Source organism: Neophocaena asiaeorientalis, unplaced genomic scaffold (assembly GCF_003031525.2).
Source record: "Neophocaena asiaeorientalis asiaeorientalis breed wild unplaced genomic scaffold, Neophocaena_asiaeorientalis_V1.1 scaffold26, whole genome shotgun sequence".
Classification (NCBI taxonomy): Eukaryota; Metazoa; Chordata; class Mammalia; order Artiodactyla; family Phocoenidae; genus Neophocaena; species Neophocaena asiaeorientalis.
Genome location: NW_020173108.1, coordinates 8786515 through 8930693, shown reverse-complemented (window position 1 = coordinate 8930693; position 144179 = coordinate 8786515). Strand labels below are relative to the sequence as shown.

General features: G+C 37.3%; 1 protein-coding gene across 1 annotated transcript; it reads right to left on the bottom strand.

The window, feature by feature from the left end:
* Window positions 1–43236: 43236 nt before the first annotated feature.
* PJA2 (praja ring finger ubiquitin ligase 2) lies at window positions 43237–98294 on the bottom strand. Its single transcript, XM_024743336.1, has 10 exons — window positions 98083–98294; window positions 93293–93410; window positions 91777–91977; window positions 89260–90310; window positions 79190–79375; window positions 67296–67481; window positions 61683–61794; window positions 49454–49568; window positions 48959–49080; window positions 43237–46406 (listed from the first exon to the last, which is right to left on the bottom strand). The coding sequence occupies exons 2-10, from the start codon at window positions 93321–93323 to the stop codon at window positions 46281–46283; spliced, it is 2130 nt and encodes a 709-aa protein (XP_024599104.1). The 5' UTR covers window positions 93324–93410; window positions 98083–98294; the 3' UTR covers window positions 43237–46280.
* Between the last annotated feature and the right edge of the window lie 45885 nt (window positions 98295–144179).

Genomic DNA, 144179 nt, shown 5'->3' with positions numbered 1-144179 from the left:
GATTTGTTTAATGGCTCCAGTGCTCAAGATCCTACTTAATGATGATGTTTAAGATTCTTGAATGTGAGGGGGCAGCCAGAAACCTTTCCCTGCATGCACGTGTTTGCTGGATCTCAGCAACAGGCCAAACACCAGGGCAGGACCATTAATCATCTTGTATTAAAATCCCAGCCAGGTTCAGGGTCTTGTGCTATTGATTGTTCCCTTCCTCTGCTGTACCATCAACCTGTTCCTCGCAACTAGCTCCTTTCCAGTAACATTTAACACTTAAATATGCTCCATGTGCTCCTGTCTTAAAATTCAAATGTCTCCTCTTATGCCTTTCTTTTCACATTGGATTCCTTACATTTACTGGCTTCAACTCCTTACCTCTCTCATTCATCCCTCAACCCAAACGCAGCCGGACATGAGCTCCGTAAACACTACTCTTGCTCCTTGTCATTGAGTCCAATGGACACCTTTCAACCTACATCTCCCTTGACCTCTTGTCAACTTCTCATGTTGTTGACCTCCTGGGGATGCGGCTGGGACGGGGCAGAGGCTGACAGGCTGAGGAGGCAGCTCCCTGTGATGCTGAGTGAGATCATAAGAGGTGGGAGTGTTAAGGAAGTGGGAACTGGGAGAGTATAAAGTTTCAGGACACACATCACCCCTTCACAGTTCTGCCTACACTGATGCTAGAAATATGACCCAGCACCCTGTGCTATTTGTTGCAGGAAGGAAGAACCAAGACTGGCTTTGCAGCACTTTTTTTTTCTCCTCCTTAAAATTCACCCATTCAAGTAAGGATGACAGTTTCCAAGCAACATGCCAGAATAAGGGCATCAGCCTTCTCTCTGGATTTCTGGTTAGTTTACCAAGCATAATATGCTAAATTGTAAGCAAACTTTTTTTTTTCTTAACTGATGGAACTGGGCAGGTTAGCTGTCATCTATGTTTTCCCCTTTTACCTTCAGTCACATGTCCTTCCTCCACATCACCTCACTGCCAGCTTCATTAATTTCTATAAGTAGTCATAACTTCTTGATTTACAAACCACACCTTCACGCTTGCCAATATATTTGTCTCCACCATGATTCTGTAGCCATGACTTCTATCTAGGTAGCTTTCTGTAATACCTGGAATGACAGTCATGAATTTGTTTTCTTTACAGTTTGCTTTTTTTATTTCCTAGACAGAGCTCTGGAACATTGACACATGAGGCCATAAATGCTGGTCTTTGCGACCTCCTTCTCATTCCCTCCTCTCCTGCCACCTCCATCAAATCTGCCCTCACTACCTGCACAGTTTGTCACAGAGTTCTCAATATCCCGAATTCTTGCTCCATCCTCTGGTCCACGGTAAATGATGTAATTTACTTATTTACTAAGTTCATTGCTTATTGTCTGTCAACCCTAAGCCTCGCCATGAGGGCAGGATGTTTGCCTCTTCGTGTCTCTTCACCGTGTATTCCAACTACTGAGAAAGTGCCAGGCACATAGTAGGTGCTCAACTTATTCATTACTGTATGAATAAATTAATGTAAGCAAGGTGGATATAAAAAAGTAAAAGTGTATTAATTATAAGCAAGTTTCAGCTGGTTGTCTTTTTCCTGATAAAATGTCTATAGCTCTGTTTACTATCTTCATGCTTTATCACAGCTCAGTGGAAAATTAGCCCTTAGAAAAGAGGTTAAAGAGGTTCAGTTGCCAGAAGCCATAATTTTGACAAAGGATCATGTGGTGGGGTGGGTTTGGAGAGGAGCTGGAGGGTTACGTTCAAGAGATGGTGGTGAAGGGGGCAAGCAGCGGCCTCACACCCAGAGCTACTGAACAGCTGCACAACGGGGAGCGACCAGTTCAAATGAACTCATGGTTTCCTGCCAGAAAGGAGCCCCACAGAGACGTTTGCCATTGCTGCTGTATTTCACCTGAGTTGCGGTAGGCTTTAATCATGCTTGCAGAGCCAGAGGAGGAAGGCCAGGAGACCTTGTAAACTGCCTCGGTCCAGGGAACAGCCGGCCTCAGAAAGAAAATCACAGGAACAACTTGTGAGTATAGCAAGGGTGTGTGGCTGGTGACACCGTGGCGCCCCCTAGAGGTGTGTCTGCATTACAGTATCAACAGGCACTCATCCAAGAGCTGCTCTCACCCCTGAGCACTCTCTACGCTTGAACTCCTCATCTCAACTTCCCCAAACTGGGAACAGGAACTTTACTGGACAGTGATTGAGCCAACCTTTCCAGGGCAGCTTCCCTATGCCAGGACTGTGTTGGGTCATGAGAAACATGAGAAGACAATAGATGTAGCAATTGCCCTCAAGATGCTCCTCACTGAGGGAGAAGACAGGTGTGCACACAGATGACCAATACAATGGCCACGACCGACGTTAAAAAGGGGCCTTTAGGGTGCTTTCCTGGTGGCGCAGTGGTTGAGAGGCCGCCTGCCGATGCAGGGGACACGGGTTTGTGTCCCCGTCCGGGAAGATCCCACATGCCGCGGAGTGGCTGGGCCCATGAGCCATGGCCGCTGAGCCTGCGCGTCCGGAGCCTGTGCTCTACAACGGGAGAGGCCACAACAGTGAGAGGCCCGCGTACCGCAAAAAAAAAAAAAAGGGGCCTTTAGTCTGAGAGACTGTTTCTGTTTGGAAGAATCAGAGAAGCTTTTATAGAGGAGGTGGAGGCTAAGCTGTAATGCGAGAATAGGTAGGATCTTAGTGGGGTGCAGGGAGCCCCTTCCTGGCAGAGGGGACTGCATAGGAAGAAACATGAGGATGCTGAGAAGGGAAACTGTGGCAGATTTTCCACTCAGCAAAATGCATGGAACCCTTCAGGAGCAGTACAGGGAAATAAGCACAGAGAGGAAAGTCACGTTCAAATGGGGTAGGACCCCATAGTCCGGTCTCAGGGATGAGCTTTACTCTGGCAGTGACAAGTCACTGGATGTTTCTGAGCAGGTATTTAAATGGATCAGAGGCAGTCTTTCCTTAGATGTCGAGAAGTGAAGACTAAAAGGAACCCATTGAGGGGCTTCCTTGGCGGTGCAGTGGTTAAGAATCCACCTGCCAATGCAGGGGACACGGGTCCTATCCCTGGTTTGGGAAGATCCCACATGCCGCAGAGCAACTAAGCCCGTGCACCACAACTACTGAGCCTGCAGTCTAGAGCCCGTGCTCTGCAACAAGAGAAGCCACCGCAATGAGAAGCCCACGCACCGCAACGAAGAGCAGCCCCCGCTCGCCGCGACTGGAGAAAGCCCGAGCGCAGCAATGAAGACCCAACGCAGCCAGAAATAAATAAATGAATAACTTTAAAAATAAATAAATAAAAGTAGCGTGACCAATATTCAGCAAATATTTAGAAAAAATAACTAAATAAAAGGAACCTATTGGGAAGGAGGCTGCACACTTCTGGACTATTGTCGGGTCCAGCTACCATGACAGACGTTAGAGATCGGATGGCCAAATGGAATATTACAGAAGCTCAGGGGACTGCTCCTCTGCTCCAGGCTCTGGGTCACGACATCCAGGTCTCTCTCTGGACCTCCTTAAGGCAGATGGCCCCAGGCCACAGAAATGAAGAAAGTATATCCAGGCCCAGGAGCAATAGCAGTCATGTATCTGAAATCTACATCCCCTAAATAGATTCTCCACCTCAAATTGTTTCTGCCAGCCTGCCAGTTTCTTTTTCTGGTTTTAAATTAAGTCAAAAAAATTTTTTTTAAATACAACCTTTAAAAGGAAACATAATAGACATACCGAGTGAAAAATAAGCAGAAGAGAGCTGTAAATCATATTTCTAAAAGCAGTAAGATGGAATAGTCACATCCATTTCAGAATCTTGGCCACAAAGGCAACATCTAACATCTGATTAGATAGTCCTCTTCAAGAAATAAATATAGATGATGACAATTTTGTTGCTCTTTGTGTATGTCATCATAGGCCTGACTTCTTCAGAGGTTACAGGGCAAGAGTAGAAAAACTGCTTTAAAATAATCCTCTGTCATTTTTTAATTTCCAAATAAAATTGGTTACTTGGCTCAGAAGGTACTGCACAAGAGACAAATCATTTTTAAGAAATATTGAACTCTATTAAATTTTGTTCTTTATGTGGTAGACATTCTCACTTTAAAGATAAATATGTACTTTACAAATTAAAGTATAGCAGGAGCATTTGTTCTACCAAAGTTGACAAGAAAACACGTCGAAAGGAGCATGCCATCTGTCTCCCTGCCTTATGTTGATATGCCCCATTCCTTCGTATGTATCTACACACCTCGATGTACATCACGTACTAATAACAGGCAGTGTGACAGATGCTCCTGTTTCTGCTGCTTTTGGAAAAATTTAACAGATTGTATTTAGCTATTCCGTGATTATACTGTCTCATGTTGAACAACCACCATAGACTTATGCTGTTTTGTAAGTAGCCAAAGCTAAGTACCAGCCACGTCTTTTTACTTTACTCGAGGGCACTGGCTATGGAGCTGTATTTTAAAACCAGGAAGGTTGTCTTAGTTCAGGACTCTATAACAGAATACCACAGACTGGGTGGCTTATAGACAAGAGAAATTTACTTCTCACAGTTCTTGAGGCTGGAAAGTCTAAGATCAGGGCACTGGCAGATTTGGTGTCTGGTGAGAGCCTGTTTCCTGGTTCATAAACAGCCTCTTCTCTCTGTGTCCTCACATGGTGGAAGGCGGAAGAGAGCTCTGTGGGGTCTCTTTTATAAGAGCACTAATCCCACTCATGAGGGTGCCAACCTCATGCATGCAGCACCTCCCAAAGCCCTCATCTCCAAATACCATCACACTGGTGATTAGGTTTCAACATATGAATTTAGAAAAGATACAACCATTCTGTCTATAGCGAAGGTATAGCAGCTTTGTCTTCCTTCCTCAACTTCTTTGTTCCCTCTTCTATAACAGGTAATGCCGGCCATAAAAAAAGCATCTTTATTTTTAAAATTTCTATGTATTTTGATTAACGTGTGCAGAAATACTTCATTCTTAATTAAAAATAAAACATTGTGTGCATATGGGCACGTGTGCACGCTCATGCCCACACACACAGAAACACACACGAGGATGCTGAGATTGCATTTTTCATTAAAGATATTTAGCTAAGGTTCACAGAATCATCCCAGCGCTTGAGGTAAAATCCAGTTTGGGTGTGCTTTCAATCAATCTCCACATTTGTTTCAGTAACTCCATTCCATTCCACTCACACACATCTTTGTCTTTTCACAGTACATCTTTGGAGTATTTTCAATTAGTTGAAAAGCAATGCTAAAAAGCTTTATTGTTGTAATACAATTGCCAGGTAAAAGCACAGGATGTGTCTGTTGCTGAAAATTTACAGACTTGGTTTGACAACTCTGTCTCTCCACAATGTGGAGGAGATATTTTATTCTGTGTTATTGGATTCAGGCTTATCATGCAGCATTAATGTATTTATTAGCTTACATTGAGGGTTCTCTATTTACATGCAGTCATAGTTTTATTTTCCTTTTAGTATAAACACCTCTGATGAACATAATGTATCCTGCAGTTAAGTGTGACATTTCCCTGCTTCTCTTCCACCTCGTCTGACCTTTTATGCATTCGCTGAATACCTTTCTCCTGTAGGACTTGAACAGCCCTTCCTGTGGCATGATGAATCCAATCAAAAGTGTGCCCTGGAGAAGATGGAAGTACTGACGTTCAAGGAGAGGAGAAGAAGGAATTAAGGAGCACAGGCCATTCTGAGGTGTGGGTGTCACTAGGAATATTACCGAAGAAACTTACAGTTCCAACAAACACGGCATCCAGGGGACCATATTCCAAACACTTTTACCATTCTGAGCACTGTCCCGAAGAGTCCAGAAACTCTTCCATGTAAAGAATAAAGAAGCTGCTGAGGAGCTTTCTCTCCTCCCTCTCTCCAGTCACAATAAGAAATGGCTAAGGGAAAAGGAGGGAGAAAACTGGTACTGTGTTGTTCCTGGGAACAGAGTCAGGGTCACAGTGGGGAAGTCAGAAAGGACTGATTTTAGCATTCCAACATTAAGATGTAATCTGTACCTAGATTTGTCCTCTAGAGGAACGAACAGCCTTATGAACTCCATTGCACTGGAGTTTCCATGGGGAACCACAGATATTCTTCTCTGTTGTAGGGTAAAGTTGGCCCCAATCAATGGTTCTTGGTGCTAACTGTACCTTAAACTCATTGGAAGAAATTTTTTTAAACTGAAGATTCCTGGACCCTATACTTACTAATCAGAATACTCAAGGGGAGGTCCTAAATATTTGTCTTTTTATAAACTCCCCAGGTGGTTCAGATGTGCAACCAGAACTGGGAGCTACTTGTAACAAATAACTCTTAAGATGTCATTCCAAATCAAACTTCTACTCAAATATCCACAACAATATGATAGCAGTAGCAATACTAACACTTTGGCATCAGATATCTGCTTCTCTTTCCATGCCTAAATTTTGCTTTCCTTGGCCTTGGATCAGCCAGGATCTCTCCAAGTGGTGGTAAACTGACAACTTTCACATACTCCCTTCCAAATAATACTTATTTACCAAAAATATTATATTTCCCCTAATATGAATAGAGGCATGAAATGAAGCAGGAAGGAATTATTAAGGAATTGTGTGCTGTTAACCTACACTCATATGAAGGCTTCTTTTTCCCATTTTATTTATTTATTTTTAAACATCTTTATTGGAGTATAATTGCTTTACAATGGTGTGTTAGTTTCTACTTTATAACAACGTGAATCAGCTATACATATACATATATCCCCATATCCCCTCCCTCTTGTGTCTCCCTCCCACCCTCCCTACCCCACCCCTCTAGGTGGTCACAGAGCACCAAGCTGATCTCCCTGTGCTATGCAGCTGCTTCCCACTAGCTAGCTATTTTATATTTGGTAGTGTGTATATAACCATGCCACTTACTCACTTCGTCCCAGCTTACCCTTACCCTCCGCGTGTCCTCAAGTCCATTCTCTACATCTGCATCATTATTCCTGTCTTGCCCCTATGTTCTTCATAACCATTTCTTTTCTTTTAGATTCCATATCTATGTGTTAGCACATGGTGTTTGTTTTTCTCTTCCTGACTTACTTCACTCTGTATGACAGACTCTAGGTCCATCCACCTCACGACAACTCAATTTCATTTCTTTTTATGGCTGAGTAATATTCCATTGTATATATGTGTCACATCTTCTTTACCTATTCATCTGTCGATGGACACTTAGCTTGCTTCCATGTACTGGCTATGGTAAATAGGGCTGCAATGAACATTGTGGTACATGACTCTTTTTGAATTATGGTTTTCTCAGGGTATATGCCCAGTAGTGGGTTTCTGGGTCATTTGGTAGTTCTATTTTTAGTTTTTTAAGTACCCTCCATACTGTTCTCCACAGTGGCTGTATCAATTTACATTCCCACCAACAGTGCAAGAGGGTTTCCTTTTCTCCACACCCTCTCCAGCATTTACTGTTTGTAGATTTTTTGATGATAGCTATTCTGACTGGTGTGAGGTGATACCTCATTGTAGTTTTGATTTGCAGTTCTTTAATGATTAGTGATGTTGAGCATTCTTTCATGAGTTTGTTGGCAGTCTGTCTTCTTTGGAGAAATGTCTATTTAGGTCTTCTGCCCATTTTTGGATTGGGTTGTTTGTTTTTTTGATATTGAGCTGCATGAGATGCTTGTAAATTTTGGAGATTAGTCCTTTGTCACTTGCTTCATTTGCAAATATTTTCTCCCATTCTGAGGGCTGTCTTTTCATCTTATTTATGGTTTCCTTTGCTGTGCAAAAGCTTTTAAGTTTCATTAGGTCCCATTTGTTTATTTTAGTTTTTAATTTACATTTCTCTAGGAGGTGGGTCAAAAAGGATCTTGCTGTGATTTATATCATTGAGTGCTCTGCCTATGTTTTCCTCTAAGAGTTTGTTAGTGTCTGGCCTTACATTTAGGTCTTTAATCAATTTTGAGTTTATTTTTCTGTATGGTGTTAGTGAATGTTCTAATTTCATTCTTTTACATGTAGCTGTCCAGTTTTCCCAGCACCACTTATTGAATAGGCCGTCTTTTCTCCATTGTATATTCTTGCTTCCTTTATCAAAAATAAGATGACTATATGTGCATGGGTTTATATGGGCTTTCTATCCTGTTCCATTGATCTATATTTCTGTTTTTGTGCCAGTACCATACTGTCTTAATGACTGTAGCTTTGTAGTATAGTCTGAAGTCAGGGAGCCTGATTCCTCCAGCTCCATTTTTCTTTCTCAAGAATGCTTTGGCTATTCAGATTATTTTGTGTTTCCATACAAATTGTGAAATTTTTTGCTCTAGTTCTGTGAAAAATGCCATTGGTAGTTTGATAGGGATTGCACTGAATCTGTAGATTGCTTTGGGTAGTATAGTCATTTCCACACTGTTGATTCTTCCAATCCAAGAACATGGTATATCTCTCCATCTGTTTGTATCATCTTTAATTTCTTTCATCAGTGTCTTATAGTTTTCTGCATACAGGTCTTTTGTCTCCTTAGGTAGGTTAATTCCTAGATATTTTGTCTCCTTAGGTAGGTTTATTCCTAGATATTTTATTATTTTTGTTGCAATGGTAAATGGGAGTGTTTCCTTAATTTCTCTTTCAGATTTTTCATCATTGGTGTATAGGAATGCAAGAGATTTCTGTGCATTAATTTTGTATCCTGCTACTTACCAAATTCATTGATTAGCTGTAGTAGTTTTCTGGTAGCATCTTTAGCATTCTCTATGTATAGTATCATGTCATCTGCAAACAGTGACAGCTTTACTTCTACTTTCCAATTTGAATTCCTTTTATTTCTTTTTCTTCTCTGATTGCTGTGGCTAAAACTTCCAAAACAATGTTGAATAACATTGGTGAGAGTGGGCAACCTTGTCTTGCTCCTGATCATAGTGGACATGGTTTCAGTTTTTCACCATTGAGAACAATGCTGGCTGTGGGTTTGTCATATATGGCCTTTATTATGTTGAGGTAAGTTCCCTCTATGCTTACTTTCTGGAGGGTTTTTATAATAAATGGGTGTTGAATTTTGTCAAAAGCTTTTTTTGCATCTATTGAGATGATATTTGTTTTGTTTTGTTTTTTTGCAGTACGCAGGCCTCTCACTCTTGTGGTCTCTCCCATTGCGGAGCACAGGTTCCGGACGCGCAGGCTCAGTGGCCAAGGTTCACGTGCCTAGCCACTCCATGGCATGTGGGATCTTCCCAGACCGGGGCATGAACCTGTGTCCCCTGCATCAGCAGGTGGACTCTCAACCACTGCGCCACCAGGGAAGCCCAATCATATGGTTTTTATCCTTCCATTTGTTAATGTGGTGTATCACATTGATTTGCGTATATTGAAGAATCCTTGCATTCCTGGGATAAACCCCACTTGATCATGGTGTATGATCCTTCTAATGTGCTGTTGGATTCTGTTTGCTAGTATTATGTTGAGAATTTTTGCATTGATGTTCATCAGTGATACTGGCTTGTAGTTTTCTTTCTTTGTGACAACTTTGTCTGATTTTGGTATCAGGGTGATGGTGGCCTTGTAGAATGAGTTGGGGAGTGTTCCTCCCTCTGCTATATTTTGGAAGAGTTTGAGAAGGAAAGGTGTTAGCTCTTCTCTGAATGTTTGACTGAATTCACCTGTGAAACCATCTGCTCCTGGCCTTTTGTTTGTTGGAAGATTTTTAATCACAGTCTCAATTTCACTGCTTGTGATTGGTCTGTTTATATTTCCTATTTCTTTTCTGTCCATTGGTGAAAGTGGGGTGGTAAAGTCCCCTACTATGATTGTGTTACTGTCGATTTCCCCTTTTATGGCTGTTAGCATTTGCCTTATGTAGTGTGGTGCTCCTATGTTGGGTTCATAAATATTAACAATTGTTATATCTTCTTCTTGGATCGATCCCTTGATCATTATGTAGCCTCCTTCTTTGTCTCTTGTAATAGTCTTTATTTTAAAGTCTATTTTGTCTGATATGAGAACTGCTACTCCAGCTTTCTTTTGATTTCCATTTGCATGGAATATCGTTTTCCATCCCCTCACTTTCAGTCTGTATGTGTACCTATTTTAGCTTTTGCTTGTCTGTAAATGTTTTAATTTCTCTGTCAAATCTGAATGAGATCCTTGCTGTGTAGGGTAATCTTGTTTGTAGGTTCTTCCATTTCATCACTTTAAATATGTCCTGCCACTCCCTCTGGCTTGCAGAGTTTCTGCTGATAGATCAGCTGTTAACCTTACCGGGATTCCCTCGTATGTTATTTGTTGTTTTTCCCTTGCTGTTTTAAACTATTTTCTTTGTATTTAATTTTTGATAGTTTGATTAATATCTTTCTTGGCATGTTTCTCCTTGGATTTATCCTGAATGGGACTCTCTGTGCTTCCTGGACTTGATTAACTATTTCCTCTCCCATATTAGGGAAGTTTTCATCTATAATCTCTTCAAATATTTTCTCAGTCCCTTTCTTTTTCTCTTCCTCTTCTTGGACCCCTATAATTCAAATGCTGGTGTGTTTAATGTTGTCCCAGAGGTCTCTAAGACTGTCCTCAATTCTTTTCATTCTTTTTTCTTTATTCTGCTTTGCAGTATTTATTTCCACTATTTTATCTTCCAGGTCACTTATCCGTTCTTCTGCCTCAGTTATTCTGCTGTTGATTCCTTCTAGAGAATTTTTAATTTCATTTATTGTGTTGTTCATCATTGTTTGTTTGCTCTTTACTTCTTCTAAGCCCTTGTTAAACGTTTCTTGTATTTTCTCCATTCTCTTTCCAAGATTTTGGGTCATCTTTACTATCATTACTCTAAATTATTTTTCAGGCAGACTGTCTATTCCTTCTTCATATTTTTGGGCTGGTGGGTTTTTACCTTGCTCCTTCATCAGCTGTGTGTTTCTCTGTCTTCTCATTTTGCTTAACTTACTGTGTTTGGGGTCTCCTTTTCACAGGCTGTAGGTTCGTAGATCTCATTGTTTTTGTTATCTGCACCCAGTGGCTAAGGTTGGTTCAGTGGGTTGTGTAGGCTTCTTGGTGGAGGGGACTGGTGCCTGTGCTCTGGAGGATGAGGCTGGATCTTGTCTTCCTGATGGGCAGGACCATGTCCAGTTATGTGTTTTGGGGTGTCTGTGACCTTATTATGATTTTAGGCAGACTCTCTGCTAATAGGTGGAATTGTGTTCCTGTCTTGCTAGTTGTTTGGCATAGGGTGTCCAGCACTGTAGCTTGCTGGTCATTGAGTGAAGCTGGGTGCTGGTGTTGAGATGGAGATCTCTGGGAGATTTTCGCTGTTTGACATTATGTGGAGCTGGGAGGTCTCTTGTGGACCAGTGTCCTGAAGTTGGCTCTCCCACCTCAGAGCAAAGGCCTGTCACCTGGCCGGGGCACCAAGACCCTGCCAGCCACACAGCTTGCTTCCCCCTCTTGCAATCCTATCTCCATCTCAATTCCTATTCCTGTGGCAGGCACCTGACATTTGAAAGAGCAGAAGGTTTTAAAGTCAGAAGAACTGGATGAAGTGATGCCTCAGTCACTTGCTGTTTGTTGAACCCAGGTACAGCCCAAATGTCCCCGAGCCTGTTTCTCACCAATATTAATGGAAGTTTGGAAGAAGTTAATTCCAATCCTCATGGATGACTTTGAGGGGTTCAAGACTTCAGTGGAGGAAGTACATCCACTCAGCCCCAGGGCTGTTCCAACGTCGTCAGGGCTCTGCCTGTCCCTCGTGGCTGGTGTACCTCCCCAGTGTCTCGTCCTCAGGTGACCTGGAAAGTTTATTTTCTTATAGAAGATGAACCATTGGCCTCTATTCCTCCTGAGAATAGTGTAAGACAAAACGAGTTTGGTTTAGACATGAAGACAAGCACCTTTTCACTGAAGGTCATCACACCTGTAATATGTTACTGATGGTACATGCATTCCTTGTAGGAATCTCTGGAAACTACATGGGCTCCTATGTGCCAAAGAGGACTGAATTCTATCAACAGGTTAGATGCTCTTGCAGCCCTAAATTCTGTATTAACTTTCAGCCCCCAAATGCATCTGCAATTTTGACTGCTTTCTCAGGTGTAGCTTCAGTGTCTCTCAGGGAGAAGGTATGTCTGCATCTGGTGACAGGGGTTGTAGTAGTGGTGTGGCCCAGGGCCTGGCTTTAATTTTCACAAACTTTATTTTCATTGTTTCTCTTTGAAAGAAGGTGATTGGACTTTGGTAGTTGTTTTGTTTATTCACTTATTATCTAACTCTCCTTTTCATAATGAGAGAATTAAATTTGTTTGATTGGCTCAAGGACATTATCACCAATGCCTAGAACTTCTATTGAATGAATTAATCAGAAAAATAATTCGTTTGGAAGCTGGGAGATCAGTGGCCATCGCTCCGCGGCATGTGGGATCTTCCTAGACTGGGGCACGAACCTGCGTCCCCTGCATCGGCAGACGGATTCTCAACCACTGTGCCACCAGGGAAGCCCTAGGTGCTTTTTACTTTATTTGCAGACTTTGCATGCACTTGGCCCACCTGACCAAACACAATGTCCCCTCCCCTCTGGAGTGAAACTCTGGCCAGGGTATTCCCAGAGTGATGAGGGCCAAAGAGAGTTTGTAGTCTATGAGCTGTACTTGCCTTGGAGAGAGGTCACTTGGTGGAGGTCATTAGCTACAGACCACTGAGTACCATCCTACAGGAAGCTGGGAAGGTGGTAGGGAAGCATGGGTGGTGTGCAAAGTGCAGAAGGGCTGTTCACTGTGCAGAATATCTAGGTGCTCCATGGGAGTGTCCAAGAAGCTCCATGTTGTGAAATCAGGGAACTGAGGATAGATGTTTACTGAGCTGGTGTCAATGGAAAGCAATATCTCAGGTCAACCAATCAGAAATCTTTTCATCTCCTCATTTAGTTTTTTCATTTAACTTTATTGGTAAACATCCTCCTCTTTGGATACGTCAATGTTGCAAATGATAAATATTTTACTGCTTTTTTCTTATAGAAATTCCAATTTATTGAGCCTACTTTGGCCACTTCTAAGATTGTATTTGATAGAGAACACCCTGTCTTCATGTGAATTAGTGCAAGAGTGATCAAGGTGGTAGCCTGAAAGCCAGGAGGGGGATGGTTTGGACATGCCATTCCACAGGAAACCTGTCTTCCGTGGGAGCCGCCAACTGGCCTTGACTTTGCCAGCTCATATTATTTTTGGATCCAACATTCTACAATTCACGCTTAAACAAGAGATAATGTAGTGAATGTCTTGTATTCTTTTTTAACCTAGAATTTCTTTTGCCACCCACCATCTAAACATGACAGACCAAATCTTCTGAAGAGTTTTCAACACCCACAGCCTGGCAACTCAGAATAGGAAAAAAATCATGCACAATATACACTTTAAAAGTATTTTTAGGTTTTTCCATGAAGTGACATTTTATCTTACTCTTCTTAAAAACATTTAACTGTCAGCAATGGCTCATGTCTGCTAAGTTCTGCAATTTCTCTGAACAACTTGCTTAGTTCCTCAAGACAATGGACAGCTTCATCATAACTTGTTTGCCCAAGTTACAGCAGGCTCAGAGCAATTTGGTGTGATTGTGAAACAACAGAAGTTTACTAAGGGAAGTGGTAGGATCTGCTCTCCCCAAACCAAAAATGTCCAAGTTTTAATCTAGAATAGAATACATTTAGATCTACCTGACATGATATATATGAGCTATATCAGTGTCCTTGGGGAAAAAATGGCCGATACAAAGCAGATAATTTGAGGGGATTTTTTTTTGAAATGGACTACTTGCAATGGTGTGGGCAGGGTGATGGGAAGTGGTACAGAAATTTGCAGGACTAGCAACAGCAGGGAGTCACCACCTCTAGGCCTTAGATGGATGGAGCAGTTATAGGACCCCAGAAACAGTAGTTGTACAGAAAGGACTTCCTAGTTCAGACCTCACTCTGCCTATCCTCCCATCTCCTGCCAGTGGTTCCCATCAGCTAAACCTGTCGGAAGGCAGATGACAAGGGAGCCTGTTGATTTAGCCTCCTAGGTCACAGGGAGGATGGAGAGAGATGGACAATGGATCCCAGGGCAAGTGGAAGAAACGCAGTAAATGGGGATTTAGAGAAGCAGAGGTGACTAACCAAATGCTCAAATTCAGCTCTTTGTTCATTCATTTACTCATCAAACACGTATTTGTTAAGCACTCTCTATATATTATTAAGCACTTTGTAAAACACTGGTGAAGAATGATCAATAGTTCCTTCTCTCAAGGAGCTCTTAATTGAACAGGGGAAAGAAGGCATCACTACATGGAATGTTGTAAAACAAAAGCTCAGCTCAAAGTAGTAGCATGGCAGAGAGTCAGAGGAGGGGGTAGTCAGCATGATCCCTGAGGGAAGGGCGTGGGTGGAAGAATAAGAGGATTTTAACAGGATTTACGGAGTGGGGTGGGGGTGGGGAGAGGAGTCCTGAAGGCTTCAGTCCCCACCTCAGCACCTCTGGAGTGACAAGCTAACCTAGTGATTTCTCAATGAATCCTAAGACCATACAAAAACTAAATATATATACTGCTTTTTATTGAGTACTTACAATGTATCAGGCATTTTACACACAATATCTCACTAAAGCCTTATGATGACATTGCTGAGATGGATGTTATTTTCCACATTTTATGGATGAGGATAAATGAAACTCCAAGAGGTAGTGTGTCTTATCTAAGATAACCTATCTAGTGGTAGAAAAGATGTGATTCAAAGAGCCAAGTGTTTCTGACATCAAATTCTAAGCTATTAACTATAAATAATAATGACAGTAAAGGACTTAGCAATGGTGCCTGACTTGGGTTTAAACATTTCTCTTGATAACACCCCCGTGTGTTCTCAGATGACTAGTAGCTAGAACTAGCTATTCCCCTATTTTAAGAAGCTGCTTGACACGTAAAATAGGTATTAGCTGCCTGCATTTAGTTGTAGCATTGGCATCTGAGGAAGTCTGAGGTGCTGCTATCTTCGTGTCACCCCTATTTAAAGCCCTCTAATGACATTTCATTGTGCTTGGAATTAATTCCATGAGCTGTATGAACAAATGATCTAGCCTCTCCTACCTCTGACTTGTTCTCTTACTAACTGCCATTTTCTCACTCTGCTCTAGCCACACCGGCTTTCTTTCTAGTCTTTGAATAAGTTATGCTCTTCCCACCATGGTTGTTGCTCTACATGTTCCCTCTGTCTAGAATCCTTGCCCGCCAAGTCTTCACAAACAGGCTTCTTTGGTTACTCAGTCTCAACAGAAATGTAAGAGAGTCCTTTCTGCCCATGTCCCATAATGGCGCCCCAATCAATCTCTAAAACATTACCCTTCTCCTAGAGTAATGGAAATAAAAACAAAAATAAACAAATGGGACCTAATTAAACTCAAAAGCTTTTGCACAGCAAAGGAAACCATAAACAAAATGAAAAGATAACCCACAGAATGCGAGAAAATATTTGCAAATGATGAGAGTGACAAGGGATTAATCTCCAAAATATACAAACAGCTCATGTGGCTCAATATAAAAAAAAACTCAATTAAAAAATGGGCAGAAGACCTAAGCAGACATTTCTCCAAAGAAGACATACAGATGGCCAAGAGGCACATGAAATAATTAGCACATGAATAATTAGCTCAACATTGCTAATTATTTAGAGAAATGCAAATCAAAACCACAATGAGATATCACCTCACACCAGTTAGAATGGCCATGATCAAAAAGTCTACAAGCAATAAACCCTGGAGAGGGTGTGGAGAAAAGAAAACCAGGGAACCCTCACATACTGTTTGTAGAAATGTAAATTGGTACAGCCACTATGGAGAACAGTACGGAAGTTCCTTAAAAAACTAAAAATAGAGCTACCATACGATCCAGCAATCCCACTACTGGGCATATATCCAGAGAAAACCATAATTCAAAAAGATACATGCTCCCTAATGTTCATTGCAGCACTATTTACAATAGCCAGGACATGGAAGCAAACTAAATGCCCATCAACAGAGGAATGGATACAGAAGACATGGTCCATATATACAATGAAATGTTAAACAGCCATAAAAAGAATGAAATATTGCCATTTGCAGCAACATGGATGGACATAGAGATTATCATACTAAGTGAAGTATGTCAGACAGAGAAAGACAAATATCATGATATTGCTTATATGCTGAATCTAAAAAGAATAATACAAATGAACTTATTTACAAAACAGACTCACAGACTTAGAAAATATACATATGGTTACCAAAGGGGAAAGGTGGAGGGGGAGAGATAAATTAGGAGTTTGGGATTAACATATACACACTACTACTTTATTTTATTTTATTTATTTTTTTGCGGTATGCAGGCCTCTCACTGTTGTGGCCTCTCCCGTTGTGGAGCACAGGCCCCGGATGTGCAGGCTCAGAGGCCATGGCTCACGGGCCCAGCCGCTCCGCGGCATGTGGGATCTTCCCGGACCAGGGCACGAACCCGCGTCCCCTGCATCAGCAGGCAGACTCTCAACCACTGCGCCACCAGGGAAGCCTCACACTACTATTTTAAAATAGATAACAATAAGAACCTACTGTACAGCACAGAGAACTCTATTCAATACTCTGTAATAACCTAAATGGGAATAGAATTCAAAAAAGAATAGATATATGTATATGTATAACTGAATCACTTTACTGTTCACCTGAAACTAACACAACATTGTAAGTCAACTATACTCCAATACAAAATAAAAATTTTTTAAAAAAACAAGAAAAAAATAAACATCTGTAATATTTTAAAAAATTTTTTAAATAAATAAAACATCACCTTGTCTTACATAACACTCATCACTACATAATGTTTCCTGTTGGTCTATTTACTCTCCGTCCACAAGAAGACTGCAGACTTTCAGCATCTTATGCAAAGCTAGATAACCCGTGTCTTGGTTAGTGCTGGACTCCTTAAAAGTTTGCCAAATGAATGAATGAATTCATGGAGATGAACCCTGGTTCAGAAAGAAAAGTAATCAGCATGTTGTGTTTATCTATTATTTAATAGTCACCTACCTTTGTATTATTTCTCCTTATATTTCATGATGAGAAAATTAAAGTTTAGGGATGCTCAAGACATGCAAACAACAGAGCAGGACCACAACACACACCTTCTGATCCCAAGCCTATTGAGCTTTCGAACTCACTACTGCTGCTTAATAAGTGTTGGCTGTGATTATGAGGCCCCCATGTACAGTGGCTTAACTAAGATAAACTGATTTTTCTCCATGTAAGTGTAGAAGTCAGTGTCTCTGCCAGGTGGAAGGTGTAGCTTCCCTCTATGGGTCTAGGCTGGCTGTTCCAGTTGTTGCCATTTCCTAGCCCGTGGAGAGGGGGAAAGAGGGAGGGGAGGGGAGAGGAGGGCCCGCAGTGCCTTGTGAAGACACGACGGGGAAGTTGCACACTTCACCTTCACCAGAGCTGCATGAGAACCTGGTAGATGTAATGGCTGGTTTGGAGAATATGTGTCCAATTAACACTTGGTGAATTCTATTACTAAGAGGAAGAAGGGGAAACTAGACGTGGGGACAATAAGCAGAACTTTAGGCCTTATAACAATCACATTAGATAGAGATTAGTATCATTTCATTTTACATATGGAGAAACTGGGGCTTAAAGAGGTCAGAGATCACACCATTAGTCAGTAAAAAGGCAGGACTCATAACAAGATTACATTTTAGTTCACTGTTTAACATTTTTGTCTGTCTCTCACACACACACACACCACATACACAAATACACACACAGAGCTCAGTGTTCTGTGCTGAGATGGGATTTATCCCATTTTCATGCTTGGAATGTCATTCAGCCTTGACGTCTTAGAAAGAATTCAACCAACGAGGACAAGGAAGGAAGTAGAGGTGAGTGTCCGGAGGGCCAGGACCCTCTCTGACCCTCTGACAGCAAAGTTTGCCTTCTGGGGAAGCTGCCTCTGGGGGCAGCATGCACTGATGAGTCAGGACCTGGGTCTCAGGTGGAGGGGACTGAATGGGAACTGGGAGCTTTGTAAATAATGAAAGGCCAGGGTCCCTGACTCTTTAGCAACAATAGCAAACAGGCCGTCAGTAGGTATGGCGGCCATATGTCCTTGCGAACTGAGAGAAACCTTGTGCACAGCTGTTGTCCCAGTGTATTTATTAAAAGTACCCCTCTCAAAAGTGCCCCAGTTTGGATAAATTATATGGTCACCCTACTAACTAGCCCTATGTTACCACTGGGACTCAGCCTTGAAAGTGTCAGGGTAAAAACTAGGGAGATCTTAACAGCTTGGAGAGATGCCTAAATATGAGTCCTAAATTTAATTGCCATTGTTAAGTCCCAATAAGAAATTGATCAGCTGTTCAAATTAACAGTAATTCCGCCCTGCTGGATAAACCCGAACAATCTAATTATAAAGGTTAATTTTATAATTCATAGATTACTGAACAGAGTAAAAATGTCTTGGAGAGTGTTTTATGCTGCAGAATCATTAATGATTAAAATGTCTGGGAACAGAAGCACGAATAGTTACAAATTATTCAAACCACACAGGACTTTATAAAATTCTATCTAGGAGAGGCATTCAATAAATAACCCAGAATTCATCTATTTCATGTCCATGCCCTTTGGTTTCAATGACATTCTCATTTTTCAAAACAATATTGAGTTACGCTGCACATGGAGTTTCAGAAAAGTTCTTCCCAGTTAATCAAAATTTACTCAATTTGTAGCACAACAATTTTATTCCCCAGAGGTCATCATTAACACTCCATATCTATGAACCTGACCAAAAAATCCTGGAAGGAGAATTGCAAAATGACAGTCCTCAAGGAACTTTGTGATTTGGAATCAGAAATATGTAAAGATCAAGGCATAAGAGAAGTTTCTCCTTCTTGAAACATGTCCTTGAAATACAGGACATGTTCAATATCTAAGGATAATGGCTAAGAGAAAGAAAACAGCAATTTACATTGAACTTACATAAAATAGGGACCAACATTTCACAGTAAATAATGAAAACAAGTTTCCATAGAAGTCAATGAAATTAAGAACTGTGCAGATTTTGCTGTAACTTTGCAACAAAATTGTACTTCAGCATATGCCATATTTCATTTGATGCTTGATTTTCACAACATGACCACAAAGAGGATCATTAAACAAAAACGTGTGAGGGCTTCGTTGGTCTCCCCAGGGGATTCCTTCAACCCTTTCATATCCGAATATTTACTTGGGTGCTTAGCTAGTTGGCCTCCTTGTCCTCTTCTCCTCTCAGCTGTCAATTAGTCTGACTCCAACAAGGCTTCATTTATCAAAGTCTTAGCACACGTGGGCTTCCCCGGTGGCGCAGTGGTTGAGAGTCTGCCTGCCGATGCAGGGGACATGGGTTCGTGCCCCGGTCCGGGAGGATCCCACATGCCGCGGAGTGGCTGGGCCCGTGAGCCATGGCCGCTGAGCCTGCGCGTCCGGAGCCTGTGCTCCTCAATGGGAGAGCCCACAACAGTGAGAGGCCCGCGTGCCGCAAAAAAAAAAAAAAAAAAGACTTAGTGTGAGAGGCCCGCGGGCCGCAAAAAAAAAAAAAAAAAAAGTCTTAGCACATGTGCCTTTGAGCGGTTTTCACTTCCATCAACCTCAAGAAACCCTGCATCTTTCACAAGATGTGCATTTTCACTTTGCAATCAACATGCATTGTACAATATTAACAATGCATTGTTGGATATTCCAAACAACCAATAATCCTGGAGTCTGAAAAACAAAGACATTGATGTGATCGGTGGGAATCAACCCTAAATGGAGCAGAATGTTTGAATGGGGAATAACTTTATGACTGTTTGGCCCATTAGACACTATTTTTCTTTTAAGTCCCCCTTGCCAACTGTGTGAACTCTGGGGTAGTCAGGACTCCCTAGTATTTCAGGCTCAAGTCCCAACTCCATCAACTTGTTCTACGGTCTTGAGCAAGTCACTTTATTTCAATGACAGTCCAAGCCCAAGAAACCCAGATACATCTTCTGGGATCCAAGGAGTTCTGCATATATGTTTTAATGTGCATGTTCTCAGGGAGTTAGCACATGTGTTTCCTCAAATTCTCAAAAAAAGTTAAACCATCAATCGTTTGCAAGCAACCTCTAAAGTTGCTTCTGGCATTCACATTCTCTGATTTCTGACTTTCCCCGGGTCAAACTATCTATAGGGAATACAAGTGGAGGATTGGATTAGGCCAGGGGAAAAATATTTGTGAACCTGTAATCAGTGTTGAAACATAGGTAGGTAACCCATCTGTTCTAACCAACAATCTGCTTCCCAGCAACCTCTTGAAACTTGTTTTGAGAAACTAAAGATTTTCAAGTTTGTTGTTTCAGGAGAGGCAGAATGCTATATAGACAATTTAATAACGCTCACACAAATTGTTAGAGAACTACTGGGCACTCAGCTAAGTCTATTTCTAAGGATCTGAAACATCACTAATAACTACCATCCTGTATTAGTAATTAATTATGACTAAAATCATTGCAAATATCAGAACCAGAAAGATAGAAAATAATACATAATATCTGATGTGGGCAGAGCAAGCAGGTTTTCTGAACTGGACTTTAATACAGTTATTCCAAACCTTGACAACATCATAGCTATAAGTTTATTAAATACTAAATGCTAAATTTATATTTAAAACTCTAAAGGTGATCTCAATATGATACTCTTGTAACAGCAAATACAAGGGGCAAAAAAAGAAACTGCTTTGATAACATCAGTTTCACTTTTTTTTTAACAAATAAATTTATTTATTTGGCCGTGTTGGGTCTTCGTTTCTGTGCGTGGGCTTTCTCTAGTTGCAGCGAGCGGGGGCCACTCTTCATCATGGTGCGCGGGCCTCTCAATATCACGGCTTCTCTTGTTGCAGAGCACAGGCTCCAGACGCGCAGGCTCAGTAGTTGTGGCGCACGGGCTTAGTTGCTCCGCGGCATGTGGGATCTTCCCAGACCAGGGCTCGAACCCGTGTTCCCTGCATTGGCAGGCGGATTCTCAACCACTGCGCCACCAGGGAAGCCCCAGTTTCACTTTTAAAGTTCTTTAGAATCTCCTTTGTTGGACTCAAAGGATCTGAGTCTCATTTACTTATCTATTCATCAGAAATCGAAGGGACTCAAGATGGGGAAATCTGGTATGACACTATTGCACTATTACACTATAACTCATGAAATCTTAAATGACAATATTCAATAGTGGAAGGGCTAAGGCCCAAGACTTTAGGAAAATAGCCTATATATTTCTATTTAGCATTCATAGGCAAACAGAGCCTATCCCTTTGTAAGTGTGGGGTTGAGAAATTTATGGAGAAACTTATGGAAAAACTTGAAACAGGTTATAGAGACTGACTTAATTAAAATATAACGAGAAACTAGGACACAGAAATTGCTACAGCGATTTACCATCTACTTTCCCAACCACAGAAAATTTTTGATTTTTAAAGGGCTCTGAGAGAACAAATATGTTGGACTCCTGAGCAGATCATGCTTCCTTACAGATATGGAAAGACATATGAACAAAATGATTGAAACTGTATGGAGAAACAGAGAGTGTAGCTTACTAATTCAAGTATATGCCAGGATTTATATTGAAATTAGATAGAAGTATTGGGTAACTAACAATAAGAAGGAATTATTTTCTATTGCCAAACTGCCAAGCGCTTATTTAAATCACAGATTCTAAAAACTTGCACAATGGTGAAAGTCAGTTAATAGTTTCAGAAGAGATTTGTAGGTTTTTATGACCACATAGTGGTCATTTGTGGACATTTGCCTTCCCAGCATTCATCACCCCTTCTTTCTTGCAGTTGCCCCTGTTTTCCATTGGCATCCACCCCTTCCCCACTATCAGTCTATAGGTCTACGCAACTCCATCCAAGGCTCCCGCAGTGGTCTTGTGCTCAAACACATGACTCAGGCCTGACCAATTATAGCACCACTTCCTTCTGGTCACAGTGATTTGAAGAGTAACGGGTATGACCAACTTGGCTGCAATCATATTGCACCTCCGGGCTGTTGGGGAGGATACTGAAAAGACCTCTCTTGATTTAGACTCAAACGTAGGAGGATGTGAGGCTGTAGATGCTGTAGTGACTTTGTCAGGCACCACGCTGAGGAGCCTGAGGATGACGCACTGCTACCATCTAAGCCCCAGACCTCACTCCGGTTTATGCAAAAAGGTCCAGTTCTGCACCACGCATCGCATTTAACGATCATGTCTCTGAGGTCCTTTTTAGTCTGGAACAGTTTCTCAGCTTTTCTGACTTTCCTGACCTTGAACCTTTTGAAGATGACAGGCCAGTTGACTTTGGAGTGTTTCTCAACTTGGGTTTTTCTGATGTTCCTTCATAGTTAGACTCTGGTTATGCATCTTTAGCAGGAATATCACAGAACTTCTTCTGAAGGCCACCTATCAGGTGACACAGGGTCTCAATTTGTCTCATTACTGATGATGTTTGTTCACTTTGACAACTTGGATAAGGTGGTGCCTGCCAGATGTTTCCACTGCAAAGTTATCGTTTTGCAAAGTGTTTTATGGAAAAGTACTTTGAAATTATGTAATTATACTATATTTTAATCAAACTTTCACTTATTTATTACCTGAACGGATTCATAGTTTCCTGTTTTGGTTAATGGGTTATAGTCTTTCGTGATCATTATTTAATTCGATGCACAAATTGTCCTCTCTTTGGCCAGTGGGAGCTACTTCTAGCACCTTTTGAGACTTTGTGAACTGCCTCCATCATTCTCTGATCACTTCCTTTTCTGACTCAAGGTGTTTTAGGCTCAAGTTGTACTTCTCCTAGCCCAGCCCTAGAATCAGCCATTTCTCCAATAAGCCCTGGTCCCTTTTAGTGGAAGATGGTTTTTAGAGACCAAGATCTGGGTATTAGGATTATCACTACTCCTGGCATCTCAGTGGACAGAGGTAAGCAATGCACGTTTGTATGCACACACACATACAAGTATTTACATCTGTATTTCTATATCTGTGTATACTGAAAACCATGAATTCACACTGACATATCCAATTCCAATCAATACCAGAGGGTTCATTTTCTCCCTCTCCACATTTGTAACTCCCTTCACTGACAGTAAAAAATCTGGATTCCGTATCATTAGTACATTTATTTATTTTATCAGTCTCCCTGGATGTAACCAATCTCCTGTCTCTGCCACCACCGTGTACACCCTGCACTCACCTCATGGGCTCTGGCTGTCTACACAGGGCTACCTCTGCATGGATGCCCACCTTACCCAGCTTGGCCTTGACTCTCTCTGGCAGCCACCCCACTATTCCTTGCGATCTGATTACCCTGCTGGGCCCTTCTCTGTGGGGACGCTCTCCACACCTGTTGGGCTCCAGTACCCCACCCTGTGGCACTTGGACACACCATGATGAGCTGCTATGGAGGCATCTCCTCCCGCTTCTCAGACTTGGGCACCCACTCTGTGCCACATGGCTCCCCTCACCCCGGTGCCTATACCTCCCTCACCCTGCTCTACCTAATGGCTTTAGGACTGCAATTGTTCAGGAAGGAAAGAGGAAGAGGTAAGCTTTAGATTTTTTTAAAGTAAATTCTTTGTGCTTTAAGGAATAGCTTTGATACTGAAAAGTGAACCATTCTTTTTGATTGGAAAGAAAGAAAGAGAAGGAACTTTTAAGGGTTTCCAGTGGTAGTCTGGTCCTCACTTAAGCTTTTTGCTGAGAGTAATGGATGAAGGGATTATGAACGTCTTCATAGAAGCAGGTCCCAGCACAGAGAAAGTGCTTTTCCCCTTAATGGCTAAGAGAGACAACAGGCCTAGGGAACCACTACCATTGGCCCAGCCTTGGGGGCACCTCAGCTGGGTTCTTCAACACTAATTCTACCCTATAGAGGATAACTGCATGCATACTTCAGAGGGCCTCCTGGCCCATGGGTCTGGCCTCCTTAGCTGGCCTAGCAACTTGACCCTCAAATATATTTTTCTTTTGCTGCAGAAAAGCTCATGTCCTGGGAGGCTTCATAATTTATCTTCAAAGCTTTGAAAATAAATTTGGGCCTTTTACCCAGCACACTACTTAATGGAACCCTTGCTATTTAGGAGAGTGGGTTATTAGTGGATCTGATTATTATTCATGAATTCTGTGAAAATCTGGATGATCATTTTATCCTGGATAGAAATTACAAATGATTATAAAGGAAAGCATGAGTTAAATTTTTTTTTTTTTTTTCAGTATGCGGGCCTCTCACTGTTGTGGCCTCTCCCGTTGCGGAGCACAGGCTCTGGACACACAGGCTCAGCGGCCATGGCTCACGCACCTAGCCGCTCTGCGGCATGTGGGATCTTCCCGGACCGGGGCACGAACCCGCGTCCCCTGCATCGGCAGGAGGACTCTCAACAATTCTGCCACCAGGGAAGCCCAAGCGTGAGTTTTTTAATAACTCAGTAGGCTTATTTACACACACAGGAGGTGAGGGAAGTTTGAATTTTCTTGTTGGGAGCTCTATTTTAGCAGAACTTGGCAAGATGGGCACAGGGACCTCCTGACAATGCCACGTGGCACCAAATGGCTGGACCCCAGCCTGTGCGTCTGGCCCTTCTCCATGAGCAGAGCCCTCGAGGCCTATGGAGCCCACCCAAGAAATAGCAGTGAGGAAGGAGTTCATGCTAGAGCCATAAATTGCCAGGAAAAAGCCTCATCTGTCTTAGAAAGCATGCTTGCTTACTTTTTATGTTTCTGAAAAAGATTAGGGAAATTCTTGCCCCTACAGAAGGTATCTTACCCTTCTTAAAAAGATAAAATACAATTTTGATTGGGTGAAACCTTGGACTCTCAATTTCTGCCTTGAGTGAAATTCACTGCCTGGGTGAAGTCTCTAAAGTGTGAGAACATGCCCCACTTCAGCAGGGTTTCCTCTCTGTAGTGCAGCGGAGGCTCCGTGGTGACAGGGGACAGGCCCGCTCCTCTTGGCACCTCACTGCCTGGAGGCCCAGGACTGTTGGGACAGTGGAGGATCCCACCCTTAGTTTGAGGGCTGGAAGCAGTGGGATCATGACTGGGTATTTCATGGCACTATAATAATAGAGAATTAAGGAAAACTGAAACACTTTGGCCAGTCTTAGGACTCCAGAGTCCTATGCTTTCTGTTTTGTTGTAATCAAGACCCAAGGGAAGTGTGTCTTGAATAGTCAATCAGTCCTAACTATGGTAGGCAGGCCTCAAAGTGGAGGGAAAGCAAATGACAATCCTATGACAGGACAGCTTGCTTAAAAGATAATATTCTAAGCAGAAATTATTAGATTATAAATAAAAATTTCTAAAGAAAAGTCCTTGAGGATAAATAACACTCTGTTCACTGAGTTTTTAACTAAACACACACACATAGCATAATTTCACAGGATTCAGTTTGCTTTAAGAAATAATATAGATCACAGAAATCCCTGTGTGCTTTTCCTTGAGGGCTTTTGCCTAAAAAGCAGAAATTTTGCTGTAAACTTTAGTGAGCATGAGGACCACCCAGGAATCTGTTTACAAGGCAGATTCCTAAGCTCCATCCCCAAAGACTTTCAAATGATACAAAGAGCATACTTTGAGAAAGAACAAATTAGAGAGAAAAGAGCAAGTCTTGTCATAGGAGACAAGACTGCTTAGTGAGACTCAGGCATAGGGACCCTGGGGCTGCAGATTGCTGGGAGAAAGGCAATGACTGACCCTCCCTTACAAAGAAGGCATTTATTAAATTATATTAAAGTAATATAACTATATTACATTTTTTAAAGCAGTAAGAAATAGAATCCAATTACTCTAACATATTCTCTATTATCACTTTATTCCCATCCTTTTTTCAGATGTTAAATTTTCCTTAGTTATAATCACAAGATATACGTTTATAAAGTTGCATTGCCTCCTTTCCTCTTTATTTTATTTCACAGAAGGCTTATCCCCTGTCTCTCCCTGGCCTCCCTAACATAATGGCAAAGCACTCCATATTGGTTTATTGATTGGTTTAGCAATGACTTACTTTATCATGTCCTTCCTACATTTAGTGAACATTTAGTTTGCTTCCAAGTTTGCTATGTTGAATACCTTCATTCCTATAACCCTTGACCTTTTGATTTAAATGCTTAAGGTAGATACACTTCTTTCTGGGCATCTTGTTTTTTAACCCATGAATACACCCCTCTTGTCATCCTTCCCTCAAGTCAGGGCCCAGGTACAGTCTATGGGCCTCAAGAGCACTGCAGTTGAGGGCTAGGAAACAAAGAATTTTCATTCAGTCCAAACTACTGAAGGATATTAAGAAAGAAGGGGATTTCTTTCTGTGCTATTGTCCAGGTCTCCGGAATAATCATAAAAACAAACAACATCAACAAAAAATCCAGGGATCTTGCAGACCTCAGAGAAGAGTTTATAAGCTTTTGAGAATGGAAGGGAAGGAGAAAAATGAAACATAAAATGCAAACTGAGGAAGTGGTTCAAGACAGCAATGTAGGAAGACCCTGAACTCACCTCATCCCACAGACATACTGTATCTACAGCCGCACATGGAACAATTTCCTCAGAAAGAGGTCTGAAAACTAGCTGAGCAACTCCTACACATGTGGCAAATGAGAAAAAGGCCACATTGAAGTGAGTCAGAGAGGCTGAGACACAATCTCACCATGAACTGCACTCCCAGTATAGGGACCCACAATCAGGAGGGAACTCACAAACCCTGAGCTTCTCCTTGAGAAGTGAAAGCTTCATACCTCACACCAGACACCTCAGTTTTTAAGGCATGCACCCGATCGACAAGCCCCTAAAACAGCTGACCAATGGGGCTCGTTTCCATGAGAACCAAAGGGCTGTAATGAACTGAGAAACACCTCCTAAAGGGCTCGTGCATACTGTCACCCACCCCAGGTCCCAGGGCAGAAGCAGCCATTTGAAATGTGCCCGGACTTCATGTGAAAGAGATTCATTTGCTAATCTTAAAGTGTTAGCCAGAGGAGCAGAGGCTTGTTGGGATATTCTCTGGGGATGGAGGAGTTGGCAGGTGCCATTTTTATACTCTCCCTCTGCCTTGCTAAAGCCAGCAGACATTACTATTTTTATTTTACTCTAGATCTTTGTTTTTTTCTCAGCAAGTGCCTTCTTTATCTTCCAACTGACAGACGTCACCTTTGCATTCTCTGTCTGCATCTCCCACAGGGGAGTTTTCACACATGTCTGATGCCCCAGTTCTTATATCTGGTGCCTCAGTTTTTACAGCTGCAGCCCAGGGGATGCCCTTTCATCACCAGGCTCTGGAGGTCAGGGGATCTTGCATTCCTGTGTCCAAGGGGACTGTAACAATCAGAAAGACAGTTCTTGGCAGTCTACCACCTCCAAGGTACTACACAGATAGCTGACTGAAATACACCCCCAGCCTCTCTAGGAAAGAGGCCTATTTGCTTACACTGGAGCGTCAGCCTGAAGGGCAGGCTTCAGGTTTGGCACACATCTAGGGACCTAGGGAAGTGCTCTCAGGGAACACAGGCCAGAGGACACCATCTTTGTGCTTTCCCTCTGCCTCACTACACCTTGCTGGTACCTCCCAGAAAGGAGCCCATAGATCACATAAAGCCCTGATTTCTGTGATTATCATCCAGGGGACACTCCAGATTGCCTGCTCTGGTGGCTGGCAGGGCTTACAGTTGCAATTACACAGGACTGTATATATTTGTATACTTTAAATTTGCCACCTGAAGCTGTGGCTTCCAATCAGCCTGAATCTAGGTGCTGAAATTCCACCCCTCTGGGACACTGACAGGTCTTGGAAAACCCTCAAAAACTGAGAGTTATTAAACATAAAACAGACTACTTGGACAACCCCACAAGTTCAAGGGACAACAAAGAGCTAGGACAAGGTTGAACAAGGTTCATCTCCTACATGAGGTTACTCCTTCATGACTGGGAAAGGTGGCTGTTTTATCTACTACATAGAAACAAACACAGAGAGTCAAGCATAATGATAAAACAGAGGAATATGTTCCAATGAAAGAACAAGATAAAACCTCAGAAAAAAACCTTGGTGAAAAGGAGATAAGTAATCTACCTGATAAGGGGTTCTAAGTAATGGTCATAAAGTTGTTTCCTGAACTTGAAAGACGAATGGATGAACACAGTGAGAATTTCAATTAAGAGACAGAAAATATACGGAAGTACTAAATAGAAGTCATAGACCTGAAGAATACAATAACTGAGCTGAAAAGCACACTAGAGGGGTTCAGTGGAAGACTAGATAAAGCAGAATAAAGGATCAGTCAGCTTGAAGACAGGGCAATGGAACTCACCCAATCAGAGCAGCAAAAAATAAAAAGAATTTTAAAAAGCGAAGATAGCTTAAGGGACTTATGGAACAACATCAGACAGATTAATATCTGCTTTATAGGGCTCCCAGAAGAAGAGAGAAAGGGGCAGAAAACGTATCTGAAAAAACAACGGCTGAAAAATTCCCTAACCTGGGGAAAGAAACATATCCAGATCCAGAAAGCCCACAGAGGTCCAAATAAGATGAATCCAAAGAGACCCAAGACAAATTATAATTAAAATTTCAAAAGTTAAAGACAAGAAGAGAATCTTAAAAGTTGCAAGAGGAAAGCAACTTGTTATGTGCAAGGGGACCCCCATAAGACTATTAACAGATTTTTCAGCAGAAACTTTGCAGACCAGAAAGCATGATATATTTAAAGTGCTGAAAGAAAAACACTTCCAACCAAGAATACTCTAGCTGGAAAAATTATTATTCAGAATTGAAGGACAGATAAAGAGTTTTCAGCCTATCAAAAGCTAAAGGAGTTCGTCACCACTAAACCTACCTGAAAATAAATGTTAAAGTACTTCTCTAAGATGAAAAGAAAGGACACTAATTAATAACAAGAAAACATATGAAAGTATAAATCTGACTGGTTAAAGCAAATATATAGTGAAAGTAGTGGATTAATCACTTATAAAACTAGTATGAAAATTAAAAGAAAAGTAGTAAAAATAACTATAATAATTAAGGGATACATGAGATAAAAAGATGTAAAATCTGACATCTAAAACATCAAATGTGGTAGGGGAGAGAAAAATGTAGAGATTTGGAATGTGTTCAGACTTAAGCTGTTACGAATTTAAAATACACTGTTATAAATATATGTTGTTATATGTAAGTCTCATGGTAGCCACGAAGCAAAAATCTATAGTTGATGCACAAAAGATAATGAGAAAGGAATCTAAGCATACCACTAAAGAAAGTCATCAAACCACAGGGGAAGAGAGCAAGAGAAGAATAAAAAAACAGAAAACAATTTTAAACATGGATAAGTACATATCTATCACTAATTACATTTAAAAAATGGATTAAATTCTTCAATCAAAAGACATAGAGTGGCTGAATGGATTAAAAAAATAAGACCCATCCATATGCTGCCTATAACAGTCTTATATCAGATGTAAGGGCACACACAGACTAAAAGCGAAGAGATGAAAAAGGATATTCCATGAAAATGGAAGCCAAAAGAAAGTTGGGGTGGCTATACTTACATCTAACAAAACAGACTTTAAAACAAAGACTGTAATCACAGACAAAGGAGGTCATTACATATGATAAAGGGGTCAATCCAACAAGAGGATATAACATTTGCAAATATTTATGCACTTAATATATGAGCACTTAAATATATAAAGCAAATATTAATAGACCTAAAGGAAGAAATGGACAGCAATACAATAATAATAAGGGACTTTAATACCCCACTTACATCAATGAATAGATATCAGTCTTAAACGACACATTAAACTTAATAGATACATAGAGAACATTTCAACCAAAAGAAGCAGATTTCATATTCTCAAGATTACATATTCTCAATCTAAACATGGAATATTCTCAAGGATAGATCATATGTTTGGCCACAAAACAAGTCTTAACATATTTAAGAAGACTGAAATTATATCAAGCATCTTTTCTGATCACAGTGACATGAAACAAGAAATCAATTACAAGAAAAAACTGGAAATTTCACAAATATGTGGAGATTAAACAACATGCTACTGGGCAACTAATGGGTCAATGAAGAAATAAAAAAATACCTCTAGACAAATGAAAATGGAAATACAACATACCAAAATTTGTGGGATGCAGCAAAAGCAGTTCTAAGAGAGTTCACAGTGGTAAGTATCTACCTTAAGAAATAAAAATAACCTCAAATAAATGAAGTTTACATCTCAGGTAACTAGAAAAAAAAAGAACAAAGACCTAAATTAGTAGAAGGAAGGATATAACAGAGTGAAAATAAATGAAATAGGGACTAAAAAGACAAGAGAAAAGATCAATGAAACTAAGAACTGGTTCTTTTAACGATAAACAAAATTGACAAACCTTTAGCTAGACTCATCAAGAGAAAAAGGCAGAGGACTCAAATAAGTAAAAATCACATACAAAACAGGAAATGTTACAACTGATACACAGAAATACAAGGAATCATAAGAGACTTCTATAAATAATTATATGTCAACAAATTGGACAACCTGGAAGAAATGGATAAATTCCTAGAAACATACAACCTTCCAAGACTGAATTATAAGGAAATGGAAAAGCTAAATAGAATGATTACTAGAAAGAAAACTGAATTGATAAATAAAAATCTCTCAACAAACAAAAGTCCAGAACCTGATGGCTTCACTGGGGGATTCCACCAAACATTCAAAGTAGAATTAATACCAAACCTTCTCAAACTCTTCCAAGAAAAAAAAAAAGAGAGAGAAAAGAAAACACTTCCAAATTCATTTAATGAAACCAGCATTATCCTGATACCAAAACCAGAAAAAAAAATACAAGAAAAGACAATTATAGGCCAATATCCCAAATGAATATAGACACCAAAATTCTCAACAAAATATTAGCAAACCAAATTCAACAGTACATTAAAAGAATCATACACCACGATCAAATGAGATTTATTCCGGGATACAAGGATGGTTCAACATTCATAAATCAATCAACATGACACACCACATTAACAAAATGAAGGCTTAAAACCCATATAATCATCTCAATTGATGAAGAAAAAGCATTTGACAAAATTCAATATTCACTTATGATAAAAACTCTCAGTAAGGTAGTTATAGAGGGAATGTATCTCAACATAATAAAGGTCATTTTTGACAAGCCCACAGCTAACACCTTACTCAATGGTAAAAAGCTGCAAGCTTTTCTTCTAAAATCAGAAATAAGACAAGGATGCCCACTCTCGCTACTGTTACTCAACATAGTACTGAAAGTCCTAGCCAGAGCAATTAGGCAAGAAAAAGAAATAAAAGGCAGCCAAATCAGAAAGGAAAAAGTAAAACTGTCATTATTTACTGATTACATAATAATACATATAGAAAACCTTATAGACTTCATCAAAAACTGTTAGAACTAATCAATGATGAAGTTGCAAGATACAAAATCAATATACAAAAGTCTGTTGTGTTTCTATACTCTAATAACAAACTATCAGGAGGAAAAATTAGGAAAATAATCCCATCTAGAATTGCATTGAAAAGAATAAAATAGCTAGGAATAAATTTAACCAAGGAGGTGTACACTAAAAACTATAAACATTGATGAAAAAAGTTGAAGAAGACACAAATAAATGAAAAGACATCCATGATCATGAACTGTAAGAATTAATAGTGTTATATGTATGGAATCTAAAAAAAAAAATGGTTCTGAAGAACATAGGGGCAGGACAGGAAAAAAGATGCAGATGTAGAGAATGGACTTAAGGACACGGGGAGGGGAAGGGTAAACTGGGACGAAGTGAGAGAGTGGCACTGACATATACACACTATCAAATGTAAAACAGATAGCTAGTGGAAAGCAGCCACATAGCACAGGGAGATCAGCTCAGTGCTTTGTGACCACCTAGAGGGGTGGGATAGGGAGGGTGGGAGGGAGACGTAAGGGGGAGGGGTTATGGGGATATAAGTATACGTATAGCTGATTTACTTTGTTATACAGCAGAAACTAACACAACGATGTAAAGCAATTATACTCCAAAAAAGATGTTAAAAAAAAAGAATTAATAGTGTTAAAATGTCCACACTACTCAAAGAAATATAGAGATTCAATGCAATCCCTATCAAAATTCCAATGGCATTTTTCATAGAAATAGAACAAACAATCCTAAGATTTTTATGGAACCACAAAAGACCCTGAATAGCTAAAGCAATCTTGAGAAAGAAGAGCAAAGGAGGCAGCATAATGCTCCCTAACTTCAGACTATATTACAAAGCTAAAGTAATCAAAACTGTATTTTATTTGTATAAAAACACATGAATAGATCAATGGAACAGAATAGAGAGCCCAGAAATAAACTCATGCATACATGGTCAATTAATTTATGATAAAAGAGCCAAAAATATACAAATGGAAAGGACAGTCTCTTCAATAAATGGTGTTGGGAACACTGGACAGCCACATGCAAAAGAATGAAACTAGACCATTATCTTACACTGTACACAAAAATTAACTCAAATGGATTAAAGACTTGAGTGTAAGAACTGGAACCATAAAACTCCTAGAAGAAACATAAGCGGTCAGCTCCTTGACTCAGTTTTAGCAATGATTCTTTTAGATCTGACTCCAAAAGCAAAAGCAACAAAGCAAAAATAAACAAGTGGGTCTACGTCAAATCAAAAAGCCGCTGCAAAAAAAAAAAAAAAAAAAAAGCCTTTGCATCAACAAAATAAAAAGACAATGTACTGAATGGGAGAAAATATTTGCAAACATTAAGAGTCCTCATCACAAGGAAAAAAATTTGTAACTGCGTGATGATGGATGTTTAGACTTATTGTGGTGATCATTTTGTAATACATATATACACTGAATCATTATGTCATATACCTGAAACTAATATAATGTTATACATCAGTTTTACCTCAATATTAAAAAAATGTAACCTGAATGCTTAAAAAATGATAATAACTAACTTGGAGTGCTTACTATTGAGGACTTTGAGAGGGCTTGAATAAATAGCACCCCTCTTTCCTGACCAAATTCTAAACTGAGGAATAAGACAAAAGGGTTGCAGTTAGTGGCCAAAATAGCACCTTTGTTACTTATAAAGGTAAGATGGGGGAATAGTTTTTTTCTATGAGCAAATGTTTTTCTCCAGGACAACCCCTAAGGTGTGCAAGGCTCCAAAAATATTTTTGTTGGGTCCTTGTCTAGATAAATAATTTGATTAAAAATATATTATAAAACTCATGGACCCATGTGAGGTACTGTGATTCATCAATCAAGATTTAGAACCAATAATGAGAAAAGAAGATGTACTTACATATTTATTATCCATCAGTGCATGTGAATATTTTTCATACTATGCAGGCACGATTTCTTCCCGTCCAGGTTCAGGAGCCATTTATTCATGTTCTTTATTATCATATGCAACGTTCCTGGCTAATTTCATATCGCCCATAAGGAGGAAATGATAGCAATAGCATTATTACTCATGAGGCCATGGCTTTCAGAACCTGTTTGTATTGAAACATAGGTCTTCTTGCCTCTACAGGTTCCTCCTTCTATTATTTAATGCTGGTTACATCATTACTCCTGATGCCACTGTATGGCTCGAAGTGTGGCCTGTGGATACCGGCTTCCAAAGACTCCATCAAAGGTTGTTACTGTGCTTCATTGATGATGACCACATATGCAAGTCTTATCCAGAGTAGGCAGGAAAATGGGAACAATAATTCATCCTCTAGATACGTTAAATGTACTGTTCTGAATTTTATGGCATGAACAGAACAGCGTATCTTCCAACTACATCCTCTCTTGAACTGCTTAGGCTGCAATCACTTCATTCCTCGAATGTGATCTCTTTCCAGGTAGACCTCTTCCACACCATCAACAGGGAGAAGGGGTGTCAGATGGCGGGAGAGAGCAGTTCGTTCCGCACAAGAAATGCTGATCCCTCCCTCATCCAGCACAGTTTAAGACCAACCTGTGAGAGCACCACGAGGTCACCACGACTGGAGGCAGGAGACACAGGTGGAAAGGGTCCCACTGGTGTGGTGGGGCAATGGTCTCCAGTGTCCTCAGAGGAGATGGCACTGCCACCCCAGAGACGACCTGCTGGGGGTGGGTGACTGCCCTGGGTGCCAGCGGTGGGAGTGGAACAGGATGAAGGACACCTGCTGGCCCCCACCTTAAGTGCCATAGAACAGGCGGCTTCAGTGACACAGGCCGACACATGCAGCTCAAGCCAAGACGGAACTTGCTCCCTTTCTGATGTGAGTGAGAGACACTGCGGATCAGCATGATTCTGGCGGCCTAATCTTGTCCACTTTTCAAAAGAAATATTGTTAGTCAGCGGGAGAAAGTTGCTGGCCAGCTCATGCTCCTGGGAGCAGAGCCGGGCCACGGCTCATTGTGCCCACTTGCATGTAGAGGGTGAGGGAGCAAATGCCGGGTCTGGGGTTCACAGGGATACCTGCCCAGACGTCACGGCCTGTCCAGTCAGACCCAGGCCCTGGAGGGGGACCAGGAACGCCTTGAGGAAGCAACGCCAAGGCGCAGGACCCTCACTTGCGGCAAAGCGCAGCGCTGCGCGTCTCACTAGGGAATCTGGGATTAGCCTGAGGGCGCCGCCGTTACAGCGCTGGGCCAGAGCCAGTCTCGTACGAGAACTGCTCTCGGAAGGACAGAGGCGACTACTCACTTCCAAGAGATGAAGACAAGCTGAGACAAGCACGCCAGTTTACTCGCCCTAATTCTAACCGGATTAAGCCACTGCCCAGCAAATGAGAGCCAGAGAGGTTGGGAGTGTCCCAGCAGCGGAGTTCCCGCCCCATGGAGGGAAACATGGGGAGTGGGGAAAAAGTGTTCCGCCCTAAAAGTTATTAGGCGCCTGACCAGACTCAAGTATCACTGTACTGACTCAATCAACTCTCATGACCACCCTACAAGAGAAATACTATCTATCCCTGATGTATAGATGAGGCAACACACGTGGAGGTCGAGTAAACTGCCCAAGATTTCGCAGCTGGTAAATGGTTGGATTTAGGATTTCAACTGAACCAATCTGGCTGATGAAGGAAAGAAGTAAAAGAAGGAAGGGGAGGAGGGAAGGAGGGAGAGAAAAGAGTAGAAAAGGCTAGTGCCTCTCACCTCTGGAGTAACAAGCAGGATTGAGGTGTTTTTCTCTTCCCTTGTAACTTGGATTATGTAAATATTCCCTCATCTTCCCTCTTCTCAGGGTCAAGAAAGTCTGCACAGAACAACCTGAAATTTGTATTTCCATTTGAAAAGAAAAAATATTCTCCTTGGGTGCAATGAAGCTTATCCTCACTTCTGTGTACATCATCTCTTACTTTTAACACCAGAGAATGCTATTACTCAATTTACAAGACAGAGTGTTCCCTTCAATGCGATTTTTTTTTTTTTACCCAGCAGGTTTCCTACTTCAGGACCACGAAGCAATCACCAGTTCCTAGGGATGATTAATCAGTGTTATCCTTAAAAAGCTCAAAATTTCACCCTGTACTTTCATTGTAATAAAGGGCTTCCTGCAAAGCAAGCTGTCAGAAACGCAAAGGCAGGCTAGGCTCCAGTCTAGAAGAGATGAAATGCACCTCACCTCCTGCCTGGAGCGGAAGAAACACTGCTTCCCATGCATGAGGCCTTCCACAGTCTTTCCAGGGAGGAACTACGGTGGAAAACAGGCCAGAGGTTAGAGGTAGAATTTTCTGCAGAGGGAGTTAACCAGAGAAGGATAAACTAATTCCTTTAAGACATGTCTTCCTGAATGCAGTGCAGTTCAGCTTTTACAGTGATTTGAGAGCAGAGCATTACAACAGCGCAGTCTCTTAAAGCTCGCAGGGTAGGAAGCTTATCTAGCTGCTGGGCTGAACAGCTGTGGCACATCCCGCAGTGAACAGAGAGGGTTGTGGTGGTGGTGGTGGGGGGAGGCGCAGGGCGTAGTGAGGTAGAGCTGGGAGCAAGCACGGCTCTCAGCTCCTAAGCCACCCCTCCCATACTGGAGCTGGACATACCTTCCCAGTCGTGGCACTCTCTCTCTCTGACCCTGGATTCAACTGTACTTCCTCCAGCAAACTGATCAGAGTTGACAAGTTAGGCAAAGCCTATTTATGATCCTTGATGGTGGGAGATATATGTGGTTTTAGAAGGGCCTCTGAGAATGAATCAGGCAGTGGAGGTTGAAGTCAAAACAACTTTCCCAGGGACACAGCCCTTTTTTGAGGAAAAGGAACGACTACTATACATAAATATACATATGAGCATTTTTTTGTCAATGTGGTAAAATGTTAATAGTTCTTAAGTTGTCAAATCCACTGCAGACAGATAATGGGTATATAGGGATTTGCTATATGTTCTTTTAATTTCTCGGGTATTTTTGCAATGTTATTAAAATTTATTTTTTAAACTCGTGACATTTGTATTTTAAATTCCCTTAGAAGTTTAACGTTTGTGCTCTGCAAGAGCGCGGAACACCTATTGCGAAATTCCCGCAGGTGCTGGAAGCCAGAGAACCACTGACATTGCTTTTATATTTTGTCTCATTCTAGCTCCCCGCTCTGCCACTCTGTTTTCTCTCTCTCTCTCTCTCCCCCTCTTACCTCCTCACCCCAAGTCTTTCCTAACTTAAAAAGGTCCAAAAATGGAAGAATAAAAAGAGGAATTCACAAGCAAAAGTCTTCATCTGCTTATTTGTCATTATTTTCTCACTTTGTCTGCTGGCAGATGAGGACCTACGCACGGAGCAGGTTTGGAGGTAAATACAACCTATTTCTGATCTAATCTTGCTGCTGCCCTGACTCACCAGAGGATGACACTGGGCCAGAAAGTAAGAGAAGTTTGGGGCATGGTCAGGAGACGTGCCTTCAAGTCCTAGCTCCAGCATTTTCTGGTTGTACGATCATGGGCAAGCTGCTGCTTCCTCCTTAGGCGAGATAATATGTTGGTGATTTAATTGTTAAGTTTTCATTGATTCTAAGCACAGCAGTCTATGAATACTAAAGCACCTTCTGCCAAGTTGCTTGGGCAAGGCTCTCCCAGCTTCCTGTGGTATCCGTAACTGGAGATGATGAGGCCATGGGTACTCATTAACCAAAAGGATTAGCTATCTGGGGCAGAGACTAATTAGGACAGAACAAGACCATGTGGAGTAGATTTAGGGTGAAGAATAGCAGGGACTTGACATTTATCCCCATTCAATCACAACCTGCTTTCTACCCAGGGCTTACCGGTGTGAAACAAAACAGGCTTCCTTGACCACATTATTGTTCTTACTTAGAGATGTGGGTAATGGTCACTGGTACTGTGGGGACCACAGGGACTGACAAGAGAATGATTGAGGCAGAATTCTCTCTGCAGTGGATTGGAAAGTAACATAAACTTCTGCAGCTGCTGAGATCTTTTGCTTTCTTCAGGTAGGGGACTAAAGCAATTTAATATGTTTAGGCTCCTGTCAGCCTCTTTGGGCTGATTGATAAAGGTAATTACCAACTTCAGAGTAGTTTTTGGTCCAAATGTTAGGTTAGGCTATTGAACTTGCAGGTCAGTCTGTGAGAACTATCAGTGCTGAAGCTGAAATTTACTTCATTTATTCTTACCTTGTGGGTTAACTCACTTACCTATGCAGGATGCAACAGAACAAAGCAGTGAAGAGCACTGGAGTGGAATCCTGACTCCCCTACTTACTAGCTGTGTGACCATTGGCAGCTACTTAACCTTTCTATGCCCTTTGGAGATTAGAAGTCTACATCTAAAAATTTTTGTTAGGATTAACTAAGATAATGCATGTAAAACTACCTACAAACGTTCCTGGCATACAGTATGCACTCAATAAACGTTAGCTAATTTACTGTCCTATGACATCTTTCTGCACCTCTTCTGTTCCTTATAACCTGAGTTCTTTTTCAACTAAAGACTCACTCAAATTCTCTGCAGTAATGGCTTGTGTATGTGTTACTGTAATGGATGCCGTTTTTTTTTTTTTTTTTGCGGTACGCGGGCCTCTCACTGCTGTGACCTCTCCCCCTGCGGAGCACGGGTTCCGGACACGCAGGCCCAGCGGCCATGGCTCACGGGCCCAGCCGCTCCGCGGCATGTGGGATCTTCCCGGACCGGGACACAAACCCGTGTCCCCTGCATCGGCAGGCGGACTCTCAACCACTGCGCCACCAGGGAAGCCCACGGATGCCCATTTTGGTGTGAGGAGCAGATGGGGATGAAAAGTAAGGAGCTATGACTGCTTCTCCGTTCTAGTGTCCACAGTAACGAGGCTCCGCTTCCTGCCCTCCACTGCAGTAGCCTTCCTTCCCAATCCACTTTCGCATATCTTCTCCCACTTGTAGTTTCTAGTTGCTCTTACTTTCTGCTGCCTCATCGCTTCAGCATGATCGTGGCTACTCACAACTTTACTCCCTCCTCGTACAACCCTTTTGCTGAATTCATCTCCCATTTCCTACTGGGAATTGCCTATTTCCCAACCAAAATAGGCAAATTTAGTGAGAGGACCTGCTGGCCTGCGTAACCTTTAGCCCTTGGCCACTGGCCAACCTCTGAATGGATGGGCCTTGAGTCTGATGCCCCCACCAGTCAAATCAGCTGTGGCTGGGGTGAGTGGGATTTCTTGACCTGCAGTATCCCATCCCTTTAAGCAGGGTCTACAGGCGTTGGGAGACAATTCATGGGTTTCTTGTGTTTCTCATGTCTTCTGAGCAAGAGGCATTGACAGCTTTGCTCTGTACTGGAGTCTGTATAGAAAAATCCTAGAAAACAGATATATATTATCCCTCCCTCATCCCCCCAGGTCAGAGGACAGATTTGTTTCCTGACCAAGATAACATATAATGTGTGTCTTTCTCCAGGTCAAGGTTAGGCAGGCTTACCAGCAGTCCCTTTATAAGACTAGGGTTTCCTAAGCTCGAGTTTTCTCATCTGTGCTACAGACTCACTGTGTGTCCAGCGTCCACCTGGGCCAAGCTCTGCATTGTCCGTGAGGGACATGGGGGCAACGGGAACTGTTTAGGCGATTATGTAGCTCATGCTGCCCACTGTACCATGAGAAATAAAACCCTTTGTCTCTGATCCAGGGGTCCCATAGATTCAGCTAGAATCTATGAAATGTGTTAGCTTACAAGCAGGGTAAACTCTCAGACCCTCGGCAGCTCTGGACAATGAGAAGGGATGCTTCAAGTAGGGTGGCCATGGCAGGTACCATCTAATGCAGCCTTCTACTCTGCTTCCTCTTTATAAAGTGTCACCTACAAAAGGATTAAATAAGCTCTAGGGGCTTCTCCAGGACCTGATTTGGGGGAGAAAAATGCGTTATACAGCAGTGGGGGTGGCGAGGAGACAGGAACCCAAAGGATTGTGCGGCATTTCTGCCCTCCCTGAGTGAGCCTTGGCATGCGTAGGTGTGGCACCTCTGTGTACCATGGTGCTGCTGCTGAGTCAGGCAGGGGCTGTCCTAGCACGACCGTGCATCGGCATAGCGTTTAGTGCCCTTGCTGCCCAGTTCATTCGGCTTCTACGGTAATCACAGTGTAGCAAACTTGACAGTGGTGCTTACTGCTTGTCCAGACCTTAGTAAGACAGTTTTCAGGGTACGTTAGCCCTGGTTCTCCAGCATGGTTACAAAAGCCAGCAGGAAAGCAATGTCTCAGAATTGCCTGCTTTATGTTCCATTTTCTGGGGAAAAACACACTGGATGCTTATGTGTAAATGCCTTAGAGCACAGGGAGTAGGAAGCAAAGGTAATAATACAACACAAATAAGGTGAAACACTGTTAAGTTTTGCTTCTCTCCATTATGGCCAGCCCCATCTCTGGAAAAAAAATATATCTTTCCAAATTCTCTGGTTGTGAGATATCATGACCTGCTGGGGGCCATAGGGCATATAACCTCCTAAGAGATCTTCAACCTATAAATACAGTAACACAGCTATAGATCATTGGGGAATGGGGGTAGCTGCCGGTAGCTAGTCACCTTGGGGGGCTCGGCAAGTGTTATTCTTTCTCCCTGCTTTGGTTTTTTCTTGTTTGGATAATCACAGGCACCCTCCAGGCCAAGAAGAACTCCTTCCCATACAGTGAATCCAGCTGCTTTGGGAAGAAACGTGTAATAGAGTCTCCTCAATACAGGGAACACTCCAGGAGGCCAGGGAGTTTGATGATCTTGTTAACAGTTGTGCTAGATTAGGCACTTGATAAACATTTGTTAAACAGATAGCAGCTCAGCACATGGAGTTAATTTGTTGGCTTTGATAAAAGTGTTGTGTCCACAGATTCAGGGAGGACGCCAGCCTGATATGTTTATTATTTTATAAGACAACTAATTTTTATTAAAAAATTTAAGCATCTTCCTTCAGGTGCTCTTTACTCATTTAGACTGGGCTATAACCCCGGTTCACTTGTGAGTCATCATCATCCAATCTAGGCTAGAGCTTGCTTTCCAGACAAGGTTGATTTTGTAAGCTCCCCAATTCCTGTCCTCATCTGTCTTAAATGTGAATTTAAACTAAAATAAAAACTCTGACATTCTTTAGTGGCACCAAACCTAGGGTACTGCAATACCAGGGTTGAAGGATCCTTGCTCCAGGTCAGGAGGAGGAATTGTTTGTGGAGGCCAAAGGCCGATCACAATGGTGGTACATAGTGAAGCCCCTTATAATCTTTGCAACACTTGAGGTCTTTTAACAAGAAAATGGAAATAGAATAGACAAGAGAACTAAGGCATAGCTTAAATGCCTGGAAAGAATTTAAAATACCATTTAAGGACTGAAATCAAAAGGAAACCCTGTGTCAAATGTTTGTTTCTAATGATGAAGCAGTCTGGGGGTAAGTTCTCCACTCTGAGTGATTGCAACTGTGAGGGCAAATGTCCATGGCTTCTGAGGGAAGAAATCCAGAGACTTTTGGAAAGGGTAGGGCTAGTTGCTTATAGACAGATATCTGCATTAGTAAGGTCTCATTGGTTGAAGAGACAAGAGGATGCCACACACCTCTCAGGCCAGAGAGAGTTTCCGCAGAATAATTTAAGGATCCCAAATAGTACGGCCAAGGTAGGAAGTTCTCATCTGATCTTAATGGTGACTAAGAAACTTCACTAAGTAGGACATTATAACTTTGGTCAGCAGTATACTACTTAAGGCAAAAATGTCTCTCTATAACAATTTAGCAAAATAATACAAAAAGGAAAAACTAACATTTTTCAGAATTTTAAAGACCCCCCACTTTTCCCATTTTTAAAACTCAGACTACATTTCAAACAACTTAGTAAATATTAACGTTGATCACATAGGTTGTTCCTACCCAGGAAGGTGGCATGAACTACACAGAACCCTCAGGCTCTTGTTTAAGAACCAGGACTCAATGTTTTCATTTGTAAAAGTTGGGGCAATATAAACTACGCTGCAGATTCATTATGAAGATCAGCTAAAACAGAAAGCCTAACACAATGTCTAATATTTAGCACTTCATAAATGGGAACTATTCTTATAATGTAAAAATGCATTTTTCTCAGTGAATCTTATTAAGAATTGCTGCTTTATAATCAAAGGAAAAGAAATAATGGTGGCTTGCATAATTTCTCTTACTGACAGTGAATGGCTAAGAGGTATTATCTTTCCAAAAAAAATAAGATAAAGACCTCCCCTCTCTAATATTTACTAAAAAACTGCATATTGATTATAAACTAAGAATACAAAATGGAATAAACTGCCACATCCAGGCATGCAGCCTTTTAGTAAAACTGACATTAATTACATTTTATTTCTTTTGATTTAAGTTTCCATGTCAGATTCTTTCCGCTCCTGAGAGGTGATTAAGATGCTTTTTTATTCCCCATGACTTTGCACATCAACAAAGAACACTTTTTTCAAACCTTTACCCATGCACAAACAGGAGTACTCAACCTTTAATTTAGTCTTTATAGAGAAAACAGCAGAGTGATTAAGTGATTTGTCAAGGTCATGTTACTTCAAATATCATTAATTTTTGAGAGGAAAAAAAGTAGATTCCAAAAATTAGAAAAATGAGGTTGACATTGATCACTTATCGAATTCTAGAGAAGATGAACAGATGGCATGTGAGCAGTTAGAAAAGGAGGTTGTATGGTTTCACTAAGAGTGAAGCATTTCCAGCTAACTTCATTTGTTTTCTTGATTTAACATACTAGCAGATTAGGCTACTTCCATAGTGCTTGTCGACCAAACAGGACAAAATTTCTTACTGTGTCCTTTTAGGAACCATGAAGAAACAAAAGCACTTAAGTGACTGGTAGTTGCTTCAACAACTGTACCCAGAGTACTGACTGGTGGATCAAAGTCATCTAGAGGGCAGTCTACAGTGGCATTCTGAAGAGGGTCTGTATTTCATCCTGTTCTATTCAGTATTTATCAGTAACTTGGACAAAGCCACTAAACACCAAAGGCATACTTCATCAAAATTGGGACTGATGCAGGATGAGAGAAGAATCAGAATTCATATGGACCTTTACAAGTTAAATTTAGTAAGGATGAATGTAGTCCAATTAGGTTAAGAAGAAATTGTGTAAGTAATTATTAGGAACAGACTTGGCTTACCAGCAATACCTTGAAGTTTAGCAAGAGACAACAACGTGATACGCTTGCCTAATAATGATGGTAATGATAATAATATCAACATATACGAGTCATAACAGTCATATGAGAGTCACTTTGATGTTGGCAATAATGCTTCTGGACCTTGCTCTAGTCAGAGGAACTGTGTTTAGTTCTGAGCAACACATTTTAAGTTAGGGATGGAAATAGCCAATGCCAGCCTGGTCTAGAATAGATATCATGCAAGATCTGAGAAGTGTGAAGCCTGAGGGAAGACAGGAAGAGGTGGTCACACAGAAGAGACAGGACTTTTCTGCCTAGCTTCACATATGTGCTATTTATAGGAACATTTGGGTGATACTTTTCTAACGAAATCCAACCCTTGTAGGGGTGCTGAGTGGCTCCAACTCTGGAAGTCCATCAACCACTTCTGTACAGCTGAGGTCTCTGTTAGGGTTTTCCTTCTTAGATCACAGTTAAAGGAGTGTAAAATCACGTGCTCAGGAGCCTATTCCAGACTTCCTTAGTAGCTGTGTACTCTGCTATAAACACTAAATCCTCCAGGGGGTTACATTATAGAAGTGATAAGACTACACAATTAAATATTAGAAATGACCACTGAGTATATCCTGTTTATTGTTTATGATTTACACGAAAAATGATGGATTGGGGTTGTAGAACAATAAACCAATCATTACGTTTAGACCTGGGCTCTTGAAAAACTTGCATTCCATTTTAACAGTTCACATATATTTAACAGTTTATATATAAATGCAGATCACAAATAAGAGTTAGTTAGCTTAGAGATAAACAATTAACACGAAAGAAAACCACATAGATCTACCTTTAAATATCAGCATTCAAATTACAAGGAAGAAGAAGACGTTTAAAAAAATAAAATTATTAGGTCAAGTCACTTAACATATAATAGAGAAATAAGAGAAACAATACTTTTATTAATATTTATATTTCTAATTTACCTTCATATATTCTTTACTTTTTCAAAAGGAGCCAAGACGTGATCAAACAATATTTAGGTGTCCTAACTTGTCATCCTCGGCTTATATCAGCTTGTTACAATGAAAATTCTAAAACCTCAATTTTCTTTTTAAAAGAATTTTTAAGCCAATTCTTATTCAACTTTTCTCCTTCATAGCAGCTGTTTACAGATAGTAGGGAGCCAAGAATGAAGGGCAGAAACAGATGGAAAGCAAAATGTACAACAGCTATCTTAAGTTCAGCTCTCAACACTGCTGGTTGAATTTGGAACCAAAACCTCTTAACAACTGGCAGATAATAGTTAAATCTTAACAGCCAAAGAAGAAATATTTTCTTTGGGACAGCTGCTATCTAGGAAGAGAAAACCAAGGTCCCTTTACACTGCCTAAATATAATGTGTGTGGCTTATTACAGAGAAATCTGTAACAACGTCAGTTTAACCACTAAGTGTCACAACTGATCATAATTATTTAAAGGAAACAAACAACAATAAAAATCACACTAGCCACAAATTTCCACAATATACACATGAGAATTAATTTTAATTTGATTTGACTCCTTGACACTAACTGATCATCAATGAAATACGGTATGGAAAGATCACAGAGTAGAAAACAAGCAAAGATTAGTTTATACAACAGTGGCTATATACATCAGAAGAAAAACATGCTACCTAATGCAACATTAAGGCTTGAATGTAAGCATTTCCAAAGTCACAGAAGCCCCAAAGAACCCCTAAATTACAAAGTCACCACATTACATGCATGCAATGTTCAGTTTTGTTTTACCCATAAAAGGATACACAGTATTTTGCTGTAAGTACCAGACACATTTACAATATATGCAAAAATTAGAATGCAAGTGTTATGTTCCTTATATTTAAGCCTCAAATGTGCCAACAGTGAAAATTCATTTATTTTTAAGAATGAAGAAAAGAGGTGGAATATAAATATGCAGAGGAATTACACAAATAAAATGTAATTTTGCATTTGGGAAGTCATATAAACATTCTTTTTATGTGTCTAAACTAAATCATCATTGTACTACTTGGATGGAGGTACACTCACTATGTGTTTTACTATTTTACTTGCTCAAATGTGGCATTCTAACACCCATCATTCTCTAGTGTTGATACCTAATCACATCCGTAAATTATATATTATGTCCATGTTGATACATACTTGCTTACTAGGTGTGATCACCTAAACAGAAAGCTGTGCACTCTTAGTTTGGTTACATGATTACAAAGATGACCCTGTGGGTCAAATTTCTCATTAAAAAAAAAGTAAAGTAAGGAAAGCTGATTTCCTCACTTTTGTAAAAGCTTGTGAACAGATCTCTTTCAAAGGATAAATGTGAGGTCAGCATCTTCTTTTCTCTTTTAGAGAAAGGAAATTAAGAACGGAACCTGTTCAGTTCTGTTCATACAGTCACTAGGCAATCATACAATCTATTCCTTTTTCACCCATGGCTTAATTTGAAACTACTTGTTTTTATTTTAGTTCCAGGTGAATAATTTTCCCAAAATAAATTAGTGTAAAGAAACAAAGGCTGATAATGTAGTATGACTAATCCTTGTTCAACAATATTTTAAAATAATAAATTATAACATAGTAAGGTTTAGATATGTTGTAAAAAGGTATGGCCAAATCTGTCCTGGACCCCATCAGTTTTATGCTTTATACAAGACAGCACAATTAATCTTCTAGTTTTTTAAGGATTCAGATTTTCCTTCGGGATACAACAGAATGAGTGTTTTAAAACACTTTATGCTTGTTTTCAGACTTTCCAAAATATTTCAGAGCCAAAATTACCTTTAACTATATCCAGTGTTTATTACACAAATGTGCCATGAGTGTTCTGGACCTTCAAGTATAATTTTAACCAAATAGAAAGGACTTCATAAGGCCATCTAATTCATCTCACTGTACCAAGCACTGAGCACATGAGATTGTTCATATGCTTTACTAACCTTACTTTAAGCACATCCACCATTTCAAATAAAATAACTTATTTTACTACCTAACCATTTCAAGGAGATTACATTTAAGATTTTAAGATTTTGTGATGCTCTAGCCAGAAGTTTTGTTTGGCATTCTAAAAAGTCCTAATTTTAAACAAAGATGAAAGAGTAAGTTATCTTCTTATAAAACCACTCAGTATTATGAACCAAGAGGTTTTGATGAAGCAAAAGCAAAGGGACCAATGAAAAAGCATGCTTTAGAATTCTTTTTTATTTCCAACGAAACCAAATTTTACTACTGTTGTGATCACAATCTTCACATTTGACGCAAATAGGAAAACTTAATTATAATCACTTAGTGGCAGTACTTCAGACAAAACCAATAATGTGTGCCACACAGATGATTATTTCTTCTGGATAAAGTTAATCAATAAGCTTGATATTACAATTAATAACATATTAAACTAAAGAAAATGAATGCACTACTTCAACATTCAGCTTGAAAATGTTTAGTACTTTTTGCAAACCTAAATTTAGTTTAGAAAGGTTAATATTCTCTTTCTAAACTATGGCATAGACTATATATAGCATTTTAAATATATTTATATATAATTATTTGCACATCATATTTTAGAAGGATCTGCAGATTTACTTTGATAGACCGATCTCATTCAAGTGTTCAGGCTTAGGGGGCTTCTGCAGTACTGTCGGTTGCAGGTGGGGCATCATGATCAGGCTCAGAGGAAGCAGCTGCAGGTGTTTCCATCACAGCAGGTGGGAAATGACGGCGGCACACAGGGCACGTCCCTGACTGGGGGGAGAAAAAAACAAGTTCACAGCCAATGGAAAGATCTTAACTGCTACAAAGTATCAGAGCAGTATCATTATCCTCAAAACAAGTCAAATAACTTAAAAACAAAACCAAATAAACTTCAAATCCACGCAGTACAGAGAGGCAAAATTTTGATGCTATTTCCTCTTCATCCGAATCAGACTCAATTTCTGAGGGTAAACAGTGTCTCCTAATCACGTTTGCATCTTTTAGGTCACTCATCTTTCATGTAGTGAGTATTAATTATGAGTCTACTACATGCTCCACTTGGCACTGGTGCTACAAGGGTGAGCAAGGAGTCATAGGGCATGTCTTCACCTGAACTGAATGCATATATTAGAGAAACCAGAGACCTAATTAATTCACATATTTATTACACCAAATTAATCCCCCTAGGACCTTCCTCATATATACTAAAGCCTTACTTTAGTGTAGCACAGATATGTCATAGCAGGTGGACCGCAGACCTTCTTTATAAGCCATATACTTCCTTTTCAAAAAGATATGGAGACTTAGGTGCCTTCTAAATGATAAATCAATGAGGGAAAGCGGAACAGGGAAAGCAGTTAGACTGGGAGGAGTACATTATTTTAGGACCAATGGAAGGTTATAGAGATGTGTCATCTGGCGATATGTTATCCCCTCACAAATCTTGTCTTTTTCCCAGAGATCTCCCTGACAGAAAAAAGGTTGAAGAAATCAGGCTATTGAAGGTGACAAAGATTCAGAACCTGGAAACCTTCTCCCTAGAGGAAAGGCTTCACAATAAGCTGCCTCCTGACGGGAGACAGACTAAAGAGATTATTACCTTGGGTTAAAGCAAAATCAATGACAATTCAAGATGTACAACATACATAATATTTACAATTCAAGAATTCAGCAAACATTTATTGTGCACTTGCCATACAGATGGGGCCAAAAGAGCAACATTTTAGAGTCAAGTGTATGAGTACAGTCTCAATCAACCACACACTAGCTGTGTAACCTTGGATGAATAACAATGATTGGAAAATGAGAATAAGGATACCAATATGTCCCAGAGTTACTGTTAGGATTAAATGGGAAAACACACATCAATCATCCAGCAATACCTGACACAGAGCAGGCACAGACAACACCAGATCCTTCTTAAGGCTCTGATACTATTGTGGGAGTTTAAAAAAGAGGATATTAAGGATAGAAACGTCGAATTTAAGCGGACCTACCTAGATCATCTATTCTTACAGTAAGGGGAAGATCACACCAGGCTAAGCAAACATGAGTAAATGTACAGAGGAGTAAATCTGATGAGACAGACTAGATCACAGAAGGCCTGGAAAGCCTAGACAGAAACTTTATATTTTTTACTTTTTTTTTTTTGCGGTACGCGGGCCTCTCACTGTTGTGGCCTCTCCCATTGCGGAGCACAGCCTCCGGACGCGCAGGCTCAGCGGCCATGGCTCAAGGGCCCAGCCGCTCCGCGGCATGTGGGATCTTCCTGGACCGGGGCACGAACCCGCGTCCCCTATGTTGGCAGGCGGACTCTCAACCACTGTGCCACCAGGGAAGCCCGAAACTTTAGATTTTATAAAGGAATCATGAACATTTCTGCACTGGATTTTAGATATCAACTAGAGTTTTGACAAAGATGAAGTAGCAGTAGAGGGGGAGCAACAGCAAAGAAAGAGAAAGGAAAGAAAAGAAGGGAGAAAGGAGAGGGTAGGAAGTAAGAGAAGGGAGAAGGAAGGGAGTGGTTATAGAGAAGAAAGGGAGCCATATCCGTAAGTAATTAAGCTGGGAATGTGATTTGGGAATTCCTACTGAACTGCATGTAAATATCCTTTATGCAAGAATAGAATTCACTGAGAAGATGTAAGTAAAACTTTTTTTTTCTTAAGTAATTCAAATATACTTAAAAATTATTGGGTAAACATTGAAAAACAGTATATAAAAATTTGAATAGGAGATACTTGGTAGGTTATTAAATATTTATCATATAAATTTTAATTTTTATAATTATTTTCTTGTAATATAGTTGATTTCCAATGTTGTGTTAATTTTTGCTATATAGCAAAGTGATTCAGTTATATATATTCTTTTTCATATTCTTTGCCATTACAGTTTATCCCAGGATATTAAATATAGTTCCCTGTGCTATATGGTAGGATCTTGTTGCTTTTCCTCATATACATTTTTAAAGATACCATCTCATATTAGCAGAATATCTGTACACTGTTATAGTACTCTGAGTAGTCCTAAAGGCTTCTTTCCTTAAGAGATTCTTGAAAACATCAAATTTCAGGGATATAATCAAAGATCTAATTAGCTTTATCCTAAAATCATTTGCCTATATTGTTTTTAGACAATGTTAGTAAGGTAAAATAGTTTGATATATCATTAATCTGTAATCATTAAAAGGTAACCAATTTTAAACACTGAATTAAAAATTACTACGAGTATGTAGCTAAATAAAATAGGCTTAAAAGACACTACTATCATCATTAACTTGTAGGAGAAACTATTAACTTTAAAAAAGTAAATCTGCAACTCACCTTCTGCAGCCAAATTGAGACACAAGGTTTGTGAAAGAAATGATGACAGGGTAACTCTGTTGCTATATCATCCTTAATATACTCACTGCAACAGATTGGACAGCATTGCTCCTGACCAATAGCTGAAAACAAATAATTTGATTTATCAATCCCATGAAGTTCAATTTTAATAAAATTGAAAACCAACATATTAACTCATAGACAACACCTATGAAAGATAAAAGAACCAGACTTTGGTGAATTAATTGGCAAAAGTGTTTTAGCTTAATACATGACAATTTGGAATTTAATAAACATTGCTTTTGTAGAAAAGTTGTCCCAGCCTATCACTTGATAAATTAAAAAATTCCACTAGGTAAAAGTTTGTCTGAATTAGGTTTCATACAAAATCTAATGAAAGTTTCTGACAGTCACTATTTTATCTTCTAGGTGCATTGGTAATATACTTGAATATGCAAAGTATCGCTCAACATTAGAGATCAACTTTGCCCTTACCAGTGTGATCTTCAAGAACAAGGGTCTCTGGAAGACCATCAATGCTCTCCTTACTGGCTGGTGGATTGGCCACCTCAACATCCACTGCAAGAGACTCTAAATGTGCCAGGGCAGTCTGAAAATGAAAAGCAGCATTTCTTTGTTAGGAAACACTTTTTAAAACAGTAATGAAAAACTATTTTTAAAGGTATCTTCCAAAATTATATCCACCATTATCCTCTTCCTACTGGTTTCTTTTGCTTCAGTCCCTGCCCTTTTTGCCTCCTTCCAAAAGGAACCATCACCAAACCAAAAAATCAAAAAACACAGGAAAAAAAAATCCCTACTTTTCACAAGTACAACAAAAATCTATCTTGTCTCAATAACCATTTACTTGTCCATCATACTTATATTTTCAAGAGTGGTTACCTCTTCCAACTTATGAGCTTATATATGAGATCAATAACATGAAAGGAAATAAATACTTTGAACAGGTTCAACTCATGAAATATAAAATGTGGCCAAGGTTACAAGATGTTAAAGGTAGGGAAGCAAATAATGCATTTCTGAACGGCTGTATCTACTACTGGTATAGAGTCAGCACATCCACATTACTGGTTCACTAGTACTGGCACAACTCATTTTATTGCATTTGCAGATACTGCATGTTTTTACAAATTGAAGGTTTCTGGCAACCCTGGCTCAAACAAATCTATCAGTGCCACTTTTTCCAAAAGCATTTCTCACTTCATGTCTCTGTGTCACATTCTGGTAATTCTCACAATACTTAAAACTTTTTCAATATTATTATAATTGTTATGGTGATCTGTGATCAGTGATCTTTGATGTTACTACTATGACTCACTGAAGGCTAAGATGATGGTTAGCATTTTTTAGCAATAAAGTGTTTTTTAATTCAGGTATGTACATTTTTTTTGGACATACTGCTATTGCACACTTAATTGACTACAGTATAGTGTAAACATAACTTTTATATGCACTGAGAAACCAAAAATTTGTGTGACTCACTTTATTGTAGTGCTCTTGAACTGAACCTGGAATATCTCTGAGGTATGCCTGTATTCCTAGGCTATCTGGGTTGTGAACTTTATTTAGGAGTTCAAATGTCTGGAAAAAGTCACTAACAGAAATGGAAAGAACAGCAAATCATATGACCATCTAGTATGAGTCACCCTCATCTTTTTGTGGCTTGATTAGCCCTTATGGCTACAATTAGGTTAGAACTGCAGAAAGGACCTATAATCACAGGATCTAAAAGGTAGAAACACACCAAGTATCCACAGATGAATGGATGAACAAAATGTCGTTGGTAAAGATAAATATTCAATATATAGTCAAATTCAGAATATTTTGATATCGTAATATGGTAGTATATTAACCACTTCACTAAGAATAAACATTAAAGGACAAGAGTATTAAAAATAATTATACAATAACTTATTAATGAATACTCAATATAAGAAAAGGTAAACTGTGACATCAAAAACAAGAGTGGGGAAATAAAAGGGTAGAGTTTTTGTAGGCAATTGAAGTTATCAGCATAAAGCAGGCTGTTAAGATGTTTTATGTAAACCTCATGGTAACCACAAAGCAAAAGTCTACATTAGATTCACAAAAGGTAAAAAAATCACCAAGTCACAAAAGAAGACAATAAGAGAGGGAGAAAGTAACAAGGGAATTACAAAACAGCCAGACAACATAATAAGAAAGCATTAGTAGCTCTTATCTATCAATAATTACTCTAATATAAATGGACTAAATTCTCCAATCAAAAGGCATACAGTGGTGAATGGAAAAAAAACCAAGACCCAACTACATGCTGCCTGTAAGAGACTCACTTCAGCTTTAAGGAAACACATAGGCTCAAAAGTGAAGGGATGGAAAAAGACACTCCATCCAAGTGGAAACCAAAGAGAGCAGGGGCAGCTATACTTATATCAGACAAAAGAGACTTTGAGCCAAAAATGGTAGCAAGAGGCAAAGAAGATTATTATACAATGATACAGAATCAACTCATCAAGAGAATACAACAATCATAAATGAATATGTACCCCAAAAAAAGAGCAACTAAATATATTAAGCAAATAAAAACAGATCTGAAGTGAGATTAGACAACAATATGATATTAGGGGAGTTCAATATTTCACTTTCAATAATGGAGATATTATCCGGACAGAAAACAAAAAGGAAATATTGGACTTGAACTATAGTTTAGGTAAAATGGACCTAACAGACATATACAGAACATTCCACAAAACAGCAGCGGAAGACACATTCTTCTTGAATGCACATGAAACATTATCCAGGTTAGATCATATATGTCACAAAACAAGTCTCGGCAAATTTGAGAAGACTGAAATCACACCAATTATCTTTTCTGACCAAAATGGCAAGAAATGAAAAATCAACAATAGGAAGAAAACTGGAAAATTCACAAAAATGTGGAAATTAAACAACACACTCCTGAACAACCAATGAGGCAAAGAAGAAATCAGAAGATATCTTGAAACAAACAATAATGGAAACACAATATACCAAAACTTACAGGACAAAACAAAAGCAGTTCTAAGAGGGAAGTTTATAGCAAAACAATGCCTATATTAAGAAAAAGGAAATATACCAAACAACCTAACTTTACACCTCAAGGAAGTAGAAAATAGTTTGAAATTTTTTTTCAAAATATCTGAAAAAGAAACTAAGCTATCAGGAGGAAGGAAGTAACAAAGATCAGAGCAGAAAGTGTAGAGACCAGAAAAATAGAAAATACCAAATAACACCTGTTTTTTTTTAAAAAGTAACATTGACAAGCCTTTAGTTAGACTAAGAAAAAAGACAAAAAACCCAAATAAAATAATAAATGAAAGAGGAGACATTACAACTGATAACACAGAAATACAAAGTATCAGAGGAGACTATCATGAATAACCGTACACCAACAAATTGGATATATTAGAAGAGAAACATAAAACCTACGAAGAATGAATCATAAAGAAACAGAAATACTGAACAGACCAATATAAGCAGGGAGAATGAATCAGTAATCAAAAATCTCCCCCAAAAGAAAAGCCCAGGAGCAGATGGTTTCCCTGGGAAATTCTACCAAACATTTAAAGAATTAATGCCAATCCTTCTCAAACTCTTTCAAGAGGAGGAGGGAACACTCCCAAACTCATTTTATGAGTCCAGCATTACTCTGATAGCAAAGCCAGTTCATGACACAAGAGGCATACCTTGCTTCATTGAGTTCTGCCTCATTGCGCTTCACAGATATTGTGTTATTTACAAAGTCAAGGTTTGTGGCAACCTTGCATGACAGTTAGCTTTTTTAGCAATGAAGTATTTAAAAATTAAGGTATATACATTGTTTTTCTAGGCATAATGCTATTGCCTACTTAATAGAGTAAGTATAGTGTAAACATAACTTTTTATATGCACTGGGAAATGAAAAAATTTGTTGACTTGCTTTATTGTGATATTCACTTTACTGCGGTGGTCTGGAGCCAAACCCGCAATATCTCCGAGGTATGCCTGTACAAGAAAAGAAAGTTACAGCCCAATAATCCTGATGAACATAGATGCAAAAATCCTCAACAAAATAGTAACAGACCATATTCAACAGCACATAAACAGATCACACACCATGATCAAGTGATATTTATCCCTGGGATGCAAGGATGGATCAACACATATGAATCAATAAATATGATACAGCACATTTATAAAATGAAAAGATAAAATGCATATGATCATCCCAATAGATGCAAAAAAAAAAAAAAAAAGAAAAAGAAAAGGAAAACACTCATTTGACAAAACACAGCATCCTTTCATGATAAAAACTTTTCACAGATGGGTATAGAAGGAACATACCTCAACATAATAAAGGCACACAAAGCCCACAGCTAACATCATAATCAACAGTGAAAGGTGGAAAGTTTTCCCCCTAAAATCAAGAACAAGACAAGGGTGCCCACTCTCACCACTCCTATTAAACATAATACAGAAATCCTAGCCAAAGTAATCAGGCAAGAAAAATAAATAAAAGGCATCAAATTGGAAAGGAGGAAGTAAAAGTGTCTTTGTTTGCAGATAAGATCTTATATATATAGAAATTCCTAGACTCCACACACACACACAAAAAGTTAGAACTAATCAACAAATTCAGTAAAGTTGCAGGATACAAAATCAACATATAGGAATCACTTGTGTTTCTATACATTAATAATAAAATATCTGAAAAAGAAATTTTAAAAAATCCCATTCATGACAGCATAAAAAATTTAATAAAATACTTAGGAATAAACTCAAGCAAAGAGGTGAAAGATCTATACACTGAAAACTATACTACTTTGCTGAAAGAAGACATGAATAATGCAAAGACATCCCATGTTCATGGATTGGAAGAATTAAAATATATGTTAAAATGTCCATTCTACCTAAAGCAATATACAGGTTTAATGCAATCCCTATCAAAATTCCAATGGCATTTTTCATGGAAATAGAAAAAAAATCTTAAAATCTGTACAGAACCACAAAAGATCCTCATCCTGAATAGCCAAAGCTGAAGCCATCACATTTCCTGATTTCAAACTATATACAAAACTGTAGTAATTAAAACAGTATGGTACTGGCATAAAAACAGACATATAGACCAAATAACAGAATCGAGAGACCAGAAATAAACCCTGGCAAATACGAACAACTGATAAGGGAGCTAGGAATACTCAATGGGGAAAGGATAATCTCTTCAGTAAATGGTACTGGGAAAACTGGATAATCACATGCATAAAGCTGAACCCCTACCTTACACCACCGACAAAAATTAACTTGAAATGGAATAAAAACTTACACATAAGGCCTGAAACTATAAAACTCCTAGAAGAAAATACTGAGAAAAAGTTCCTTGACATTGGTTTTGGCAATGATTTTCTGGATGTGACAACTAAAGCATAAGCAACAAAAGCAAAAATAAATAAGTGGACTACATTAAACTCAAAAGCTTCTGCATTGGGAAAAAACCAATCAACAAAATGAAAAGCCTAGCTACAAAGTGGGACAAAATATTTACAAATCATGTATCTGATAAGGGATCAATATTCAAAACACGTAAGGAACTTAAGAGCTAAAAAACAAACAATAAAAAAATAAGCAGAGGAACTGAATAGACATTTTTCCAAGGAAGACATACAAAAGGCCAACAGGTACATTAACAGATGCTCAATATCACTAATCATCAGGGAAATGCAAATCAAAACCACAATGAGATACCACCTCACACCTGTTAGAATGGCTATCATGAAAAAGACAAGAAATCAAAGTGTTGGTAAAGCTGGGGATATAAGGGAACCCTCATGCACTGTTGGTGGGAATGTTAACTGATGCAGCCACTATGGAAAACAGCAGAAAGTTCCCCCCAAAAAATTAAAAATAGAACTACCATATGATCCAACAACCCCACTTCTTGATAGTTATCTAAAGGAAATAAAATCAGGATCTTCACTGTAGTATTATTCACAATAGCTAAGATATAGAAACAACCTAAGCATCCACTTATGAATGAATGGATAAAGAAGGTGTGGTGTGGTGCGGTGGTGTGTGTGTGTGTGTGTGTGTGTGTGTGTGTATAGATCTATCTATATATCTATCTATAAAATGGAATATTATTTAGCCACGAGAAAAAAGGAAATCATGCCATTTGTGACAACATGGATGAAACTTGAGGGCATTATGCTAAGTGAAATAAGTCAGAGAGAGAAACACAAATACTGTATAATATAACTTATATGTGGAATCTAAAAAAGGTGAACTCATAGAAACAGAGAGGTTTCCAGAGTGGTTGCCAGAGACTGGGAGTTGGGGGAAATGGGCAGTTACTGGTCAAAGGGTACAAACTTCCAGTTATAAGATGAGTAAGTTCTGGGGATCCAAGGTAGCAAAGTGATTATAGGTAACAAATTGTACTATATACTTGAAAGTTGGTAAGAGAGTAAATCTTAAACATTCTCACCACAAGAAAGAAATGGTAATTATGTGAGGGGATGGAGGTTAACAACCCTACTGTGATAATAATTTCACAATATATGTGTATCATATCAACACACTGTACACCTTAAACTTACACAATGTTACATGTCAAATACATCCCAATAAAGCTGGAAAAATGTGGTATACACATGCAATGGAGTAGAAGTCAACCTTGAAAAAGAAGGGAATTCTGACACATGCTAAAACAAGGATGAACACTGAAGGCATTATGCTAAGTGAAATAGGCCAGTTACATTAGGATAAATATTGTATACCTGATATGAGGTACCTAAAGTAGTAAAATTCATAAGATAAACAGTAGAATGATGATTGCCACAGGATGAGGAAAGGAGGGAATGTGGTTAATTGTTTATGTATAATGCCATTTAACTATATACTTAAAAGTAGTTAGAATAGTAAATTTTACATTATGTGCCTGTTACCACAATAAAAAATAAACAAACTAGGCTTCCTAGGTAGGAATAGGATTCTTTCTGCCTGATGATTTGCGTTCTCTTGGATGGCAAACATTAATCTTTTGTATACTCCTCAAGATCTAGCCAAGATATTTTAGCAACTGTCTTTCCAAAAAGGATTTGAGATGACTTACAAAAAAGGATAAGGCCAAGGCCAAAGCAAAGTCAGGACTAAAAAAAGAGCGAGCAAAGAAAATTCACGGTAATAAAAGTTAATAAACATAGTTAATAACATTGAACACCAAATTTGACTCTGGATTTGCAGATAGATATTGCAAAAAGAAAAACTGTGCCAGTAATAGAATTATTGCCTCTGACAAATTCACCTTTCATTTCTGTCCTGGGAAAATAGATCTGGGTCCTTTAAATATTTTTCCTTTGTCAGCTACCATGATCTTAGGCTCTGCAGGAGAGGGTGCTGGAGAGACAACACAGGAGGAATGGGCTGTTTAGTTCTAGTGCGCTTGTTGGGAGCAGTGTGTGAGGCTTCCCTGTTGTGGGCTTCTGGAGCACAGACGGCTTCTGCACCAGGATCCTCCAGCGTGATGAAAGGTTTCTCCAGCACTTGGATCCGGAAGCACAGGCAGTTTCCCCAGAGCCTGACAGCTGCAGTATAAGGTGGCCAGCAGCTTCCCCTGGCACCCATCTTGGGTGGTTTTGTAGCAGGAGCGCTTCCAGTTAGTCTCTTCCCTGTGAATAGTTTCTTTAGCACTCCAAAGGTAGATTTTTGCCAAGATCCAGAGGGCAGATTTCCAGCAAGTTCTGCCAGCATAATAGCATAAACACTTCTCTAAGAGCCATGGTTGTGTCCTCTTCAACGCAGCCTAGATCTCAGCCCTGGGGGGTGGGGAGGTGGAGTGCTTCATCTCAGCCCTAAGGCTATTCCTTAAATCTACTATTCCTATATTCTTTAGAATTCACTTTACTTCCTAGTAGCCTAACTATAGTTAGTAATTCTTTATACTAAACTTACCCCATTCAAATTAATTGTTTTCTCCCTGTGACTGAGCTCAGACTGATAACTGGTATCAGGCATGATTCCATGAAGAATGGGATTGGTTTGGTTGAGCTTTTGGGCTTGAGCTCACTGCTGAGCTCTTTACCAACTGAAGAGGGATGCTATCAATCCATGGTCTTCAGTGGAATCAAAATTAAACTATCACTGTGGTTGAACACAATGAAGTGCCAACTAAAGCACATGTCTTGGGAACCCAGGTGGCTGCTGCACCTGACCTAATGGCAATAATGATGACTATAAAAACTGTGATGTGGGATGGATCCTTCTGAGCGCTCCTGCACGTTTACAAAGAGAAAGTGACAGACTTGGGCCCATTAACTCTCAAAGTGAAGCACGGTATAAGAACCAGAGCATGTCCATGATAACCCCGAAAAAAATCTCTTACTTCTGAAAATCAAACATACATTTTAAATTAAATTAATTCTCAGTCAAGTTTCTCAAAAATTATATCATTGATTGGTTAAAAAACAGGATTCTGAGACTTAGAATGGGGACATCTGATTGAACTCAGATGAAACTGACTATTTTGAATCCCCATGTCACTCTGAGCCTCCTTGTACCAGTAGGAGTAGCTTACCCTCCACAAACCAGCCTTCCTCTACTTGAAAATCCTGTGATAATTTCAAGTATAGAGTATACATCTCTTAGTACTTCTATGTCCAAGAGTATAAAGTTACCAGAAAACTACAGCAGCCAAAAAAGGCAGGATGATTGAGGACACAGACTCTTGAGAAATGTAGGTTTGGGTCACACCACCAAGTAAAGAATCCCAACCAGGTGAGATTCTTGCTGATGACAGAGAAAATAAGGAAGAAGACACTATAGCTATGAATTACAGCCTGTGACCAAATACAGAAACAAGGACTAGTAGCTTTGCATATTTTCTATTTGCTTGTTATATGTATATATTTATCTGTATCTACTAACCATTTTCTTTTTTCCCGTCCTTCCCATTTTTATTTTATATAGCAGTCAACTTTACAATTTAATCTGTATATAAGAGAATATTCAGTATGACTGACAATTTATGAAGTAATTAATATAGCCAGCGATGAATACAATGACTCTTGGGACTGTTCATCTGTTCATTCTGGGGAAAAGGTGAAACTTCTTCTTTTGTTAGAATAGCTGTATCTTGTTGGGTAGAAATATAGCTGTACTGTCATTAGACGGCAGTTGAAATGTGTGTAGAAAGGTGTATACAGAATCCAAGTAGTCAAAAATATGGACTGTTCCAATAATCAGTTATTGCTTCTCAGATCTAAATTCACTGTTTTTGTAAGCTCTGTGAAAATGGATTTGGGCCATTTAAATATATTCCCTTCTGACAGTTGTCATGATGTTAAGCTTTGTTCATAGAGGATGCTGAAGAGACAGTGCAGAAGGAAAGGGGCTTTGCTTCTGATCCTGTTCCCACATTCCTTTTTATACTCACCGTTTTTCCACTTTATAAATAAAAGCATACTTCTTCCCCCTTCAAAGGGGCAATCTGAAATACTGGGGTCAAACTGAACTATAATGACTGATAAGAAATCTTTGTAGATGGCTTCCAATTTTCTACTTTCAAAAAAAAATAGGAGGATCTAAACAACTTGCCAAGTTTTTGTGATTTTGGTAAATATCTGAGAAGAATTCAGTGACAATGCTATGATAAACTCCTTCCATCCCTACCAATTTACTTATTTGAATAAGGATTTTCAATCTACATTCATAAGATAAAAAACAGAAATAAAGTTGATGCTGAATTATGCCTCATTCTAGGAATAAAATTCACTCACAAAGTAATTAGGAAGGGAAAAAAGCTTCTATCTCATTAAGAGATACATTTCTAGTAAAATTTTACTTTATGTTTAAGTAATTATTTATCAAATTTTATAACAGTTCGTTTTTGATCAATAGACACAACAAACAATTTTATACTCAATCTAAACCAATTTTTTTTACATTTAAATTCCTGAACATATTTTTATTGCAAAAGTGATATAATAGGGTAAATAATATTACTTAAGATTTATGCCAAAAAATTTTAGATGTCAACGTAAAGATGTGCAAAGGAATACTTTTTTTTTTCCCAAGATTTCTTTGGGAGTGAGTAAAAAGCTTTAAAATCATTTTTTCAAACAGTTAAATATCTTAAATATTTTGCCCTCATATCTGAGACAGAGATATGAGGCAAATGTTTATTGCCAATGTGTTCACCAGTATCTACTACCTGAAAAGAAAGAACAGCCTAGTACTGGAAAAATAACAGAAATGAAAACAACCACTGACAGAGATAGGGCTGCTGAGAAAAAAAACAAATCAAAGCACTCAGTTTGTCTTATTACTTGTTTTTGCTTTATTTAAAGAATGTTAGTATTAAATTTAAAAGGAAAAATCCTAAATTATAAATTATTTCAGTTTCATTTTTCAAAATGAATAAGTGCATGCTAGAAAAATAAAGATTTCTAGAGAGTGATAGGAAGAAGGAACTGTATTGATTCTCTAGAAGAGAAGAAGCATGTCTCAATCAAATTCAAATAAAATAAAGCTGAGCACTAAATCTGAAGAAGCTGTTATGCTGCAGAGAAGGGGAAACATTTAATGCTATTAATCTGAAACAGAAGGATAGATGGGTAAGAACAACTGAAAGCGGCAGTGCCACTGGGTTCCTGAGAGCAGGAGGCAACAATGTGGAGACTCTATGTTCCCTGGACATACTACATTCTTTCCTTCCTCTTGTCTTTGTCCACTCTGCTAATGCCTTCACCTAGCATGATCTCTCATGACGTCTCTCTTGCTCTTCTTTCAAGATGCCAATCAAATGTCACAGTTCCCATTAGTAATAAACAATAAAACTTTTAATTTTCAAAACTTCTTTATAAAGACATCTCCATATTGTAGGAATCATAAACCACTAGCATAATAATGGAAACAAACTATTTAACGACTGTGAAACCAGACTCTAATATTGATGTATATTCCATGTGGTCACTTAAAATGTCTTTAACTCAAGGAAGTTAGTGATCCTTAGTCTTTATATATTCTATTCCTGATGCAGGTTATCATGCTGTGTCACTGTTTCCCATGTGTCAGAATTTGGCAAGGCAAGTTATATAATCTGGGAAAAGTCCTAAGTGTATTAGCCTGTCGCATGATATTCTGACTTTTCTTCTAGTACATAGTATTTTTCTTTTTCTTCTTCCAGTTTTATTGAGATATAATTGACATACAGCACCATGTAAGTTTAACATATATAGCATAATGATGTGACTTACATACACCATGAAATGATTATCCCAATAAGTTTAGTGAGCACCCATCATCTCAATATAGATGCAAAATTAAAGAAATAGAAAAAAAGTTATTTCCTTGTGATGAGAACTCTTAGGATTTACTCTCTCAACAACTTTCATATACAATATACAGCAGTGTTAATTATATTTATCATGTTGCACATTACAACCCTAGTACTTATTTATCTTATAACTGAAAGTTTATGCCTTTTGACTACCTTCATCCAATTCCCCCTCCCCCCAACCCCCTGCCTCTAGTAACCACAAATCTGATTCTTTTCCTGAGTTTGTTTTTGAAGTATAATTGACCTAGCACACTGTATTAGTTCGTTACACTACATAGTGATTTGATATTTCTATACATTTCAAAATGATCACCATGATACACAGTATTTCTGCTATGGTCACTTTGAGAAAAACATACACTATAATGCATAACTGACAGCAATGATCTCCATGGAAGATTACACACACTTAAAAAAGTGATACCAATGCAGAGCTAACTTGTGTGTGTACCTGTGCATGCATATGTGTGTGTAGATAAATAGGTCTGGATCTCCCTATCTACCTAATACCTAATTTATAAATCTAAACTTCCCTGCATCGGCAGGTGGACTCTCAACCACTGCGCCACCAGGACTGGGCTTTCTGATCTCATAACATTTCAAGATAAAATGGTATTATAGTGTTCCTGAAAGTTCCCTCTTTCATTTTTGTTCTCTCACTTTTGACTCATTCACGTTATTACTGTTCATCTACTTTGGAAATCACTGTGGAAATAGTGATTTAAAGAAAGACTTCTTACAACAAAATCCACTAGTGCAGGGGAAGTTCCCAAACATGAAAATGCTTGGGCTTTTGACCATAGGCAAATACAATTATGAACAAGTTATTGTGTTTTGGTCAAATAAAGCAAAGAAGGCAAGACAGACAGGCACCAAATGTGCCACATTTATTAACCTGTGTATGTGTGTGGGGATGAGAGGGAATAACTTTTCTAACTACATTAAGCAGCTAGATAGATTCAGAAGCCTTAAGAACCAAAAAAGGGAAGTGATTTGTAATATATCTTTAGAGATCTTTAATTGAAGTTAACAAATATACCTGTGTGTGTGTGTGTGTGTGTATAAAATATTCAGATTCACAGACCTGTATACAGTAATTCTATAGAGAAAGAACATTTTCTAAATGCAAGCAAAACAAACACTTTACATTCTGTAGTAAAAACTGGAAAATACTGTAATTTTAGGCAAATTGGCAGGATGTCAAGTACAATTTCTATACACATACTGAATCACTATTCAGTAATTGTTATTAAATTGGTAAGAAAATTATTCACCTTTTCTTAAAAGCAGTTAAAGAAACCTTTAATTGTTATCACTTGGCATCCCACCAACCTATATATGGGTACCAGAGCACTAAAATAAGCACTAAAATACCTCCATAGCCTGGGCTAAGCGTTCTTCTAGTGCCATGTAAGTGAGGAACTGAGGGTCCACATAAGAAATAGCTTCAGCAACTCCTAGTCCATCTGCAAAGCCGTCAAACAGGCTGGAAAAAAAAGTACAACCGTGATTTGGGAAACCTTTATAGTGAAGACATAATTATATTAGCATACTGACAAGCCAATAAAGATGCTACAAGCAGAAAACCTTAAAATATTTTAATATAAATCTCGTGCGGTGAGGGGCAGGAAGAACCCAACAGAACAGTTAAATGCTAAGCATGAGGAGGTAAGATACTATTCCCAGCCCCAATAGGCTGCCACACTCACTGCACAAAGTTTGTAAGAAAATTCTCTGTTTCTAGTTCTAGCTCTGGGAACTGTTTACGGCTGGGATAAAGGTAGTATCTAGAAATCAGCAGACATCACATGGTACAAAGGAACAGACGTTTTCCTACAATTCCCTCCTAATTCTTTACCATATCTTTCCCCTTTATTTTAGTTTCCAATCTAAATTTAGGTGAGAACATGTTAAGAATACTGCATTTATTTTAATTCTTTCATTGTTCAAAGCCTCTTTTTCTTCTCTTACCTTGTACTGCTTAATTACTTCGGGCTTAAGAAAATTTTATTTTCTCAAGTATATCTCATTAATCTCTCTTCTATTCTTCTAAAAACTAGGGCTCCTCCCTTATTATTCAGTTTGAAAAAGATTTAGCTCCTAACTGCTCATTTTTATTATTAGTATTTTTTTCTGAAGGGTTGTAAGCCCCTTGAAGAAAAATATTATGTCTTAATCTGGTCCTTATCTGCTTCCTCTATGCCTACATATACATGGATTCCTCCTTTTTCTCTAGTCTTAGAAATATTAAGTATTTCAAGATTCAGAAAACATTAAGTATATCCTCAGTCCTCTTCTTTCTAAACCTTGTTCCCTCGGCAATTACATTCAAGTCCACCCCTTCAATTATCCTTTCTACAGATGATCCCTAAACCTCTAATTCCAAAATCCCTCTTGAGTTCTTGACCTACATTTTTAGTTTTCTGTGGGGCACTTTACCTCAATGAACTCCTACCACCTCAAATCCAAGATCTCCAAAACGGAGCTTATTTTGTCTACCTAAAGGAAAACTTCTGTTGACTTCCGCATTTCTATCAGAAACTGAATATCATAGTCAGAAAAATCCAGTTACACATGCTAGCTCAAAACAGTTATGATGTCAATCTTTCTGCCACCATTAAAATTACAAATCTATTGCCCAGAGATACAGAAGTACTCTTATGAAGAATATATTAAAGCTTCATAGTATCTAGAAATCAGCAGACATCACATGGTACAAAGGAACAGACATTTTCCTACAATCACAGATTTTAGAATTAGAATTAAAACTAAGATTACTGAATAAACCTCCTCTGCAATACTAGAACTCATTCATCTATCAGTGAAATGTAGTGCAAAGAGGAAGAGTCTTGGAGTCAGATAGGAATTTAATGTCACATTTAACTGAGTCATAGTTAAACAGTATGAAAATATTATTTAACTGTTACTGTTTCTTTTATCTGTAAAACAAATTAAATGAGTAGATGCACACAGGTGCCTTGCACAGAGATGGCACCAGAGTAGGCATTCAAGAAACAGTAGAACCATTTCCTCCATGCGGAAAACATACCGCTTTCTAAGCAGGTGCATGCAGTATGGGAGAGTCCTAATAGAAGTTTGAAACTTATGTGAAGTAAGTGCTCTAGTTCTGCCTGCTGAAGCAACACAAACTATGCCCACTTTCCCTTCGCAGAAAACTCCTTCAAATGATTGGAGTCAACTATCCCCCAATAATTCTTTTCTTCTCTAGGCCAAACAAATCTAGACACTCAGAGCATGGTATTTGATTGTAATTTGGTAACTTAAGAATAATCAGCTAATATTAAAAATTCTAGTATCATTCATTTGATAAACACTATGGTCATAACTGTCTCAGACAACAATCACCAAGGACACTAAAACTAGTAGTTGGAAGCTTGGTAGTTTGAAAGGAAACAGGTTATCTTCCCACTAGACGCTTACATAAAGCTAAAAATGGCAACTGTACAGTGATGATATCTGAAAGATAAAACCTTTACGAAGTGATCAGAATTAACATCATCAGTAATGGGACAATTCGACACCATGTGCCTTCTGATATGAACTGAGAACAGAACATTGTTTCTAAGGTATTCCTGCTAAAAATGTGTAACTCGAATCTAATTATGACATTGGACAAAACCAACCTGAGGGACATTCTACAAAATAAATGGCCTGTACTTTTAAAAATGTCAAAGTTATAAAAGACAAAGAAGACTGAGGAAAATTCCAGGTTAAAAGAAACTAAAGAAACATGTTAACTAACATGGTGGTCTTGGATTGGACCAAAAATGGCATTAGTGGGACAATTACAGACATTTGAATAGGTGTGTAGATTAGATAATCGTATTGTATCAGTGTTAATTTCCTCATTTTGACAATTTTATTATGCTATATAAGAAAATATCCTTGTTTTTATGAAATTCATTCTAGGCTATTTATGAGTAAAGAGGCATCATGTTTGCAACTTACACATAAATGCGTCAGAAAAAAAATATGAATATAAAGAAAGGAAAGAAAGAATGGTAACACAAATGTGGTAAATGTTAACATTTAGGGAATCTTAGAGATATATGGGAATTTTCTGTACTACTTTTTCCATTTTTCTGTAAGTCTGAAATAATTTCAAAGGAGTTTAAAAATTCTATTATTAAAGCATGGTAATATCCACAAAGAATTAATTTCTCACAATCTTATTAGGTTAATTATTACAACCCTGATTTCTTATTAAGTTAATAATTATTAAAAAATAATAATTATAACCCCAATTTCTAGCCAAAAGAAAGCTTAAGTTGTTATCAAAGAATAAATAAATGGTACATTTGGGATATGTCTAAATCCAAAATCTATGTTTTCTCCACATCAACTCCTACCACACCAATCTATGAAATATTCTCTGGTTATTCTACAATATTTCTGTGACTTAGTCAAAACAAATAAACCAACAAACTTTTGATAGAGGACTTTTTCCATTTTCCTTTAAGCTAAAATAAAAAAACCAAAGGGATTTAATTTTTTTCCTAAGCAGTGGCAAAACTGAAAAGAAAGTGTCTCAAATTTTGGCTTTAGATAAGAATTGCTGCTGTTTGTCATGGCTTTTCCTTTTAGTTGTCAAAATGACATGATATTTTAATATGAAAATCAAACCATATTTTCACCTTATCAACATTTAGCTACTACCATATAAATTGAATAGAGTACCACAAAAGCAAATAAGGAGGTATTGCCATATCTAGACAAAATTCAGAACAGTAACCTTCAAAAATTTTGTCTTAAAATCAATGCTAAATTGTTTTCCATATTAAAAAAAAAAGTACTTTGAAGCTCCCCAAATTTTGAAACAACCAGCAATGTCTCTAAAATCTTAATACAACAGCCATATCTAGAAAGATCATCAATGAATTAGAAGTTTTCAAATTTAAGCTAAATTTTGTTCAATAAAGACCTTGATTATACCTTCAAATTTTTATGTGAGGGCTTCCCTGGTGGCACAGTGGTTAAGAATCCGCCTGCCAATGCAGGGGACACGGGTTCGAGCCCTGGTCCGGGAAGATCCCACATGTCGTGGAGCAATTAAGCCCGTGCGCCACAACTACTGAGCCTGCACTCTCTGCGTGCCTAAAGCCCGAGCTCCGCAACTAGAGAAGCCACTGCAATGAGAAGCCTGCACACCATGACAAAGAGTAGCCCCCGCTCACCGCAACTAGAGAAAAGCAACGCAGCCAAGAATAAATAAAATAATTAAGAAAAAAAAAAAGCTGGTGGGACCAATGGACTGCAAAAACAAGTGGAGAAAAAAAATTTTTATGTGAAACCTGTTTTGAAAGTTACTTAGAAATACATCCAATACATCGAGATCTTAAAAAATATCACACATCTCAGTAATGTCACCTCTTGTTAATCTGTCCTAAAGAAATAAACTGAAGTACAAATCAAGTTTTATGGGGGGGAAGTTTACTGCACTATTTCAATGGGGAAGTAATTAAATTTTAGTGCATCTATAGGATGGAGCACCTATATAATGGAGCTGTAAAAATTATATTCATAAAATTTGAAAAATGTGCAAAAGAACATAATTCCTCATATAAAACCATAACTGCTTCCCAACACACATAGATGACACTAAATCGGCAATTCTGTCACCTGCTGAGCACTGTAATGACTTTGTATAATGTCATCAGAGAAGACATCAGAATTAACAAGGAGTTCAGTAACAGGGGAATAGGCAGACATATAAGAGGGAAGAGATGAAGGGGGTGTCAAGATCGCCAAGACTAGGACTAGATGAAGCCACTGATTTTCCACAATGTTTGGGAAGACAGAAAATAGGTTTTGGAGGAGAATATTTAGGATGGAATTACAAATTGTGTGGCTGTGAGGAAACCCCACTTCTACTTCCACAACATGGTCAATAAGGGTCTGCTCTGAACATATAATTTTTTTCTTCCCCTGGGGAGTGAGAAAAGTAAACAGTAAGGAGGAATTCATAGAGATGTTGAGTTTCATGTCTGGAACAATTTGGAGAAATACAAAGAAGTAACTAAACACTCAGAAAGAGAAATTGAAGACACAAAGCAGGCCTTAAAAGCATAAGTTCTAGAAACTTGCAGGGTTACCAGGGGTATGAATGAGTTTTTCTTACCTTTATTTTTCTAAATTTTCTGTAAGGAATTTTAACCAGAAAAACAAGACAAATTCTTAAAAATATATCTGTGCAGAGATGAAAACGAGGGTAGTACCAAGTCATGATTTTTCCAGAAAAAGTAACAAAAAGGGACTAGTTGGAACATTCCCTCTATATCTCAATAACTAGCTGCTTCCAGAGGGTTACTGCACACTTGAAAAATAAGTCTAAGTTTATAAACCAAAACAGTTAAATTCTGATCATTATACCATGAGCCATAACAATTCTATAATCCATTTAATTTATATGTTACTTTTATTTGAAGCTCACTGTTCTTTGTCAGCATAAAGTAAATTTAATACATTCAACATTTCTGAGAAGGTACAATTATATTTCCCATATTTTGCATATGGAGAAGGAAAACTATAGTCTTATGATTCAATCACAGGTTTTGAAATTCTTCAGGTAGTATTCATCATGGACTTTTTATTTTTAAAGGATTATACTAAGTGTTATATTAAGGAGATTGGGATACATGACATGTATTTGTTGTATAAAAATTTTTTTTAAAAAGCCAAGTTTAAAAGTCGGAAACCTCAAACCATTAAGTGTATAAATAACTAGGATATAAAGTGAGCTTCCACAGAGCTAACGGTCAAAGAAGGAAGAGGTCATGACTGGAGTAAGAAAGAAGTTCACCTATGAAGTGACACCTGAAATGAGTTTTGAGGAGAGGAAGACTGACAGATGAGAAAACTGAGCTATTTCTTAGCTGATTATCAAAGATTCAGTTTTCATAATTAAGAATCAAAAACAAATTCTACTCAATGATCAATTAAGGATGGTAAACACACTGTGCTACATACCTCCAGTCCACATCCAAGTCTTCACTCACACTGGAGTCATCCTCAAGGTTATTGTTACCATCCAACATGAAAGCTTCTGGCTGTGCAAATTCGTTGGCAGGCTCATTTCCTTCATCACTGCTGCTTTCATTGACTTCATTGTACTGTAACCAAGGAATTTCTCCTTCTTCCAAGGATGTCTGTTCCCTAATACAAACATTTTAATGGAAGAAAAAATATTATTTTTAAAACACATCATAAATTTTTTCTTTAAAGAGTTCTATTTAGTGCAAGTAGATTCTTTATTCTTTGAGTTCTAAATTCTTGGTACTTAGATGATTCTAAAAATCTGTTTTCTTTAAAATGTAAAATTATTTAAAAGGGAAGCAAATTTGTTATAGAGTCATATGTATATAGAAATAGCTCCTAATTACATAATAACCTATTTATTTGATATACATACTATGTTCCTATATTTCCTCTTTTGCAGGAGAAAAATAAGAAAAACTCATCCTAGACAATCTGAATCTTTAAGCCCTGATCTTGAGTAGTTTCCCTTCACAGTTAAAATAAAACCCAAATGCTCAGCCCAGCCTACAAATCTCTACGTTATACATGCTTTCCCCTCAGCCCTCTTTTCCAACTCTTCCTATATTCCTCACCGCTCTTCCCCCATCCCTCATTTACTATACTCCTACTATTCTTTCTTCTCTTGGAGCACATGGAGGTCATTCACCTTGGGGCCATTTCCTCTACCTGAAATGTACTTTCACCAGAGTTTTGCACAGCTTCCTTCCTTGGTTTTCAGAGTAAATGTCACTTCTTTCAGGGAAGCCTGTCTTGACCACTCATTTTAAGTAGATCACCAGTCACTGACTATATGTCATTCTTCTTGTTTTCATTATAGAACTTACTTTTACTTATCATTTTCTTATTTGTTTACTGTTAGTCATTCTCCCACTAGAAAATAAGCTCACAGAAACAGGGACAGAGAAATCAATAAAGAAAATAAGAAAGATGAAAGAAGTATTTCAAAACTATAAGAAAAAGGATCACTCGATAAATGATATTGAGACAACTGGGTATCCACCTGGAGGGAGGGAGTTAAATCTCTATGTCATTATTTAGCCTTAAATAAATTCCATATCTACTTTTAAAAAATGCATGTCCATCCTCAACACCACTAAACAAAAAAAGTACAAGAAGAATCAGGAGAGACATTTTTACAAAAATCTCAGTGTCATTTTAAACATTATGCAAAACCTTGAAGCCAAAGATAAACAGATTGTTAAATTTCACAACATACACATTAAAGAAAACACAGAAAAGTCAAAACACCAAAAATCTGGACACAAAGACCAAATTGAGAAATATTAATAATTATAATATATAAGGAAAAAAAGGTATTTCAAGGCTGCAATAACCATTTATAAATAAATTATACTGGTAGGATTTTCTTTTTCATTTTATTTAACAAAAAAATACCTTTTACTATATCAAAAGGAGGTTAAATATAGTCTTGGCAAAGTTTAATTTTAGTTTGGGTTTTAAGATGAGAAATAATGTTATACAACAATTTATGTATTTCAACTTGAAGAACAACTCTAATTAGAATTCTATTCATTCTAATGTGCAAATTTAACTTGAGGGATAAAAATATTTATGAAAGAGATGCAGATAATGCCCACATAGAAGAATCAACACATTTTAAATACAAAGAAACAGTATCTCTTTGTATAGCTAAACTCATAAATGTTTCTTTAATTTCAGATCCTAAACTACACTTCAGAATAACACATTTATAAGATTTAGTCTCATAAAATTAGAGAAATTAGCATAACAAAATGTGCTTATTTTGTAAAAATTTTAATGTCTAATACATAAAGATAGTAGATGCTTTATTTTCATGCATAATAATTAAGTCCAATGAAAAATTAAGCCTCAAATGGTTTTAAAATACAAAATCAAACTAATAATTCCTAAGCAGCACATCTCTCTTCACACCTTTATGAGAGTACTTGCCACATTGTACTGTAACTCTTCTGGTGACTCATTTGTCTTCTCCTAGACTGGGAACTTCTCAAGGGCATACAATGTTGTCTCTCATCATTGTAGCCTCACTTCCTGTAACAAGTGCTTGACACATCATAGGTACTCTCTCTCTCTCTGTGTTGCAAATGTAATAATAAATCCTTGAAAAATAATCTTTTAAAAGTCGAATAATTTAGAGATTAAGCCCAGAATAGTCCTTGGAAATGTCTGTTATTTCTAAATACATTTCTGTTTCCTATTATACAGCCGTCAAAATGACTCTGTGGTGGCGCAGTGGTTGAGAGTCCGCCTGCCGATGCAGGGGACATGGGTTCGTGCCCTGGTCTGGGAAGATCCCACATGCCGCGGAGCGGCTGGGCCCATGAGCCATGACCGCTGAGCCTGCTCGTCTGGAGCCTGTGCTCCGCAACGGGAGAGGCTACAACAGTGAGAGGCCCACGTACCGCAAAAAAAAAAAAAAGACTGTTACTCTGTACTTCAGATGCATAACATAAAACTCAAATATGTTGGTGAAAATGATTCAGTATAAGAAATAAACATTAATTTATGAGTTTTTTAAATTCAAAGAAGGAAACTAAAATAAGAAATAATTCTGAATCAATAAACAAAAATGTCATTAATACTCTTTTACTATATAAAGAATTCTTGGCTACATATTTTGCTTAAACATTTGATTGTCTTTCACGACTCATTATAACACAGTTACAGAAACAGAAAATAAGTGCTGTGTAGCATATGCTTTCAACATGTTACATAAAGTTCATTCACCATTTAACACAAAACTTATCAGGCTAGAAGAGTAGCCATGTGCTGGGCCAGAGTTGGCTTGATACTATAATAAAAGGAATTTTGATCCTAAAAAAAAAAAGAGATTCTGAATACTAGGGTCAAAAGTATCTTTCATTTTGTGTAGCTAACAAGAGAAACAAATATCCCCATGGGAATGTAAGTATATAATGTAAGTTTAGATGCTTAAAAAATCTTGAAAACGTTTCAGCAATCTCTTTTCTTCCTCCCTATATATATACACATATGCCCATACCACACACACACCATAAGTAACACATTCACAAAAATTTAGACCTCCAAGGCCCTTTCTTCATTTTGGTAATTCAAAAATCAACAAAATGTCATTACAATGTTACACAGTAATTTATGAGACTTAAAAAGACATATTATTTAATCATACCTCCAAATGGTCAACTCTAAAAAAGTAACCCAGTAGATGGAAGATGCAGAAGCCCTACTGCCACTACTACCAACGTCACAAGTATTTCACCTGGGAAGGGAAATTGCCAATCTGTTCTTTCCCTTTGAGCAATTTCAGCACAGTCTGGAGGAAATGAATGCTGCTGCCGTAACAGGAAGCGAAAAATGCCCCATCAGGTATCTGCACAACCTATCTCCAGTGAAAATCCTAGAAGACCACCCACATGATATTCTCTTAATTACAGGCCATACTGTTACGTCAAAGCTTCAGATAAATAGACTGTTGCTCCCTTTATGATTTATGCTTCATGATTAAAGATCTCTATTTTTCAATAACAGAAACTAAATTTAATAACATTACTGGAATAGCAATATTAAAAGCATTAAGATATACCAATAAACTAATACTATTGGGTATCTTAAAGAAATTTTCATTAAAATGTTTTAAAATATGCTATTATATAATCATGCATCGTAGAATTTCCTGAGAAGTGAAGAAAATGAAAGGCAGACAAATCAAATTAAATCCCTGAAAACACTAACTACTCTGATTTTACAAATCTGAGTGGCTTCCTTTAGCTAATAAAATCAGCAATTTGAGTATCCATTAAAAACAGCACAGAATATTAAATCTTCAGGTTAATACCAACATTTTAAAGTAATATAGCTATATTATAAGAAATTTATTTTCTTATAATATAAAATTTATAAAATTCTGAACAGAATAAACATTCCTAGTTAAATGGTATTTAACTAACCGGTTTTCATTTTATAACAAGACACACATACATTTAAGTACTTGCTAAGCTTTGGATATAAGCTCATTTTTAATAATACTAATTGTATAGCAAATGTTTAAGATTTCTAATCCCTATCGTGGAGGTAAAGTACAGAAGAAAGTAAATGAAATTTGACTTAAGAGTCAAAAAAGCCTAAAGGGAATTACAGCTTACAAAATCAAGGGTACCCTGTTGCAAATCCTTTGCATGGATTCCATGGCATCCAGTTGCAAAGATGGATTCCCAACACTTAATTTGAAGAACTGTTTCTTTAGTCTAATATATTTAGCATTGATTAATAGAAAAATTTTATTATTAAATTTTTACTAAAAAATGTTAAGAGTATTTACATTAAAAGTTTGTAAAGCCACCAGAACAGCTGGAAAAGCCTAAAGAAAAATACAAAAGTGTGATGTCTCTAATTTAATTTTAAATTCAAAAACATAAATCTCAAATGGACACTTAATACTGTCCAGCAATTACTAAGTGTCTACCTAGTAAGTCTGTTGCCTGGTTCTCTGAAAGCCCATTTCCCACCTTTTTCTTCTTAAATGTCACCTTCCTATCCTCCCCATCTCTCAACATCTAGTAACAATGAGAATACTGAAGTCACTTGAGCCTCATCTTTTCTTCCCAGCAGCAAATCTACAGACTCACCTACACTTGTACCTACCTGTTACCTTTCCACTAGTTACAATGGAGGAGTCTCTGCTCCTATAGACCCTCTCCCTGAGCTCTGGATCCCTTTTCATCTTCTTATCTTCTCAAGAACTTCACTTTATCTTTGGTATAATTATCAGTTAATTACTTTCTTCTTGAACATTCTACAAGCAAACAATCATGCTTTTAGGTTTTTAGGGGTGAGAACAACACTTTTCTAGGCCCAAAATCCACCTGTAATCCCTTCCCTTTAGTAAAGAATTGGGTATCTCCACTTTCTCACCTTCAATTCCCTTTATTTTTTAATTTCTTATTTTTTCAAATGCAAAATATATACAATCTATTTTAGTTATAAAGCATATTATACTGAACATTCATAAACCCACCACTTAAGCCAGGAACTAGAATATTACCACTGACTAGCATATACCTTGTTTTCTACACTTTTCCTATCCCCTTGGCCTGACCACAGAGCAAAGTACTATCTTGTTGATGCTGTTGTCATTCCACTGCATTTTTCTTTTTTTAAATATTTATTTATTTATTCATTTTTTTGGCTGCGTTGGGTCTTGGTTGCAGCACACCGGATATTTTGTTGTGGCACATGGGCTCTCTAGTTGTGGTGTGCATGCCCCATGGCATGCAGGATCCTAGTTCCCCAACCAGGGATTGAACCGGCGTCCCCTGCATTGCAAGGAGGATTCTTAACCACTGGACCACCAGGGAAGTCCCTCTATTGCTTTTTTTTTTTTTAATTTTTAAAAATATTTATTATTATTATTTTTTAAATTTTTGGCTGCGTTGGGTCTTCGTTGCTGTGCACGCAGGCTTTCTCTAGTTGCAGCGAGCAGGGGCCACTCTTCATTGCGGTGCACGGGCTTCTCATTGTGGTGGCTTCTCTTGTTGCGGAGCAGGGGCTTCAGGCGTGCGGGCCTCAACAGTTGTGGCACGCAGGCTCAGTAGTTGTGGCTCGCTGGCTCTAGAGCGCAGGCTCAGCAGTTGCAGTGCATGGGCCCAGCTGCTCCATGGCTCGTGAGATCCTCTTGGACCAGGGATTGAACCCGTGTCCCCTGCATTGGCAGGAGGATTCTTAACCACTGTGCCACCAGGGAAGCCCCACCTCCATTGCTTTTTGAAAGATGTTTTCACTATTTTTGCATACTTAAACAAGATATTTACTACTGCTTGTTTTTAAGCTTTATGAAATAGGTATCATACACATTTTCCCAGGAATAGTTGTTCTCACTCAACATTCTATCTTTAAGGTTCATCCATGTTTTTGCATGTAGCTGTGGCTCATTCATTACCATTGCTATGTAATACTCCATGTACGAATATGCCACTAATTTTTCTCTTATTAATTAATACTTGGGTAATATCCACCTCAACCAGCAGTGTGTAAGAACTGATTTATATCCTCCAAAACACCTGACATTGTCATATTTCTTAATATTTGCTAATCCGACGGGTGGGTAAAAGATGATACCTCCTTGTAATCTTAATGTACACTCCCCTGATTACTAACGATCTAAGTAAGCATCTTTTGATATTTTTATTCACCATTAATATTTCTTCTTCATTGAATTACCTGCTCAATGTTTTGGTGATTTTGCAATCAGACTGTCAGTTTTTCTTACTGATGTCTAGGAGTTCTTTTTTTTTTTTTGCGGTACGTGGGCCTCTCACTGTTGTGGCCTCTCCTGTTGTGGAGCACAGGCTCTGGACGCGCAAGCTCAGAGGCCATGGCTCACGGGCCCAGCTGCTCCACGGCATGTGGGATCTTCCCGGACCGGGGCACAAACCCGCATCCCCTGCATCGGCAGGCGGACTCTCAACCACTGCGCCACCAGGGAAGCCCTAGAAGTTCTTTATACATTCTGCACATTAAGACTTTCTACTATAAATATATTTTCCTAGTTTGGTTCTTTCCTTTTCGGTGTCTCTTCCTTTACATCTTCTTTTATTTTTCTGCCTTTTATTATTCTCCCATCCTGCCATGCTAATACTTCCCCCCCAATGGCTACAGAAATGGTGCAACTTGTCTTGCTCCTGATCTTAAGGGGGAATTTTTTTTTAATGCTTCCTTATTGAAATGATTTCTATTTTTTTTTAGACAGTTTTTATGAGGGCAAGGAAATTCTGTTCTGATCTTAGTTTCTGAATTCTTTTCATAAGGAGGCACTGAACATTACTAAGTGATTTTTTTCCCCTTGCATCTACAGAATTTATCATATGAATTTTCTCCTGTATTTTGCTAACGATTTGGTGATGACATTTACAGGTATTCAATGTGAAACTACTTTTGCATATCTGGAATAAACTCAGATTGGTAACTGAGTTTTATCTGTTAAAGAAATACACTTACAAATTCAGATTTCCAGTAATTCTGTTTAAGATTTTGATGTGTATTTTAATGAACGAAATAGGTTTATAATTTCCTTCACAAACTCTTTTGGTATTAGGGTTATATTGGCCTTATTTGAATGACTTGGAGAAATAGTTCTTTTTCCATTCTCTCGAAGGGTAGTGTGATATGATCCTTGAAAGTTTAGTTTAAGAGAATTCAGCTCTAAGATCACCTGGATCAGTTGTTTTCTCCATGGGAAGATTTTAAACCACTGATTATGTATCTGTAATAGTTATCATATTAGTTAGGTTTCCTATTTCTTCTTGAGTGACTTTTGGTGAATTCTATTTTTCTAGGAATTTGTCAACTTCTAAGTTTTCAAATTTACTGGTATAAAGTTCATAGTACTCTTTTTAAAAAGTCTATACAAACTTTATTGTGTTTGCAGCTGTGTCCACTTTTGTATTTCCGTATTATTTATTTGTGTCATCTTTATTTTCCTGTTCACTATCAAGTAGAATGTCTCTTTTTCTTAATCTTTTCAAAGTATCAACTTCTGATTTCTTTGATTCTCTCTACCGTAATTGTTTTCTGATTTATTGAATTTTGTTCTTATCTTCCCTAATTCTAATTCTTACCTCCTTAGTTTCTTTGTTGATTCTAATATTCCTTTTCTGTTTTTTAAGTTAAATGCATAGCTACTCCACTTTCAGCTTTGGTTCTTTTCTAACATAAGCATTTATAAAGATAAATTTCCCTTTAAATATCAATTTCATTGCAATTCCACAGATTTTGATTGGTGGTATTTCCATTATCATTGAGTTGGTGAGCGTTTTAAACTTCTAGTATAATTTCTTCTTTGTCCTACTGCTTTTTTTTTTTGTGGTATGCGGGCCTCTCACTGTTGTGGCCTCTCCCGTTGCAGAGCACAGGCTCCGGACGCGCAGGCTCAGCGGCCATGGCTGCTCCGCGGCATGTGGGATCTTCCCGGACCGGGGCACGAACCCGTGTCCCCTGCATCGGCAGGCGGACTCTCAACCACTGTGCCACCAGGGAAGCCCTGTCCTACTGCTTTTTTAAAAGGATGGATAATTTAAAATGCATGGAGGGTTTTATATAAAGTATATTTATATATTAAGAATTTATATTTGTATTATTTATTTCTAAATTAATTGCACTGTGGTCAGAGAAAATGGTCTCTAGGACATTGATTCTTTGAAATGTGTTAACCTGTACTTTGCAGTCTAGTACATGTTCAGTTTTTGTGTGTTTGTGTATTCCACAGCATGCAGTGTTCATTAAAGCAAGCTTAAGTAAGTTGTTCAAATCTGCAATTAATTTTTTATATCCATGAATTATTAATTGAGAAAGGTATTTAAAAATTTTCTAATATGACAGAAAATCTGTCAATATTCTCTAGCTTGGTTAAATTTTGATGTATATATTTTAAGTCTGTGCATTCAAGTTTAAAACTGCTACATTTTACTAGTAAATTGGACTTACTACATAGTGATCTCCACTCTCCCCATTAATGCTTTTTCTGTCTTTAAGTCTAAATTGCTAATGTTAGTATAATTAGTCCATTTTCATTTAGTTAGTGTTTCCCTGAAATATCATTTTCTGCCCTTTTACTTTCAATCTTTCTGTATGTTAATGCTTTAAGTGTGTCTTTTGTAAACAGCATTTAACTTTAAAAAAATCCAACTGATTTGAAGCTTTTCTTTCACAAGCAGAGAGTAAGCAATTTATATTTATTACAGGACTTTTTCTTACATCCTGCTTTTTCATCTCTATTTTTCTTCCCTTTTTTATGCTTTTTCTTCCTTTTTTTTTAACTGTTATTTGGATTGACTTTAAATGTTATTTTTCTATGTCTTAAACTCCTTTTTTCCTCTTCTACTGGTTTCCAATACATATACTCTGTATTTATTCTTGTAGTTGTTACCCTTGAAATTTTACCGTACAAATTTAACATGTCAGCAGTTAACTTTCAGACCTCTCCCAAACTATACACTTCAACTCTGATCTTCCCCCATCAACTGAAATACTACTGCTGTCCAGCATTTTAGTTCTGTCCCCCCTCACCACTTGACTTCTATTTTTTTTTAATCAAACTACCGGTTTTATTATTGTAGGATATCAATGCAAGTAGCTGATGATTTTCAAATGTGTTTCTGTTTATACATATACCTGTACATCTACCTACAATTCAGGATACTTTCCTTAAACTTGTAGGTTAAATATCCAAGTGCCTCCTGCCATCTACAATGCATGTCTCACTGGCACTTAAAATTTCAAAAAGGAGTTCCTACTTCCCAGTCCTCTCCTCAGGCTTCCTCATCTCAGTCAACAACATTAACATCTACCCAATGTTCCAACCAAAAAACCTAGGCATAACTGACTGATTTCTCCCTCATCTCACACCCAATCCTTCCTAATACTTATAACTCAAAAATATTCTGAAACCTCTTCACCTTTTTAAATTCTCACTACCATCCCCTCACAGCCTAATCCACTCTCATCCTCTTTTTTACTTTAGTCCCTTTCCAATTCGATCTCCAAAAAGCTGTTAGAGTGATCCTTTAAAAATGTGTGTCAAATCAGTTAATTCCTCACTTAAAATCTCACTGCTCTCTGAACAAATTCCAGATGCTACATGTCCTGCATAGTCTGGTTCCTGCCAACTTCATCTCTTATTATTATTCTTTCCACTCATCTGCTTCAGCCCCACTACCATCTTACATGCCAAGCCCTTTCCTTTTCAGTATCTCTGCTCTCATCTTTCTTTTTGCCTAGAAAGCTCTCCTTCAACTAACCGCTAATTCTCATCTTTTAGAGCTCAGCTCAAAAGTCAATTCCTAAGAGAAGTCCTCCCTGAGCACTCTAATTAATGTAAGCCCCTGTCAGTTATTTTATCACATTAATGTTTTATTCCCTTCACAGTAATTATCAGTTTGTAATTTATCATATTTGTATCTTGTTTATTACCTGCCTCTCCCACCACAAGGTAAACTTCATGGGAGAATCTTATTTGTCTTGTTCACTGATATAATCCCAGGATCCAGTACCATGCTTGGCACATACTATATGCTCAATAAATATCTGTTGCATGAATAGTTACTATCACAAATTACATACGAAAAAATTAATAAAACTTAGTAAACTAACTAATAGTGATTAGAGATGATCAAACATAAAGTTAGGAAAAGGAAAAAAATGCCACCTCAACCTACCACTATCAAGACCAATTATGTTCTTACATTTCTTTCTTTACAAATTTTCTAATATGCTTTATTTCCAGAGTTTCTTACAGAAGTAATCTCAAACTGGAAATTTATACTTTTTGAAAAGTAAAAATTGTAATGTCCAAGTTGAAATAGGTTTTTCCTAAGAAAACATATTTACCAAAATAGTTCCCTTGAGAGACTAAATTAGAACCAATTATTAAAGAAAAAAAATTTAATTATCAAAGAAACACTCCCTCACAACAAAGCACCAAGCCTAGAAGGTTTCACAAGCAAATACTAACAGTCTTTAAAGGAATAAATAGCTATTTAAACACCAAAAGATATACACACACACACTCACACAAATATATATTTGTGTATATATATGTGTGTATATATATATATATATACACACACACACACAAATATATAAATAAATAAATAAATAAATATAATTGCTCATGATCATTAGGCCAAAAGTAAAAAAATCATTATATCATTTCCATTGGTGCTAACAAGACTTTAATAAAATTCAACGAACATTCTTGCCAGAAACCTATAAAATACAAACAGGGTAAAATTTCCTTTGTGTGATTGGGATTGACATATATACACTAATATGTATAAAACAGATAACTAATGAGAACCTGCTGTATAGCATAGGGAACTCTACTCAATGCTCTGTGGTGACCTAAATGGGAAGAAAATCCAGAAAAAGAGGGGATATATGTGTACATATAGCTGATTCACTTTGCTGTACAGCAGAAACTAACACAACATTGTAAAGCAACGATACCCCAATTTAAAAAACAATTTTTTTTTAATTTCCTTAGTGTGATTTAAGACAAAAAAATTGTGTATGTGTGTGTGTACATGTATGAAATCAACCTAAAACCCCAAATCATTCTTACTAGGGAAATACTAGTGGAGCAAGGGCTGGTAAACTATGGCCCACAGGTTATTTCCAGCTTGCCAATTTTATAAATACAATTTTGTTGGAAGACAGTTACACCCATTCATTTACATATTGTCTATGGCTACTTTTACCCTATAACAGTAGAACTGAGGAGCTCCAACAGAAACTGACACACAAAGCTGGAAATATTTACTATTTGGCCCTTTGTAATATAAATTTGACAAGCCCTGCACTAGAGCATTCCCATTAAAGTTAGGAAAAGACAAAGATATATATCATCAACCACTAATTTCTAGAGATATCCAATGCAATTAGAGAGAAATATTAAAACTTCAACTTTTCCTACTGCCTGCATTTCCATGAAAAAATCACTGATTTCCCTCTGAGGGCTTCCCTTCTCTCTTGCTATTATCTTCACTGAATAGCAATGGCAGCTCTGATTCACTCATACCTGACTTACCAAAATGATCTTTCAAATGTCCAACATTTCTTCAATAAAGCAAAATGGAAACACATACTGTATCTAAGACAAGACACTGTAATTACCAGTATTTTCAATTTAATTGTTCTTTGGAAAACACGGAAGGCATAACAAAATTCAGCAGGATCTACTGATCCTACATAGGGCTTGTAAATGCAATTAATAGCATACCCAACATCTGAATGTGATGTATAACACTCTTGTGCAGTATGCATAAAAATAACAAATCTTACTGTGAACATACCCTTCCTGAAGAGACAATTCTTGGTTTTCCTCTTCGGGACCACTGCTATCACTTTGTAGTTCAGGTTCATTCTCATCTTTTCCTGGCAGAGTCTCCCAGCTTTCATCACTTGAGGACTGATCTTTTTCCGTACCAGAAAATCGATGAGGCAAAGAGGCAGACCATTCTCCATCACTGCATTCTGAACTGCAAATTTAGAACAGAAATATACTGTCATTACAAGTGCATTTATTATTTGGAGTGTTAACCAGGCATCATGGTAGAGAGTGGAGTACTGATGCTCTACATGTTTCATCAGGTGCCAATTAAATTTTAACATACTTTAAAAATAAATACAGGGCTTCCCTGGTGGCGCAGTGGTTGAGAGTCCGCCTGCCGATGCAGGGGACACGGGTTCGTGCCCCGGTCTGGGAGGATCCCACATGCTGCAGAGCGGCTGGGCCCGTGAGCCATGGCCGCTGAGCCTGCGCGTCCAGAGCCTGTGCTCCGCAATGGGACAGGCCACAACAGTAAGAGGCCCGCATACCGCAAAAAAAAAAAATAAATTAAATAAATAAATAAATAAATAAATAAATAAATACAGAGATAAATATTCAGCAGAATATAACTTTTTCAAATGAACATAGCATATAGCAAGTTATGAAATTATCAATTTATTATCTTCTTCATTAAAGTAACTAATTCCATGGTGCTTAGACATAGGTTCTTTATATTTTAGACATACTTCTCCACAAAATTTTCAGTAATTTATTCGATAATGCCAGATTAAATGCTATCTGGAATAAATAATAGAGTTATTACTCACCTGACTTAAAACAACTTTCTAATTACATACTGACAACTGATATTACATCCTCTATGAATATATTTTCACTATTACCATGTTTTAAAAGCTTACTTTTTTCTTCGTTTTACAAAAAACTTTACAATGGAGAGAGATTCAATTCATTAAAAGCAGCACTGACAAATCTTTACTGAAGTCCTTTGGTAAGACTGTGAACACAAAATAAATTTCAACTCAAGAGAATATTTCGATAAGGAATGAAAAAGTGTGATAAAAGGGTTAATAAAAAAATCTCTGAAGAATTACTTTTAGATAGTATACGTATTTAACTGGTTAATTTGGCTACATTCAACAACTCGCAAAGCATCAGACATCTTATACTACCAGAAGCTAAAATATTACTTAACAGTGTTGAAAATAAATCTTAAATGCTTTTTCTAACCATATCAACCATTCTGGTCAAGAATTCTCTTAAAGATATTACCCTTTGTGCACTGACTTTTAAGAAACCCAAAAATAACAAAATTTAATTTACTTTTTTGAAAGGAAGTGATAATTGGTATTGTCTCCTTCTACAGGCAGATAAACCCAAGATGCAATTAACGAAGAGCAGCATTAATCTGAGCTCTGAGAAGTTAGCAGAAGTAAAAAAAAATAAAATCAATTTCCAATTTTCAGGGCCCAAACATCCTGGAGAAGAAATAGAACAGAGCCCTGGCATAGCAAATAAAAGGTGTTCCTTCACTGGGTATGAGCCAAAACTGCTTATATTCTGTAAAATTTTCTGTGACCCAAAGAATAATCTAAGATCAAGTAAATCATTTCCAGACTTGTATCAGTGTCAAAATCTAACACAGAAAATAGTTTTAAAGGAGCTTACTGAGCTAACTTCCCTTGACAATGAATCTTCTCAAATTCACAGCTAAATTACCAACTCCAGTTTTGAAATGTTTTTAAGAAGTAGGGTTGGATTTCTAGATTAATTTCTGGCAATTTTTAACATCTACTTAAAAGTGAATTTCATTTTTTAAACATTTCTCTCAGAGATTGATCCTGTCCAGAAAGATAACATATGAAACTTCTGAACTTTTCTGAATTAATGAAATAACTGATGGAATATCTCCAAATTTCAATAGAAAAAGAATGTCTATGATAAACAGTCAACATATTTAAGAAGCTTATGTCAAGGACTGGCAAACTATAGCCTTTTAGCCAAATCTGGCCCTGCTGCCTGTTTTGTTTGTTTTATGGTATGTGAGCTAAAAATGTTTTTTTTTTACCTATTTATATTGGATTTTGCCTCTTAGTTTAAAAAACCTAAAATATTTACTATCTGGCCCCTTAAGAAAGTTTGCAGACCCCTGGCCTACATCATTATTACTCATTACACATAACACTCACCTCAAAGTAGATAACTTTTAAATATATATCCCCAGCCCTGATCACCATACTAAGCTTTTATAACCACTAACTGCCCACCAAACATTTTTAGATTTTCAGCCTCCTTTTAAAAATTATATTTTTATAACAAAATTCATCTGCCATATAAGTCCCTTTCTTGATTTTCTATCTAATGGTATTACCCTGCCCTTAAGCTGGAAACCACATATCTTTGACTCTTCACAAACTCTCCACTTTTAAGTCCTTTTTTACTTTCCATTCTTTCTGTCCAATGGCTCTTATGTCCTAGCTCCTTTTTCTCCATTTCCCCTAACAAACCTTGGTTCAAGTGCTTTTCTCCAAACAGATTGAGACAATCAATTATTAACTGGTGTCCCTAAACTTAATCCCAAATCCCTCAACTCACTTAAAGAACGCATTCTGAATATCCCTATCATTTCCATTTATATCAAACAGTACATTTATAACATTACTCCAAAAATTTTCAACAGTTCCTCTCTACTAAAGCTGCATTTCATAAACTTAAGCCATTTGCCTACAGTCCTCACAATTTTTGCTACAGTTGTACATTAACACTGTGTCTTAAGGTACAGCAGTTGAGAACACAGGTTCTGGAGTCAGCTGGCCTGGATTTGAATGCACCAGTTATTAGCTGTGAAAAAGTTACTTAACCTCTCTGTACCTTTATTGCCTCACCTATCAGGTAAATATAATAGCATCCACTATCTCATTGAGTTCATTTGAGGAATAAATGAGTTAATATATAGAAAACATTCTAACAGTGCTTAGTAAATAATATCATCAGCAACTATTAACAAATCTTTTTTTTAAACAACAGTTTTTTTTCACTCAAATACATTTTAGTTATCTCTTAAGCAATATCCATAAAGTTCCAAATTTGATGTGCTAGCTATATTTTTTTTGATTCACACTAATATAAATATATAATGATAAAAATTAAAAACACTTGTCTGTGTGCCACTTAATATATTTTACCCTCTTTAAAAAATACTGGCCTACAGAAAAAAAGAAGTTTGAACTTCGAATGGCACTGATTTACTACATCCGATCCCAGTTATGAGTACATCCTTACATCCAACTCTTTCCTTCCAATATGCTCTATTCCAAGTGCTGTCCCCCAAATACGAATTTTCATCACAACTATTCCTCCCACCACCAAGAATGTCTTCACAATCACTTCACCTTTTTTCCCATTTCAGGACCAGATCACTCTTTCAAGACCTTCCTCTACAACACTGCTTCTTTTGTTTTTCAATTAATTCATCGACTAGCCTTCTTATTCGTTCAGTCTAAACCACTAAAGTGCAGCTGCTTCTTTAACACTGCTTTTAAAGGTATTTTTCTAAGTGCAAAATCACAGTTCCTTTTCCCAGAAAAGCATCTAAGGAGATCTGTCTCAATTGTGAAGCACCTGTAAGCTCTTGGAAGTTAAGACTGTGCTATCAAACGACTTTACATAGACAACTTTCAGTGATATCAGTTTATTTAAAAAGGGCCAATAATTAATCGTCTTTGAAGTACGTTCCCCAGAAATTAACATACATTTGTGATATAAGTGATAGAAAGTAATATATCAATAATTTCCTATTAATAATTCATTCTGAATGTTATTATCTATGAAAAATTTCAAACTTAATGTCTATTAATAATTTGTAGCTCTAAAAGTCCAAACTGGCTCAGAGGGCTAGTCAGAGGAAACTATGAATCGATGGCTAAGATTTTTTACTATGAAAAACAAAAAACCTACCACAGGCAATTTCTTTACTGAAGAAACAAAATACTACATTTAACATCAGGTGAAAGTTCCATCTACAACATACGATAGCCTTTTTCACCGTGGCAGTGGAACGCCACAATGGCAAGAGCAAGCTCTGAAGTCTGACAGAGTTTAGGTTAGGATCTGCTCAGTACTTACTAGTACAAGCCTGGGCAATGAATGAACTTCCCTGAGCTCACTTCTCCTCATCTGTAAAATGAGGATATTAATATTTACTTTTCAGGTCTACAGTGCTGTTTAAATGAATACCACAGATAAAATGTTTTGCACAATTTTTGGAAAATGGTAAACATTTAATAAAGGTAGTTACTTCTTTCATTATATAAGCGGTTTGCTTAGAAATTTCATTTGGATTTCCTACCAGCACACCACCATTTTCCTCTTTTCTCTACCAAAGAAAATCTACTTGACATCCTCTGGTCTTACTGAATAGCAGTATCAGCCTCCTGGTCACCCAACAGCTTTATACCAGAGGTCAGCAAATTATGCCCTGGAGCAGAAGCCAAATCCGGCCACCTGTCTGTTTTTTAGTGGCCCGGACGCTAAGGATGTTTTTTTCGTTTTAAAATGGTCATACAAGTATCCACATAATATCCTCAATATTGCCTTTTGGTCCACAAAGCCTAAAATACTTACTATCTGGTCAAACTTTTTAAAAAAGTTTGCAGACCCCAAAGAAGATGCAGCAAAGAAGCATCAAACACAGGTCAATGGAAGAGAAACCATGGAGCAGAAAAGGGTGAGCAAACAGCTCAATGGTAGCACTGAAGTCAAAGAAAATGGGTAGAGAAAAAAATCAATTGGCTATGGAAATTGGGAGGTCACCGTTAACATGGGAGAATATAGAAATAATACAGGGAGTTAGATTTTGAGGCATTTAATAATAGTGGATAGTGAAGGAACAGAAGCAGAGTATGTGGAACATTTATTCTGAAAATTCAGCAGTGTCAGAGAAAATATAAACAGGCAAGTAGTTAAAAGAGGGAGCAAGATCAATGAAAGCTGCCCCCAGGATTTAGAAAAGGAACCCAGGAGTAAAGGTAACAGATATGTAAGGTGTCAGATATGACTGCAGGCACAGAATGAGAAAAGTCAGCTCTCTTCACTGAAGAAGAAATTTAAAATAGGAACCAATACCAACATATTCTAATATGTTAGTATGTTAATATGTATTCTGATGGAGGAGAGGAAAACAAGAAAGTTCACATTTAATTATTTCAGTATCTCCAGGAAAGCAGAGACAAAGTTATCCACTAAGAATGACAGGAGTATAAGGAACTAAAAGCAAAAAGAGAAAAGATTTTAAAATAACTTTTCAAGGAGAACAACCAACAGAACAAACAGGACACAAAATGGTCATGGACTAACGAGGACCCATTTATTCTTGATTATAAAAGCATATGAGTCAAACATTAAAAATTTTTCAAAGTAAAAACTAAAATACCACTGTGACTTTTATATGGTCTTTCCTTAGTACTGTCTCCCATTAACATTTAGAGGTATATGCAAGAGCAAAAAACTATAACTTACTCAAGTATTACACTCTTTACAGATTCAATTGTGAATCAAAAAACCTTTTTCACATAAATAAAATTATATGTGGTTTCTAGACAAAACATTTTATGTACAAATCTAGGTATAAATAAGATACAGAAGTAAAACCAGGCAAAAGCAACCTCTTATTCCCTAAGTCCCCCAAGGAATGGTTTGTTTGTCTTCTTTGATATTTATCACATCCACAAAAACTCAACTATATAGGAGCTTAGGGAAGAGTGAAGTTTTAGGTAATTTTCTTATCTGACCATCTGTGGATCAAAAACACTTTTGAATTTTATTGAAAATACTCTGGAAGGAAATTATATTAAAACATATTATATAATTCTCTGCATTTTCCAAAATAGTATACTAAACATAATCTAACAGTTTGGGACTTTTTACTAGTACTAACACTGAACTATGTTGTAATAAAGTAATACAAATGGAAGCTGTTCAAATCTATGTCTACTTAATTTTGTAAATAAGGCCCAAATGGTTTGGTTTTTTGGCTGTGCCAGGCAGGTTGTGGGACCTTAGTTCCCTGACCAGGGATCAGACCTGAGCCCTTGGCAGTACCATGGGACCTCCAGGGAAGTCCCTGGTTTTTCTTTTTGAATTCTGCCTGCCTTTTACAACTTTCTGATCTTTTCCCCTAGTATCAAAATATTGTAATCTATGACTCCCTAGCATGCCTGAGGAACAAAGTTATTTATCCCCAATTTACTCCTTTTAAACTTCTATGAACTTGGAAACAAGATATAAAGTGTTCCTAAAATATTAGAGCATGTGCTTAAAGATCTTTGTTTTGGTTGTTCATAGATGTTTTACTTGTTGGGAGATAGCGAGATCAGAGGAGCTTTCTTCATGGCTTTCAGCAAACATACAGGAGAGGAAAGGAGCTTAATTTAGCCTCATGATAATTATCTGTATATTCTGTCTTCCTCATAAGGCTGGTGAACACCAAGGCAACAGGAATCATGATTATTTGTATTTACAGAGTACCTGAAACAAAATGTGACCCCTGGGAGGATTTCAATAAATCCCTTTTAAGTATATCAAATTGTAATCAACTAAATAACCAATATTCTTTTTATTCTCCCAAAGTCATCAACAACAACAAAAAAGTTGTCCTGACATTTTTATCTTTGGTAAGGTTTTTTACCTTTTAAGCAAGGTTAAGGCCTAGGGACAAAAACTCTGCCAAAAAACCTCAAGTACTATAAGAAGTGGTTAAGAGATAAGAAGTGGTTAACCTCTCTTCAGAGCAATTAGGCCTAAGGTTAAAATGTGCTGGCATGGCTGAAAGGTTCTTTTAAACTCAAGATCTCGTCCTCAAACAGTTATTAAAGTTCTCAGGGTATATTTCAAAAGAGCAGGGTATTAACCTAACGCTCCGGTCTAATTCCAAGTCTGGTAATTATATGCTGCCTGTTAAAATTCCCCTTGCAGTTGTAATTTAATAAGGTGGCGTTTAGTTCTCGTCAAACAGCTCAGAGCAATACAACCAGCTACAATGCTTATCCCATAAAGTGTAATGTTTCAGATGTGATTAAGTGATCATTTAGAATATTTCAGGGAATCAGGCCGTACATTCATTAAAGTATTTTTCCAGTTGTAAAGAATAAACTATATACTTTTTAAGGGGCCAAAAATTCCTATACCTTGAAATGTCACAGTAAATTTTAGTTTATGTTCTTTATAAGAGAGTTCTGTAGTTATTATAATACTAACATGACAAGAAAACTCAAGTATATCATCTTCAAGTTTTACAAAGCAGAGAAAATGCAAAAATCCCTCACAGACGCAAAGCAGAAGCTATTTATACTTTCCTTCTCAAGGTACTGGTGAGAGAGTCACTGTGTTTCCCCATTTCTCCAATCTGCAAATACCAGAACTTAGGAGAACGACAGTAAAACATTAGGAAGATGAACAAGTGGCAAAATGAAACTAAACAGGAGTGTACAGCTATGAAATTTCAACATTTATCTGGCGCCATATTAAAAGGCATCCTGGAACTGTGATCTCTTGCAGAGAGTAAGGGCAGAGGAACTGGAACAGTAGCACAGAAATAGAATTACTCCCCAAGATTGTACAGACTATTTAAATGAGGTCCTAAAATATATCTTAAGGCTTACAGATGCATATATAGGTAGAATCCTAGGTAGAATCATTATCCTTGATGAAAGCCTTAAAAAACAAACAAACAAAAAATATTAAGTGTTTCTGTCATTTCGATGTGTCTTAAAGAATACTCTAAAATTAGTTCCATCATTTAAGTACACCCAACTATAGGCTCTGTAAGTCAATATATTACTAAAAAGTTTCTATCAACTGTGTTTTTCTCATCTATACTCTGTTTATTAAAAAATCTGTCATTTTTCAGAGTACTGACATTATCACTCAAGGAAAAAACTTATAAATAAATATACAAAGACAACACCCTATAACTCTTAAAAGGCCAGAATCATTCTAGGCAAAGAAAACAATGCTACTATTAACAACAACAACAACAAAAATCAATTTAAAAACGAAGAGCTGAAAACACTACCATTTACGACTGCAACGAAAAGAATAAAATATCTAGGAATAAACCCACCTAAGGAGACAAAAGACCTGGAGGGAGGGAGACGCAAGAAGGAAGAGATATGGGGATATGTATATATGTACAACTGATTCACTTTGTTATAACGCAGAAACTAACACACCATTGTAAAGCAATTATACTCCAATAAAGATGTTAAAAAAAAAATAAATAAAATAATTAAAAAAAAAACAACCAAGAGCCAAGTAAACTACCCTTTTTCTTGAGGGTGGAAAACAGTGTAAATATTTCATCAACTTCATTAGATGACATCAGGCCTAACTATAAAAAGCAAACAAAAGAAGCTTTTATTTTTGATTAGTGTCTATAATGGAGAAAGCACAGCCAAATTAAATGATTTTCTTCAAAAAAGCAAAATGTAGTAAAAAATGCTTAGAAATACTACTTAACAATTCCCACTGGGGTCTAAGCCAGCACCCAGAAATCAAACACTTTCATATTTCTGTAGCAAAATGTATGAATACTTGAAAATAGTCCTCGTTTTAATTTAGATCTAGATCTGCCATCAAGTAAGTTAATATTAGGTCAGGTTTTGTTGTCAATTTCTGTTTTTAGAACTTTGCGGATTTTGGATAAAAGACTGTGGACCTAAACTGAAAAACAGAAATAAATCAGGCACAAGTTTTTTTTTTTTTTTTTTTTTAATTGGCCGCACGACACGGCATACAAAATCTTAGTTCCCCAGCCAGGGATAGAACCTGTATCCCCTGCAGTGGAAGTGCAGCATCCTAACCACTGGACTGCCAGGGAAGTCTCAGGCACAAGTTCTTAACTAACTTTATTCTTAGCTTAGAAAATAGTAGGTTACATAAATATTGTCTGCTAACCCTTGAAGTTTACAAACTTCAAGATAGCAGTAGAAATATTTTAATTGTTTCTACAAGTTACTTATACTATACTACGGAAGCTTAATTCATACATCCAATGAAAATCAAAAAGATTTTATTAACTTTATGATATGAAATAAAATATATAAAATGCATTCATATTCAAAAGGATAAATTTCTTCCCTTGTAGTACTTTCTAGTTATAAAAAACTATTTCTTTAAATTAATAAAATCTTGAAATTGCACTGTAATTGAGCATGGCAAGGGTTCCCACTAGCTTAAAAGGATAGGTGAAAGTGACTCTGGGGTAATGAAAAGTCAGCAGTTGGACAAAGAAATTCTCCATTTCTCTCTTCTTTCTGTTGTCCTACAGTTTGGAAAAAAAGGAATCTATGTAAGAGGAAACAGAATGCTTATTATAAGAAAAGTTATATGTTCTCTTGAAAATAGTAAATTATAGTGGTGAAGAACACAGAGCCTGGAGTTAGTCAATAAGTAGATAATCAAATTCCAGCTCCACCTTTTACTAGCTTTGTGACCTTAGGAAGTTAGTAAGTGCTCTTATGCCTCAGTTTCATCTATAAATGCGGAAAATAATAGAATGTACCACATAAAGTTGTTAATGAAAATTAAGTGCTAAACAAAAATAAGTAAAAAATAAACAGTGACAGGAACAGCAACAGGAAGAATAAACAGGTGATATTAGTAAATACTGGCAAAGTTAATGCAATATTACCAATCAAAATTTTCTGTGGTTTTAATCACTTTTTAAACCCAGACTGGCTTAGAAATTTTTTTAAATACAATAAATGTTTACCTTGCATTTTATTAACTGAAATACCATGAACGGAAATAATAAGTAGCTCTTTTTATAATAATGAATAACCATTACCTGAACTTATAATTTCTGTAAACTCCTGAAATCCCTCAAAGAGAGTTTCTGTGAAAAACTAACGAGTAGTTTACATGTATGGTTACCACTCAGTAAATAAGAATATTTGATAAGTCAAAATATCTAACTCACTGACCATGTCAGACAGCCCATCCACCAAATATCATGGTACTAGAAATAAACCACTTTGCTCACTAAACCATCTCACAAAGCACAGCACGAAACCTTACCTATCTTCATCTTTGTCATACAGTTGGTAATAATCTCCACAGCCATTCCAAAACGTGTTATCCACAACTTCTTGCCTTCCTGTGGCTCCATTTTCTGGTGTTATTTGGTTATCTTCTGTTTCTCTCTGTGTAACTCTTGCGAAAGGCAGATCCAAGAACATACAATCATGTTCTCCATCATAGTCATCACATTTTATTAAGAGGTCATCCGAGCCATTTTCCTCAACTTCCAAAGCCTCTCTCCACCTCTGAACACTTCTTTGTTTAGCCTCATGCCTATTAAAACCTGTTTCTTGGTCCACCTGGCTTGAACTTATCAGTTTCCTAACTTTGGGCCTCACTACCTGTTCAGGAGAACTTCCCTGGTTTTTGCCCCTATCACTGGTATTTTGCTCACTGCAAATATGCCTGGGAGCACAGGCTGAATCTTCAACTGAATTTTCTCTTTGTCTCTCCTGGCTAGTATTATTTTGTTGTTTCTTTCTAACCACTTCATCTTCAGAAGAGAACCTCTGAAATTCCTGATTGTTCTGATTGACAAACTCAGTATCACCAGTTGAACTTTTCACTAAAGGTGCTGAATCTACCTCTTCAAACTCATCTCTTAATTCACAGTTAAAAGAGGGAACTGTCGGTGAAAGACCAGTGTATGCCTCTACCTCTCCATTTTCCAACTCAAACACTGTATTGCCCAATGCTTCCTGATATCTACCACCTTCCACAACGTCTGCAGAGAGCTGATGACTGTCATTATCCTCTCCATGTCTGCCATCTGGATCATAAGAGTCAGTATGAACCAATGTAATTCCATTTTGGACACTTGAAGCATTACAAACTCCTGAAGTATATTCTCCCTCAGAATGATTGTGAAGATCCGTACTGCTTCCTAAGGTCTCCCTGCCTTCCTCGCTATGATGTACTGCAGCAAAGGATGCACTGCTCTCAATGGTTTGATTCAATGCTGTATCACAAATGGCAATTTCTGCTTCAGTTTTTTCAAATAAAGGGTCATTGGGTAAAGAAGAATGAACTTGATCCAATGGACTGGAACCTTCATAGGGAACAAAAGAAAACATATTTAGAGGGGTTAATTTAGATAATGTTTTATTTAATAATGACTCTTTAACTAGAAATCATACCAATTATTACTTATTTGAGAATATGAGTGAATTTCTCTGACAGGTGCTTATAGGCTCCCTAACTTAACTGGGAGGGCGGACTGGTTACCCTATGAGTTCATTTATGCCACTGTGTAGCCTCTTAATATCCTCTCCCTCAGATGTCTTCTGTAGGTTTTTCATCTAAATCCTAATACCTAAAACATTCTGTAAAAGACATTTAAAAGAGAGGCTAATGAGAGACTAACAATGAGAGGCATAAGTGAAGTCACAGGGTAACCAATCTGCCCTCCCAGTTGTTGGACGTTGCAATTCAGACTTAAATTACTTTATTACATGCAGTTTTTTTTTTACATGTAGATATTTTAAAAGGTGGTTATAATAGATATAAGAACAGGCTATATACAGACCTAACAGAAATGAGACTCTACTGTGTTTTATGTCAATTCAGAAGATTATATCTCAGTCCCTAGATACATAATATTACATTTCTATCCCCAAAATGAATTGTTAAAATATACCTACAATGAGTTAACTTTAACTATGTTACAGCTATCAGTGAAAAACAACAAAAGAGTCAATATGTTGATTCTCTTTGTCATAGTTTGTCAGAATTCTGAGACAAGAGTAAAATCCTATCTACTCCACAAATTACTTTAAACATGACTATCTTTTACCATCACTAATGTAATAACAAAAAATGAAGATGCTAAGACCTGTTGGAACAAAAATTTATAAATAACTGAAGGGAAGTCTTATCATATCACAAAAAGGCTGCTTTAACAGAAGGACCTTAGGTAATAATTCAGATTCTTATATATAAATGACAGTTAAAAAAAAAAACCTAGAATTATCAAGTTTGCTCAGGACAAGAGGAAGATGACATTCCAGTCCAAAAATGTGTAGTTATAGTACATGGATACCTGCAAAATACTTTTTCAAACTAATGAATAATTAGGAAATTTTAATTAAATAACTATGTATTACTTGACATTTATATTTTATATGATTCTAAAAGAATCAACTTAACCAAGCTAAATTATTGAGATACAAATAAAACAAAAAGCTATTTAAATGTAATATGCAGGGAAAAATATACTCAGTTCACATTAAAAATTTTTTTGGATTGAAAGATGAAGAATTCCTCTGGCTGAAGGATGTGACAACATGTAATCACTGCCATGACAATGTAGTTATTGATTGGCCATATTCTATCTTTTTCTATGTTTAAATGTATACACTATTAAGTTAATAGAAAATTTTGAAATGAATTTCTTGATAGGAAATGTATAGCATTTATACTCAGAAACACACATAAAACCCACTCACTATTTCAAATATTACAAGATCAATTCTTACATGGTTATTAATAGCTTTTAAATAATCCCATGTTGCATACCTGAGGAATTTTCTTTTGGAACATCATCTAGTTCCAACACTTCATAGTCATCACCAGCCCTACCTAAGCTTCTTTCATGCCTGGTCATACACGGTTTGAAACTGACATATGCATGTCTTCTGCCATATCGCCTGCCTGTGATTGTCTGATATCCTCCTGCTGGTTTGGGCCAGGCCGCCTTGCTGGATTCTTGATCCATTGCTGAAAAACAAAGTTAAAAATAAAAGAGACACAGCAATGACTTATTCTGACATTTGGGGTAATGAATGTTTCAACATATATTGCCAAATCATATGCTACTGAACATCTAATGCCCCTTACTAGTAATATAAAACATACCTGAAAAGAAAACATGCAATACTACATTATGAGAGTTATGTGACCCCCTTATCCCCCCAAATATCTTAAAGTTTGGTTCCTTTAAGGTATTTCAGATTTTTATAATGTTACTTACCCCAATTTTTTTCCACTTGCCAAATTACTATACTGTAAAAGCTCCTTAAGGATTGGAGAATGATTCTCCAAGTTATCAAAGTACCTTATGTATAAGTGCTCAATACATATTTGTTGAGTGAATTATTCACACGTACATGATACGATGGTTTCAATTACATTAAAAGTGAATAAATTCCAGTCAAAGGTAACAAGTAATTTCTTTAAATGGTATCTGTACTATTATAAAGAACTAACGGGACCACAATAAAATATATCCCAAAGATCAGGGTCAGGTAAAACTCTCCAAAAGAAAACAGTGGTGAGCCAAGTCAAACTTTTCAAAACTACCAATGGTATACATATGGTGTGTATGAAAAGAAAAAGCCATCAACATTTGAACAACTCGAATACTAAGTTCTGATGCCTGAGGGATATATAGTAGCAATAGTAGCATCTTTTACTGAGTAGGACATTATCTCATATATACATATAGTAAAAGTTTGCTTAGTCCATTGAGTTTTACATATATTATGCAGGAACTAAACAAAATATTTTCTCACAGTATACGGAATAGTCAATAAATGAAAAAGTTACACATTTTTGTTTTATTGCATTAGAATAAGAAATATAATTGATTTTAAGCACAAAAACAAACCTGTATTTGTAACATTATAATATATGATACCAAGTGTTACATTGTTACTTCATCCCCTCACAAACCTGTTGAGGTGGATACTGTATTTTATTTTAAAGAATAAAAAACTAGGGTTAAAATGAATTATTTAAGAAACTTCTCCAATAACCCAATATTATGACTCCAGACCAGTACCCTTAACAACACCTCCAAAAGAATAGTCTCCACAATAGATGCCAAGGGGGTATGGAAAGAAAATATGAGTTTCTATTTATACTCATTTTTGTATCAAAAATTAGAAATTAAGCTTTATAAATATTCAATACATGGATTGAAACTAGCCTTAAGTAAGACGATGATCACACATCACGTATGGTACTCAAGGAATCTGGAAGGAAAAATATGAAGTTCTCAATGTAGAGGAACTGACAGAGACACCTTGCTTACCTGCTGGCTCTTTTTCAGTATACTGTGACATATATGGCAGTTTTTGTGTGCCCAGTTCAGTGGAATTATGGATGTGATTTAGTTCTTACTCACACAATGGATAAGCTGCAGGAGATTCCTACAAAGAAACCATGGATTAAACAAAATAGTAATAATACAGCACAAAACAAAAATAGCAAAACTAATACTACTTCTCCTAGTGAAGTTCTTAGCTAGCCCATAATAACAGAGAAAAACACAATTGGATCTGACAAGTCAATCAAAAAACCTCAAAACTATGAAGATGGCTATTTGAAAGAGATTTAGATATCCTCTTGAAAAACCTTGCCTTAAGTATATATCATCCTTAAGATTGACAATGATAATAACACACAAATAATTTATAAGTAAATAAGCAAATATATTGGGAGAAGTGTTGATTGGGGTATGTGACCAAACTGTTTGGGGGTCTACTACACACTATCTGCTTCTCCATCAAACACTAAGTTCCTTTAGCCCTGGCATTGTTAAAAGAAGTTAACCCTAAGAATACAAACTTCATTTTAAAAATGTATAGTGGTACATTTTAAAAATATATAGTGGCTTATGACAATTAATAATTAACGTGTATAAAAATGATACACTTGTTCTTTACAATAATAGTCAATTGATCATTCAGATATTTTAATCCCAAAGAAAAACCCATTCTAAATTAGAAGAACTAAAATTTGCCATGCAAAGTATAAAATGACTTCATCTGTTTTGAAGTTAATCCATTTATTTACTATTTTAAAAGTTGCAACCTGTGCTTTTTTTTAAAGTTTGTCAAGAGCTTAGCTTTTTAATTAAATACTTTAATTACTTAAAAACGAGCTATTGCTAAACTGCCTACCACCAACTTAAAGTTGTTACAAGATGATAGTTCTGAAAATTAGTTTAACTGTATATATCCATCTAGCCATGTATAGCTATAAATTAACATACATAAAAGTACACATATCCTCCCGTATAAATTATAAATTCAGCAATAGGTTGTACAGTAATGTTCTAATATAGCTAAATCAAGTCAGATGGCTAACAATAGCTAAAGGGTAAAGGAATATCAAGAAAATAATTCTACCATACTGGCAAAAACACAAGCTCTGATTAATATTGTTTTAATAGTAAGAAAAATAATGTGCAATTAACTTGAATCTTCACAGATTCACAGTATAATAATACATGCAGACTCAAAGGCTGGCCATGGATTTAAGTTCATGAGTATTTTACCCAGTCTTTTCTTTGAAATAAGGCAATATTCCAGGCACTATTTTCAGTGCTGAGGATATAACAATGAACAAAATAGACAAATATTCCTGCCCTCCTAAAACTGCAGTATGGGGTATAGACATTAAACAAATAAGTAAAAAATAAAGATATGTTAGACAATAAATACTATGGAGCAACATAGAGCAGAGAATAAAGAGCTCCTAAGGGTGTGCAGTTTAAAGTAGTGTGGTTAGGGAAGGCCTCACTGAGAAGGGATCATTTGAGCAAACACCTGTGAGGAGGGAGCGACGTGTAAACCTAGGGAAAGAACATTCTCAGCAGAATAAAAAGAAGATCCTGAAGTAAGAATTTCCAGAATTTACCTTAGCAAGAAGTCTGGGATGGAATGAGGATGAGAAAAAGTAACAGATGAAGTCAGAAAGTTAATTAGGGAGAAGGGAGTAAGGTGGAACAAACAACATAGGTCTTTACAGGATAATAGAAGAAATGTAGGTTTTATTTTGAGTGAGAGGGAAAACCACCAAACAGTTCTGAGAAGAGAACTTCTGTTTTAAAAGGAACACTGTGGCTACTGTGTTTATTTATTTATTTATTTTTTTTTTTGGTACGCGGGCCTCCCACTGTTGTGGCCTCTCCCGTTGCGGAGCACAGGCTCCGGACGCGCGGGCTCAGCAGCCATGGCTCACAGGCCCAGCCGCTCCGCGGCATGTGGGATCTTCCCAGACCGGGGCACGAACCCGTGTCCCCTGCATCGGCAGGCAGACTCTCAACTACTGCGCCACCAGGGGAGCCCTGGCTACTGTGTTTAGATGAAGGGGAACAAGGTCAAAGGCAGGAAGACTGGCTAGAAAGCTATGGCAATACTGACAAGAGATCACAGTGGTTTGGACCAGAGTAAAAACAGATGGTGAGAAATGGTCAGATTCTGTCTATATTGTGAAAGTAGAGCCAACAAAGTTTTCTGATGTAGGTTATGAAAGAAGGTAAGGATTTGAGGCTGACTCTACGTTTTATAGCCTGGGCAACTAGAAAAACAGTGTTGACATTAACTGACAGGAAAATCTGTGGAAGACGTAGGTTTGGAGAAAGTATCTTGAGTTTAGTTCTGGATGTGTTAAATTTGAGATATCTATTACATATTCAAGTAGAAATGTTAAATAGGACGTTGGAGTTCACTGGACAATTCTGAACTGCCAGTATAATTTGGGAGTTATCAGGATATGGACAATATTCAAAAGGGCTTGAACTTGGAAGAGATGTCTAAGCAGGCTTGGAGAAGGAAAGAAGTTCATGGGCTGAACCCTGAGATGATCCAAAATTAAGAGGCCAGGGAAAAAGAAGTATCAGGAAAACCGACCCATGAGAGGGGCTTGTGAGAGAAAAGAAAAAATCCAGGAGTGTGGATGTCAAATGAAGACAGGGCTTTAGACCAAAGAATTGATCCACTGTGCCAAAGCTGCTAAAAGGTAAAGTATGACAAGGATCTATAACTGACCACTAGACTTAGCAACATGGAAGATTACTAGAGTTCCTGACACGGGGCACCTTTGGTAGAACAGTGGGTATAAATGCCTGCAGAATGTGCTGTTAAGAGAGAGTGCTGTTAAGAGTACAAAATCATGAAAATCGCTCTGTTTCTTAATCATACTTTTCTTCAACATGAATCCACTTCCTTCTAAAAGATTACTTTTGGAGCCCTCCAACATCCTGATATAAATTTAGTCTACTTGTTTTCAAGATCCAACTACTTCTGTGCTAACTTTTGATGGTACTTCTGAGTTAGGTCCCCTGATTTGAAACCCATGTTTTCCTTTCTTTTGTTTGTTTGTTTTGGGAAGGGGTGTGCATTTGTTTGTTTTGTCTTTACTAGAAGATCTTCAAGTAATTGTTTCAGGAATTTTATTTAAGGAGGTAAACACTGAGTCTTTGCATGTCAAAATATTTTCATCTTTCCCTTACACTTTGGATATAGGTCAAAACAAAATCATTTTTTACAAACTCTAAAAGGCAATGTTTTCTAAGCATCCCATGTTGCTGTTAAGAAACTGTTCTGCCAGTTTATTTCTCATCCTTTTGTAGGTAAACCAATTTTTCTCTTCGGAATAATTAGGATTTTCTCTTAATAAACAGTATTCTATAATTTCGCAAGGACTTTCTTAGACCATTTTAAAAATTTCTACTCTATAGCCCTAGTAGGGCTGCTTCAATTTAAAGGCTTTCATTAGATTGTCTCAAAGATGTCCTTTTTTCTTTTCCTTCCTATTTTCACTGTATTTGGCCCACGCAGTTTAATCCTTTGTCTCTAAACTTTTCTTTCTCATTTTCAATTTACGGAATGGTAGCTTTCATTGGCTTTAAATTCCAGCCTTCCAATATTCTCTACAATAATTTTTGAAATTTCTTGCACTTTCTTATTCCCTTCTTCTTCTATCATCATCATCATCATTTTCAATAGTGGCTCTTGTCTTACGAATAAAATGTAGACTAGAATCTCTCTGTAGACACTAATTATCTCTATTTTATCTGAGGCCAGCTATGTAGACAAATGTAACTCGTTCCTATCTCTGAAGTATAAAAGAGAAAACAAAGCAAAACAGGGAGGAGAGGATAAATAATAAAGAATAAAGACCTAGCTGTGTGTCAAGATTAAAATGATTAATTCATCAGTGCCAAATTTGTATCTAAAGTTTATTGGGAACATTTGGTTTCTGAGTCTTCTCTAAAGAAACGTTTCCTTTGCTAGTACTATTCACCTAATAAGTAACATATGATTCCTCTCTACTTGTGACGATTATTCATCTCAAGTGCTGTGGAATCTTCATATATGTCTTCCTAATGGTAAAAACAAAAACAATAACCAAAAAAAAAACCCAAAAAACTCCATAAATATGCTGCTGTCTAAGAATTAAAGGAGTTAATCAGGGAAGTATTAATTCTAGATCTTCCAGCTTTTTACCTAGATATCATCATTTATAATTTTAACTAGGATAGTACACCAACAGCTCTAGATAGGCAATGGAAACAACCTTCAAAAGAATACAAGGAAAAGCATGGATATGGGGTGTACACTTCCCACAGCAGAACTGAAAGACTGTGGTGAATTTAAAGATAAAGACCTTGCTTTAAGTGCATTATGTCTATTAAATGTGTCTTTACATTCTCTAACAAGATACGAATTTAAACAGTTGTGAAAAAAGGGATGAATGAATGAATGAATGGCAATTCTGTGCTCCTTTCTCTGATGGAAATATAATGAAAAGAGACGAAGAGTTGGGAATACTTATATTCTAACTCCAACTCTTATACTTACACACATTAAACGAAAGCTAGTGGTAGTAGAACTAATTCAGAAAACTAAAAATCTAAAATAGTAATAAAAGAGGACCTTCAAGATGGTAGAGGAGTTAAGACGTGGAGATCACCTTCCCCCCCACAAATACATCAAAAATACATCTACATGTGGAACAACTCCTACAGAACACCTACTAAACGCTGGCAGAAGACCTCAGACCTCCCAAAAGGCAAGAAACTCCCCCACGTACCTGGCCATGTGGCTGTCAGGGTCTTGGTGTTCCAGCCGGGTGTCAGGCATCAGCCTCTGAGGTGGGAGAGCTGAGTTCAGGACACGGGACCGCCAGAAACCTCCGGGCCCCACGTAATATCAATCCGCGAGAGCTCTCCCAGAGATCCCCGTCTCAATGCTAAGACCCAGCTCCACTCAACGACCAGCAAGCTCCAGTGCAAGACACCCCATGCCAAACAACCAGCAAGCCAGACAGGAACACAGCCCCACCCATTAGCAGAGAGGCTGCCTAAAATCATAAGTTCACGGATACCCCAAAACACACCACCTGACGCAGTCCTGCCCACCAGAAAGAAAAGATCCAGCCTCATTCAACAGAACACAGGCACCAGTCCCCTCCACTAGGAAGCCTACATAACGCACTGAACCAGCCTTACCCACTGGGGGCAGATACCAAAAACAATGGGAACTATGAACCTGCAGCCTGCAAAAAGGAGACCCCAAACAAAGTACGGTAAGCAAAAGAAGAAGACAGAGAAATACACAGCAGATGAAGGAGCAAGGTAAAAACCAACCAGACCAAACAAATGAAGAGGAGATAAGCAGTCTATGTGAAAGAGAATTCAGAATAATGATAGTAAAGATGATCCAAAATCTTGGAAATAGAAGAAAATACAAGAACCGTTTAACAAGGACATGGGAGAACTAAAGAGCAAACAAACAATGATGAACAACACAATAAATGAAATTAAAAATTCTCTAAAAGGAATCAACAGCAGAATAACTGAGGCAGAAAAACGGGTAAGTGACCTGGAAGATAAAATTGTGGAAATAACTACTGCAGAGCAGAATAAAGAAAAAAAAATGGAAAAAATTGAGGACAGTCTCAGAGACCTCTGGGACAACATTAAACACATCAACATTCGAATTTTAGGGGTCCCAGAAGAAGAAGAGAAAACGAAAGGGACTGACAAAATATTTGAAGAGATTACAGTTGAAAACTTCCCTAACATGGGAGAGGAAATAGTCAATCAAGTCCAGGAAACACAGAGTCCCATAAAGGATAAATCCAAGAAGAAACACGCCAAGACACATATTAAGTAAACTATAAAAAAATTAATACAAAGAGAAAAAATATTGAAAGCAGCAAGGGGAAGGCAACAAATAACATACAAGAGAATCCCCATAAGGTTAACAGCTGATCTATCAGCAGAAACTCCGCAAGCCAGAAAGGAGTGGCAGGACATATTTAGAGTGATGAAAGGGAAAAACCTACAACAAAGATTACGCTACCCAGCAAAGATCTCATTCAGATTTGATGGAGAAATTACAACCTTTACAGACAAGCAAAAGCTAAGAGAATTCAGCACCAACAAAAAAGCTTTACAGCAAATACTGTAAAGGAACTTCTCAAGGCAGGAAACACAAGAGAAGGAAAAGGTCTACAATAACAAACCCAAAACAATTAAGAAAATGGCAACAGAAACATACATATTGATAATTACCTGAAATGTAAATGGATTAAATGCTCCAATCAAAAGACAAAGAGGGGCTGAATGGATACAAAAACAAGACCTGTATATATGCTGTCTACAAGAGACCCACTTCAGACCTAGGGACACACACAGACTGAAAGTGAGAGGAAGGAAAAAAAATATTCCATGCAAATGGAAATCAAAAAAAGCTGGAGAAGCAATTCTCATATCACACAAAACAGACTTTAAAATAAAGACTATTACAAGAGACAAAGAAGGACAGTACATAATGATCAAGGGATCAATCCAAGAAGAAAATATACAATTTAAATATTTATGCAACCAACACAGGAGCACCTCAATACATAAGGCAAATGCTAAAAGCCATAAAAGGGGAAATCAATGGTAACACAATAATAGAAGGGGACTTTACCACCCCACTTCCACCAATGGACAGATCATCCAAAATGAAAAAAAATAAGGAAACACAAGCTTTAAATGACACATTAAACAAGATGGACTTAATTGATATTTATAGGACATTCCACTCAGAAACAACAGAATACACTTTCTCCTCAAGTGTTCATGGAACATTCTCCAGGATAGATTATATCTTCGGTCACAAATCAAGCCTTGGTAAATTTAAGAAAACTGAAATCATATCAAGTATCCTTTCCAACCACAACACTATGAGACTAGATATCAATTACAGGGAAAAAAACTGTAAAAAATACAAACACATGGAGGCTAAACAATATGCTACTAAATAACCAAGAGATCACCAAAGAAATCAGAGAGGAAATCAAACAATACCTAGAAACACGATGACCCAAAACATATGGGATGCAGCAAAAGCAGTTCTAAAAGGGAAGTTTACAGCAATACGATCCTACCTCAAGAAACAAGAAACATCTCAAATAAACAACCTAACCTTACACCTAAAGCAATTAGAGAAAGAAGAAAAAAAAAACCCAACGTTAGCCGAAGGAAAGAAATCATAAAGATCAGATCAGAAATAAATGAAAAAGAAATGTAGGAAATGATAGCAATGATCAATAAAACTAAAAGCTGGTTCTTTGAGATGATAAACAAAGTTGATAAACCATTAGCCAGACTCAGCAAGAAAAAAAGGGAGGACTTCCCTGGTGGCACAGTGGTTGAGGTTCTGTCTGCTGGTGCAGGCAACACGGGTTCGTGCCCCAGTTCGGGAAGATCCCACATGCCACGGGGCAGCTGGGCCCGTGAGCTGCTAACACCTATCCTTCTCAAACTACAGGACAATATGACTGATGAACACAGATGCAAAAATCCTCAACCAAATACTAGCAAACAGAATCCAACATCACATTAAAAGGATCATACACCATGATCAAGTGGGGCTTATCCCAGGAATGCAAGGATTCTTCAATATTTGCAAATCAATGTGATACACCATATTAACAAATTGAAGGATAAAAACCGTATGAAAATCTCAGTAGATGCAGAAAAAGCTTTCAACAAAATTCAACACCCATTAATGATAAAAAACTCTCCAGAAACTGGGCATAGAGGGACTCTAACTCAACATAATAAAGGTCATATATGACAAACCCACAGACAACATAGTCCTCAATGGTGAAAAACTGAAATGATTTCCTCTAAGATCAGTAACAAGACAAGGATGCCCACTCTCACCACTATTATTCAACATAGTTTTGGAAGTTTCAGCCACAGCAATCAGAGAAGAAAAAGAAATAAAAGGAATCCAAATCAGAAAAGAAGAAGTAAAGCTCTCACTGTTTGCTTATGTCATGATACTATACATAGAGAATCCTAAAGATGCAACCAGAAAACTACTAGAGCTAATCAATGAATTTGGTAAAGTAGCAGAATACCAAATTAATGCACAGAAATCTTTTGCATTCCTATATACTTATGATGAAAAATCTGGAAGAGAAATTAAGGAAACACTCCCATTCACCATTGCAACAAAAAGAATAAAATACCTAGGAATAAACCTACCTAAGGAGACAAAAGACCTGTATGCAGAAAATTGTAAGACACTGATGAAAGAAATTAAACATGATACAAACAGATGGAGAGATATACCGTGTTCTTGGATTGAAAGAATCAACATTGTGACAATGACTATACTACTGAAAGCAATCTACAGATTCAATGCAATCCCTATCAAAGTACCAATGGCATTTTTCAGAGAACTAGAACAAAAAATTTCACACTTTGTATGGAAACACAAAAGACCCTGAATAGCCAAAGCAATCTTGAGAAGAAAAACGGAGCTGGAGGAATGTGGCTTCCTAACTTCAAACTATACTACAAAGCTACAGTAATAAATACAGTACGGTACTGGCACAGAAACAGAAATATAGATCAATGGAACAGGATGAAAAGACCAGAGATAAACCCACGCACATATGGTCACCTTATCTTTGATAAAGGAGGCAAGCATATACAATGGAGATAAGACAGCCTCTTCAATGAGTGGTGCTGGGAAAACTGGACAGCTACATGTAAAAGAATGAATGTGCTTTGTGACTACCTAGTGAGGTGGGATAGGGAGGGGGGGAGGGAGACGCAAGAGGGAGGGGATATGGGGATATATGTATACATATAGCTGATTCACTTTGTTGTACAGCAGAAACTAACACACCATTGTAAAGCAACTATACTTTAATAAATGTTAAAAAAATAAATAAAATAGTAATAAAGCAAAAGACTTAAGCAAACAGAATAATGAATGTTCATATATCTAAATGAACACAATATACACTGAAGTTGATACATACTAAGCCTACACCCTGAACTGCCTTCAGAATCATAGTTCTACACCACTGAGTAGTCAACTAATAGACGAGCTTGTATAATACTTAAAACTTACACATTTATTATTATTATTTTTGCGATGTAGCCCACTCACTTCAGTAACATCACCATACCTCTGTTAGAATAATGTGCTGGTTTTATAATATGTCCACAAATTCTTTGATACTTCTCCCTTCAAAAAGCAGAGCCAATTTGTTCCCTTTAAGTGTAGGCTATAATTAGTGACTTTTTTCTAATGAAGATAAAATGATAGAAGTAAGTGTGTGATGTACAAGATTCAGGCACAGAAGACATTGTGGCTTCCTCCTTACTCTCTCTTGGCTCACTCTCTCTGGGAGAAGCCAGGTGCTACACCATAAGATCACTCAAGTAGTCCTATGGAAAGGTCCACATGATGAGGAACTGGCAGTTTCTGCCAAAAGCCAGAAGAAACTGAGGTCTTCTGGCAATAGCCATGTGAATGAACCACCTAGGACGCAGATCCTCCAGCCCCAGTCAAGGCTTCAGATGACTGCAGTCCCAGCCTACATCTTGATTGTAGCCTCATGAGACCTTGATCCAAAACTACCCAGCCAGGCTGCTCCTAAATTTCTGACCCATAGAAACTATGAGATAATAAATGTTCTGAGCTGCTAGGTCTATTGCTGCATAACAAATTATCCTGTATTAGATAAATACAAGCAATTTCAATTACGTGTACTTAGATTCTGAATTTCCTTATATTTCCACCTATCACCAGAACGAAGATTTTCTAATACCATCTCATGAAAGTACATTTTCTCCCTTTAAAAGATCTACTTATTCTCAGCTTGGAAAATGCCATGTTAGGGATAACAGTATCAAAATGAATTATACTGGTCTTTTGCTTGTTGACAGTGTCAGAACTGCTGCTTAGCACTTACACTCCACCTATCACCTAGTAGATACTCATTGAAAAGCTACTGGATCAGGAACACTTACTTTTAGAATTTACATCTAAATAATTTAAATGAAGTTTTAGGCAGAAAGAGAGAGAAACCAGTTGAACTTCCAGAGGAAAAGTTTCAACTGAAAGCCTGTATCTATACCACTGTGATCCATTTGCTGGGAGCCAGAAAAAACTCACTTGGAAAAAAAAAAAAAGGGGGGGTGTTAATGACATATAACATTGTATTAGGTGTACAACATAATGATTCAATATTTATATATATTGTGAAATAATCACAAGTCTAGTTAATATCTGTCACTATACAGAGTTATGAAATTTTTTTCTTGTGAAAAGAACTTTTGAAATCTACTCTCTTAGCAACTTACAAATATGCCACATAGTACTATTAACTATTAGTCAACATGCTGTACATTACATGCCCATGACTTACATATTTTATAACTGGAAATTTGCACTTTCTGACCCCCTTCATCCATTTTGCCTGCTCCTAACTCCCACCTCTGGCAACTACCAATCTGTTCTCTGTATGTATGAGTTTGGGTTTTTTTGTTTTATAAGATTCCACATGTGAGATCACATGGTATTTGTCTTTCTCTGTTTGATTTCTTAGCAAAATGCCCTCAAGGTCCACCAATATTGTCACAATACCAAGATTTCATTCTTTTTAATGGCTAATAACCCATTATATACATATATATATATATATACACACACACCACATCTTCTTTATCTATTTATCCACGGATGGGCACTTAGGCTGCTCCCATATCTTGGCTGTTGTAAATGATGCTTCAGTGAACATGGGGTGCATATATCTTTTCAAGTTAGTGTTTTCATTTTCTTCTAATAAATACCCATAAGTGAAATTTCTGGATCAGATGATAGTTCTATTTTTTAATTTTTTGAGGGACCTCCATATTGTTTTCCATAGTGGCTGCACCAATTTACATTCCCACCAAGAATATATGGTAATGAATGGTAACTAGACTTTTGGTAATGGTCACTTTGTAATGAACACAGATGTTGAACACCTAAAACTCAGATACTGTTATATAAAAAACAGAACAAAACAAAAAGTTAGTTCAGAAACAAATACAATTTGATCCAACTATTTGAAGAGGGAAGTCTTGATTACTCTTCCAAGCCCACTGGAATATTTACTTTATATTCTCCCATATTTAGCTTTACATATATGCTTCCAAAGTGCCCTAGAAATGTTTCTTAAAATTCCTCTTAAAACAAACTTTTATAATTATCTAGCCTGCATTTCCTTTTAGTAAGATAATTCTTTAGTCATACAAAATTTTGTAATTATTACCACACTTGAGCTATATATTCAGAAATCAACACTTCATGACAAAATGAGTTTATGACAAATTCTGACAAATGCCACTAGAAAGCTGTTTCATATATGTTGGAACCAAGTACATTGAAACCTAGCTTCCTAACATTATCTCATCGTTCCACTTTCATTTGCAAAGGCAAAGTAAATATCCCAAGAGATTAATAAAGTATCCATTTTGAACAACGTAAGCTTGCACTTGATTCTGTTTCATGCTTACATATTATTTTTAATGTATCTCTAGATTTTTCATGTCTTCTATCCACAAGCACAAATAGCTGCTTATACATATATACAACTGCAAAATATTCAGTACATCTAACTAGTAAACAATAAATAAGGACTGAGGTGACATTACTCCCATATATCACTATAAGCAACTGGACACATTACTAAAACTAACTTCAGTAAATCAAGTAATCTATTATCAACCACAAGACTTGAAAGTTACAAGCTGCTACACAAGCAAACTTCCAGGCTACGACTGGCAAATTCTGCGAGGAACAGCTGTAGAAATGATAATACCTAAATCAGAGAGAAAATTTCAGGTACAACTGTTAAACTTCTAAGATGAAATGGGTTTGCTATCCCTAGTTACAAGAGGTAACCTGATAAAAGGCTATACTTGATTAACTACTACTCTTCTCTGAAAACTTTTTTGTAAACCACTGTAAAAGAGGAACAGTAAACTCAGCATTGGTACAGTGAAAATTACATTACAAAACATAACTCAAACATAAAATATACATAATCAGAAACAAATAATCCAAAAATGTTGTATTTAAGTAGGTAAAAAACTGTATTTTCAAATTCTGTTCTGGTAAACCCTCTATCTCACCAAGTGTTTATAAACTTCTCATTCTGTTAAAAAAAAAAAGTGCTAACAAAATACTGTTTTTTTTAAAGACTATCAACAGCAATCCTTGAAGAAAGACTTGAATGAGCATACACCCAACACGTTAGAACAATATTTTCTGTGTTTTACTGGAAGCGTAATTGGCTAAGGGGGAAAAAGATTAACAAAAGAAAAGTAAGATGAAAAAATATAGTATCAATTCATTAAAAAACAAGATGAAGAACATTCGTCAAATTTACCTCATTTAGATAGGAAGATCTCTGATTCCAATGTGTCACAAATAAGGATGCTGCTCAACCTACCCTCTTTTGAGATGTGCAAGTCAATCAGCTCAGAATAAAAAAGCTGCAGAGAACTAACACAACACTGTAAATCAACTATACTTCAATTAAAAAAAAAAAGCTGTAGAGATTTATTTTCATGTCAGTGAGCCAGGAAAAGAAAAAACAAGGGTACAGGAAATAAGGAAAATAAAATGTTATGCATATGAAAAGGTAGCAAATTTCATCTGATGTTAAAAAACACAAAATATGCTCAGAATAAATTAATGTATCTGTGATAGACATTTAGATGTGAGCACTACCAAAAAAACAACAAAAAAAGGGAACATATGTGAATGGCGGTTGGGGAGATACAGAAACAAGCATGGCAAAATGTTGAAGCAAGATGATATGTACGTGGGGGTTCCTTGTACTCTACTGAAATTTGTTTGGAACTTTTCATGATAAAAACTTAAATTATTTTCCTTTTCTCTGCAATCATTTGTTGAAGAATTGTTTACATATAATAAAGTATAAAACTCAAGTATACATTACAATTCAATGAATTTTTACATAGGTATATATCTGAAAAACTACCACCTACGTCAAGATGTAAATCACATACCATCACTCCAGAGGGTTCTCTCTCTCTCTCCTTCCAAGACACTGACTCTTCACGAACCAAAGGCAACCACTCTCCTGACCTCTATTACCTCAGTTTAGTTTTTCCTATTTTAAACTTCATACAAGTGGAATCATACATCATGAACTCTTTTGTGTCTGTCTACTTTTGCTTGACACAATGTTTCTGGGATTCATTCACGTTATGAACATCCTTGTACATGTTTTGTTTTGTTTACCTTTCTTGGGTACATCTGACCTGAAATTACTGGATCACAGTCCACAGCTATGTTTAGCTATAACACATACTGACAGTTTTGTAAAGTGGCTTAAACAACCTGACATTCCCACCAGCAATATATAAGAATATCAGTTGTGGGCTTCCCTGGTGGCGCAGTGGTTGGGAGTCCGCCTGCCGATGCAGGGGACACAGGTTCGTGCCCCGGTCCGGGAAGATCCCACATGCCGCAGAGCAGCTAGGCCCGTGAGCCACGGCCGCGGAGCTTGTGCTCTGCAATGGGAGAGGCCTCAACAGTGAGAGACCCGCGTACCGCAAAAAAAAAAAAAAAAAAAAAAAAAGAGTATCAGTTGTTTCATATCCTTGGCATCAACAGTGAGAGGCCCCCGGAACGCAAAAAAAAAAAAAAAAAAAAAAAAAAAGAGTATCAGTTGTTTCATATCCTTGGCAACACTTGATATTATTTCACATCCTTGGCAACACTTGATATTGTCAGTCTCTAATTTCAGCCATTCTGACAGGGGTGTGATGGTGCCTCATTGTGACATTTCCCTGATGAGTAATAATGTAGAGGAAGGATCATCAAACCCTGGGCCGCAGACCACTACCAGTCCGCAGCCTGTTAGGAACCAGGCCGCACAGAAGGAGATGAGCGGCGGGAGAGGGAAGCTTCATCTGCCACTCCCCATCTCTCCCCATTGCTCACATTACCGCCTGAACCATCCCCCCCTTGCCAGTCCATGGAAAAACTGTCTTCCACGAAACCAGTCCCTGGTGCCAAAAAGGTTGGGGACCACTGATGTAGAGCACCTTTACCTATGCACATTGGCCTTTTGGATAACTTCTTTTGTGAAGACCTGCCTGCTTTTTTGCATATTTTTTAATGTGTGTTGTTTGCCTTTTTCTTTTTGATTTTTAAGAGTTACTTATATTTTTCTGGATACAAGTCTTTCACCAGATTTACTTAATGTGAGTATATTCTTGCAGTCTGTGGCTTGCCTCTTTTCTTTAATGATGTCTTCATGAATAGAAACTTGTAACTGATTGTAGTCTAATTTATCAATTTTTTGTTCTATTTAAAAAATTTTTGCCTACCCCAAGGTGATGAAGATATACTTCTAGGTTTTCTTCTAGAACCTTGATAATTTTAGCTTTTACATGTAGTTCTATGATCCAACTCAAATGAGCTTTTGAATATAGTATCAAGTAAAAATCAAGGTTCATTTTTTCCCAAATATCCAATATCCAATTTATCTAACACTATTAAAAGTAAATGTTTTCTTAACTTCAGTGGAGCTTTTGTCATAAACCAAGAAACGACATATGTGAAGGTCTATTTCTAGACACTCATATTCTTCCATTGGTCTTTTTGTCTACCTGGTTCTAATATAACACTGTCTTAATTACTGTAACTTTATAGCAAGTCTTGAGACATTTACATTTTGATATAAATTTTGGAATCCATTTGATTAAAATTTTTAAATTCTGGGATTTTAATTGAAATTTTATTGAACCTATAGCTCAACCTCAGGGAAACTGACATTTTAACAATATTGAGTTCCTACCATATAAAGATGGAATATTTCTCCACTTATTTAAGTATTTTAAAATGTCTCAGCACTGTTTTATATTTTTCAGCGTAGAAGTTTTGCCCAAGTTTTTATTGTATTTATCCTTAGGTATCTTACATATTTTGATGCTATTCTAAATGTACTTTTCTAATTTTATTTCATACTTTTTGGTTGCTAACACACAACTTACAATTAATTTTTGCATGTTGTCCTTGTATCCAGTCACCTTGCTAAATTCACTTATTCTAAAACTTTGCTGGTAAACACTTTTAAAATTTTTTTCCAGTTTTTAGGGCTTCCCTGGTGGCGCAGTGGTTGAGAATCCGCCTGCTGATGCAGAAGACATGGGTTCGTGCCCCAGTCTGGGAAGATCCCACATGCCGCGGAGCGGCTGGGCCCGTGAGCCATGGCCGCTGAGCCTGCGCATCCAGAGCCTGTGCTCTGCAACGGGAGAGGCCACAACAGTGAGAGGCCTGCGTACCGCAAAAAAAAAATTTTTTTTTCCATTTTTTAAAATTAACTTTTTTTATCCTGAGGGCACTGGTTAGAATTCCAGCATAATGTTAAATAGAAAAAAGAAGATATAGGACATGAAACAAGGTTTTTCATTGAGTATGATATTAGCTGTAGGGTTTTTGTTGTTGTTGTTGATACTCCAGAAAATTAACAGTATTTTCTTCTATTCCTAATTTGATGAGGATTTTTTAACATGACAGATGGTGACTTTTGTCAAATGATTTCTCTATCTACAGAGATGATCGTATGAGTCTTCTACACTGTTAAAGAGATGGACTACATTGATTAATTGTAAAATAACAAACCAACCTTGTATTCCTGGAACAAATCTGTGATATCTTTTTTACATATCACTGGATTATCTCTGTATCTATGTTCTTGAGAATTATTGGCCTGTAATTATCTCTTTTTTCTCATGCTCGTTAGGTTTTTCCTACCAAGATTATGCAAAAATCATAAAATGTTCAGGGAAATGTTTTCTTTTTCAGTTCTCGAAAAAGTCTGTGTAAAATTACCATTATATCTTACTTAAATGTTTGAGAGGTTTACCAGTGAAGCCATCTGGGCCTGGGGTTTTCTTGATGGAAAAGTTTTTAATAAATTCAATTTGTTTTTCAAAGATTATGACCTTTCATTCAAGTTATCAAATGTACTAATATAAAATTGTTCATAATTTTCCTTAACAATTTAATATCTATACAATTTGTAGTGATGCTTCAGTTTCTCATTCTTAGTATTGGTATTGTCTGTTGTCCCCCAATTTTTTCTTGATCAGTCACTACAGGTTTATTATTTTTTAAAAGTCTTCTCAACAAACTGTAAATTTTTCTGTTTCATTGATTTCTACTTTTATATTTACTACTTCCTTCTTTCTGCTTTCTTTGGGTTTAATTTGTTGCCCCCTTCAGTTGTGAGCTTACACCACTGATTTTGAACTTTTCTTCCTTACTAATATATGCATACAGGCATACCTCAGAGATATTGTGGGTTCAGTTTCAAACCACCAAAATAAAGTGAACAGTGCAACAAAGGAAGTAAATTTTTTTTTTGGTTTCACAGTGTGTATAAAAGTTACATTTTTGCTATACTGTAGTCTATTAAGCATGTAATAGCATTGTGGTTAAAAAGAAACCCAATGGGGCTTCCCTGGTGGCGCAGTGGTTGGGAGTCCGCCTGCCGATGCAGGGGACACGGGTTCGTGCCCCGGTCTAAAAAAAAAAAAAAAAAAAAAAAAAAAAAAAAGAAACCCAATGGACACAACTTAATTAAAAAGTATTTTACTGAGGCTTCCCTGGTGGCGTAGTGGTTGACAGTCCGCCTGCCGATGCAGGGGACACGGGTTCGTGCCCCAGTCTGGGAGGATCCCACATGCCGCGGAGCGGCTGGGCCCGTGAGCCATGTCCGCTGAGCCTGCGCGGCTGGAGCCTCTGCTCCGCAACGGGAGAGGCCACAACAGTGAGAGGCCTGCATACCGCAAAAAAAAAAAAGTATTTTACTACCAAAAAAGTGCTAACTATCAGTGAGAAAATGCTGTTGGACAAATGGCACCGATAAACTTGCTCATTGCAGGGTTGCCGTAAACCTCAGTTTGTAGAGAAACACAGTATCTGCGAAGTGCAATGAAACAAAGCACAATAAAAACGAAGCGTGCCTGTATAAAGCAATAAAGTCCTCTCAAAGCACTGCTTCAGTTACACTCAACAAGCTCTGATGTAATACTTGTTGTTTTTCAGATCAAAATATTTTCTAATTTCCATCGTGACTTCATTTTGATTCATGGGCTATTTAGAAATGTCTTGATTAATCTTCAAACATTTGGAGCCTTGATAGTTATTTTCTGTTCCTGAGTTGTAATTAATTCCACAGTGATCAGAAAACATGTACTGTATAATTTCAATTCTGTGAAATTTGATCATACTTCAAGGACCAGAATACTTTGGCAAATGTCCCAAGTGCACTCGAAAATAAAAGTATAGTCTTCAGTCTTTAGATAAAATGTTCTATAAATGTCAATTATATCAAGTTGATTAATCATGTCATTCAAAATTTCTATTCCCATACTGATATTTTTATATAATTGTTCTATCAGTTACATCAAATGTATATGTAAAATCTCCAGCTATGAATGCATACCTATCTTTACTGCTAATTATATTAACTTCTATATTCAGAAGCTATGTTATTAGGTAAACACACACTTAGGATTATTATATCGTCTTGATGAACTGACCTACTTATTATGATACTTTCCTGTTATCTCTTATACTTCTTCCTTTATGTCTATTTTGTACAATATTAATATAGGCACATCAGCCTTCTTTTGGTGAGTGTTTGCAAACAATATTTATCCAATCTTTTTACTTTCATATTATGTGTGCCTTTAAAGTGCTTTTCTTTTTTAAAAATAAATGCTTTTAAAGGTGTTTTTTTTTTAATCATGCAAACATGAATCAAAAGAAAGATGGAGTGGCAGTATTAATATCAGATAAAGTAGACTGCAGAAGAAGAAATATTACCAGAAACAAAGAAGGATACTATATAATGACAAAGGGGTCAATTCACCAAGAAGACATAACAATCCTAAACATATATGCATCTGACAAGAGAGGTTCAAAATTCATGAAGCAAAAACAGTTAGAACAAAGAGGAGAAATAGACAAATCCACAGTTATACTTGGAGACTTCAATTCTTCTCAGTGACCAACAAAACAAGTAGACAAAACCTCAGTTAGGAAATAGAAAACCTAACAAGCACCACCAGTCAACTGACAATTACAGAATATTTCATATAAATATATAATTTAGTTTTTAATATGGAATGTAGAATTTATAGAATATTCCACCCCAAAGCAGCATAATATACATTATTTTGAATTGCACATGGAACATTTACCAAGACTTACCATATTCTGAGTAATAAAACTTCAAAGAATTCAAACAAAATTATACAAAGTATGCTTTCCATCTAAAACAAAATTAAGCATAGAAATCAATTATAGAGCTAGGCAAAATCAACAAATAACTGGAAATTAAACAATATATTTCTAAACAAACCATGGGTCAATGTGAAAGTCACATAAGAATTCAGAAAATATCAACATAAAACTTTGTGGAACCAGGGCTTCCCTGGTGGCACGGTGGTTAAGAATCCTGCCAATGCAGGGGACACGGGTTCGAGACCTGGTCTCGGAAGATACCACATGTCATGGAGTAACTAAGCCCATGTGCCACAACTACTGAACCTGCACTCTAGAGCCTGCAAGCCACAACTACTGAAGCCCACACACCTAGAGCCCGTGCTCCACAAGAGAAGTCACCGCAATGAGAAGCCTGCACACCACAAAGAAGAGTAGCCCCCGCTCGCCACAACTAGAAAGAGCCCCGCACAGCAACAAAGACCCAACACAGCCAAAAATAATAAATAAATAAATAATAATTTTTTTAAAAATTGTGGGACCATCTAATGTGGTGCTTAGAAGGAAAAGAAGAAAGGTCTCAAATCAATAGCCTAAGCTTATACCTTAAAAAATTGTAACAGAGTGGATTTAAATCCAAGGCACACAAGAAGGAATAGTAAAGAGCAGAAATCAATGAAATTGAAAACATTTGTTTTTTGAGTAATAAAATAAAAAGCTGGATCTTTGGGAAAATTAACAAAATTGGTAAATGTGGAAACAAACTAATAAAGACAAAAGAGGGGACACATTGCCAATATCAGGAATGAAAGAAAAGACACCACTATAGATGCTATAGACATTAAAAGGACAATAAAGAAACAACTTCATGGCAATTAATAGATGAAAGAGACAAATTCATTGAAAGATACAAACTACTAAAGCTCATATTGTAGGTCACTCACATAGTCAAAGACTGAAAGTTTTTAAGAAAAATTAGATAACCCTAACCATCCTATACCTATTAAAGTAATTAAATTTATCCTTTAAAGCCTTTCAACATATTAAACTAGGCCCAGATGAGTTAGCTTGCAAACTCTGACAAACATTTATGAAATAATACTAATCCTATCCAGGATTTTTCGGGAAATATAAGAGGAATAAACACTTTAAACCTATGAGGCCAGCATTATTCTGATACAAAAATATTACACAAAAAGTTATTCTTCATGTACACAGATACCAAAAAATACTCAACAATTAGCAAATCTAATCCACCAATTTATGAAAATGATAATACATCACAACCAAGTGAAGCATATCTAGAGAATGCAAGGTTGACTCAACATCTGTAAATAAATCAATGTAATCCATCTTATTAACACACCAAAGAAGATAAACCATAAGATCATCTCAATAAGTACAGTTAAAACATTTGAGCACAATGTCCAATCATGATTAAAAAACTCTCAGCAGTCTAGAAACAGAATGGGGACATCATTAACTTGATAAAAGGATTATTATACTTAATATAATAATATGTAGTATATAATAAAACCTGATAAAAGGCCCTTGTATACTTAATAATGAAAGATTGAAAGCTTTTCTCTTAAGATCAGGAACAAAACAAGGATATCTGCTCTCACCACTCCTGTTCAACATCATACTGGAGGGCCTAGCCAGTGCAATAAGGAAAAAAAAAGGGTGGTAGGGGAGGTGGTTACACACAAACTGAAAACAAAAGAAACAAAACTGTTCTATATCCACAAATGATACAACTATCTACATGAGAAAATCCAAAAGAATCTACAAAAAAAAAAAATGTTACTAGAATAGGTGAGTTTAGCAAGGTTGCCAGGTTCAAAGTCAGTATACAAAACTGTATTTCTAAATACTGTCAGTGAACAACTGGACATGGAAATTTAGGAAAATTATATTTATAATACCATCAGAAGTGATGAAATACTTGGATATAAATCTGACAAAATATGAACAACATCTGTATGTTGAAACTATAAAATGCTAATGATGGAAAATGAAGATCTTTGATTAAAACAAAATAGATGGAGATATCCTGTGTTCATTGATTGAAAGACTAAATACTAAGATGTCAATTCTTCCCAAATGAATCCATGCATTCAATATAATCTAAATTAACATCCCCTCAGTACTCTCTATAGAAACCAACAAGTCGTTTCTAAAAAATTTATGGAAAAGCAAAAGAACTAGAATAGCCAGAATGATTTTGGAAAAAAATAAAGCTGAAGAACTTACATTACCTGATTTTAAAACTTACTATAAAGCAACAATAATCATGACAATGTGGCATTGGCAAAAGGATAGATACAAAGATCAAGGGGACAGTCCAGAAACAGACTCACATACACGGTCAATTGAGTTTTGACTAAGTTAATTCAATGCTGGAAAGGAAAGTGTTCCCCCAAAATGGTGCTAGAATTGGGAAAAAAAACTTGACCCTTATCTCACACCATATACAAAAATTAACTCAAAATGGATGATACACCTTGACATAAAAACTATAACATTTGTAGAAGAAAACGTAAGAGGAAATATGTGTAACTTTGCACTGAGCAAACAGAACACAGAAATACAAATAAAAGGAAAAACTGACAAAGTGAATTTAGTCAAAATTAAAAGCCCCTCTATTTTAAACAGTTAGGAAAATGAAAAGGTAAGCTTCAGACTGCACTCTCTGTATATGCATCTGTGTGGGTCAAAGGACTTGTACAGAAAAATGTATAAAGAATTCCTCCAACTCAATAAGACAAACAACTCAACGTTTAAAATTGGGCAAAAGATATGAACACATACTTCACAAAGGAAGACATACAAATGACCCATAACACATGAACAAATTCTCAATATCATTAATCATCAGATAAATACAAATTTAAAATACAGTGTCATACTTCCACATATCCACTAGAAGGGCTAAAATTAAAAAGACTAAAACAACCAAGTGTTGATGAGAATGTAGATCAACTAGAACTGTAAAATGGGAAACAGTTTGGCAGGTTCTTATAATTAAACATTTGTTTACAATACAACCCAACAAATCCATTTCTAAGTATTTACCCAAGAGAAAAGAAAACATATGTTCACACAATAACTCATGAATGAATGTTCATAGCGGCTTTACGAATAACAACCGCAAACTGGAGACAATCCAAATATCCATATATAGGTGAAATGGTCAATAACTGTAGTAAATCAATACCATAAACTACTACTCAGCAATAAAAGTGAACCAGCTAAACATACAAACATATGCATTATCCTCAAAATCATAGTGAAAGAAAAAAACATGGATGCAAAAGAATACATATTACATAATTCTGTTTATATAAAATTCTAGAACAAATGAAACCCATTTATAGTGAGAAAAAGAGGACAAGAGCTGAGGGTGAAAATGTGATTTACTGCAAAAGGGCGGAAGGGAACTTTTGGGGATGACAGAAATATTCTGTATCTTTATTGGGGTAATGAAAATATTCTACTCTTGATTGTGGTAGTGGAGACATGGGTGTATACATATGTCAAAACACACCGAGCTGCGGCTTCCCTGGTGGCGCAGTGGTTGAGAGTCCGCCTGCCGATGCAGGGGACACGGGTTCGTGCCCCGGTCCGGGAAGATCCCACATGCCGCAGAGCGGCTGGGCCCGTGAGCCATGGCCGCTAGGCCTGCGCGTCCGGAGCCTGTGCTCCGTAACGGGAGAGGCCACAACAGTGAAAGGCCCGCGTACCGCAAAAAAAAAACAAAAAAAACACCGAGCTGTACATTTTATTGTACGTAAATTATCCTCTATAAAGTTGATTCTTTAAAAAAGAGTTCTCTTGGGAAAATATTAACCAGGGAATACTGGTGATGCCCCTATACGACCACTCAAAAGACATCAAAAACATCAATAAAATTCAATACCCATTTATGGCTTTTTAAAATGTCATCAGAAATGAAAAACAACAATAAAATCATCTTGGAATGCTAAGAATACAAAAACACATTTTAACCTATTATACTCTCCATTTATCAGAAAGCTTCAGCAAACATCATAATTGATTGCTAAAACGTCAGAAACAACACCAAGTTGAACTATCATTGCTATTATTTAACATTATATAAAACGTATAATAACCAAAGCAATGAGGAAAACACACAAATTATAAAATTTAAAAGAAAGCCACAAAACTGTATTTTCAGATAATCAACTCAATAAAGTGATTAGATACATGATAAGCAGAAAAAATTCAAAAGCTTTCATGTAACTGGAGGGGGAAAAAAGAGAAAAAATGTTACTAGAAAGTTTCCATCCACCAGAGCTATCAAATCATAAAATAGCTAGGAATACTAAGAAGGAATGTCATACATATGGGAATAAAACTATAAAACTTTCCCTAAGCAAGGTGTGAATAAAACGTAGAGACATACCATACATACACATATTTCTGAGGGGAGAGACCCAGTATCACGAAGGTCAGTTTTCCCCATATTAATCTAAAATTTCAATATAATCTCATTCAAAATACCTGAGGATTTTTAATTTAATTTACAAGTTGAGTCTAAAGTTCATTTAGAGAAGAAATGCATAAGAGTCAAGAATAATTTCAAAATGAGTAATAAGGAGGGAGAAATGGTTATCAAAATTTTAAATATGCATTCTCTTTTTAACCCAGCAATTCCATTTCTAGGAATCCATGCTCCAGAAATAATCACATAAAGAGGAAGTTTCCTGAACAGCTCTTAGGATGAAGGTAGAACTAGAAGGGCAAGTGGGAGGTATACTTTTTCCATTACAGTCTTCCATACTGTCTGAAGTTTTAAAATTTAAGATTTAAAGTTTGTAATTAAAAACAAATAAATGTAAAAGTTGGCTTCAAATAAAGCATTATTTGTGATAGGAAAAAGAAACTAATTAATTCAAATGTCTTTCAGTAAGGGAATGGTTAAGTAAATTACAGCCCATTGAAGCTACTGAAATATCATTTAGTTTTTAAAAAGTATCAGGGAGACAGGTTTAACAAGTAAAGATGGCCAAGATATGTAATTTAGTGAAAAAAGCAAGTGATATACCAATGTGTTTGGTATACCCCACCAAACTCCCCCAACTTTACATGTATGCATATGTGTTTAAAAGTGTACATGAGAAAGAAGTACAATACTGTTAACTCTAGACAGTGGAATGAGACTGGGGGATGAAAGGAAATGTTCACATTTTACTTAATAGTTCATTTTCTGTATTGCTGAATTTTACATCTAGTTCGTATGTCTGTAATTAATTTTTTTAATTAAAGTTATTTCATATAAAAATGATAAATTCCAGAGGACATGGGAATAATAGTTTAAACGTTTATAAAAATCTTTAAAACGTTTATCTTCATGTTTATTTACATACTCTGCAAATGATCTATAGTCTTCACCAGAGGTGGCTGCCAATGTAAAGAAATTTAACTTACCAGATATGATAAAAATAACAACATATTAGGCCTTTAAAAAAATCATAAACTTCCCCGAACCAGCAGACTCAAAGCAGTGCCTATGCGTATGTTAAAAAAGAAAAAGAAGGGAAAAAAAATGCCTGGAGAGGTTAAGTCTCCTAAATAGATTCTTCCTCTCAGTAAAAAAGACTACCTCCTCCCCTCTTCTTCAACTTGGTCTGAGCGGCTTTAAACTCACCATTTTGAATGTGCGCAAAATGATTAACAAGCAGTAATCTCAGGGAGGCCGAAATTGAAGGTGCATCCGCCAGAGGCGTGCTCTGACCTGACAGCTCTAACTAGGCGAAGCATTGATGGAATGGTGCTAATATCGGGAGATGAACGATTGTTATGGTCTGTACAGGGTGTCTGCGTGACAGAGCCTCGGTGACAATCGGGAAAAATGCAAATACAGTCAGTAGACCGACGGCAACGGAAGGTTTTTCGAGGAAGGGGTGCTGATGCAGGCCTGTGGCGTAAGATGGATCAGCTCTACACAGGGTGACTGGAAATGGGCAGAGAGGGCGGGTGAGAGGTGTTAGTATGTGACACACTCTTCTAACACAGTCGCGACTGTAGGGATTAAGGCAGCGGGGTCCTTGGCCAAGGCACCAAGGACAGCAGAAGAGGCAGCAAGAAAAAGCGGCCGGTGGAGACCCCAATACCTATCTATGCCATCGCCGGAGGCAGCGGGCGCTGCGGCCGCCAACAAGAGCGTGGCCCCAGGTTCGGGCTGGACAGGGCCCAGAAGGAGAAGAAGGCCTCTCCCAGCCATCAACCCCACCCACCATGGCCGGCGCGGCGGGCCAGGGACAGGCCCCACTCCTTCTCGAGACAGAAATTAAGAAACGGAGGAGGTGAAGGCAGCAATTTCCTCGCCTTGTCCCTCACCTTCCCAACTCTTGGTAAAGGAGAAGGAGGAGGGAACGCAAGCCCCGTCCCCAAAACAGAGTCGACCAATAGGCTTAAAGGACCTCTGCGGGAAAAATCCACATACCCAATCGGAACCTGAGGAGTGGGCTCACGTCAATGGTTGGGACGTGGCAGAAAAAGGGAAATATACTTGGACTGTCTTTACACCCTGGTCCCGCTTTCTCGCCCAGGGGCGAGTTCACCGATTGGCCGTAGAGCGGAAGGACGAAACCCACCCCTGCCTGGCCCCGCCTCCGTTTCCTGCAGCACTGCGACGTTGGGGGGCAGGGGCGGGGCACCATGCTAGGGCTGGAACAGCAGGCCTTTTGTGGTTTGGGCTGGGAGAAAAGGGCGGGGTCTCAGGGAAAGGGAAGCGGGTGCGGAGAGCTAAAGGAAGAACTGGCGCAGCTAGACTTTCAGAAATTCCAACAGCAGCAACCAAGATGAAGGCGTTAAAATCAATCCTAATTTGACTGGAAACCTAACTAACAAGATTAGGGTCTCCTGGCATAAAGTTCAAACCTTTGCAGTTCAGATATGGGTGGGCCAAGAGAAAATAGCAGACGGAGGAAGGGCAGGTCTTCCTCCCTGCCCACCTTGCCTGCACACTATATAGTGCCTTCTCCCCTCCCACTCCGCAGTCCCCCAGTCAGTCGCCTGCCCCTTCTTTTCTGATTCTTTTGGGGGTGGGGGCGGGTTATAGGGGATGCCCGCGTTTCCTCTGTATAGCTATGGGCTGACCAGAGACTTCCAGTTGCACCTTGGGGCTGATGGGTTGTCAAGCCGGGAAGTAACATCACATGCAACCAAAATAAATAACAACAGCTGTAGTCCCTGGACACCTTGCTTAATTTAAACAAGGATAACAGTTTAGGCAGTCATGTCACTGGTGCTAAATTGTTTCTTCATCCTGCATGTCCTCTTTTTTCATCCTGAACGTGTCCGCTTCTCTGATTACAGTACCACTCTCCTCCCATCTTACCCCCAACTCTCTTCACCTCTTCACCCCCTCCGCACACATGCCCAATGCCCAAGATATATTTATCGCATCCCCTCCGCCAAGAGTTAAGAACTCCATTTCTTGTGCTGTCCCTGGCAACTGCGAAATCTCCTGCCAGTGAACCAAGACTCATTTTTTTGCTTTTGATGAAAACAAATTATCCCAGATTTCCTATAAAACTTGGACTATGAGAATTTGCTTGACATTTTGTGAAGCCAAACTAACTCTCAGCCCACTCCAGTAGTACATTTCTTACCCAGAAACCATTTCCCACTTGATATTTCTCTGCTTTACACATGTTGCTCTAGAAGTTGTGGCTTTTTCTCCATACAAGTCTCTCCTTCTTTGAAAGAGAATTGATACTTTAATCACATTTCCTTGATCTCCTTTTAGGTTGTTGCATAGTGATTCAATTGGGTACACTAACCAGTTTGTTGGGGCAGGGTTTCCCCAAATTTCAATCTCTTTCATACCATATCTGTGTATACCACTCGCAGTAGTATTTATTATTTTCTTTAAATAAATGTGTCTTTCCTTCAATTTCTTTAAGAGTAAAACCTTTATAAATGACTATTAATGGAAAACCTGTGTCACCTCTCTTAAGCTGAAAGTAACTGAAAGAAAAGTGAACATAAAACAATGTTTTTAAATTCTGGGGATAGAGTGTATTTTTTCTACTAAGATCTCTCAGCCTAAAGACTACTCCCTGTAAAAAGGGAGTGTTACTAAGCACTAGAAACATTTAAAAAGCAGGTAGGCAAATGGCATTTTTTTTTTTTTTTTTTGCGGTACGCGGGCCTCTCACTGTTGTGGCCTCTCCCGTTGCGGAGCACAGGCTCCAGACGCGCAGGCTCCAGACGCGCAGGCTCAGCGGCCATGGCTCACGGGCCCAGCGGCCATGGCTCACGGGCCCAGCCGCTCTGGGGCATGTGGGATCTTCCCAGACCGGGGCACGAACCCGCGTCCCTTGCTTCGGCAGGCGGACTCTCAACCACTGCGCCACCAGGGAAGCCCCGGCAAATGGCATTTTTATCATGATGTAATCAAAGGTTAGAAAAATAGTCATTGTTTTTAATCCTGCATGCATGTCCCAACTAAAGTTATCCAAGGCATCAGAAGTGATCTATGTTACTCTTTGAGAAACACTCTTGTGGAGGCTTATAGCATGTATTCCAGAATCAAAAGACTATACTCTCATCCTAGCTCCCGCATTTATTGCTGAGTGCCTCTGGACTCTTACATCTCTGGTCTCAATTTCCAGTTTAAATATGTGGAAAGTAATAAAACCTACCCATGACCTGTTGTACTATAGACTAAATAACCTAATAAATGTGAAACATATCATACCTAGCATGTAGTAAGTACTAAATACATATTTATATTGGCTTATGTATTATATTATTACATAATATATAGAGAGATATGTATTAATGACATATGTATTATTACTGATTTCAGAGGTGGGAAACACTCCCTAAGGCAATGAGTTGAAGGTACCACAGGATGTAATGCAGTAGTTAGTTCTTAAAGAGTGATCCCTATACCAACAGCACCAGCATTACCTGGGAACTTTTTTAAAATGCAAATTCTCAGGTAGGTCCAACCTCAGACCTGAATTGGAAACTCTAGGTGTGGAGCCAAGCGACCTGTATCTTAGCAAGCCTTTGAGGTGATTCTGATGCACGCAAAGTTGGAGAACCACAGATGTAACAGAAGGAGGATTGGTAAAGGAGTAAGAGGACCTGAATTCAAATTATATCCTTAGAGTGACATCAGCAAAAATGCAGATGTAAGCACCTCTGAAAATTCTTTTCCCCGTAAAAGCAATGAGAAAACTGGCAAAATTGTCAGAGTCAACTTTTTCAGAACTGTGGAAATCAACCAAGGGCTTGCAGCAACCCAGGAAGCATTTATTCAAGAAAACAGCTGAATCTCAGTAAGAAGAGCAAGGTTTGTAATGTTTTGGCTTGTTCTAATCTAATCCCATCATCTCCAACTCCACTATAGCACTGAAAAACAATAGTTGACAATCATGGTGAAAAGAGCAGCCTGGCAGATACCAGACAAGGCAGAATGAGGCTGGAACTCCTCCAAAGCCTAATTCCAAGAGAAGAGTCATCATTTAACCTATCTGGTGGTTCCCCAGAAGATCTCACTTGCAAGCCTATCTTGATTTGATTTGATTCAGAGCCAAACCAGTGGTTTTCTGGGGAAAAGGCTTTTCCCCAGAAGTGTTTGTAAAAAACAAAACAAAACAAACAACAAAAAAACCCACAAACAATCAAGCAAACAAAAAAACACAATGAAAGGGAATTGATTAACTTTGCCACACCTTAGGCAGTGGAAACAGGTTGGGGCAGACAATAGGTTAACCGAAAAGCTTAAAAGGAAAAGCTGGAGATTTGTCTGTAGGAACTTTGTAAGCTCCAACATATTCATGAGAATCCAGAAACTCACACACATGCCCAGGGCTGTGCTAAGCAGTGCGTAATCTCAGGAAAGACCTGAGAAGGCCCTAAGCATTCACCTAAGGCTGACCTTGAGGCTTTGCATAAGCAAGAAGTGAAGACTAAGGGAGAACTGTCAACTGCCTGGCTTAGTGTTGAAGCCCTGCCCAAAACACACACACACAAAAACACATACCCTCAACAAACCCTGGGAGACATACTGATTCAAGGCATCTAAGGAAATCTCTGTCTAATCATTAGATAAGCATGAAGCTAACCAAACAGAATCATCAATGGCCACACACCACTGCTGATGAAAACTTAAACAGTCAATATAAGAAAGAAATGGAAAATTTTATTCAAGACAAATTGAGAATTATAACCCAGGGAACAGCAACTCAGAAAGCTCTGAGAATAATCTGCCCATTAGAATTCAAGGCACAGTTATATAAGCTTTTTGAGATAGGGCTGTGCATTAAATGATGTATTATTGAAGGTTTACATAATCCATATCTAAGCATCATCGTGGTCCCTTACAAGATCAAGAAGCAATGTTATCTTTTAAGGAGTTGTCTTGTTGATGCCAGGAAAATGTTGCTCTTTATGGTTGAGCAGATATTTCTGCTGATGGGGGAGGTTTGGTCAATATATAATGCACAGTAGAGGGGAGAGAGGAAGCCAAAGGGAGAAGAAAAAAATTTTTTTTATGGTTAACTTTTTCTTGTCTTGTCATAAAATATGAATTTTATTTCACAATTTCCCCCTTTTGATCATTAACCTTTTGATAGAAAGCAGTAGGTGAGCAAATATTTTCCAGGGTGGTTGCTTGCCTGCACTGCGTCATCATGTCCCTTGATGCCAAGTCTTTTTTTTTAATATATGTATTTATTAATTTTTGGCTGCATTGGGTCTTGGTGGCTGTGCATGAGCTTTCTCTAGTTGTGGAGAGCAGGGGCTACTCTTGGTTGCAGTGCATGAGCTTCTCATTGTGGTGGCTTCTCTTGCTGTGGAGCATGGGCTCTAGGTGTGCTGGCTTCAGTAGTTGCGGCACACAGGCTCAGTAGTCGTGGCTTGTGGGCTCTAGAGCGCAGGCTCAGTAGTTGTGGTGCACGGGTTTAGTTGCTCTGCGGCATGTGGGATCTTCCCGGACCAGGGCTTGAACCCATGTCCCCTGCACTGACAGGCAGATTCTTAACTACTGCGCCACCAGGGAAGTCCCAATGCCAAGTCTTAACAGCCTGGTTCTCTGTTTTTGGGGGGATTATAATAGCAGAATGTTTGGCAAGGACTGACAGTCAATTCTAGGTTGTCCAGTAAGACTTAAGCCTATTTTTCTCACATGTGCATTGTATATGTCCATTATTTTATAGAGAACTATTGGTGTAATCTATACTTTCAAGTCATTTAGACATCATTATCTTAGTATGAGCAAGTGACACATAGCATGAAAGGCAAGAAACTCTTACCTTGCAAGTTCCACAAACTGTAACTAAAATTGCCAGTAGGATCAACATCATTAGCAAAGATTTAAGCCAAGATCCTCCTGAATCAAACCATTTTCCTAATGTTTCCCCTAAACTGGGAAGAGGATTGTTCAGAGCAGAAATGTGACACTTCATATAGGTCATAAGACTGGTTACATTTGAAGACTCGTCAGGTATGAAGATGCAGTATTCAGTACATATTACAGCACAAGTTCCCCCTTGGGAAGTAGCTAAAATACTGAGGGCTATGCCATTCTGTAAGATTGCTTTTTTCATCATGGAGACTTCCAAATTGAGCACCTAATGGTTTGATTACTATCATTCAAATCTTGTTGAGTGAATTTTGTTAAAGCCTTTATATGAATAATGATATCTTCTATTCCAAGTGAAGGAACAAATAATGAGATCAAATGATCGTACTATTGGAAAACTGATCAAGCCCCATGTGCCTGCATTAAAGGCAGATTGGCAGGGGCTGTTTCACCAATCATATACCTTCCTAAGCAACCTGGGGAGAGCCAAGGTCATAAACTTTTTCCAGAAATCCATTAGGTCCTGTTAGGAGCCACCCAATACTCAATATCTAATGAAAATGAGTATTTATGGCCAAGTTCAGAATAGGCATTATTAATTGGCTGGGTAAGAGGGTCTCAGTGATATTGGTGGTAACATTAGCTTGAGTGGTGCTAGAGTTCTTTCCTTTAAAATAAAAAGTTCTAAGAGCCATCCAGTTAGAGCCCTGGAGAGGAGAAATCCACCCAGGCAAACAGGGAGTAATGGACATAGGTAATTGGCCATAAACTCAGCAGTTTGATTAGTTTTTGAAACTTGCATAAGATTGAGCACAAAGAAGAAATACATTTGGTTTATAAGCAAAAGCATGAGCAATTGTCAAAGTAATCAGTATACAGGCCTTGTCCGGTGTCCTGGGTTAGCTGTATACTTCAGATGTCATCTTCTTCTCATCCCTGGTAGTGCTGGTCTTAGTTGTAGTCAAGTGTCAAAAACAGGAGTTGCAGTTCATCCAGGAGAGGGCTGAGATGGTTTCTTCCAAGGTGGCTGTAGAGAGTCCTTTATGTGAAACCTCTTCCAGTATGAATAATCTCCTGGTTGCAGGTCATGGTGAATCCGACCTTCAGCCAAAGTTAGATCACCGTGATAAGCTTCAGAAACAAATTTAGAGTGTCCTTTTAATAACTAAACTTTACAAGGAGCTATCTAGAAAGTGAGTCTTAGCCAGTAAATACAGACCTCAATTAACAAAACTAGAATTTAATATTCACTAAAACATAATCTTTTTCTCCCTAAAATTACCCTCATTTCTACCAAATATAGCCAAATTAAGACTAATCTGTTTGTAAAATAAGTCTGGTTAATTGATGACATAGGCTTTTTCAAACTGGCTGTGCTGGAACTTTTCATAAGTAATCTCAGATTGAACTTTAAAAAAACAAAAAACAAAAACTCTCAAGGCCAGGAAAGCCACACCAGGGGTGTGTCATAGATTCCACTTGTGATATCTATAGATTTGGGTGATGGATTTGGGTGAATTCTTCTCTTCTGGAGGTTGCCAAATACCTTGAGATTCTGGCACTTTTTAGAAATTGGCCTTCCTTATGCCTGAGAAAGCTTTTGGGAACTTAAGAGTTTCCAAATTCTGGAGGGATCAGGTAGAGAGGAAAGATAAATGTTTCAGTTCTACTTATTGAGGTATAACTTAAAGCTTTCCTCATATATGGAAAACACAGGTTAAAAAACAGTGATATTTTAGACAGAAAGAAAAATTATAACCATACTCATAAGTTTGTTCAGTCCTATGTAACTTATCCTTGATCTTAATCTTCTGTTAATAGTTTTTTTGAAGTCATCAGGTTTTCCTAGAATTCTTTAATTCCTTACCCAGTTCAGTAGTATGATCTGAAAGTTATCAGAAACCTGTACTTGTCAAAAAGTCATTTCTATGAATCTTCTTGAAGATAAAGCATTTTTGCAAAAGCATCAGAGTGCAACAATAAACGACAAAAGACTTAAAAAGTCAAGGTTAAAGAACTGATTACAATGCAGTTGAAAAGAAACTTGGCTACTGCTATGACATATAGCAATTTAAGATAATTACTAGAAATATGACTGATAACATTTTACCAGGACATACCAGAATTTTAGGAGTTCCATATAATTTCTAGAATATCTATGTTAATAACATTTACCCACATGATACAACCAAAGAAGTTTTATCACCACTCATTCAATAATGTTTCCCATGTAATTCAACATACCAAATAAGTTTAATTACTTTAATATTTCTCACCTAGATAGAAAAAAAAAACAAATATTTTGAGGTGTTTCAGGGACCCTTTGGAAAACCTCAAAGTTAGCTAGAAGTCAAATGAACTTTATTTAAAATTTGATGTTTGGGAATTTTGTCAAAAATATCAAAAAATTTTAAAACACCTGGTCAAATAGGATCATAAATCAATGTGAAACAATATCCATTCACTCAACCAAAGTGACAATAAAAGATCTCAAAGGTTGTATTAAATCACTTAAATACAAAGAAACTCACACAACCTATTATCAAAAGCAGTTCAACATTTTAAGAAAACTTTGTCCTCTCAGAGAGAAAACCAAATTCAGTTTTAGTACCACTTTACCTTTAAATTCATTTTCTTAATTAAATTCAATCTTATCTTAGCCAACCCTAACCAAGCACAAAACTCCCTCAGTGTTCCTCTTCCACAAACCTTCCATAACTTTCTGTATCCATATTGATCCGTCCCCTATTTTCTTTTCCATTCAGAAACAACCAGCTCTAGAACAAAACTACCCTTTTTCCCTTTAACAAAATGCATTTTCATTCGTCACACCTTTTTTTTTTTTTTTAACTGAAAACACCCATCTTATTTTCCTGGAATGCTGATTCTGGATTGTGTAAACCATTGGTAATAATATCATTTATGTACAGTCTGGTCTTCTGACTTCTTGTCTCCTTGTGTACTAAGAATGCCACTTTTGGCTTGAACTCTAGTACTTGGCACCACAATATGGTAAACGCTCTCAAGGAAAAATCCAGGATGAACGTGAAGCTTCCCATATGTTTCACTTCTCTCAAGAATCATAGGTTCTTAACTCCTACCTGTGTTGGTACCTCTTTAATGCCTTCAAACATTGTTTTATATATTTTCCCCATTTTTATAATTACTTTCAGTGGGAAGGTTAGTCTGATGGATGTTTATCAATTGTGGTTGCAACCAGAAGTACACCAGATGATTGTTTTAAAGTTTGAACAAGGAAACACATTTTTAGTCATAAACCATCATTTAGAATCATGGTTCTTTATCAATAAAACTCATTTCAAATCTTAAACTTTTGACATTTTTTCTTCCATGCAGTCTTAGGTGATATTAGCCATATCAAGACTTCTTTCCCAGATTTTATTCCCAAGTCTTGTTTAATTCTGTGCTGTCTAAACTCCATGCCTCTCTATTTCCATTTAATGGTGATTACCTCAAGGCCATCAGGCTTGGGTGGGAAAGACTAAAGATTAGTCTTCATTGGCCTGTATTGATCAAAACCTTTCTGTCTTTTATCTCACAGCTTAGAGTGGAAGTCCACTTTTCCATTAATTTGCAGCTCCAAACTTCGGGAATTTCTCTGTTTCTATTTGCATACAACCATTTCTTGCCTGAGCTCATCTCTTTCATCTTATACATTGATAAACTGTCGGTGGCAACAGCACACACCTCTAACATTGTTTTCAAAATTTTGTAGACTCTGCAGGCACCTTATCTTCCTCCCAAATTACCACAGTGACAGCTCTTTTTTAACCAAATGCTTTGAGACTGCATAGCATGGATCTTCATTTTTCTAGCATCTACTATCAGACACTTTACCATCTGCTGACCAACTGCTAGGTCAGTGCCATGTATTTACAATATTTTGTTATAAGAAATCTTGTATTAATTAAGTAAAACTAGATAATGTAACAGATAACCCCTAAAATGTTATGGAGAAACTCAAGAGAAGTCTAGTGGTATTTGCTGTAGACATAAGGACCACCTACTGGTGGGAGAGAAAGGGGATGGGAGAGAGGTACTTCTTTATACTGTAATTCAATCACCCATCCGGGAAGAGCCTGAGTCATCTACAACCACGTGTTCCAAGTTTGTTTTGAGACTCCCCACCGAATAGTGAAAAAGAATTTTGACCACCCAGAGGGCAAAAGGAAAAAGAAATAGGTAGTTGAAAAAGAGGTTACAAATAATATAGCAATTACAGCCTGTGACACAATTTATTCTAAATCATATACCTGGAGATGGCAGACAGCATAAGCAAGAACAACTACAGTCCTGCAGTCTGTGGAATAAAAACCACATTCGCAGAAAGATAGGCAAGATGATAAGGCAGAGGGCTGTGTACCAGATAAAGGAACAAGACAAAACCCCAGAAAAACAACTAAATGAAGTGGAGATACGCAACCTTCCAAAAAAAGAATTAAGAATAATGATAGTGAAGATGATCCAGGACCTCAGAAAAAGAATGGAGGCAAAGATCGAGATGATGCAAGAAATGTTTAACAAAGACCTAGAAGAATTAAAGGACAAAAAAACAGAGATGAACAATACAATAACTGAAATGAAAACTACACTAGAAGGACTCAATAGCAGAATAACTGAGGCAGAAGAACAGATAAGTGACATGGAAGACAGAACAGTGGAATTCACTGTGGAATAGAATAGAGAAAAAAGAATGAAAAGAAATTAAGACAGCCTAAGAGACCTCTGGGACAACATTAAATGCAACAACATTCGCATTATAGGAGAAGGAGAAGAGAGAGAGAAAGGACCAGACAAAATATTTGAAGAGATTATAGTGGAAAACTTCCCAAACATGGGAAAGGAAATAGCCACCCAAGTCCAGGAAGCTCAGAGAGTCCCATACAGGATAAACCCAAGGAGAAACACGCCATGACACATAGTAATCAAATTCGCAAAAATTAAAGACAAAGAAAAATTATTGAAAGCAGCAAGGGAAAAATGACAAATAACATACAAGGGAACTCCCATAAGGTTAACAGCTGATTTCTCAGCAGAAACTCTACAAGCCAGAAGGCAGTGGCATGATATACTTAAAGTGATGAAAGGGAAGAACCTACAACCAAGATTACTCTACCCAGTAAGGATCTCATTCAGATTCGATGGAGAAATCAAAAGCTTTACAGACAAGCAAAACCTAAGAGAGTTCAGCACCACCAAACCAGCACTACAACAAATGCTAAAGGAACTTCTCTAAGTAGGAAACACAAGAGAAGACAAGGACCTACAAAAAACAAACCTAAAACACTTAAGAAAATGGTAATAGGATAATTACCTTAAACGTGAATGGATTAAAAGCTCCAACCAAAAGACACAGGCTTGCTGAATGGATACAAAAACAAGACCCATATATATGCTGTCTACAAGGGACCCACTTCAAACCTAGGGACACATACAGACTGAAAGTCAAGGGATGGAAAAAGATATTCCATGCAAATGGAAATCAAAAGAAAGCTGGAGTAGCTATACTCATATCAGATAAAATAGACTTAAAAATAAAGAATGTTACAAAAGACAAGGAAGGACACTACATAATGATCAAGGGATTAATCCAAGAAGAAGGCATAACAACGGTAAATATATATGCACCCAACATAGGAGCACCTCAATACATAAGGCAACTGCTAACAGCTATAAAAGAGAAAATCGACAGTAACACAATAACTGTGGGGGACTTTAACACCTCACTTACACCAATGGACAGATCATCCAAAATGAAAAACAATAAGGAAACAGAAGCTTTAAATGACACAATAGACCAGATAGATTTAATTGATATTTATAGGACATTCCATCCCCAAACTGCAGATTACACTTTCTTCTCAAGTGTGCATGGAACATTCTCCAGGATAGATCACATCTTGGGTCACAAATCAAGCCTCAGTAAATTTAAGAAAATTGAAAATATATCAAGCATCTTTTCTGACCACAATGCTATGAGATTAGAAATGAATTACAGGGAAAAAAACGTAAAAAACACAAACACATGGAGGCTAAACAATACATTACTAAATAACCAAGAGATCACTGAGGAAGTCAAAGAGGAAATCAAAAAATACCTACAGACAAATGACAATGAAAACACGACAATCCAAAACCTATGGGATGCAGCAAAGGCAATTCTAAGAGGGAAGTTTATAGCTATACAAACCCATCTCAAGAATCAAGAAAAATCTCAATTAAACAATTTAAGCTTACACCTAAAGGAAGTAGAGAAAGAAGAACAAACAAAACCCAAAGTTAGCAGAAGGAAAGAAATCACAAAGATCAGAGCAGAAATAAATGAAATAGAAACAAGGAAAACAATAGCAAAGATCAATAAAACTAAAAGCTGGTTCTTTGAGAAGATAAACAAAGTTGATAAACCATTAGCCAGACTCATCAAGAAAAAGAGGGAGAGGACTCAAATCAATAAAATTAGAAATGAAAAAGGAGAAGTTACAACATACACCACAGAAATAGAAAACATCCTAAAAGACTACTATAAGCAACTGTACGCCAATAAAATGGACAACCTGGAAGAAATGGACAAATTCTTAGAAAGGTATAACCTTCCAAGACTGAACCAGGAAGAAATAGAAAGTATGAACAGACCAATCACAAGTAATGAAATTGAAACTGTGATTAAAAATCTTCCAACAAACAAAAGTCCAGGACCAGATGGCTTCACAGGTGAATTCTATCAAACATTTAGAGAAGAGCTAACACCCATCCTTCTCAAACTCTTCCAAAAAATTGCAGAGGAAGGAACACTCCCAAACTCATTCTATGAGGCCACCATCACCCTGATACCAAAACCAGACAAAGATACTACAAAAAAAGAAAATTACAGACCAATATCACTGATGAATATAGATGCAAAAATCCTCAACAAAATACTAGCAAACAGAATCCAACAACACATTAAAAGGATCATACACCATGATCAAGTGGGATTTATCCCAGGGATGCAAGGATTCTTCAATATACGCAAATCAATCAATGTGATACACCATATTAACAAATTGAAGAATAAAAACCATATGATCATCTCAATAGATGCAGAAAAAGCTTTTGACAAAATTCAACACCCATTTATGATAAAAACTCTCCAGAAAGTGGGCATAGAGGGAACCTACCTCAACATAATAAAGGCCATATATGACAAACCCACAGCAAACATCATTCTCAATGGTGAAAAACTGAAAGCATTTCCTCTAAGATCAGGAACAAGACAAGGATGTCCACTCTCACCACTATTATTCAACATAGTTTTGGAAGTCCTAGCCACGGCAATCAGAGAAGAAAAAGAAATAAAAGGAATACAAATTGGAAAAGAAGAAGTAAAACTGTCACTGTTTGCAGATGACATGATACTATACATAGAGAATCCTAAAGATGCCACCAGAAAACTACTAGAGCTAATCAATGAATTTGGTAAAGTTGCAGGATACAAAGTTAATGCACAGAACTTTCTTGCATTCCTAAAAACTAATGATGAAAAATCTGAAAGAAAAATTAAGGAAAACTCCCATTTACCATTGCAACACAAAGAATAAAATACCTAGGAATAAACCTACCTAGGGAGACAAAAGGCCTGTATGCAGAAAACTATAAGACACTGATGAAAGAAATTAAAGATGATACCAACAGATGGAGAGATATACCATGTTCTTGGATTGGAAGAATCAATATTGTGAAAATGACTATAGTACCCAAAGCAATCTACAGATTCAATGCAATCCCTATCAAATTACCAAAGGCATTTTTTATGGAACTACAACAAAATATCTTCAAATTTGTATGGATACACAAAACACCTCAAATAGCCAAAGCAGTTTTGATAGAAGGAAATTAGAACACTTCCTAACACCAAACACAAAAATAAATTTAAAATGGATTTGAGACCTAAATGTAAGACTGGACACTATAAAACTCTTAGAGGAAAACATAGGAAGAACACTCTTTGACATAAATCACAGCAAGATCTTTTTTGATCCACCTCCCAGAGTAATGGAAATAAAAACAAAAATAAACAAATGGGACCTAATGAAACTTCAAAGCTTTCGCACAGCAAAGGAAACCATAAACAAGACTAAAAGACAACCCTCAGAATGGGAGAAAATATTTGCAAATGAATCATCGGAGAAAGGATCAATCCTCAAAATATATAAACAGCTCATGAAGCTCAATATTAAAGAAACAAACAACCCAATCCAAAAATGCACAGAAGACCTACATAGACATTTCTCCAAAGAAGACATACAGATGGCCAAGAAGCACATGAAAAGCTGCTCAACATCACTAAGTATTAGAGAAATGCAAATCAAAACTACAATGAGGTATCACCTCACACCAGTTAGAATGGGCATCATCAGAAAATCTACAAACAACCAATGCTGGAGAGGGTGTGGAGAAAAGGGAACCCTCTTGCACTGTTGGTGGGAATGTAAGTGGATACAGCCACTATGGAGAACAGTATGGAGGTTCCTTAAAAAACTAAAAATAGAATTACTATATGATCCAGCAATCCCACTACTGGGCATATACCCAGAGAAAACCATAATTCAAAAAGACACATGCACCCCAACGTTCATTGCAGCAGTATTTACAATAGCCAGGTCACAGAAGCAACCTAAATGCCCATCGAAAGACGAATGGATAAAGAAGTTGTGGTACATACATACAGTGGAATATTACTCAGCCATAAAAAGGAACTAAATTGGGTCATTTGTTGAGACATGGATGCATCTAGAGACTGTCATACAGAGTGAAGTAAGTCAGAAAGAGAAAAACAAATATCGTATATTAACGCATATATTTAGAACCTAGAAAAATGGTACAGATGAACTGGTTTGCAGGGCAGACATTGAGACACAGGTATAGAGAACAAACGTATGTACATCAAGGGGGGGAAAGCCGTGGGGGGGTGGGAATGGTGGTGTGATGATTGGCTGATTAGGATTGACCTGTATACACTGATGTGTATAAAATCGATGACTAATAAGAACCTACTGTATAAAAAAGTAAATAAAATAAAATTTAAAAAAAAACTGTGATGAGCAAATATGAATTTTGCTTTAAGACCTAAAAAAAAAAAATCTTACACCTGTGGTTCTCAACCTATTGAATCTGCAGAAGTGCAACAGCATCACCTAGGAACCTGTTGAAAATGCAAAATTTCAAGGTGTATCCCACACTTACTGAATCAGAAACATTGAGGATGAGGTTCAGCACTGTGTGTTTAATGAGCCCTCCAGGAGAATCAAATGCAGCCTAGGATTTGAGAATCACTGGGTTTCAAAACATCAATATTGGTTTGAGAAGTGGGTGCAGTGACTGATAAGACTTTGGTTCTCTTTCCTAGAAAGACTAAATGCAGTTATATGGTAGCTGTTTGTGCGTGAAAGTTTAAGTATGAAAAGAAGAAAGTGGGGGCTGTAGTATGACAGACAATGATTATTGACCTCTTCAGCTTTCCTTACAACCTTCTGAGATATCTGAAAACTGGAAAGTTAAGAACTCTCCTTTTTAGATTCTATTGCTGCTAAGTTTCCAGGTATGATTTAGGTTCTGCCAATTACATGCACTCATGTGAGATTTGTAAGGTGAAAGTGAATCTCACAAGTCAATGCTACTCTTCTACTGTTCTGTTTATTTCTGCTGTAAGAATTGGAATTATCTCTAGCAGCTGTGGCCGAGATCCTGGTGTCTGCTCTTAAGTTTTGTGGCAGTCCAGAGTTAGGAGGTGAGATATCCATTATGTTGGTGTCGATTGTTGTGGAGATGATGCAGTTCTGGAGCTGGGAACTAAGATGATCATTTCTTTGAATTGCCAAACAGCTCCTGATACTCTTTTTTCTGTTCATGGTAAGGGCAGAAGTTCTTTTGGTGGTCCAGCTTTTCAGTGCGACTTTATGGATAGTTCTTGGATGCCCAGATCAGAGCCTATTTCATCAGCCCTTCCTCCCAGCCATTCTTTATCATATAAGAAATTTTACTAGAGTGGATTTCAGTTTTTAAATGATACAGTAGGTGACCTGTAGTTTATCCCCTCTGGAAGCTTTTAGCACATTTTCCTTATCTTTTGTGTTCTAAACTTTGACAAGTTGTTATAAATTGTGGGTCTATTTTGATTCACGTGCTAGGCACTGGGTACGTTTTGGTATGAAGACAAATCTGAGCACAGGGAAATTTTTAAAAATATTATTATAATTGATAATTTCCTTCACTCTCTTTTCTTTGCTCTCTCTCTAGGTATCTTTCAATTCTTTGCTCTCACTCTTTCATTCTCTAAAATTTTCTTCAGCTTTCTAAGAGTTTGTAACTGTTAATTCCTCCTATTGAATTATTTTTTCAGCCATCATATTTTTTATTTCTAAGATTTCTTCCATTTTTATGCCATACTGCTCTTATTTTTTGGATGTAATCTTTTCTTGAATCTTTCCAAAGATTAATTCCACCCCACTCAGCTTTATTGAAGTATGATTGACAAATAAAAATTGTATATACTTAAGGTATACAATCTGATGTCTTGCTATACATATACATTTTGGAGTGATTACCACAATCAAGCTAATTAGCATAGTAATCACATCATACAGTTACTTTATGTGTGTGTGTGTGTGTGCGTGTGTGTGTGAACATTTGTAATATACCCTCTTAGCAAATTTCAAGTATACAATACATCATTATTAACTATAGTCACCATATATTATGTTAGGCCTATTTATCAGGCCTCTAGAACTTGTTTATATTATAACTGAAGGTTTGTACCTATGATCAACATCTCCCCTATTCTCTCACCCTGGTAGCCACTATCCTACTTTGTTACTATGAGTTGACTTTTTGAAATTCCACAAGTAAATGAGATCATGCAGTATTTGTCTTTCTGTGTCTAGTTTAGTTCACTTAGAATAATGTCCTCCAGGTTCACACATGTATAAATGGCAAGTTTTTAAAAGGCAGAATAGTATTCCATAGATAGATACATCTATCTGTCTCATTTCTGTGGGTACTCATTCACTATGCTCTCACTTTCCCCTGTGGGAGAAATTGTTGGTTAAAGGGACCTCTCTCAGCACTGAGCTGTGCTGCCTTGGGGAAGGGGTATCATGGGTAAAGTGAAACTATTCTTCGTACCTTCTTCAATACATCTATTCTTGGACTTTTTTGTTCCAATGGTGTGCTGAAACTTCTTCGCTGGACTCCTGGACTCCCACAAAGATGCTCTTATCCATGGATGGTTGTCAGAATCAATGTTCTGTGGGGGAAATGATGATAGAAAACTCCTATTCTGCCATCTTGCTGACCCCAAAAATTCTAATTAAAGGTTTCTTTTATTTTTTTAAAGCTCCCTTCTGTTATGTTTCCTTCAATGTTATTTATAGTATTTTTTAATCTCAATATTCCTCTCCCTTCTATTACAAGCTTTCTTTACATATATGATGACCCTTGATTTGTGTTCTGATTTGAAAATAATAAGTAAATTGTAAGTTCTGTGAATATGAATGGGGCTTGTTGACTGGAAGACAGCCTTTTATTTGTCTTTAAGCTGAGGAAGCTCTTTTTCTGCGAGAATCACAGATATTTAAATGCCAAAATATTGCTCCAGGGCCATTCAGTTTTTTCAGGGGAGTGAAAGCATATTTAACTATTCTGTCTTGGAGATGGACACTTGACTGTTTTACTTTTCCCCATGGAATTTCATATAGAGTTACATTGTGCAATATAGTAGCCATTTAGCTACATGTGGCAACTAAGCACATGAAATGTAGCTAGTCTGAATTAAGAAGGCTATAAGTATAAAATACACACCAGATTGTAAAGATTTAGTACAAGAAAGAAAACTCATTAAAATTTGTATATTGATTACTTATTGAAATATTAGTATTTCAGATATGTGTTGGGTTAATTTAAATATATCAAAATTAACTTCACTGTTTCTTTTTACTTTGGGTACTATAATATTTAAAATTATATATTTGGCTCAAAGTATATTTCTATTGCTTAGCATTTCTTTAGAGCTTTCAATGATCATTTTTTAGTTCCATATCTTTTAGTTCCATATCTTTTCGTACTTCTAATATCTAGCTTGTTGAATACCAAGTATATCTGAAGCTCTTTTAAGTTTGCTAATTTCCCACATCAGCTATAACTCCTTCTAAGTATCCTTGAGATTTTAGCTTTTTTCTGACTGGTGCCATCAGTTACATTTTCCATTTGATTTCTATTTCCTATAAATTAATTGAAGTCTCTCATGTGCTGATGTCCTTCCTCCTATTACCTTTATAATTTAGGGTTTATACTTATAAATTTTAAAAAATATTATTTTCACGTAGATTCAAGAGGAAGAGGAGATAACATGTTGTTTCAAAAATACTCTTTGATCGAATAGATTTTTCAAGCTTATAAATCTTTCTCTGGATTTTATACTCGGATATGTCTTCAGCATTGCCTGGCAAGGAGCACTAAAAACAGTAGGGATTCATTTAATTTCTAATGCATCCATACTTGTAAGAGAAAGAGAGTATATATTTAAACTGAAAGTGATGAATTCTGTTTCCTTATGTTGGGGACTGTATCAGTTAAGGCTGTAATTAACCCAAAGTGGTTAATTAAAGAGGTAAGTGAAAGTACTGAAAAAGAAACTGGGGTGGAGATCAAAATAGTGGAGTAGGAGGACATGGTGTCACCTTCCCCCTATGAACACATCAAAAATACATCTATATGTACAGCAATGCTCACTGAAAACAAAGTGGAGACTGGCAGAAAGATTCTTGCACAATCAAGGCTGTAAGAAAAAATCCACACATAATAGGTAGAAAGGTACACTTAGCAGGGAACACAGAAGAAGAGGGGAATCCTCCCTGGGGAATGAATGGTTTGAGCCCCATATTGGGCACCACAGCCCTGGGATCCAAACCTGGAAGATGGGTTTGCTTAGCTGGTTTGAAAACCAGTGAGACTAGCAGAAGGGCTGTTAGAAACCTAGACTCTTCTTGTGAAGGGTGAGCCAACACTTGCTTACACCCAAAACAAGGCAGAGGAAGCAGATGGAAATTGCCCAGGACTTTGGCCATCTTCCTGTGACTGCCACTGTGTGCCCCCCAGTCTGAGCCAAGCTCCTGCTCTGGCCACACTTGCTCTGTGGCACAGCTCCACATTAAGGTAAGGGCTGACAGAGCTGATGGTAGTGTGGAATTGTAAGGCACAGTACAAGCCTGAACCCAGAATGGCATCTGAATGGGGTAAGGTGGCCATTGCTGGTGCCTATAAAGGCAGTAGATTAGGAGCAGTCCAGGACTCTGACACAGTCTGCACTCTGTTCCACAATGAGCACCTGCTCCAGATGCTCTTGCTCCAGGATTGCTCCCCTCCGTGCCAAAAGTGTCAGTGCTGCAATGGGGGAAAGTACACTGTTACAGAGAACAGAGCCAGCTTGGACCCAACCATCAAGACTTCTGCTCCAGCAACTTGGGACCCAACCCTGCCCCCATAAGGTGATGGGTGGTGTTGGCCACTGAGAAGAGGAGAAGCTCTGGCTCACACCTGCCTCTGGCTTTAGTCTCTCCAGATTCAGCATCACTTTCTACCAAGGTGATAGCCATCAGCACACTCTGGAGGAGGGCATGACTCATGCTCACATCAGATCCAATTCTCCCACCCAAGTCACTGGGTACACAAAGACTGTATAGGGACACTCCCACATAAGAAAACCCCTTCAAGACTGCAATAGGTAACTATTTCACCTAATTTCACAGAGAAAGAGAAACTTCGTCAAAATGAGAGGACAAAGGTATTTATTTCAAATGAAAGAACAACAGAAAAACCCTGAAAAAATAGCTAATGAAACACAAATAATTTTTCAGATAAAGAGTTCAAAGCATTAGTATAAGAATGCTAAGTGAATTAGGGAAAAGAATAGGTGAACACAGTGAGAATTTTAGCAAGGGGCTAGAAAATATGAAGAAGAAACAGTCAGAACTAAAGAAAGAAGAACCAGTCAGAACTGAAAAATACAATAACTGAAATAAAAAATATACCAGAAGGAATTAATAGCAGACTGGGTGATATGGGAAAATGCAGAAGTGATCTGGAAGATACAATGATGGAAATCACACATTCAGAACAGCAAAAGGAACAACAAAAACTTTACAGTTTAAGGGACCTCTAGGACAACATGAAGGGTACAAATATTGGCATTGTAGGGGTCCCAAGAGAAGAGAGAGAAAAAGTTGCAGGCAGTGGATTTGATGAAATTATCACTGAAAACTTCCTGAACCTGAAAAAAGAAACAGATATCCAGGTACAAGAAGCACAGAGGGTCTCAAAAGAGATGAACCCAAACAAATCCACACCAAGACATATCATAATTAAAATGGCAAAAGTTAAAGAAAGAAGTCTAAATGCAGCAAAAGAGAAAAAAAAAGAGTCATATACAAGAGACGTCCCCCCTACCCCAGCAATAAAGCTATCAACTGATTTTTCTGCAGAAACTTTGCAGGCCAGAAGGTAGTGGCATAATATATTCTAAGTGCTATGGGGAAAGACATACAATTCAGGATATTCTACCCAACAAGATTATCATTTAGAATTGAAGAAGAGGTAATGAACTTCTCAGACAATCACAAACTAAAGGAGTTCATCAATACTAAACCTACCCTAAAAGATATAAAGGGTCTTCTCTAAGTAGAAAAAAATGGCTACAACAAGAAGTAAGAATCTACAGGAAAGGAAAAATCCTACTAGTAAAAGCAAATGAATACAGAAGGCTGTGGATGAACCACTTAAATAGTATAAAAATTAAAAGACAAAAAATGTAAATCAACAATAACTACAATAAACAGTGAAGGGATAAACTTGAAGATGTAGAATATGACATCAAAAACACAAAATGTAGGGGAGGGGAGTAAAAAATATAGATATTTTAGTTGCTTTAGATTCTTTTTGAACCTAAGTGACTACCAGTTTATAACAAGTAAATATAGTTCTAGGTCAACATATATGAACCCCATGATAACCACAAATCAAACACCTACAGTAGATACACAAAAACCATAGAGAAAGGAACAAGCATACCACTAAAGAAAACATCAAACTACAGGCAAGAAACTAAAACAAAAATAAATGAACATAGAACTATAAAAATAATCAGAAAACAAGTTAAAAAATGACATTAAGCACTGTCAATAATCAATTTAAATGTCAATGGACTAAATGCTCCAATCAAAGGACATATGGTTACTGACTGGATTAAAAAAAAACAGACTCACCTATATGTTGCTTATAAGTGACTCAATTCAGAGCTAAAGACACACAGAGACTAAAAGTGAGGTGATGGAAAAAGATATCTCATGCAAACATGTGACTAGAAAGTGGGTGTAGCAATACTCATATCAGGCAAAATAGGCTTTAAAACAAAATCTATAACAAACGACAAAGAAGCACATTAAGTCATGATAAAGAGATCAGTACAAGAAGAGGATTTTATATTTGTTAACATATATGTACCCAATACAGGAGCAACTAAATATATAAAGCAAATATTATTGGTCATAAAGGGAGAAATCGCCAATAATATAATAATAGTAGGGGACTTTAACACTCCACTTACACCAATGGACAGATCATCCAGACATAAAATCATTAAGGCAACAGTGGTCTTAATTAATACAATAGATCAGTTGGACTTAACAGATATCTACATGGCATTCCATCCACAAAAAGCAGAATACACATTGTTTTCAAGAATATAAGAAATGTTCTCTGGGATAGATCACATGCTAGGCCACAAAACAAGTCTCACTGCATTTAAGAGGCTAAAAATTATGTCAAGCATGTTTTCTGACCACAACATTATGAAGCTAGAATTCAATTACTGAGAGAAAAATGAGAAAAACAGAAACATGTGGAGACTAAACAGCATGCTACTAAAAAACAAATGGGTCAATGAAGAAATCAGAAAATACCTTGAGAAAAATGAAAGTAAAACCACAGCCTTCCAAAATCTAAGGGACACAGCAAAAGCAATTGTAAGAGGGAAGTTTATAGCGATACAGGTATACCTCAAGAAACAAGAAAAGTCTCAAATAAACACCCTAACCTACCATCTTAAAGAATTAGAAAAAGAAGAAAAAACAAAGCTCAAAATCAGCTGAGGAAGGAAATAATAAAGCTCAGAAAGGAAATAAATAAAATAGAGACCAAAAAAAGCAATATAAATACCAATGAAACAAAGAGCTGTTTTTTTTGAAAAGATAAACAAAATGATAAACTTTTAGCCACGCTCACAAACAAAATAAGAAATTGAAGAGGAGAAATAACCAATACCACAGAGATATAAAAAATAATAATAGAATACTATGAACAATTATATGCCAACAAATTAGACAACACAGAAGAAATAGATAAATTTCTAGAAACACACAATCTTCCAAGACTGAATCAGGAAGAAATAGACAATCTGAACAGAACAATCACTAGTAGTAAAATTGAATTTGTAATTTAAAAAACTCCCAGCAAACAAAGGTCCAGGACCAAACAGCTTCACAGAGGAATTTACCAAACATATAAAGAAGATCTAATACTATCCTTCTCAAATGATTCCAAAAAATTGAAGAGGATGGAACACTCCCAAATTCATCTATGAGGCCACAATTACCTTGATACTATAAACAAAGACATCACATATATAAAAATTGTAGGCCAATATCTCTATGAATATAGATGCAAAATCCTCAACAAACTATTACTGAACTGAATTCAACAATATATAAAAAGGATCACACACCAAGATCAAGTGGGATTTATTCCAGGGATGCAAGGATGGTTCAATATCTGCAAATCAATCAATACACCACATTAACAAACTGAAGAATAAAAACCATATGATCATCTCAATAGATGAAGAAAAAACTTTTGACAAAATTCAATGTCCATTCATGATAAAACCTCATCAAATTTGGTATAGAAGGAACATATCTCAACATAATAAAGGTCATATACAAAAAACCCACAGCTAAAATCATAATGGTGAAAACGGAAAGCCTTTTTTTCTAAAATCAGGAACAAGACAAGAATGACCACTCTTGCTACTTCCATTTAACATAGTACTGGAAGTCCTAGCCACAACAATCAGACACGGAAAAGAAATATGAAGCATCCAAATTTGAAACATAGAAATAAAACTGTCACTCTTTGCACATGACATGATACTATATATGGAAAACCCTAAAGTCTCCACCAGAAGACTATTAGAACTACTAACTGAATTCAGTAAATTTTCAGGATATAAGACTAATATCAGAAATCTGTTGCTTTTCTATGCACTATAATGGACTATCACAAAGAGAATTAAAAAATCAACCCTGTCTACAATTGCCCTCCAAATAACAAAATATCTAGGAATAAATTTAACCATAGAGGTGAAAGACCTATACTCTGTAAACTATAAGACACTGATGAAGGAAATTGAAGAGTATACAAATAAGTGGAAAGATATCCCATGTTCATGGATTGGAAGAATTAATTTTATTAAAAGGTACATACTATTCAAAGCCATCTACAGATTTAATGCAATCCCTATCAGAACACCCATGACATTTTTCACAGAACTAGACCAAATAATCCTAAAATTTATATCGGACCACAAAAGACTCTGAATAGCCAAAGCAATCTTGAGAAAAAAGAACAAAGCTGGAGGTTATCATACTTCCTGACTTCAGACTATACTACAAAGCTACAGAAATCAAAACAGCATGGTACTGGCATAAAACAGATATACAGATCAATGGAATAGAATAGAGAGCTCAGAAATAAGCCCATGCACTTATTCTATTAGTCTATGACAAAGGAGGCAAGAATTACAGTGGAGAAAAGACAGTTTCTTTAATAAGTGGTGCTGGGCAAACTGGATAGCTACATATAAAAGAATGAGATTACAACATTTTCTCATACCATTTACAAAAATAAACTCAGTATGGATTAAAGATATAAATGTAAGACAATAAAACTCCTAGAAGAAAACATAGGCAGAACATTCTTTAACATAAATCATAGCAATATTTTTTTTGGATTGATCTCCTAAAGCAAAGGAAACAAAGGCAAAAATAAACAAATGGGACCTAATTAAACTTAAGAGATTTTGCACAAGAAAGGAAACCACTGACAAAATGAAAAGCTAACCTACTATAAGGGAGAAAATATTTGCAAATGATATGACCAATAACGGGTTACTATCCAAACATATAAACAGTTCATATAACACAATATCAAAAAAAGCCCCAAGGTAACCTAATTGGAAAATGGACAGAAGACAAGAATAGACGTTTTTCCAAAGAAGACACACATAGGGCCAACAGGCACATGAAAAGATGCTCAACGTCACTAATCATCTGAGAAATGCAAAGCAAAACCACAATGCGATACTAATTCACACCTGTCAGTATGGCTATCATCAAAAAGACTACAAATAACAAATGTTGGTGAGGATGTGGATTAAAGGTAACCCTAATATACTCTTGGTGGGAATGTAAATTGGTGCAGTCACTGTGGAAAACAGTACGGAGGTTTGTCAACAAACTAAAAATGGAACTACCATATCATCCAGCAAATCCACTCCTGGGTATATATCCAAAGAAAATGAAAACACGAATTCCCCAAAATACATGCAAACCAATGTTCAGATCTGCATTATTTACAGTAGCCAAGATGTGGAAGCAACCTAAGTGTCCATCAACAGATGAATGGATAAAGAAGATGTGTTTTTAAAATATACACAATAGAATATTACTCAGCCACAAAAAAGAATGAATTTCTGCCATTCCAACAATATGGTTGGACCTAGAGCACAGTATTCTTAGTGAAATAAGTCAGACAGAGAAAAACAAATACTGTATGTTATCACTTATATGTAGAATCTAAAAAATATAACAAACAAATGAATATCAGAAACAGACTCACAGTTATAGAGGACAAATTAGTGGTTACCAGTGGGGAGTGAGGAGGATTGAGGGGCAAGATCAGGGTAGGGGATTAAGAGGTACAAACTACTATGCATAAAATAAATGAGCTACAAGGAAATATTGTACAACACAGGGAACATAGCCAATATTTTATAATAACTTGAAATGCAGTATAATCTTTAAAAATTAGAATCACTAAGTTGTTCACCTGAAACTAATATAATATTATAAATCAACTATACTTCAATTAAAATATATATATTGGGTAGTTCTCAGAAGTGCATAGAAGACAGCAGAAGTAAGCTTGGGAAAATGGCAGGGACAAATAGAGGTTTGGCATGCAGAATCATAGCCTGAGATATGCCACATAACCGTGCTATCAGTACACTGCTGCCACCCCACTGAGCACTGGATGATACAGCCTGCACCAGTGCTGGATTTTACTCTTGGCAACTCCGCCTCTGAAAATTGGTTGCTGTTATTGCCAAAAGAATTCTTCCCTGACTATGCTTCTTTACATCACTAGCTCCTGAGTCAAAGTCACTGGAGGGGACATCTGATTACCAGAGCCTAAGTCATGTGCCAGTAGAGAGTAGGAAAGCAGGTATCTGGCATTTTCTGCTACTATAATGGGAAGCTCTGCCTCCCCTTAGGATTTGTGTAGTAAGAAATTCCTCAAACAGCAAAGAAGTTTGGTTTCCAGGTAACCAAAAGAAGTAATAAATGGCCTCCTCAGAGCACATAGCCGATATTCAGAACCAATATTCGGCATAACTTTTAGAAATGTGAATGCTTAAATATGTTTAGAAAATAGATTCTTCTAATTATAGTAACAGCAAAATGCATAGATAAATAGGCTGTGAGATCTACAACACTGTATCAAATGATTTCTGAAAGATAAAAAATCTGAAGATTTAAAAGAAAGAGTTGATATCAATGGTTCAGCTTCTTACTCAATGCAGAAATCCTTCCCCAAGATCCATTTGAACCCTTGTAGTATTTAGGGAGCTCATTGAAATGGGGTTTCATTCCAACGGACTTGTTAGTAGTGTGATGTTAGCAATTTCCTCCTCGTATAAGATGAACTTTTCTCTCTTATAACATCCACCCATGAGTCCTAGATCTGATGACTCTAGTTATTCAGAATAGAGTGCAATACTTAAAAGTTTTATTTTAACTACTGGAGTCAGACCAATATTTGATTCCTGACTTTGTTTCTTACTAGCTGGGTGACCTCTCTAATTCTTATTTTCTTCATCTGAAAAATAAGGATTATAACAGCACCTACCCTAGAGAGTTATTATGAGGTATAAGGTAGTAATTTAGTGCTTAGATCAGTAACCAACACAGAGTGAGCATTCCACAAATATTAGTGATGATAATGATTGACTGACTGAAGATGATGATGATAACAGCATTTCTGAAACTGAAAGTCAGCTGCCATGGAAATGTCGAATGAAACTGAAGAAAGAACACTGAACTGTTGTGAGATTTTGGTTGCAATCCTGATTCTACCACTGACCAATTCCATAGTCTAAAAGAAGTTACCATATCATTCTTTCTGCAAAATGAAACATTTGGATTAAATTATCTTAATAAAGCCCCTTTCATCTCTAAATTTCTGAGATTCTGTATACACATGTCATCTGTTTTTCATACTGAACATTACCAGTTCCCTCAATTGTACCTTGTATAACTTAACAGACTCTTCATAGCATTTGTCACGTTTCCTCAGCAATGCTTGTCAGTACTCAAGCTATTATTTTATTAGTAGGCTTGTTTCTTCAGATAACTGAAATTCTTAGTCGTATTTTAAAAATTGAAAATGGAGCATAACATATATATGTATATATATAATACAACAATATAAAGCTATGAACCATATGGCTTGCATTAACTCATGAAAAGAAAGTAATCTTACACAAACAAAATATGATTTACCTGTGTTTTAAACACAGGTCTTATATTCTTAGAAATACATATATATCCTGTAGATTGTATGTTTAATCACACTCCTCTATAAACTCTATGAAGACAAGATATATGTCTTTCCTTTTCTCTGCTGTATCCTGGCATTTAGCAAAGTATACATGAATGTACACACACACACACACACACACACACACACACACACACACACACACACGATGAACTGAAAACCTGCAACATGTGGGCAACCCTAATTTTACCTGCAACATTTGGGCAACCCTAATTCTACCT

Bases quoted from the DNA above. Each gene is read 5' to 3' on its own strand.
- PJA2 (XM_024743336.1), bottom strand. From the start codon at position 93,323: ATGTCACAGTATACTGAAAAAGAGCCAGCAG. The intron at 67,482-79,189 runs GTATGTTCACAG...TGTTTGTATTAG, and splicing joins GAATTGTCTCTTCAGGAAGG to GGAACAGACATCCTTGGAAG. The intron at 46,407-48,958 runs GTGAGTTGCAGA...TTCTCCCCCCAG, and splicing joins TCTCAATTTGGCTGCAGAAG to TCAGGGACGTGCCCTGTGTG.